This window comes from Hetaerina americana, unplaced genomic scaffold (genome assembly GCF_022747635.1).
Source record: "Hetaerina americana unplaced genomic scaffold, ioHetAmer1.1.p SCAF_10, whole genome shotgun sequence".
In the NCBI taxonomy this organism is placed as follows: domain Eukaryota; kingdom Metazoa; phylum Arthropoda; class Insecta; order Odonata; family Calopterygidae; genus Hetaerina; species Hetaerina americana.
In genome coordinates, this window is record NW_027286070.1 from 5,330,111 (window position 1) to 5,455,248 (window position 125,138).

Sequence of the window (125,138 nt, forward strand, 5' to 3'; positions counted from 1 at the left end):
GCGTTTTCGGATTGCCAATGGCGTCGACGGCCCGAATACTTTCGCTTCGGAGTCTCCGCTTCCGATTAACCCATTTCATTGTGAAAAACGCCTACCTTTCTCTTTCACAGTGTTCGCCCGTGGGAAAATTATTAGCCCTTGATTCGTGAAACCGCGTGATCTATGGAATGAACGAAGATTCCGGAGATCTGTAGCGGGAGACAAACGCAAGACTTTTGAATTTCCGGAGGAATTTGCGAGTATGTGAAAGTTGGATAATCTTGGGATAGGCTTGAGCGTTTCTGCTGCTCGATTCCCTGATGTCGGATGCAAGATAGAAATATATCTTTTTATCTAAATCTATTTTAGTGTGTACGTTTACTCTCGAGCATAAATAGCTACTTTGCCATTTCAGATGAACGTGATTTATTTAACAAAACAAGGAAGGTCGACTCTTGAAGCTTATATTTTCTGTTTGCAGGTTATTATAGATTTATTGAAAAATAAAGTATCATTTATAGAGTTTAAATCATTTATTCAGTAAATATTATGACTATATTTAGCTTTCATCATGATTTATGGAAGTGTTTCAATATCTCCTCATTAAATGAGATGGAATGATTGGTAAATCTTGCTCTTCTATCGATGTACACAAATGTTTCACCAGAGTTTTGTTGCAGTTTCACAAATTTATGTCAACAGGCTCATTGGATATAAAAATTCATTCACCATTTCCACGTGCTTTCATCACGTGTTAAGAATTCATTACAGTATCTTTCCGCCAACGAGATGTGATGATGTTTCCCCTAATTTTCCATGCGTGCCCGTAAATTTCCAGAAACAATTTTCCGTTAAATTTTCCACTTTTCCTCGTCATTAATTAAGGAACCAATTAGCTGTGCCGTTTATTTTTGAAGCATATTGGGTCAGTGAGGCAAAAACATCCTCCCGCGCGTCTAACTTTAAGATGCGCAGCACCACCATCGCTCCTCACAACATCCCTCCAACCCCGCAAACCCCATTGTTACCGCGCGAGGGAGAGGGTGTGACCCTGCATCGTTGCCACCTATACGAATACTACTTATATGTACATATTCAAAACAAATTTTGAATCGTTTCAGATTAATATTTTCCATTGAAATGCATCGGTGTAGTATTATGGAGGCAAAACGAAGAATTCCTATTTAAGCCGAGCATTAAAGAATTCTTTGAAAGCAGCGTTGTATAAAATTTGTTGTCTCCGGCGTTACTTTATGGAATTTGCGTAGCATGTAGAAATTAAATGAAATTATTGAATTTGTAATTCCACACACTTAATTTAAAAACACGACCTAGGTTTCGACGTTGAACGTTTTCTTCAGGTCTCATCGAAACCTGTGTCGTGTTTTTTGATAAAGCGTGTGGAATTACAAAGTTAATAATTTCATTTCATTTTAAAACGTCATATAGTTGCGGAAAAGTGGGTTATAGGGAAACAAACTGAACGCAAATTGGGAAACACCTGAAATGAGATTCTAGCTTTTTTGCAGGATTATTACAGTGGATAGAGTAAAACATGAAGTTAGAAGTTTAATTAAATTAGAAAATAATAAAATAGATGTGATTAGTTATAAAATAACTAATATGGGTATATACGTAGGATGGAAGGCCTATCTCTGAGAATGTGCAGACGGCAACATTGAAAGAGAAACGGGGGAGGATATCGGCGACACCGCAGGAAAGGGAGGGAATGTTTGGTGCTACATCACTACATAGAAGTTGGAAGAGTCATTACTTTCTCAATCAACTTAAATTTGACACGGGGATTTTTAATATTTATTATGTGTTTTCCTCCCTTTCTTGAGATGGCCTGGCGTCTCACCTCCATCTCTCTCTTCCGCTGCGGGGGGATGGAAGAGAGAGATGGGGGTGAGACGACGGGGTGGCTAAGGAGTCTATGGGGTGGATCCTTAGACTTCTTAGACGTACTTACGCCACACAAAATATCGATCAGGTATGCAATCAATATCCACAATATACACCTAAAATAAAATCCATGAGCGTGTTGGATGGATGGTGGTAGATTTACATTTTCGTATAAAAAGGATAGTGGTAGATTTACATAATGTAATATTACGTAGCAACTTCCATGCGACCGCTGGGGTATGTGGCAGAGGGTGACTACACACCGGACTACTTTTGACTCAACTTACTTTCCCCCGTAGAGCAGTCAGACAAAATTATCCTCATCCCTTATTGTTCGTGGCAAAAAACACATCTAACCGTTATACCCTTAATCTATCTTATTTTATTAACATGATCTCACCTACCGTAGTATGATGGGACTAATAATACATATTCAACGGCATCGCTAAAGAGATGTAATTCCAATTCATTTAATAGATTTAATCTGTATTTAACCTCCTCGCTCTGTGAGTGATTGCGAGCCTAGCTCCTCTAATAATTTTGACACGCTTCTCAGTTTTTCATAACAATGTTTTACAAATCTATTTCCTCTACGCTACATGCGATCCGTTTCGGCAATCAATCCAACTTCACGATGATCCCATATTCTAGCAGCATATTCTAAATGAGGCCTAACGATCGGAAGATAACATTTCTCTTTAATCTTTTCAACACATTTCCCAAACACTCTTCTAATAAACCCAGTTAATTTGTCCAAATATTTCTACTATTTTTCACCCATGAGAGGTTGTCAGTGAGGGAGAGCCTCAGCTTTTAATCGAGTCTACTTTTCCTATTTCGGTGCTCCCGATGCAGTAGGCTTTTGGGAGGGAATTGCTCTTTTTTTTCAAAAATTCATCACTACCCTCTTTTTTTAATTTAATCCTAATTTCCAATGTTTCACCAGATTTGCATAGCATTTTGTCATCAGATAAAGTTGGTTTGTCCTCAGGATTACGGACATTTCTTTAAATCATTTCATTGTCGGCGTATAAACATATTCTCCAAGAGACCAAGGAATTAATGTCGTTTACGCAAAGAAGGAATAAAAGAGGCCCGCTTCCTCAAAGTGACGCCTCAATCCCCCTAATTCAACTTTCTCCCCTCTAACTCATTCTTCACAGTGTCTCTCTATAAACAAGTATCTCACTGCCTTTATACCATAAATATAATGGATGGCAATATTTTGAAAAAGCTATTGGGGTTGTTGTTCTGAAAAGGTTGTTAGGGTTGATCTTGGGCTGTAATTAGTAAAATCATTATCCTTTGATTGAAGAGATGTATGCAAACAAATAAAATGGGGGGAATACAGAATTTGAATATTATGCATTTAAATCAATGAAAAATGTCGCGCAAAATTTCACTCTCAAAATAAACGCACATGGTAGGTAGTTGAAGACGACGATCACCGCAGAGGAAACGAAGAGGGACAACGTGAATAAAGAGATCATTGTTAGGAGATAAATTTACTGTGCAACACAAATCAAATTGCACGCGCAAAGGGAAATATGGTGATACTAACATAGTCTGACGAGAAATAACGCAACACGATATTATGAGGTGACTCACGACTTTTTGAAACAGACCTTTCTAGGTGGGATATAACAATGGACTCCAATATGATTTATATAGTTTTCAAGAAACGAAAGACAAAATACAGGCAAAAAAATGTCCGAATATATAAAATAATATCAATTTGAGAGAATTATAAAAGTATCTGAAATGGCAAAAATGTACGGTGTAGTAAAAACAAATATTCTAATAGTAATAAACAAATTAATTAAAACCATTCCAAAGTAGCTCATGTACAACAACAGTGACATTACACAACTGTGGCTATAAATCCATAAATTCATAGCTATGAATATGGAATGTGCATAATTATTGGGCATGCATTGAAAGATAATTGATAAACGGCAATTAAGACAGCTTTCGTAATATAATTTTAGTGATCGGAGATGAATCTAAGTAAATCCTTTTGTATTTTAATTGACGTTTCAATTTGTCAATTTATCGCATTGGTATGGTTCACCAAGCCAATGCACGTCTAATCCATTGCCCATAGCTCATACTATTACGTATAGTTGCTTAATGTAGATATATGGAATGGTCATTTTAGAAAGTATGCCCATCCAGAAGTGCATACCTCCATCTATCTCAGCAATATATGATGGCTTTCATTGCACACCCATTACATTGTACATCCAATGTGCATCCAGGGGATGCCACGGATATGTATCGGATAAACATCATAAATCCAGTGCATGCACTTGGGCTCTGTGCTGTGCGGAAGTGCCGGCTGACACTGGGGCGGGGACCTCATAGGGTGTGGGCCATCTGTTGGGGAGAGGCTCTTTTCCTCCCGATGAGACTCATGCCGCTTGAATAATCTCACTTTTCCTCTTCTCGCTGCCAAAGACGGGAAAGCTCCCCCGGCCGCCGTGAGAATGGCAGCGGATAATATTATACGCCTCCTCCTAGTTTTCTGGCTTCACGCCGCGCTAATTGGAGCGCAAATTTTCCTCTGGGATGGGGGTAGAGCATTTTCCGTGTCCGTGGGAAGCGGCGGGCCGATCCTATCGCCCTCTGCGCGGTCACTTCACTCCCCGTGCGACCCAACGATGAGGTTAAACACCCGCGCGCGACGACGGGGAGTCCACTCGCTTTCTCGAGAAATCGAATTTTAATTGGATCGCCGCCCTCATGCCGCCAATCGCAATCGATACCCAACCGTTGATGATTCAATCTTGTATCGGAAAAATAGAAATCGTCAAAAGAGCAATGCAGGCGTTTACAATCTTAGCTGCATGTGATGGAACTTGAGACGATGCTGAAGCATTGCGCTCCGTAGTCATCGAACTATCCACAGTTGTCGCAATCTATACGTGTACACGTATAATGGGAGTAAACAGAAGTTAGATAAGACAAGCAGCGCGACGGGAGGTGAGGCCACTGCCAACCCTTCCCTTTCTCCTTCGCAGCAGCGACGCGAGAAAAGACAGGCGCGAGGATCAAATGAAAACGTGGGGAAGGACGCATGCACATCAGATCGCATGCCTTTTTAAATGACGTCTTCTCTAATTGGCTAATTTTACAAACGTGCCGATAACAGACGCCAAGTAGTAACTGTTTATGAAGAACTTTCACCATGTGCACGCAATATTTTATTTATTATATTAGCAAACCCACCCAAATAACATGATCAACATTTCTTCAATAGTTTTCGTAGTAGATGGGGTGCGGGTACGTGGGATCGATCCACCCACGAGGTTGTGGCGTGCTACAGCGGGGGAGAGGTCGGGAGGGGGGAAGAGGGTGGTGCCCAGGGCCAACGTTCAGGGATTGGGGCCATCGTGAGCACTGTTTTGAGTAGCGGAAGAGAAGGCTGAAGTCGGTAAGAATCGACCCACTAACAGTTTAAATAAATTAAATTCACTCTGTTTTTAGGGACCTAGAAATCTTAAACAATTTATTGGAACCGATTAAAAGAAACACCATATCGTTAAAGGTGTCACAGGGTGGGGGGAGGGGGAGTTAATGACTCCGTGGATGGTCCCCTCTGGATCCGCCGCTGTGTGGAGATTATTCCACCTAGGTGGTTCGAGCGAGGAGGGGAGGTAGGAGAGGGGGGCGTGCTCTGTGAGCCGTGGCAACGGAGGAGGATCCGGCGTGGGGTCACTTTCTCAACTCAATGCGGAGTGAACGGACTCAACGCTTTTATCTATATAAGCACCTACGCACCTCATCCTAAGCTGGTAACTACCTCGAGAATACTGATAACAGGCCACTCCGAGATGAAAACGGCATCGCGCTTGAAGCGTAGAAATGTATGTATTTCCATAGCGCAATTACTTCGAAGCCCGCGAGAGGTTTGGCGTCTACGGGTGAGGGTAATAGGGAGGCACCACGCGCCGTAGCACTCTCCAGCCGAGTGTGAAGGGAACCGCGGCCACGAGTGACCACGGGCCGGATTTCGCACGCGGTACAGGCAATGAGGGAGGGCAATAATCCGAATATTTAGAGAATTAGGCAAAGTGTTTTCATTTAGGAAGTTTGGAATAGGATGGTTCGCCTGCAGAAGTGTTTTAGAAATAAAAATACAGAGGCCCTTCAGAATATCTGATTTCTTCATCGCCAGTGCTGACTAATGAATGTCCTGAGGATATCCTTGCAAAGAGGGACAAATGAAGCAAAGGAAGAGCTGGAAAGTAAGCCGACTTCAATAGTATTTGCGGAACACGAAGCCCGTTAGTTAGCCGATCCATTTCAAAGCAAGAGAACACATGTATATTATTGCATGTGGTATGATTCGCGCGGGGTATTGAAAAAAGCAGTCGGGACTTATCGAGAAGGATTACGCTAATACAAGAAGTATTTTTGAAGACGATGGAACCGATGACCGGAATTTAATATGATGATTGCAAGTAAGAAGAAATTAGTTAAGACCAATGTGTAGTGTGTCAACCTGTGAGTCATTAATTTGGTCTTTGAGAAAATAGCGCGAGCGTAGAAGGGGTCTTTAGGGGAATGGGTGGAGGAAAAAGTAAGATGGACTGTGAGGGTACTTTGTCGGAAGAGTGCCTTCCGAGCTGATTGGTATGCTATTGAGTGTCGAGAAGATGGGAGTCGGGAGGGTGCCTGGAGGGTGTGGAGGGTGTGGAGGGTGTGGAGGGTGCAGTCGAGGGATCGGTCGAGGAAGGGGGGATGGTGTCTGGCCAAGTACTGAGCGAGGAAATTGTCATGGAGAACGCCATGGAGAGCCACCGTGGTTGAAAAAGGAAAGAAGAATAACCAATAGGGACAGGTTTAGTATGCTTGCATACTCGTCGTCAAAAAATCGTAAAATAAGGTTAAAAAAACCTATCTGATATGGCCAGCGAATAATTTCCTTCGGTTCTCCTTTCTACGGCCAAAGACACGTCCTGAATTATAAATTGAGGGTAGCATATTGTTTTACTCATGCCAATCAAAAGTCTTTTCTTTGTGACTCTGCTAAATGAAATGAAAGAGTGGTAACTAAATTATCTCCTTCTACAGTTTATTCTTAATTGTGTAGTCTTTTAGAAAGCTCTTTTCTTCCGAGGCGTAATAGACTGAGAGATGTGGCGATGACGAATTTACAATTAGAAGGCCGCAGGTGATCATTTCCGATGCAACGATTTTAAGTCTAAGTCATTTCATTCAATCTGAATAAAAATGTTGAATATAAAATTCCGTGCAGCTGAGGTTAATAATTTTTTTAATTAAACCAAACCCTGTCATACCCGATTATAGACGGAAAACATTCGTAGAAAGGTTAAACCTCATAGCACTTTTAAATAATTAAACTGTCGGTGCCAGTATTATTTGGCGCTTTCAATAGTTACTTCTTCCTATAAAAGTTCTTCTTTGGAATTCCTATTGTAATTCCTATATCCCTCTAGGTTCTTACATCGCTAGTAATTCTGCTACCTAAATACACGTAGAAAAAACTCTTCCTTTTGCTCAAGTGCGTCTATCCCTATTCTTACTTGGGGTTTATCTTACCTAAATCGACTTCAGACTATTCTTTACTTTACTTCTTTAGTTTTAATGTTGAGAATGAACTTGGTTATCCTCTTAACAGTATCCTTGCCACGTCCTATTTCTTCTTCTTTTGTCTGGGGGTGCGCAGGGCCATGCGCGAACCTCGGGAAACTCTCGGCGTCCGTCGTCTGCCCCCCCCCCCTTCCATGCTTGAGTGGTTCTCGCCGCCTCCCTCACGTACTTTCTTCCCTAGCCACTCGCTGCCATCACTACATCTATGTACCACCCCAAATACAACCCAAGGCCTCCGATATAGCCCTCTCTTCCTTTTCCTCCTGCACTTCTAATGCATTCGAACCGTTTAAGCTTCTGAATATTTCAAATAAAAGTTTAATATTTCAAACTTTTATACATATGATTGGAGACCTTACATGCATTCATACTTTGATTTGACTGGAATATTTCTGTGCCCTCCTTTATCTAAGTTAATCATTGTGTTTTATTCCATCGCTGACTGAAATAAATACATATTTAAAATGATACAATTTCCTAATACTTAAAAAACCTACTTTAAGAAATCTAAACTTGGTAATTTGAAATTAATAGAAAGGTTCACTGAGAATTTTCCGTCGGATATTTACAATTCCGCGGTATTGTAATTTACTACTTTTCCATGGCTTCTTTAATATCTTGAATCGGAACCCAGGAAAACATCGGAGCACTCTCAGTAATATAATTTGAGACAAAGAATGTACGCAGAGAAAATGAAATGTAATTAGTCAAACAACTTCTCGATGCTCATATTAACACAATCTGAACTATTTTGTGTACAGGATTATGGTGGCACTGCTTTTCTTAAACCTCCCTTCAACTCTAACAAATTGGAATGCTTAGTTCGCATTTTCCCAATATATTGACATTATTTTAGTTTTTGACGCAATTTATTTTGTTATGCATTCGCTATATATTATATATATATATGTATATATATATATGTATATCCCTCCCCGGACTACAACCTTGACGTGGTGGAAGGGCTTGTGCGTTCCGATGACCCCTAGAGCTGTACTGGCGGGAGTAATAAAAATTGCTCCTGGTAGGGTCACCCATGCCAGATAGGTCGAAGGTTAGGAGCCAGACGAAAGGTAGTCCACGCAGCGTCTGTTCCTCAGTGAGGCGGCTGCAATGGCGTCTGACCCCAGTGGGGCGGCCAGTAAGTGATGGTGTCACGTTAAAAACACTATTGAGGAAGGCAACGGGAAACCACCTCAATTATCATTCCCAAGAACAATGTGATGGACAATAGAGATATTTTGAGTCCTGGCAACCACGGGGCTCGGCCCAATCGGCCGTGTGTCGTGCCCGGCAGCGGGGGAGGCAAGGCTTCCGCGGTCGTCATCCCACGAAACCCTTGCAAGGGAAAACCAGCAGCAGCAGGACAGAAGACGCAGGAGAAGAAGACCAAATTAGTTAGAATAGGAACGTGGAATGTTAGGACAATGATGAGGACGGGGAAATTGGAGAATGTTAAGCGAGAGATGGAAAGGGGAAATATAGATATTTTAGGTCTATGCGAGGTGAGATGGAAAGATAGCGGGGATTACTGGAGTGATAAGTATAGAATAATATACAGCGGTGGGGACGAGAGCCAACGAGGGGTCGCCATAGTATTAAATGAAGAGGTAGGAAGAAGCGTAGTCAACATAGAGCAGGTAACGGATAGAATACTACTAGTGGAGATAAAAGCAGAACTGACGAACTTAGTTATTATCCAGGTATACATGCCACCGAGCAACCATAAGGAAGAAGAGGTCGATAGGATATACGATCAGTTAGAGGACATGATTGCATGTGTTCCTGCAGGGAAACATTTGATAGTGATGGGGGATTGGAATGCGACAGTAGGCGAAGGAAGAGATGGTGATGAGGTGGGGGACTACGGTTTAGGCACGAGGAATGACCGCGGGGAGAAAGCAGTTGAGTTCTGCAGGAGACAGGGGTTAGTTATCACCAACACTTGGTTCAGACACCACAAAAGACGCAGGTATACATGGAAAATGCCAGGTGACTCGGGAAGATATCAGCTAGATTATATCCTGGTTAGACACAGGTTTAGGAACAGTGTGATAAATTCCCACAGCTTCCCGGGAGCGGATGCGGACTCAGACCACAATTTAGTTGTTATGAAATGTAGCGTACGTTTTAAAAAGATAAGGCAGGGGCGGCGAGTTAGAAAATGGAATGTAGAAGCATTAAATGGGTTGAAAAGAAAGGAATACAAACAGGCGGTAGAGAAAATCATGGAGGACGGTAAAGAGCTAAGTACTATTGAAGAAAAATGGGAATGTATCAAAAAAGGGTTGTCTAAAGCGGCAAAAGACACTATTGGAACCGTTAACGCTAAAAGGACTCGTAAACCATGGATCACGGATGAGATGATTACAAAAATGGATGAGCGGCGAAAATGGAAGAATATAAATACAGAATTAGGCAAAATGAAGTACAAAGAATTGAACAATAAATTGAGGCGGGCAACAAATAAAGCAAAGGAAGCATGGTGGAAGACGCAGTGCGAGAATATGGAAAGTCTGCAGAGGAAGGGGGAAATCGGTGCGCTTTACAGCATAGTTAAATCTTTATCGGGAAGTAAGAAAGGGAGATCAACGATAGCAGTTAGAGATAAGGCCGGTAAGGTAATAGTTGACGCAGGAAAGATCCAAGAGAGATGGAAGGAATATGTAGAAGACCTGTATAGTAAAGAGCTTAGACCAACAAAGTTAGACATTGAAAAGAAACATGACGTAGAGGAAGATAGCTTAGGTCCAGGCATACTAGACAATGAGATAGAAAGGGCATTAAGGGAGATGAAACTAAATAAGGCCGTGGGGGTAGATAACATTCCCGTGGAACTTTTGAAATGCTTGGGAAAATGTGGGAGGAAGAGGCTATATGGGCTGATCCGTAGTATTTATGAGGAGGGAATCTGGCCGGAAGACTTTGTGAGATCAGTTTTAGTTCCTATTCCGAAAAAGGTAAAGGCCACGTCATGTGAGGACTATAGGACAATTAGTTTGATATCCCACGCAGCTAAGGTTGTTCTCAGGATCATAAACAAAAGGATAGAGAGTAGGGCAAATGATTACTTAGGGGATGATCAGTTTGGGTTTAGGAAGGGGAGAGGTACGCGTGATGCCATTGCAGTAATGAGATTATTAATCGAGAGGAATATAGAACACAACCAGGAGGTATTTGCCTGTTTCGTAGATTTCGAAAAAGCGTTTGATAGAGTAAATTGGGAAAAACTAATGAGTATATTGCAGAAAATAGGAATAGATTGGAGGGAAAGGAGGCTAATCCGCAATCTGTACATGTCTCAGACTGCCCAGGTGAGGGTGGGAAACGGGGAGTCAGGATGGGCAGTGTTAGGAAGGGGTGTAAGGCAGGGTTGCCCATTATCACCGTTGCTGTTCAACCTGTACGCAGAAGAAATGATCAAAGAGGCATGGGAAGAACTCGAGGTAGGAATGAAAGTGGGTGGGGAAGTCGTAAAATCAGTTAGGTTTGCTGATGACCAAGCTTTAGTTTGTCAGTCAGGCAAGGGGCTGCAAGCATTGCTTAGTGAATTGGAAATTCAGTGCGACAGGTATGGGATGAGAATCAATATTAATAAAACAAAGGTTATGCGATTTTCTAGAAAGAAAAAGGCCAAGCTTAACATTAAAATAGGAGGGCAAAAGCTAGAGCAGGTAGAACAGTTTACGTATCTCGGTAGTGTTTTGGACCAACACGGTCAAAGTAGTAGGGACGTAAGGAGAAGAATTGCGCTAGGCAAAGAGGCTTTCACAAGGAGGAGGGAGTTGATGACAGGGACTTTGAGTAAGGATGTTAAGAAAAGACTCGTAAAAACTTTGATATGGAGCGTAGCTATGTACGGAGTGGAAACGTGGACATTGAAGCAGGAGGATAGACGTAGATTGGAGGCTTTTGAAATGTGGGTGTGGAGAAGAATGGAGAAGGTGAAATGGACAGAGAAGAAAACAAATGAGGAAGTACTTGGTATGGTGGGCGAAGAGAGGGGTTTGTTGGGAGCAATCCTATGGAGGCAGGAAAAGTGGATGAAGGGGGTGTTGACCGGCAGTGGGATGTTGAAGACTGTGATAGAGGGTAGAATGTTGGGCAAAAGAGGAAAGGGAAGGAACAGGATAGGGTTGTTGGACGGGATGAAGGGAGGAAGGAAGTATTCAGAGATGAAGAGGGACCTGATATAGAGTAGGATGATTGATTTTTTGTTTTGTTAGGAGTAATAAAATATTTGTTTGGTAGTTGTGTCAGTCCAAAAACCTACCTTAACCGGTAGATTACTTAAAAAAAAAAATATATGTATATATATATATATATATATATATGTATATATATATATGTGTGTATATATATATATATATATATATATATATATATATAGTATATATATATATATATATTTAAGTTACTGTATTAAGTTCGAAATTATTATTTTTGTTTTCACGTATTTCAACAAATTTCGAATGGAACAGTACTCTGATGCATGCCAAGAACAAAGCAACATTGGCTGGATAATTTAACCAATGTTGATGCAAAAATGTACTCCATCGCCGAATGAGTCAACCCAGTGATCGCTCGGGCGGTTGGACGGTAAGGATAGAGATCACTACAACATTCCGCCATTTATTCAAATGCAGCATGAGTGAAACTCACTCATTCACGGAGTATTACCAGAGGGTCCTCCCTGGAAACCTTCAATATCGAAAACCCCAAAGAATTAACCCGGGTTTGTTCCCGGAGTTGGTTGTGTTCCCTGCACTTGAGACAGCATGCTAAAAGTTATCAAAGTATACTTAAAATATTAAAGAATCCAGTTACGGGCTTGAAAATTTAACATAACACACATGAAAGCTGCAAACATTTAACTCTTTTCATTATTAATAGGACCACTGTCAAAAATCAATAAAAAGTGGTTTCAAACGTGTTTTTTATAGAGATTTCCTCGTCATCTCGAGCGTGGTAACCAAGGCAACGGCATTGCTCTCCCCTCTTTCTCACCCCGTGTTATCGTCCAGACCTTCTTCGTACCGGACGTAAGGACCACCACCTCCTTCTCGACCAATCGGAGTAATTGGAGCGCTCTCTCGCAGGGTGACCGAAGCGCCGCCCGGCGAAGCTTCGCCCGTGGCATCGTCCCGGGCGAAGCGTGGCGGCGACGATGACTCACGGACGCTGGGTTTCCCTCGCCGCCTTCCCCGCATCGCCTCTGCCCCTCCTGGCGGCGCTCGCCTGCTGCTGCCTGGCGCCGGCGCCCGCCAGCCCCCACTCCGCGTCACCGCCGCTGGCTGACAATGGCGGGAAACAGGTGAGTGTCGGTCGCGGCCACTGGCGCCGGATTCATTCGAGGCGCATGACGCGGCTCGAATATGAGGGTAATTATTTGGTATATCCTAATTATTATTACATATATACTTTCTCCATAAAATAAAGAGCCAAGTGGTTTTATATAATTTGAAACAAACTTGTTAAAAAAACTATTATTCGGAACTAAAGATTATTGATGCAAAACTAAAAGAAATCCTTTCGATAGCATTCATTCAGTAGTGATTATTCAAAAATTATAAATATAGGATCAACAAATGGCATAATATTTACATAAAGTTAATCATTTTAACAGTCGTATCAATCAAATTAAAATGTTACACCAATGGCTGTATTTCAAATATAAAGTATTACAACTGTTGATTCATCATTCTGAAAAATTATGAAATCCGCGATATGAAAGTTTAACGTCGGCACGCTTCTCGGGTTTTTAACGCTCTCGTAGACTGAAACCGTCAGTCCAAACAAACTAACCCGAGAGGCATGCATAGCCCATCTAATCCACGCCGCGGAAAGCTCCGGAAGAACATGAAAAAGTACCCCAGCTAATTTATTTGATGAGAGCCATTTCAGCAATTAGAGCGAGTTTCACACTCGACGGTCGGTATTTACATTCATGCTTTTCTTTCGGATCTTGATGGGATCGTGGATCGCATCAAGGTAAAAGCACAATCCTGCATCTTAAAAAAACATCTGTCTGCGCCGGCTTTCCTCAAAGACCAGATTTATTTTCCATGCGCAACGCTCGGCAAAAATAATTCGAATGATCTTCGTTTCTTACTACTTAAAGAGTTGCTTCCATTATTCCCCTCACTCACAAATGGGTCGCGGTAGTCCAGGGGTAGAGCGTCAGACAACTGGCTACTGACCGAAGGGCCCGTGTTCGATTCCCAGGCAGGCCTCTCTGGGCATCCTCAGCTCCACAAAAGCTGGATGATGTTTCGGGTACCAGATCTTCCTGGGAAACCATAAACGTCACAGGAAAAGGAACTGCCCCCCCTACCCTGATGTGTGAATACCACACGCCGTCGGGCTTAGTACTGAGTGAACTACTAAATCGGACTTCGGGTTGATTTCTATGTTTATGGCTTTATTTAGATACAGTCGCCATTACAAAGTTCAACAATTTTAGTTTTAGCTGAATTACTTAGTTACTCTACAAAGTCAATCGATGGAATATTTTCGAGAAACATTTACTAGACTTTTCTTTAAACCTAATTTTACTATGCCAACGTATGCGAGCAATTCTGATAGGTGCATCTGCTTAACGACATGTGTGCAAATTCGTAACCGAGCATGGAGTCAGGTCAGGTGAGGTTCTGAAAGTGGAAATTTAAAACCCTTGTCATCTATCCAATTCATAGTCTCCTACCGCCATGGATAGTAACACATGTTTAACATCATCGGAAATAAGACGCGCTTCCAATTTAGATAGGTGAATTATTCTGTGTTTAACTTTCGTTCCACGAGTCATTCTCAGCCCACTACCTCTAATAATTTCCTCCAACCTTGATCTCAAAATATTGTCTAATTATAGCAATGTGCAAAGTTGCATTTGTGCTGTGATAGCTTGGCGTGCATTGTGATTGATGAGTAACCATACAAAAGGAAGTTGATGAAGATTACTACCCCAGAATGTCAGAAATCCTAATACTAACGAACATTAGCCCCTATGGTAGGAATACAAGGCAAAGAGATTTCCGGCTACACTCTCTACGGAGATTTCCATGTTGATAAATGATGCAAATTTATATCAATGTTAAATATCTGTTGATACATTACGCATTTAAGTCAGATAGTATCGAATATAACATGGCGACTACGTTACTAAGTATTTCATGACTAAGTTTTACAAATCTGGCTTCCCTTCGCTGCACGCGATTTAATTCGGCAATAAAACCGACTTTTTTTAGTATCCCATGAATGCATTAGCACCAGATGAATTCGGAATAAAACCTAACTAGAGAAAGATTCCACCCCTCTTCAACCTCCTCGTCACATTTACCCAGTACACTTTTAATAATAAACACTAATTTTCTGCATTCCTGTCCACATACTCCGCAAATATGTTTCCCCTGAGGGAGATAGTGAGCGAAAGTAACACCCAAGTATTTGACACCGATATGTCTCATATGCGATGATGTGATGCCACTCGATGGCACGCTTCGGCGAGCGACTTCAATTCTTTTTTCCTTCGTCATTGACCCAGTTATAGCCACGTTAATTAACATTCGTAACCTCATCCCGACCACAGCCGGGCATTTCATTGCGAACGTGGGATTATTTTCATTATCTTCTCCTTTAAAAATGGTTTCCCGTCGATTTGCATATAATAATATCTTTCGCTGGTTTTGAGAAGAGGAACGGGAAGGGAATAAGTATTCCCATCCGAGGGTGGAGATGTTATCCCCCCCATGGAAACTTTTTAAGTTCAGGACAGTGGCGCACAATGGCTCAGCGACTTGTTTTTCCCTTGGTTACCATAGTGAACTTTCTTTTTCGGCATCTTCGAGGAGAGTTGCACGGATCCTGTTCTCTCAAATGCAAATGCGCCCACCATCTCCTCCCAGAGTCCTTTGGATGGGCTCAAGTTCTCATCGCGTCAAGCCAAGACCGCGGACTCCCCGAGCCGGCACGACGCGGTGGGGAGCGAGGATCCCCCATTTAATAAAATGCAATGGAATTTAAGTCACGACCGAACCGCACATTTCACATCAAGGCTAACACCAACAAGTTGAATGTTCGAGTCTCCCGCCGATGCTTCGCTGTCGGATTTTGAATTTTTCCGACCTCTGTAGTAACTCCCATCAGCCTTCTCCCGTTTTCGAGTTTCCTTGATGTTGTTGACGGATCGTCCGCCTAAAATCCCCGGGGAGTGGGAAATATTTTTCAAAAACTAGTTTTTTTTTTCATTTTTTAATGAATTTAATTTCAGCATGAAGTTATACACAATTATGTCCTCCTAAACAGTGATTTTTGCTAGTGCACGTTTTGCCTTTCACGATACATCGAAGGCTTTAGATGGTGAGTGTGTTAAAATCCTAAGTGATTTAGGAATTTGGGGAAGCCATTTGGGAGACTTTCTTGATTTTTCGATAACCTTTTCTGATACTGAGGTAGGCATATGATTCACCTTATTAATTATGTCTCGACCTCGGCTCTATTCGAAGTAGGCGCGTAGGAGCACTGACACCCAATGTAGAATACGCGAAAGTCTAACACCGCGGACAACGAGATCGTCCCTCGCCCCTTAAGTACTAAAATCTAAGAACTTATGATTACAAAAAGATACAGCATACATATATATTCCTCCCGTGAATAAGATGATCGTCATTAGGCGCATCGCATTGTAAAGATCACGCGAGTGTCTATTCGTCCCTCTTTCGGACGGCATGAGACGTGGGCCACCCCGCTGGACTTCCGCTACCTTGGTATAACTGAGAATTATGCTATCGAAGCTCGGGGTAATGATTCCGCCATAGTCTAATCTTGAGCTTAATCTGACGACGTATCCGCTAAAAAATAAACGGTTAGCCTGATTCCCCTAACGCGTCATGACAGCATGCCCAAGGGGGGGAGGGTTGAGGGGAGTAGGGTTGTGGTTGAGGGTTGTGCAAAATGACTGGGCCCCCTGTCGTGCGCTATCAACGGGGCGAGATCTGATCTTCGGCGCAGGCGACCTTGCAGCCGCGCGCCTTGAGCAACCAACACCCACTAAGATTGAGGTGGTGTGCGATTTCGTCGCTATTGCAACCCTCTACGTCACAATGTCCCCCTGTGCAGATTCAATTTGCGTCGAAGGATAAGTTTTTAAATATTCATTGTTACCCACGCGTTATCTCCAGATCATACGATAAACATAACCCATGATAAAATATGGTAAAAATGAATAATTTAAAGAGAATAACTGGAAAGAAAATATGAAATTCTCTCTGTTTGAATAAAAGGACGTGAGTCCATTGCCAGAGAAAGAACGGAATCCTTCCCATTTAAAGCAAATGTCTACGAATGGACGTATACCTTACAGCATAGCAAATACAAGATCCTGGAATCATAACATGTACCATTCCGACAACAGTGGAACTAAGCACAAGTTCGTCAATCCTTAATCTGGCACCCGCTCGCAAAATATAGAAGTAACCAGAGGAATCAAAATAAAACGGCAAGGCTAAAAACACACTGAACTTTTTTACACCATTTAACATCAATTCTTGTCGGAATTTCTGTTACGCCAAATAATTAATCGATAAAAAGAGATCGTATCCAAAGTATCAGCATGTCATCACCATCATCCTTGGTTGGTTGGCATTGTCTACGTAAAAGATGAAGCGTATTCAAATGAAAACGGAAGGAACCAGCGGAAGAAGAAGATAAGGGATTGACGGGGATGGGAATGCGGGCCGTCGGGAGTGGTGAATGACAACGGGACGCCTTGGTGGAATGGCGAGGGGAGGAAGGAAACAGACCCAAACGAATACAAAAAACGCAAACTTAGAGGTAGGAATTAATTTGATAGCTTCCGGCTCAACTATGCGGAAGTTCATGTTCATGAAATGAGGAGCACACTGTATTTGTCCAGGGGATTGTATTCAGGCACAACTAATTACAAGGCTTGAGCATGAATCATCAGGTACAATTTTTAGTACAAAGTAGGTTTAGGTATTGGCATGCACTTGTTAAGGGGAAAGCGATGAAGAAGAGAGGAGGAGGATAAGTCAAAGGTCAAGTTGGTGGGAGGAGAAAGAGGGTTGGGGGCTCCTGGTATGGCAATCAGGGGAGGAACACAACAGACGGTTAAGTATGTTTTATGCTAATTTATTTTTAAGTGGGAATCCCACATAGCCCAAAAGTGTGAATCTTTCATCTAAGACCCTTTACAATTGACTTGCAAACCCGGAGGAACGGGTCCTTGGTTGACTGTGCTTATGAATAACCTCACTGGCGTTCGCTTCGCCACATTACCGTCACCGCGCTCACTCTCCCTCTTTTGTCTCTCCCCCACGCAGGAGGCATTGCGGGACTCGGTCGCCGGTCTCCGGATGGCGCCTCTCTCGCCGTGGCGCCTGGCGCCCAACCTGCATCCTCGTCTCTCGGCAAAGCGGCCCACCACCACGTCCGGGAACGCCACGAGTGGCACCGGTGAGTGCTCCCGTCATCTCCCCCCTCCCCATGGCCACATCTGCACCCGCAATCCCCTGCTCCCTCCCCCTTCCGCCTTCCCGTCATGATGACCGACTCCCTTTCGTGGAGAGGCACTTCGACAGGATGCACGTTTGTATTCTTCCCTCACAGACAGCGGGAGATGTTAATTGGTAGATGGCGTGCGTCCCCCTGCCCCGAGTGTGCCCCACTCCTTAAACACGGGTGCCTGCTCCACATTACGCATTCAACTCTCTGAACTAGACATCATCTGTAACCTCTCCAGATTCACTACAGAGATTTGCTGTAATAATTTTTCAAGTCCTTGTCTGGTCTTATCATTCTTTCACCCACCAAAGGAAAAATGGGTCCTCGTCTCCCACCAAACAATACAGGGTTCGTCCGGAAAATAAGTGTACTGACTCCTGGGCTGGGCGCGCCGCTCCAGGCGCGCCCAGCACCGCTCTGACGGGCTGCGATTGGAGGGGGGTATGTTGGCAAGCGACGCTGAAAAAGGCAGTCGGCTCTGAGCTGTGGTGTAGTGAGGAGCTCTGTTAACGCGAGCCTCCACGCTCGACCCACGTCACGGAACGCGATGCCGAAGCAGCGTTATTCCATCAAATTTGCGGTAAAGCTTGGGAAATGGTCTACCGAAACTGTCGGTATGATTAACCAGGCTTACGGGGAGTCAGCCATGTCCAGAAACATGATCTTTCGGTGGCACAAGATGTTCGTGGAGGGCAGAGAAGAGGTCGACGACGGGTCTTCGAGAGGTTCCCGATGATGCCTTCGCGGGAGCGTTCCAGGAATGGGAACGCCGCTGGAACAAGTGTATCGACTCACAAGGGTCCTATTTTGAGGAATATTAGCTTAAGATATGTAAAAGTGTAATAAATTTTTTTTCCTGAGCTCAGTACACTTATTTTCCGGACGAACCCTGTATGTGTCCTCGGTCATTCCTTCTTTTGGTGGGTGAAATAGCTCCCTAACGCCATCTCCCGGCCAAAGAATCGGAGCATTTGGTTGCATAAACCCCAAGAAGGTTCCAGTGTAATTTGCGTTTCTTCAATCGTTCAAGTGGTTAAGAGCATCGGTCAGACAAGTACACAAGTGAACAAGGTCAGAAAGATTCGCGGTTCAAGTTTCGGTCAAGTAAACCTTTTTGCACTTGTGATCCGCGCGATTCCATCTTCCCCACTATTCCTGTGTTTGTCTTTTATGTGTTTTCCTATCCTTTCTCCTTATATCTATATCCATGTGAATGAATATGTGTTTGCCATTTGGCGGATTTTCGTGTTTGAATGCGTATGTGTGTACGAGAATTTAATAATACCTTTATCATATTTTTTTACCAAAATGTTACCAGGTCAGTTATACAGCCTAATTTTTTACAAAGCAGGTTTACAAAGCCTAATTTTTGGATTTTAATTTTCAAGTAGAATCAAAACACTTTTTTTGACCCATTCCTATATCGGATAATCAGGTTTATAAAGAGAGTTAGGTGCTTAATGCTGTTTGGTCTCGCCAAGGTTTTGGCGCTACGCCAAGCCTTTGCTGGTCTCGCAGCCAAAAAAGTGGAGATCACTCTTGATATGTTAGCTTGCGCCTTTGGTTCGTCGATATTCACTGTCTCAAGTTATTGCTCAAGTGTTTGCTTTATATTAAGAGCTCTGATTCATATGCCTTGAAATAAAATGGCCCACAAACCTCAAAATATTATTGACTACGTTAGAAAATAATCCGTACTCGTATATCCATAACTCGCTCACGTGGGGTACACTCGTTTCTAAGGGGAAGTTAAACCTAAAAGACAATCGGGTCGGAGTGGCCGCTCAGAGGAGTGGAGCTCTGTAATTTGGGAAGATTTAACGATTCCGATAATTACTGCACCCATTATCTTTTTAACGATTGTGGCATTCATTTCTACTCACATGGAGTAGTTTTGAAAAACTCCTCTAATTTATATATATACCCCGGAAAATTTAACGTTTCTTATAAATTAACTACTCAAGGTAATACAGTTACATTTGAGGACGCCGGGTAAAAAACAGAGAAAAATCGAAATTGAAACAAAGTTAGATGGACAAAATTTAATTTGCAACAAACGTTTCCGAAGAAAAAAAAACAATTCTTGAGAGACTTAGTTCAAAACATCACCTTAGCTTCTTAAAAAAAGGATTTAGAAGGGAATGATAGGACGGTTCTGTAGATGATTAGTCTAAAAACCTAAAAAAATATATTCACCAGTATTTTTTTTGCTAAAATGACAAAAAATAAACTAAAAAAAAAATTACGGATTAGATAAATAACCTGAGCTGAGGAAGAAAATAGTGATATGCTACGCGTGGAGTGTTATGATGTACGATTTGAATTGAACTATACGCTGGATAGCTCGGAATCCTCGCAGTTTAATCGACGGAGAGCTGCAAATGTCCGCGACAGAATTTCGAATCATCCGAAATTCACCAATTTCCGACTTTCAAATGTCATTGTTGCAATCAAAGTCGCGGAAATTCCCGATAATCTGCCATCCACTTCTGTTTGAGAGCCGCATTGAATTGTCTCCAGAATCGACGGTGAATCCCTTTTGGGACATACATACTACCTTGATCAAAAATTTCCCGGAATTTATTCAGAAAATTAAAAATACAAGTTTATTCATCTAAATCTATATTGTCCCCTTCAAAGTAATCCCCATCGACTGCAACACACTTATGCCAGCGCTTGATCCAATCCTCGAAACATTTTTTATATTCGGTTTTCGGTATGTCCATCAGTGCTTCCTGCGATTTTTCCATTACTTCCTCTCGGCTGCTAAAACGCGTTCCCCGTAATGGTTTTTTAACTCGATTGAACAGAAAGAAGTCACAGGGAGCCAAATCAGGTGAATTCGGTGGCTGTTGGATGGTATTTGTTGCATTTTTCGTCAAAAAATTACGAATAATGATAGCACTGTGCGACGGTGCGTTATCATGGTGCAAAATCCACGAGTTTTCTGCCCACATTTCTGGTCTCTTTCGGCGAATTGCTTCACGCAAACGTCTCATAACGCCCAAATAATACTCTTTGTTTACTGTCTGGCCTTCTGGCAAAAATTCATGATGCACTACACCGTTGTAATCCATGAAAACCGTCAGCATTGCCTTCTTTTTGGACTGAAAACGACGTGGTTTTTTTGGTCTCGGCTCATTTGGTGAACGCCATTCACTTGCCTGATGTCTGGATTGCGTGTCGTACTCATAAACCCACGTCTCGTCTCCAGTAATGATCCTTTTGATGAATGTGGGATCGGATTCAGCCTCGCAAATCATGTCTTTTGCGACGTCAACACGGTCTCTTTTTTGCATGAAATTGAGGTCTTTTGGCATGCTACACGACGGAAACCCAAATCATTAACCACAATGTCTTGGGCGGATCCATAGGCAATGTTCAAGTCCTCCGCTATTTCTCTGATGGTTAATTTGCGGTTATTGACCAACATTTCTTTTACTTTATCAATTTTTTCACCGACTTTCGATGTCGATGGTCTGCCACTGCGTTCATCATCTTCGATTGACTCACGACCACTTCTGAACCGCTCGTGCCACTGGTAAACGACCGTTTTTTTTAGAGAATCGTTGCCGAAACACTTTTCCAACATTTCCAACGTCCGTGCGCCACTAAATCCGTTTTTTACGCAAAATTTAATACAAGTTCGTTGTTGCAAATTTAAATCCATTTCTGAAATTGTAAAAAATCGCCAACACACACAGAGATAGATGTACTCTTGGCTACGTAACTTTTGCAAATGTCAAGTTATGACACTAAGATTTAAAGGGAATATCAACAACTGATGTACCAATTTAACAAAAAAAACAGAACTCAAATCGGAACGATGGGAGCGCCACACGGTGGTTATTCCGGGAACTTTTTGATCAAGGTAGTATCTAAAAGTGGGTACTACAGGGAATCGGGGTTACTATTTGCAGGCCGAAACGAGAGATTGTTGCAGCGACGCCGCGTGGTAAAGGAGTTCAAGGTTCAGTCTCGCGAGAATTTCGTGGGACAATTGCGTCACCGCGCAGCCACGCGTGGGATCGCCCACAGTGGGAGGGGGGAATCCATTGGGGTGGGTGAGAAGGGAAGGAGGGAGACATTGGGGTGCCCGCGAGAGATAGATAAGGGAGGCGGGAGAAAAAGACGTAAGAGAGAGAGATCGTTTCTGCTAACCTTCGCCGGCGGGCCTACCTCCAGAAAATGAGCTTGTTAGCGCCGCGTGGGCTCGGTGGTGTGAAGAGAGGGTTGGGAACGACGGGTTCAAATCCCGGCGGTGTTGAATATTTTTCAGAGGTATCTCGATCCCTACTTGAGGTGCTTTGTGGAGGGCACTTTGAGTGAGTACGCCGTCCGTCGGATGGGACGTTAAGCCGCGGACCCCTTGGCGCCTTTCGTAAAGAGTAGGCTAATGCCGACGCCGGGTTTCTCTCCACCCTTCATCCTTTCCTGTCCTTCCCCTATGGCGCAAATGACCTTAGCTGTCGGTCGCCTCCCCTCAAAACTACTACTACTACGAACAAGTGATAACCCCCAAGGAGAGGGGGGGGGTATATTCAGATAACATATGAAGGATTGAGAGAAACTCGGCGTCGGCATTAGCCTACTCTAAACGATAGGCGCCAAGAGATCGCACGGAATTCAACGTTCCATCCGATGAACGGCGCTTGACGTGCTCCTTACATAACCCCCCAAAAATGGATCGAGTTGCCATAGAAGAATCCCACCACAGCCTGGATTCGAACCTGGATCCTCTCGGTGAGAAGCCATTACTCTGCCCTCCGCACTATCTCGTAACCAAACGGGTGCTGACGAGAATGAAAACGCTAAAAATAATTCCATGCGCAATTTGTTGGGTCGGCGCAAAATAAAACAAGCACTAGATTTACTCTGATTATTAAGACACACATAATGTACAGAGACAATGGAGAAAGCGCTGATCGAGGAAATAGACGCATTTCAATGTATAATCCTCTAGATTTTTCTCAACATGTCCCGAGAATGATGCGAGTGTGACGGCGTTAACTCAGAAACTAACCAGAGAGTCCCTCCATTACAGAGAAAGTGATACGTAACAAGACTTTCTAAAAGTCAGGAGAGCATTAAATCTAACTCGCGAAGTCAACGTAACAATTAATTAGGAAGCCGTGATACGTCGTTTATCATTGAAAAAGCATCGAAATTGACCAGCAATGATATACGTATTCATAGTTTCGTTCATTCCTCCCACAACTCGTGAACCTTACAAAACGAAAGTTGGCATTCCAAAAATATTTTAATCAAGGCTTAGATGCAATCACTTGCCATATCCCCTCTCGCAGACCCACCGCAATAGGAAGAGCCGCGAGGGGTGGCGGGTCCGCCGTCCGCCACGCCAAGGCGTGCGGGCCGGCGTTAGGGCGAGGCAAGACCCATTCTCTTACGAAGACTCGTCGATATCCCAGAATCGAAGGCGAGGAAACTGTCCGGCGAGAGGTGTCTTCACTGTCTTCAATGTCCTGAGAGGAATTTGCACTCACAAATTATGTCAAACCATGAAACTTAATCCTGCGCTGAACTAATTAAAAAATTCGGGAGGCCCCCCTTCTACCCTGCCAGAAAGTGTGAATTTCACACGCTGCTGGGCATAGTACTGGATGAGCTCCACCCTCACCTGTCAAACTAATCATTCGGGTTGATAACTGTGGTGGTGATATTTGATAAGAACGTCGCGAAGGTTATCCAGGCGCATCGCTGCTTTAAAACAGCGGGGTGAACCATTACACGGCATGGCATAATATTCCACCAGTAGCTTCCCCCACGTTTACTACGCTTTTGTTCAACATTATGGGCACCCCTCGCTGGCTCTATCCCCGCATGTTGTAGAATACTAAAATTTTTTTTCATTTGTTGTGACCAATCACAACAAAACGCCACGGAGTAAGGGCTTCTAATTTTTGTCCATAGTTAGGGTCAAAATTCACAAAGTAACATTGGTTAGATCCAATTTGGATAAACTTTATACTACATGTATTTATATTTGACGCCGGATTGCCTCAATCACGAAATATTCGCCGTTTTATTCCAAAAATACGAAGGAACATGTCTCAAGATTCTGTGATACATGTGAGTGGCAGAGAACCACGAAAGGCTCAGTACCATTAGTTGAAAACATAAAAATCATGGCAGTTAAGTATTACGCAAACATTTCAATTAAAAAATAATGTAATTGCAATAGGTACACAATTTAATTATTAAAAAAATAAAATTTAAGAAAAGAGGAATTTAATATAATGGGTTAAATCAAGTTAGATATCAATGAAAATTTGAGAAATTTCACTCCCATCCCTTGCCAAATATACTACCCTTGCCCGGCCTATTTCAAGAGGGAGCAGTTGCACATTTACGCTTTGGACGGCACGCTGCTACCCCTAGGCTGCAAGCGACGCGACGGCGCGCTCCGATTTGGCTTTCGGACTGAGTTCGGTGGTGCGCTCATAAATGATGAGCTCGTAAATCAGGGCCGGCCGAGGGACGAGGAGTGGCACTCTCACCATCCGCCCCTGGTCTGGAGACCGACCCTTCCTCCCTCCATTAGAGAGGGGCAGTGGTAGCGCCACTCGAATCGCGGTTCATCTCAAATCGGAATCACGGCACACAATATTCCCAATTTGGAAAATTATATTTGAGAAGATATTATTAGCGATCCCCATGCAAAATACATCCTGAAATAATAACTCTTTTCAAAAAGGTTAAAGCCATAGATGAGTGTGTTAGTGGTAAGGCATTAATTGTCGGTTTAAAATGTAATCTGTTGGTCAGTCTTCGTGGTACCGTTGGTATACCCTCTCCCAATTATAAGGCTGCATCTCAGCCCCAGGGAAGACAACCAGCATACAATCGGCGATATTTGATGATGAGGCGCAACGAAAATAAGAGGGAGCGATTGCGAGGAAACACTTTTGTTCGTCGTTTATTTTCTTGGGGCGCATTGGAGGTGCGGTTGGAGATATTCACTGCGGCTCGTGGGAAATAAAAATGTTTATCTTACTCGCGTCGGAGGAAACGTGCTCTCGTTTCAGGGAACAAAAAGTGCGAATCGGGACGCGCGTTGGGGTGGGGTGGGGATGGAGGGGAGTGGGGGCGGATAAGGATATGGGGCCGCGCTGGCTCTCTTTCCCGTTATCTCCTCTCGGCTTGAAGATTTTTTTCTTCATTGTTGTGCCCCTCCGACGGAAGCAGTTGCCAAACGCCCCCTCCCCAGGCGCGCACTTTCCTTTTCGCTGGCTCCCCCTGGAGAGGGAGACGAGGAGATGTGTCTGCGGGGGACGGAGCATCTACGTATTAGGTGGAGAGGCCTTAGCCCCGTGCGGCCGGGGGGAAAGGGCGGAGGAGGAGGGGGAGGTGGAGGTGGATTTTGCGTGCGAAGGTTGCAGCCCGTATGCGCAATGGCCGTCGCTTCCGCCACTGGCGGCTGATCCTAAGAACATCTACATAATACCCCGCAAGCCGCTGTAATGGCGTGTGGCGGGGGATTTTAGGTCACCACCTGTAAAAGGGAATACAACCGCATTCAAAATCAACACATCCATGCAAACCTACACTCATAGTGGCATATACAATCTTGCAAAAACCCTTTCAACTTACACGCATGTAAATACATATACTATCAACTAAAAAACAAATGTACCTTAGAATGTAGTTAAAATTTATCCAACAACATGCAAGCTGAATTTTGAAAATTAAGAAGGCGAAATTCCACTACCACGTGGACATGAAACATATAATGGTCTTCGCCCCCAAGGACACAGGTAGGGAATGTGACCCAACGCTGCTGGTAGATGGAGGGGCCCCCCACAGAGAGAGACGAGGGATGGAAGGGAAGCTTAACAACAGACAAAGCAGAACAAGAAATACTGCAACAAGCACTACATTCTTTAATGGCATTCTAATGCGGTCATGCGGGAAGGTTTTTGATAGCAAAAAACACGAGGTTACTGATAGGCACGCATTTGAGTAGAACTAAATATTCCCCAGACATTTCCTTATTCCCTATTCCCTGTGGGTGGCAAGTGGAATTTTTGCTATCTATAACCCTACATTTGCTATACAATATTGTTCGTGGGCAAGAGGAGTCCTGAATCCACTAGTTCTGGCATTATTTTCCGAATTTTATATACATGATCCAAGTGACCAATGCATGTTGAAGAGCGAATAATTTGCAAGACCTCGGCGCTGAAATATGCAGATCTGAATTTCATTAGCAAGCTTAACCAAGCATTGAATCGTCTTTCTACTAATGATTCCCACCCCAAATCCAGAACTACCCAGGGAGCCCCGGGTCGAATCCCGGCGGCTACGGATATTTTTCAGTGGTATCCCAATATCTACTTGAGGTGCTTTGTGGAGGGCACTTAGTACGCCGTTCATCGGATGGGACGTTAAATTGTGGACTCCTTGGCGCCTTTCGTTAGGATTAGGCTAATGCCAACGCTAGGTTTCTCTCTACCCTTCATTCTTTCCTGTTAATTACTAATGGTGCAAATGACCTAAGCTGTCGGTCGCCTCCCCAAAAAACTACTACTACCAAATTCAGAAGCATTTCAGAGACGCTTTTCATTTAATCGTAACAGTTTTTAACGAAGCGGGCTGCCCAGCGTTGAACCTTCTCAATTTCTGAGGCTTTTTCAGTCGCATCCCATTCACCAAATGCATATTCTAAATGAGGCCTTACCAGAGCGTGGAATTTCTCGACCTTGGCGTACCAAGGTTTAATAGATCGTTGCGTACACCAAGGGTGCTAAGATAGCCGAGTACTTTGCTTAAAATAGTATTTTAATTGGATGTTACCTAAGTGCACCCATATATACTCGTAAATGTAAGGTCATACCGGTCAATGATGCATTGCTACGAGGGTCATCCGGAAAGTAGTACCCGTTCGTGAAATAAAGACACAAAAGTAAATATTAACAAACATAAAAAATTTTATTTGAAAGAGGATACTTTAAACTACTTCTCAACATAATCTCCAAGCAAATTAAGGCATTTGTCATAACGTGTGACAAGTTTCTGTATTCCTGCTGCATAGTCCTTCGCCGCCAGCTCATTGAGATACGCGAGGGACCCATCTTGCACAAATTTTTGCATAATGCAGATGGTGTTTAACAATTTCATGAACAATTGTTCGAGAAACATTGGGAAAATGCTCACAGATGTCATCAATTGTGACGCGCCGATCGTTCCTCACGAATTCGTCAACTGAGCTCACCAGTTGGTCTGTAATGACAGACGGTCTCCCCGAACGCTCATCGTCGTGTGTGTTCCCCCTCCCCATGTTGAAGTTGCGACACCACCGCCGAACAGACGACTCGTCCATTACATTGTCTCCATACACCTCCTTTAATTGGCGATGAATATCACATGGGCGAACGTTTCTTGCATTGAGGAATTTAATCACTGCCCTCACTTCACAACTGGCGGCGTTCTCAATTTTTTTAAACATTGTAAACAATCACAGAAACAACACAGGCAATGCTAGCGTCACGCAACTTGGCTCAGAGAAGGCAGACAAGCCACTGAAGCTATCTGACCTCGTCCAGCGGCTACTCGCGTCGTCAGCACTTCATGCGGCACGAACGGGTACTACTTTCCGGATGACCCTCGTACATCTGCACTATTTACTTTTGCGGATAAGGATATTGATTCGGGACCACGTAATTTGAAACTTTTTCAAGTGGTAATACGCTCGGCCACCATCACCTTAAGTTCCCCTCGGAAACTGAGCAAAATGGTAGCATTATGCTGGATGTATCTTTTTTTTAATTTTCAATATCTGTGTGAGTGAAGTGTTCAGAGTGAACTTTGAAATAATGATACAAGAATTCTCCACACAACTATAATTTTGAACCACCGTTACAAAAATCCCTGTTAGAAGTTTCAAAGTAATATAAGCCTAACATTGGACAAGGCGTCGTGAAAAATTGTCAGTAGAAATAAAAAATTAGGGGTCGATTAATCCAAATCCGACCCTGGAGCACAATACAAGCATTGTATTTAGCAGCATCCGCAGACCATGGATGCTGTGACATCATGGAGACTACGCCGATCAATGTTTTTTAGGCTTAGGAAACCATTATTGCATGGGGTTCTCAGTATTCATGCCGTAGGAGAAGACATTTCAGAAGCGCTCACAAATAAAAACTAGTTTGAATATATTATCAAGATTATTTTCAAACCAGAGAAAGAAAAATGTGATATCCGTGATAAAAAGTACAGGGGAAAAGATGGATTCAAAGTTTGGTGAACCGATAACATTATTCGCGTTCCAAATATTTCTAAATATATGAACTATTTAGCTATCATTAACTAAGAAAGATTTGTAATCATTATAAGTATTAAGCTTGCAAATGTCCGCATATCAAACATTTCACGTCAGCAGCAAATGAAAGAGTGCCTAATAATAACAAAACATTGGGATGACAAGTAATATTTTCATTACAATAATATGACTGTAAGTAAAAGGAAATAAGGATTACGAGTGCTACTCATAGCGAGAGTTAATAATCGAAAATATCCCATGGCTATCTTCTTTGGAAACCGCTTCCCCTGAAAACATAATGGCTTTTAAACCCAAAGCAAACAGTTTATGAGCCAAATTTTTATTTTATATGCACAACTATTTAGTGCTAAGAGTTTTCAAAAATGATTTTCACTCTTTTGCATCCAAGAATTTATTTTTTCCCCATTTATGCCTTTCACAACCCCTCAGTACACGCCCAGGAGCTTGATGAAGGAATCCACATGAAAATACAAGTAACTACAACGGAGATGGAGTCACTTCTTGTCTTAAACCCAGACAAGGAAAGAAACCTTACTCTATACAGCCCTGACCAGTTGATTTTACGGTCATCCAATGACCATGGCTGGTGATATAACACCCCCCGCCAAACGCTCTTGTGAGGTATTATGCAGATGTAGATGAGATGTACATAGATCTAGATGAGATTTTTCCCGTGATGCACGGGAGGTATTAACCCTGATTGCGTCCTGTAGCCGGCGGTGGAATAAACGTTTCTTCATTTGAAGAACGCTAAGGTTGGGAGAGCGCGCCCTCCATCAATCGCAAAACAAGTTTCCCGAAGACTCCTCTGCTCTCCCCCTTGCCATGAAGCACGCCGAACTCATTACGGCTGGCTGCGACGGAAAGAGTGAGCCATGCGTGATGGAGCACGGCCATCCGCGGGAGTGAAGGCTAAAAGTCAAGGTTTGAAGACAGATTATGAACATTCAATGGGAGCAGCGAATCACCAAAGACCATGTAACTCCCCAAATTAATTCTAAGATTCTGTATAATAAGCAGACACGCCCTTCCTCTAATTTCATCATGAATTTTATTACATCACCCTTTTCCTTCCAATCGACGACGTCCCACGGTCCAATGTTATATTGGTAAAAAAATAAATTTCAAAATAAATGCAAAAATTTAATTTTACCAAATTATATTAAAACGTAACATATGTAAATGGTACGTGAATTAAAAAAAATACGTGAACTAGTCCCATTATATACGAAATTACCAGTTCCTGGCTCCTTTAATAACTATGTGTTTCGTGAGTGAGCACGTCAGTCGAGTGTTGGGACTTCAAAGAGAAGACAAGTTTGGTTGGAGTATCTATGTAAAATTTCAACCCCATCAAATACCCCCGGTAGAGCTATTCTCTACCTTAACAGAGGGGCCCATGTCTCAAAAGAGAAAACTTAATTGCTTGTATGGCTCTTGGGAGGAAATTCCAGGCGAACTTAAGAAAATTCGTGAAAATCTGTTATCTTGTAACGAGGTGAACAAGAAAAAATAGGGTAATATCATTTATTCCAGAGTATTTAATTTTCCAAAATGGGTCTATTTAATTACTAATCCCTTTCAATCAATTACTTATCCCCTTCCCTATCCGTGCATTTCCTGGGATGGCTCAATTTTCCTCCTCTCTGGTTCAACATCCTTCATCACGTCATTAACCTTCGACCTTTTAATTCTAGCATACGTAATTCAAGGCCTCTTGTTTCTATTTTTAACCCTCTCGCCCTTCTATCCTCCATATCCGTTCTTGAAAGCTTGAAATATTTTCTCTTAAGTTTTCTACCAAACAGGCCGGAAGTAATGCTTACTGCTTATAATAAATGCAACTACTTATGTAAACATTTCCCAGCAAACGTTTCTGGTGGACTCAGGAAGTAACCGTTCCTGTCTGCTTTTCTCAGCATAATCGCGATCTTAAAAACTTCATCTTGATTTGAAAGACAAGGATAAAGTCGCAAAAGTCATGGTGCATCATAAAAATGGGAGAAGAGACCTCCACTGAAAGCCGTAGAAATTGAGAGGATTTCCGTGAGTGTCAAAACCGCTCTCCGGCACATGCATACATTTCACGCTTCCTAAGTCACGGCAGGATGCGCTGCTGCGCCGGCCGGGAATAACTGTCGCCGAAAAAAATCCAGTGATTGGGAATTTAAACTCTCCATCCTGCAGACCAAAGCAACCGTTCTCCTTGTCTCGACAGTATTACCTCCATTCGTTCTGACCCCTTCGTATTTTGGTAAGGATATCGTGTAAATAGCATCTGAGATGTGAACTGTATAACCAGGAGGTTCAATATATAATTTTTGCACACACCATAAGGGATCAAAATAAGTAACCACAAACGACGGCGCGAAGGAGAAACGTTTTGTTTAAATCTAAGAAGCCTAATGCATGGTCATCGTTTTAATCTTACCCATATTTAGTTACTCTTTCTTTTAAGCTCGCCTCTAATACTCTCTCTCGTCATTCATATCTATGAAATTGTCATATCGCAATGCACATTCCGCGGATGATTCCGTTTAAAGTTACTCTCGCCTCATCTCCCGCAGTTTCTTGGAACGTTGAAGAAACATTAAATTTGGTTATAGCATGCCTTGCCATCTCCTGCCACACACCCTTACGATGGCTTGCATTGTATCATGTAGGTGATCGCAATGTAGTTGGCGAAGTGGCCTGTTGATGCAATGAGTTCAATGTAAAACATTTCAATAGCGATTCGATCATCAAAAGTGATTCCTTGACTATGGCCATTAATAAAGGGGCCCATTTTCTTATTCCCTTTGTTTCGCCAGAGGTTTCGCAGGAAGCTTCAGAAGACCTGAAATATCACATCGTCAGGGGTACTATCATAAACGCCACTCGGAATAGATCTCGAACTCTCCGGTCAGGAGACCAGAGCTGCAACCACAGAACTACCACGCCTCCACGTGAATTGGTCTAAATTCAGCAACATGAAAACAATAACAAGAACCAACCTACATGTGGCAAAATGAGAAACTCGTGCCCATTGCCATTTCTATGCTGAAATACGTGAGTGTGCAGTTCCGAATGGCAACTAGTGCGAAGCGAGGTCCGCCTTTTTGACTCTAAGACACTTCCAACTTCCGCCGGCGCGCGTCATTTCAAGTTCCACCCTCGACAAGAATCGAAGGAAAAAAGAGATCTGTGGAATATCCGCGATGACATGGTCACGACGGATCGAAGGCTTTTGGTAGGCCCTAGGTGAGCCTACTACCGACGGGGGAATGGGAGGAGGCGGCGGCAAGCACCCTGCGCGCGGCCAGCAAGGGGCGACCGAGGGGGGAGTCTCCTGGTGTTGGGGAGTAGGGGGAAGGGTCACCTGGGGAACCATCATTCAAGAAGCGAGGGGAAGAAGGGTGGAGGCGGGGAGGGAGGTGCGGTTCGCTATTCAGGAAATGGAGGAAGGGTGGAGAGAGAAACCAGGCGTCGGCATTAGCCTACTCTAATCGGAAGGCGCCAAGGGGTACGCGGTTCAACGTCTCATTTAACGGACGGTGTACTACTCACTTAAAGCGCTCTCCACAAAGTACCTCAAGTGGGGATAGGGATACCTCTGAAAAAGGTTTGCTGCCTCCAGGATTCGAACCCGAGCCCTCTGGGTTGGGAGCCAGTACGTTAGCCACCGCATCATCCCGAACCCCATGATATCTATACTTGAATATTTTCTGCCCCCGATTGACTTCTCTACTAAAATTAATACCGTTTATAGCTCCTTTTACATTTAAAAAATATTCAAGAGGTTCAGCGTTTTGCAGCTCCGCTGGACCATAATTTTTTGTAAAACGAAGATCTGCCAAAAAGGTTGAAAGCATGAGTGCTACGCACCTTGGCCAGCGTCAAAATGTTTTTGATACTTGAGTGATGGAAGAGCTAAGAAGGGCTTGAATCGACTATAGTAGGGGTTTCATTTTTTTCTGAAATATTTGCCCTTCAAACGAATTTTATTATTGCATATTTAATAAATTGTTCCAGATTTTTCAAAGATATTTCCATTTTCATAGCACTTTGAGTTGCACGGGAGAATACCAATGTTGTTAGATAGTGTGTGCACATCGTAGGGGATTTTCACGTGTACACCAAGTGCGGCAGTTTTCGAGATTTTTCGATGATTCTTTTTTTATCGTATAGGTGTATACATGTTTATATTTTTTAACTTTCGAATGGCGTTTCCTCACTACTCAATGTAGAGGAATCAGGCACGGAGGAGTACTGTGAAAAAACGTAAGAAACACGAGGGTCTCTCACTGCAATAGACCGTGAGTGAAATGGCCTCCCCTTCCTTGACATCCACCAAAATTCAAGAGGTTAATGTCATAAAAAACATAACATTTCCGGAGGAGAACTTCTATGTGGGCTTAGATAGCGTATATGAGGGACAAGATAGCAATAGCAGCAGCTGGGTTCGTGTCATGACAGCCACATATTGTTCCGTCGCGTAGAACGACCCTTGGGCTGTTGGTGCAGACCCGCCCATCAGAGGTCTTCCATCCGTGTCTCCTCCTCCCGTAACTGTTCCTCGCATTAAGCGGGTAGGGGGAGGGGTCGCTTGGATTTCTAGCACTAGAGGTCCCATTTTTGGCCCATTGTTTCCTAGTCTTACGCTCACTGGGTTAATGAGGTTATTTTGAAGCCAGTGGGGGCCGGGAGTCACCTTCCACTTCCCCGCGACAACACTCCTCGCCTTGGCTTGCCCGTGGGCCAAACACGCGAGAAGCGCCGGCGTTGGGAGCGGACGCACCACGAACAATGGCCTGAACGCGGTCGCGGCATCCTGGGTCATTTTCTTCGAGCGGTGGGCAACTGAGATACTTTGATACGTACAGTGCATCGGCAACCGTGAATCCGAATGGCATATCCGAAATGTCACACTGCTCGGGTTGACGCTGAATTTCTCTTTAGAGGCGTCAACCGGAGTCAAACTTGGGCCCTATGGTCAGTAGTCTAACGACCTATTTCTGGACTACCACAATCCCCCCATATTACACACAACAACAACAGAATTACATACGATGATTTAATAGTAGGGTTCTCCATTATACTGATCTCCCACGTCACTTACCATTTTAAACTGATTTGGATAAATTGAGCACACAAATGTAACGCAGTTATCTCTTAGGAACTTTGAAAAATTTACACGGCACAACAAAAAATGTGCCAAATATAACAAAATGGGTTTCACAAATAAATGTTATACATAGACTTGAATTTTCTGATTAAAAACATTATTATTTTGGCCAATTTTGCGGACGTCACCGACGGTTTTGATATTCAACCACCACTTTTGTTGCGTTTGATGATAACGTCGAAAGTGGTCGTTTCGATTCGACGCCGGCGGCAAGAAGCCGAGGACCCAAAGTCGGGACTGACTGGGGGATCATGCGTTTACCGCGTGAGGGGCAGCAACCATGCCCGTTTAGCGCGCATCATACGTTGTGAAAATTTAACATGCAGGAAGGCTTAGGTCATTCCTTTCATTTTCATCTCCGACTAATGAACGTATGATAGCAAAAAAATATTTCTCCGGCGGGTCAGCCTCGCAAAAAAGACTGATTCGCTAAAACCAGCTCGTCGTCGATCGAAGGCAGATTTCTTCACTCACCAGAGTTCTTCATTCGCATCTCTTGACTTTACTGTGAATGTTTGCAGCCCACTAGCTGCTGCTAACCCGTTGAATATAGTAACTGAAGGCTTATTCAATAGTTAACTTAATCAGGCCTTAATGGACGAGCGGCGGGCCTCCAAGATGCGTCACTTGACCAGAGCAGTAAGTGAAAAATAATCATTTCATCTAAAGAGGTACGATGACTTACCCAAATCGGAGTAAATTAATTTTCTGAATAGGGGAAGTTGAATTTCCTATGATTGACCCGGACGCATTCATTCAACTCTTCAAGTTTCGATGCGTTCCCAAACCACGGGGGGGTGGCTGGCTGAAAAGGTCGTGAATTGGGAGAGGGGGCGGAAGGATTCGGGAAGGAGGGCCATGCAGATTGAGGGAGGGGAGGGCAGATGAAGGGGAGACGATCCCCTACATTTTCCGGCGCCTTATTTCATATATTCAATGATTTTCATTTGGAGTGTGGGAAATCTTCGTTTGGCGATTTGTGTAGGCTCTGCTAGCATTATCACTAAAAATATCATGAAGGATCTTCGCACTTATATTTCCTAAATTGTTTTTACGACGATTTTTTTGGAATTCTCACTGTTTTAAAATGAATTTCCCAGATTAAAACCCCATGGCCAGAAGTCGAACGTTCAATTGCTGATCATATAACGCAAAAGTCATGACAACTTTCACCTTCTGCAAAAGGTGACATGAAAATGTGGGAACCTCGAAGGTCAGCCTCGGGCAGTCTGCGATCGGTGGCCACGTTGTCGTCGAAATTTCAGGGGTAGGAGAGGGTCACCGTTCTTTTAAAAGAGGAGGAAGAATCCAAGAGTTCCAGCCCCAGGGCTTAGAGAAGGGGCGACAGGTCTAGATCTCCTAGGATGTCATCATTCCGTGTCTAGCGCCCCTCTTAGTCGCCGCGGGGTGGTATACTATTTTCCCCGCCCTTTTATCTAATCACCCGCTCCTCCGCTACCAATTCTCCGTTACCCGGAAACGTTCGATGCACGCGTATCACGACACGCCAAACTGCTGTTTCACGCGAGCCGCGAATGGGAGCGAGGGGCGGGCGGGTAAGAAGGGGCCCGCGGGCCCGGGAATCCGCGAGGGCGATACGAGGCGTGGCGACGACCACCCGGCGGGGACCCTTGACTGTTCATTGTGATCGTGCTGTCAAGTAGAAATCCACATCGAGCGAAAAGAAATATCATATCTCTCTGGTCTGATGGGATTATCTTGACTAATTTTTAATTTCAAATTCTTGAGGTGAAACCCAAAAACTAAATAACAAAAGATATGAGTGCATGGAATAAGATCAGCATACGTCTCAACAAAATGATTGGGCAATCGAAAGATAGAACAAGTAGAGGAGTTTTGCCATTGTGTTGCAGGACGTGAACAGCAGCAATAGTAGGTACAATGAGGGCGTATGTTTCCTTTACAATGGATGTTTTAATGTCGCCTGATGGATCTCGTAAGGAGCAAAATGACCCTGGCCATCCGAGTGTTTTTAAAGCAAGGCTATAAATACATACTTACATACATTGGAACTGGCACTACCCTCGCCAGGTAGGTTAAACCATTAAATATTATTTCCAAGTCACGTTGTGCGATTGAATCAAAATCATGGAGATTTAATGAAACACTCATCACTTTTGAATTAATCCCAGAACAATTTTGGAAAAGTGGTCCATTTAGAGTCTAGTCTCCTATCGTGAATAATTTCCACGATCAAAAAAGAGCTCACGGGGTGGAGCCAAGCAATCATGGAAAGAATAGGAAACATGCCTTCTCGTGGAAGGGTATTGGAAAGGGGTTTGGGGCAGGGGAGTACATGCATACACGTACATAAGTGTCGAGGGATGCACCGGAAATGACCTTTTGGCCGAGAAATGGGGAATTATCGGGCCCGGGAGGGGGGAGGAAAGGTAAGAGAAGGGAGGTCTAGGCAGAACTAAAGAGAGACCGGCCCATCGAAAAAATGGTCTCCTCAGGAAACATTCGAGGGAAACTCGACTCGTTATAAAGCGTTGGTTATTTTCAAAAATATAGGTACTCGTTTTCGGAGATGTAAAATCAGCGCTGAAAAGTTTAATTAGCGAAAATAATGAAAAATTGAATGTGATATTTCCATCAATTGCGTATAACAATGCTCACTGCACAGCTTTCGTATTGAATTGGAGTATACTCCAAACAAATGTTTATTCTTATGTTTAAGTAAAAAAAAGTACATATGTACTTCCCTCTTTCGTATCCAACGATACTTTTACAAGGCCATTTTAAAAGTATTATTTAGCAAATTTTGCAATTATTTGAATGACTCAAATCTACACATTAAGACGTTTACCCTATTCCTACTGGCGAACTCGAGTTCACGGTAGGGCAAGCTTTCAAGTACGAAAGTTAAGCTGCGATAGCCCAAGCGTCAGATAAATATACACCATAAGAATAAAGAGTCATTGAATAATCAGCCACACTTCAATGCCGCTTCCCCAAAGCATCATCATCATCACCATCGTCATAGGCTATCAACCCGGGGATTGATTTGTAGCAGCTCTGCAGTCTACATCCTGTTTCAATCTGCCAATCTATTTATTCCTACACATAGTTCATTACGATGGCGTCTTCCATCACCTTGTTCTTAGTTCTTCCATCATCATCTTGGTTCTTTCTTTGGCCTACCTACGTATAGTTCTTCCCCACTAATTTTTCTTCCACCTTCTAATATTCTCTCTTCACCAATTCTTTAGAGTGCATATATCTTCATTTGCCTTCCTTTCTTTCATTCCATATTTCCTCCGCCTCCAACCTTCTTTCTTCTGATACTCCCATCGCCCATAACTCGCTGTTGTAAGAAACTACCTTCGTACATAAGATTCCATGTACCTTTATGTCTCGGCTAGTATTACTTGCCGTTTATATTTAATTATTTCCTCTGGTAAAAGGTCGTCTTCGCCATCCTTTTTTTACGTATACAGCTTCATCCATCGCTAGTGATCACGCTGCCTCGAAATTTGGCGAATTGTTCCTCCCGTACCAAAGCGTCATTCTTGAGTATTAGGAGTTTCTTTATGCACCAAAAAATCAGAATCTATATAGCAAATCGATTACTTTGTCAACCCCTGGGAGATCACCTTCAGAGTCTTAAATTATGTTTTCCGTGATGCTCATATTTCTTGGAAAATGTGTTGAATGAATGAAAATCACTGTTGTGTTTCTGGAAGCACCCATGGAAAAAGGATTGATTTCCATTTGGAAAAAAAATATTGCCTTTTCATGTTCTATTTTAACTTGCAATGGAAAACACCCTCAAGGAGATTTCATTCACAATTAGAGAAGCTTTCAGTACAACTTACTGTATATACTGGCTAGCATCATACTTGTAGGTATTCCCATTAGGACTCAATTCCGGAATCTGTGTCTCAAACGGTGGTGATCGCTCGGAGAGGTACAGGTTCACACACACACATACATATGGTTACAAAGTAAAACAATTTCGTACTTGCACAATGCTCCTGTTAACACTTTTTCACACGTCCTTTAACTGCCGAAAACTTTACACAGGGTGAAAAATGATTTTTGAGAAATTAATGAGCTTTGCTCTTGTTTTTCCGTTCCATAATTCAGTAGCCGAAAGTCTCATTAAAACTGACATTTCCATAAGCTTAACATTTAGATTCAAATCTGGATAATAAAACTTATCCTCGAGAAATCTTGGCGTTAATATTGATTTCCGTAGTAGTTGGCATTCAATGGCCGCATTCATGCCAATTAAACGCGCTTTCTGTGTGTCGTCTGTCAACGATTTTCAGAAGCGAGCGAGGGACGCAGCCATAGCGGCGACCTCGCACACAAAGGACGCCGTATCTCCCACCATTGTTCCCCTCCCTCCTCGCCTCTATTTTGTTTGGCCACTTGTTTGTCTTCTTTCGGCCCGGAAGTTGCCGGAAACTGGCGCGAAGAGACTCGGCGATGTAACCGACGCACACTCTCATTGCCTTTCGGAGGTCAGCCGTGCCATTTCTCATTCGGCGACTTTTGTTTCACTTCGTTATTGCTGCGAGGTACGGAGACTTCCACGGGCAAAGGCCAAGGCGAAACAATTCGCACAGAAATGAATCCATTATGGTGATGTATATTTTTAAGATTTCAATAAAATTAGAGAGATTAAATGTAAAACATTTAAGATGTCATTGTTTTCCAAAAACGATAAGGGATCAGAATAATATGGTCCGACCGCGGTAAGGGTAAAAATATTCGGTTCAAATTTAGTCGGGTGTGCATTCCCCCCCTGATACACACCCTTACGGTGACTTGAAGGGCAATAAAAAATATAAATACAAAATAATTTCCAAATTAATTGGCGCGAGATTCACTCGATGTGCATACACGAACAAAATCATTGATCTTTTAACGCACGAACGAGGAAGGTTTATAAGAAAATTCTGCGTGAATTCCATTTAACTTCGTAATTATTTCATGATCAGAGAGGAAAATTCCTTAAGATACATAGTTCCAGTATGCTTTTCGTTGCTATCATTTTTTCGAGAATTGTATGCATTGCCAGAACTTTCATGAGCTATCATAGACTGATACCCAATTTTTCTTCGTTGACTGCGGTTATTTAAACTTCTGCTCGCATGAGAGAAACTGTTATTTTACCGCCAGTTGCAATACAAATACTTTTTTAACGTGAGGTAGAACATTTTAATTTTAAATCTATTAAACTCAAAGAAAAATATTATGAAAATACGGCACTAGTTCAGTATAGTATTCAGCGTAGTTCAGTTTGAGATGTGAACTCTCTCTAGATGTTTTACTAGTCACCAAATATCCTCAATATGACTAGCGTTTTCTCCCTCCAACATCTGCGAGGCCCGAAACCCTAGGGAAGACTGGCATAGACCTCACTCTCACTCTCTCATTATAGAAAAAAGCATGATGCGGCCATAAAAACCCACGGAGCACATTTCATATTATTTCTTGTACAGGTGGTCTATTATAAACATTGAGTACTTTACATTTGCGCAGGTTTAGCAAGCAAACTTCTTATAATCCGATATAGCTTCGAGGATGATGAAGACGATAGTATAGAATTCAAAAATATGTATGGCATAATTAAAAAACATTTTAAGTAAGATATTGAGTATACGCGTTCAAAGCTGGGATTGAAATGTTTAGGTATGCGAAGACTAAGAGCTAGATTATACGTGCATATTGCAAAGATGACAATCGTGTGGGTTTTCATCCGACATAGGAAATATAAGTCAGCCCCCCAAACTCCCAGGTAGGACAGGAAATCGTCGGAAAATATGAGAGAGGTGCACTGCCGAACGGATAGATCAAAACATTCGCTTTTCCCGCGCACTATTCGCGACGACTTCAGGGGGAAACTCCAAGACGAAAATGGGATGGTACTGAAGTAATCAGTTGGGAGCATAACACAAGTTACATTCCCCCTCCTCAACTCACTTCACTGCTGGCGTCCTAACAACCCTCCCCCTGCCATACGCCCTTTGGTCGGGTGGTGGGGTATCGTGCAAATTAAGTTGTAGTACTAATGCCACTGTTAATTGGCAGTTCTGCATGAACAGAATGTTATACGGTAATTGGTGACTTGGTTGGATGGGAGCCCGCCCCTTTTTAACATGTTTCCGTATTTGTCTGCTTAGTGTTGTCATTGATATATGTAGTACTTATTGTATAATTTACATATTGTGCACTATGGATGTTGAATGAATGTTTTGTCCGATCAGCCCCTTTTCACAAGCCATTTTCGGTGGAACACGAGGTGCTAAGTCATCGTGGAAGTAGTCGAGTAGAAGTAGGAAGGCTGGTGACCTAACACCTGCCACACGTCCTTGCGATGGCTTGCTGGGTGGTGTATAAATAGATAAAAACAAAGATTATGCGATTTGCCGGAAAGATAAAGGCTAAGCTAAACATTAAAATAGGAGGGCAAAAACTAGAGCAGGTAGAACAGCTTACGTATCTCGGTAGTGTATTGGACCAACACGGTCAAAGTAGAAGGGACGTAAGGAGAAGAATTGCGCTAGGCAAAGAGGCTTTCACAAGGAGGAGGGGGTTGATGACAGGGACGTTGAGTAAGGATGTTAAGAAAAGACTCGTAAAAACTTTGTTATGGAACGTAGTTACGTACAGCTCGGAAACATGGTCTCTGAAGCAGGATGATAGACGTACACTGGAGGCTTTTGAAATGTGGGTGTGGAGTAGGATAGAGAAAGTGAAGTGAACAGAAAGAAAAACAAATGAGGAAGTGTGGTAGGTATGGTGAGCGAGGAGAGGGGTTTTTTGGGAGAAATCCTATGGAGGCAAGCGAAATGGATGACGGGCCTATTGATCGGCAGTGGGATGTTGAAGACTGTAATAGAGGGGACAATGTTGGGCAAACGAGGAAGGATAGGAATAGGAGAGGGATGTTGGGTGGAATGATCGGAGGAAGGAAGTTCACAGAAATGAAGAGGGATTGTTTTAGAGTAGGATGCTGGGTTGTCTTTTGCTAGGAGTCCCAATATATTTATTTGGTAATTGTGTCCATCAAAACCTTAACGGATAACCTAACTTTATATTAAAATATATATATATATATATATATTTATTTATATGTATATATATTTATTTATTTATATGTTTATATATATACATATATGTATACGTATACATATATGTATAATTAAAGATAGACAGATCGATAGATACATGTAAATATATGCTTTTGCGAATGATTTACATGTATTACTGTAATACGTATATACGCATGGGGGCCCCCCTACCCTGATGTGTGAATTTCACACGCCGTTTAGGGCTTAGTACTGGGTGATCTCTACCATCACCTACTAAACCGACCTTCGGGTTGATTACTGTGTTTTTATACGCATGGGACATGAGAGGGGGGGTGGCTAGGGCTGTGGGTTGGGGTGAGGAAGTGTAGGATGTTGAAGGTGTGTGGGGAGAGGTTAATCGGGTGAGGGAAGGGGAAGAGGCAGTGGTGCCTTGGCTATGGCATGGGATATTCACTGCGATAAATCCGCAAATTAAATTAGCGCATGCGTGGGTGGGTGGGTGGCATTGGAGTGTGGTTAAGGACAGCAGAATAAATTTCCGATTCGAGTACATTTTGGGGTTGTCGGCCGAGTGAACTCTGCCGGACATCGCGATTTTCAAGGAAATACACGTCGGGGGAAAAGACGACCTTTTGGAATCGAGGAAACGTGTCCGGGGAGGAAATCAATTCGATGGTGCTAATGAGTTGAAGTGCTGTGGTGACAGTAGGACTCAGAGAGATACCCCAGTGGGCAAAAAAGTCTTCGCCATCCATCCAATTCTGCCATTTTTCATGCTCATCGATTTATACTGAATCTAAGATAAATCAGCTCTGTCAGATCTAACCAAGATAAATCATATGCTATTCTCTTTTTAAGAAAAGAGGCTAACCGCTGGTTTTAACTGATTAGACCCCATGATATTCTATTTTTAAAAAAGAGGGTAAAATGAGCTCCCTGATACCATTTCAATTAGGTATATTTTATATCATTTAGTATAGAATTTTATTGTCTGGTACGAATTAACTGAAACATTTTTGCGGTATGACAGCGCGTGAGATCTCTGCGCACCTGGATCCGATTAAACACAAATCAAACTCGAAGTGAAACCATATGCTTAAAAATCACAGCAATTACTTAGGGGACAATGTAAGGATAATTTGACATCCTATAATTTAGACCTTGGAATACAGCGAGTATTCTGCCACATTGTTTCAGTTTCCTCAATTTCTTATGAATAAAACAAATAAAAGAAGACTATGGGTGGTCTTCAATACATGATGTTGGAGGCGAGTGGTGAATGATAGAGATAAAATGAGAGACAAGGTATTATAAAGAATAGAGAAGGCCATTCACTGCAATTGGCAGTGAACAAGAACAATAATAGCCTGGATACTCCTCGAAAAACAATGGATTCAGGAGGAGTATGGAGGTGGATAATTGGAAGGCCAGAAGAACTACAGCTGGTCGAAGACGACGCTCCACAACAAATTCACATGGGCTTAGAGAAGGGTTTAGGGGGCACGCTCAAGAAGATTAATATCAGATATTGGTAATATTGGAGAACTGCAGTAAATGATCTTCAGATTGTATATTGTATATGAACTTCAGATTTCAAAATGAATTATGCAGGCTAGATGTGAGAAATCGTCTTTAGATGAATCTGAAGTGTATTTAGATAGTTTAGTAGCCAACGATCCACTGCTAGGTTGTCTGGTAGGGGGTGAATACACACTGAACTAATTTTTAACCGTATATTTTCAACCCTACCGCGGTCGGACTATGTTATTCTGATCCCTTATCTTTCGTAGAAAAAAATGACATCTTAAATCTTTCTGTTCTGCTCTTATTCTCTCTAATTTTATTGGCATGAACTCTCCTACCGTAGTACGATGGGGGTAATAATACATTTTCAGCATCATTGCTAAAGAGACATCCTTCCAATTTATACAATTAATTTAACCTTCACTCCGTGAGTTATTCCCAGCCGAACTGCTCTAATATTTTTGGTACGCTACTAAGTTTATCATGACAGCCTTTTACAAATCTATCTCCTCTACGCTGCACGAGATTCAATTCGGCAATTAATCCAACTTCGTGATGATCCCATATACTTGTAGAATATTCTAAATGGGGCAAAACTAACAACAGATAGCATTTCTTTTTTTAACCTCTCCATCACGTATACCGAGTACTCTTTTAATAAATCCTAATTTTTCGTTAGCTTGTCCACATATTCCCTGCAAGTGTTTCACTCAGGAAAGATCGTGAGTGAGGGTAACGCCTAGTTATTTAATTGAGTCTATCGATCCAAATTCCTGAGGATTATTTTTATTATTATTTACAAAGTACCCTACAAGCTACCACTAGGGTGTGTGGCAGGGGGTGACTGAACACCAGAATAGACTCGACCCAAAACATCATACCTCCTAGAGCGGTCGGACAACGTTATTTTGATCCCTTATCATTTGTGGTAAAAATAATATCTTAATTCTATCTTTTCTACACTTAATCCCTCTAATATTATTGACATGATCTCTTCTACCGTAGTACGAGGGTTAATAATGTATTTTTCTAAGTAGTCATAATATTCATAGTAAATATCAACATATTTAAGACGGTCAGCGAATTTGGGATTAGTCCAACTAAAAAAAGGTGAAGCAGCACATGCGCTGTAAGCATTTACCATAAAATGTATACATACCTATTTTGAAATATTATTTAAGGCTTAAATTAATTACCGCAATTCGATACTGGGTATATACACCAGCCTTCAATAAATGAAATCCAAAGTTCATCCTTCTATTCGATCAAGGAACATTTCCAAAGTTATATGCAGAAACATATGGGTCAAATAAATAATCCAATTGATCGCTGCTTGCTCCAGGTCTCGTATGTATTTCAAATAATAATCGACCATTGAAAATTGCTTTCTGCCGAGAAAATACATGGTTAAAATATTTGTGTCCGAAAAATAAATGAAAACGACGCATTGCGTGTGCTCGTAAACCCATATACCACGTAGCATATTCTAAATCAGGCCTAACTAGCGAAAGACAACATATCTCCTTGACCTTCCCATCACATTTACTCAAAATTCTTCTGATAAAGCTTAATTTTTTGTTAGCTTGTCAACATATGTGTATGTGTTTCACCCAGGAGAGGTCGTGAGTGAGGGTAGCGCCTAATGATTTGTTTGAGTCTACACTTTCTATTTCGGTGTACCCGATGCATTAGGCGCTCGGGAGGGAATTGCTCTTTTTCCAAAAAATCATAACTGCGAAATTTTTTAAGTTTGATTCTAATATCCAATTGCCGCACCACCATTAGCTTATCTGCTAAAGCTGCTTTGTCCTCAGGATTATGGATATATCTGTACACCACTGCATCTTCGGCAAAAAACGTATCTTACTAATGACTACGGAGTTAATATTGTTAACGTAAGGAAGCATTTAAACTACCTTTCTTACGAAACCATTCACAAAGTCTTTAATCCAACTCAGGATATTTTTATTTATACCATATGTTTCTAGCTTTGTGAGTAATTTGCTATTTGAATGGTTTAACCATTCGTACGAATTGCATTCCGTCCCCCGCTCTTCAGTACCCTCAAACTGGACGCACATAGACGAGCAGTCAGTGGGACGAGCCGAAATCATCAAGACATTCCGGGGTGGTGTTCGTCGATGGCTGCAAAGTTCAGGACGGCCACGGGATGCGTTCGCGAGGCGTGCAGCGACGGTCGTGGGCACCGCGACGCCCGAGGGAGTAAAGGCCACGGGCGGCTGATTGCTGTGCATAAGCAGGAGTCAGGAGGGGGGAAGAGGGGAGGTGGTCCACTTCCGGCTACCGCCGCCGCTCGTGTGCATCGAATCGAAACGCGAGTGTCGCTGCGTTTGGGTACGAAAGCAAGCACGTGTTGTTTACGATGTCACGCGATTCACAATGTGTGGTCAGTTGCATCACCGCTGACTGGAACGGAATAGAGATGTGCTATTCGGAGAAAAGTATCGATCCAAACCGTATTGACTGAATCGATTCACTCGACAAATATTATCGTACTAAAATCGAATAGATTCTGATCAATTCGATTTTTCTGACACAAGGATCTGAATCTATGCATTCCAGTCGAATTATCGGCTTTATACTGAAATCCATTGCTTGAATAAGTCGAGATATGGGAAATTCCCTGACGGAGAAAAATCGATGATTTTTTCGTCTTAAAATTTCAGATAGAAAAAATGGCTTCAGGTTCGAAAATCTAACCTTATTGAAGGTAAATATCATAGAGTGAAATGGAATCCGGGAGAGAATTGAAGGGAAAATTGAGATATAAAGATCAAAATGGAATAGTAATTTACCATTTCAAAAATTAGGAATCCTAATGAAGGAATCGTTTTTCTTACACCGAGTTTTGATAATATTCCCTCTCCAGTTTCCCGTGAATCATCTGGTGTCTCGGAAAAACATAGTTGACATCTTAATCAGTCCCAAAGCTGTGGTATTTTGTCATCTTTTCCATTATAGTTATCATTGGGATAATTTCCGGAGGATACACTCTCACCGACTCTTGACCTCAGACCCCCGCTTGATCTCAGACCACCTCTGCGGTGATTGCAGTTAGCATTCCCAGCTATTAATCGAAGAGAAATCCGGTTCGATTCCCGTCTGATGATTCCCACGACTCTCGCGTGCCATTCGGCGATGTTGCCCCCAGAGATTGACCGCCTTGCAATGTGGAGCACGCAGGGTTAAGAATGGGCCACGATGGGCGCCCCTGAACTTCACCGACAAACGTCAACCGATTTCTCCCGCCCAGAGGTAGGTTTCACGGGTTAGGCAGAAAGAGAGCATTTAAGCATTTTATTTTCATGCGAATTACTTATACCCTTGAGCATAATTTCTTACCATTAAAATTTATTTTGTATTTCGAAAGATATTGAAAATATGACACAATTTCCAGATAAAAAAATAAAAGAAAACAAATTTTGAAAAATTCAACAAAAAAAAATGTTCTAATATACACTGTACGTAATTTCTTCATCCCAAATTATAACTTTAACTCCAAACTATAAATGGTGCAAGCCCGCAGGATTTTGAAAAATACTTCGAGTAAGGAAAGGAAAAAACTGAAGCATAAAATTCATTACTAGCAATTTAATATGAAATATAAGGTAAAAGAGGAAATATATTAATATAATATTTTTGAAATGTGCTATCTATACGTATCCAAGATACCAATAAATCTCCATTTGAGAATTTCATAGACTTAATACTTAAATGCTTCCAATAATACTGTGGCCCTTTATTTAATGTCAGTGCGTAATGCGTAAATCTGCTACCATAATGATCTGTTCATAATGATTGCTCAGGGTGGATCTCATCTCATTACTTCAGTCCAACAAGATGGGAGTACACGCTCACAAGGCATTCAACGGCTGTTGCTCAGGTGCCTGAGGGTGGGCCCTGAATTGCATTCCCATAAACACTATTACTCGAAATAATTCACGCAGGCCTTTTGTCCATTTGTTTAAATTAAGATTGCAGCCAATATTTTTAATTGAATCCTACGTAAACCAAATGATGATGATATAGAATCTTCGTCGAAGTGAACCTTTTGTTCAACCCATTGCAAATTATTCAATGTGGCTAACTTTTCAGCCAGAAACTTTGTACAACTCTATAGATTAATGGAAATCTTAAAAATTATAAAAATCATTGCACACCACGGATAGCAAGTCATTCCCTCCAGTAATTCCAATATTCCCTGAGGAAGGTTGGACAAATAATTCTTATAATTCATGAACTTTCCATATTTTTTTCTTTTTATATAATTGACCATATTTACTAGTCGTAATGAAAATAGTCTGTGGAAACGAAGATCTCTATTCAGCGCTCTAGAAGACCGGTGATTCGCACCAAAATTTACCCAGTATGTCAGAGTCCTCCTTATTCCCTTAGCGTGCACAAGTCCTCTTTCCGCACCTATACTCTAAACATCGCGTGGATCGCGATGTTTAGAGTAAAACGTCTGCTTCTATCAGCCACCTTGTCTTACAAGTTAGGAAAATTAATAAAAAAATGGACTCCAGGTTTTGGATGCTCCAGAAATTTTCGCAGAAAGAACAAACGTGAATTGAAGCCCTAAAATCTTTGTTCAATGCACCCATTTAGTCATCAGTTCAGGAACTAATTTATTTCTTTGACTTATACCGCTTGGTAGATGGAAGAAATAATAATCTGATAATGGCTAATAATCTGATATCCTTCTCTTCCATGCCAATCCACATCATTCACAAGATATTTTTACTAAATGGACCTCTCATCTGAATAAGACTCTTCATGGGAAATCGTGCGCACGATATTTCATCGCGCTCTCTTCCGCTCGAGAGATTTCAACTCGCACTGGGATTTCGTTCCTCTAACAATCTAGGTGATCGGAACGGTGCGGTGGCTAGCGTACGGGCTTCCCACCGCGAGGGTCCGGGTGTAAATCCTGGAGACAGCAAATATTTTTCAGTGGCATCCCGATCCCTACTTGAGTTGCTTTGTGGAGAGCACTTTGAGTGAGTACGACGTCCGTCGGATGGGACGTTAAACTGCGGAACCTTGGTACCTTTCGACAAGAGCAGGCTAATGCCGACGCCGGGTTTCTCTCCACCCTTCCTTTCCCATCCATCCCTAATGGCGCAAATGACTTTAGCTATCGGTCGCCTCTCATAAAAACTACTACTACTCTAAAAATCTATAACCCGGAACATCATGTGGGGTAATGCCCATTCGCTTCTTTGTCTTTCGTCACGATGCCGAGTCTTCAGAGCTCTACCCCTTTTGCTTTCTCGCTTCCTCTTCGTCTCGACTGCCGGCGACGGCAATGCACTTCGGCCAAAGTTCCCGACTTCATTTCTGTGAAGCGGTGACCGTCTGAGAAGTGAGGCACATGGCAAAGAGGGAAATGGAATCTACTTCTGAACGAGGGAGTAGAAAATACATTCAGTCGGTTGGTTACAGTCATGTACACAACCCTATACTGGGATCCCGAATTGTGGCGTAATAAGCCAGAGACTTTCTTTTGCGGGAACTCGATTTTGATGGCTACAATTTGATAGTTTTAGAAATTGTAGTGAAGGTATTTTAAATGAAGAAAATGCGTAGTTCCAGGTTTGACTAGGTGGAATTCTCTGGCATAGAAAGAAGAAAGAATTTCAGTATTGCAAATTCCACATTTCACTCATGGTGACCATCGTTTCGCAAGAGTGCCGCATCGTCTTTTCTTTATTTTTCAGTACCTTCAGAGCCATCGCTATGGTGTGTGGAACGGGATGAATTCACACCAAACTAATTTCGGCCTGAATATTTTTCCCTCTACTGCTGTCAGAAAATCCTATTCTGATCCCATATCGTTCCTGGAAAAAAATGACATGTTAAATCAATCTGTTCGACACTTAATCTCTCTAATTTTATTTGACATGAGTTCACCTAGCGTAGTAAAATGGGAGTAATAATACATTTTTAACATCATTGCTGAAGAGACATCCTTCCAATCCATACAAAAGATTTAATATGTGATATAAGATTTAATTACCTTCGCTTTGTGAGTGATTCCCAGCCTAGTTGCTCTAATATTTTGGATACAATCGTCAGGTGAACGCGCAGCCGTTTGCGCTCCCCACAAAACTCTCCATCATCTTTCCCGCACATCCGCAAGTACGCAAGCATACGTAGTTCTCACGTGATATACGTTTTCACTTGATGATTTTCTGGTGTAGCGAAACTTCTGTTTTATGGAAAGTAACGCGGAACTTACTGTTCTTTATTTTTTCACTTGCCTTCGTGGCTCAAGGCTGGGAAAACTGATTAGACTATCTGTGAAGCACCATATTGTTTTTCTCATTTAACTACGAAATAATCGAATTATTACCATGGGGCATGAATAACTACACAAATATATATATATATATTTGTATAGTAGTTCATAAAGTAGTAAATATTCTTTTTTTCCATTGTCAGAACACAAGGAAAAAAGTTATGAAATATCATCCATATGGGGATATTTAGTGTTCTTTGTCCCTTATGCATGTGGCCTCATAGGAAGCCCATTGTCTGCACGAGCTCATTCTCAATTAGCTGAATTCCGAATGCCATTCCATCCTGGGAGAAAAGAAATTTCTAAAACCCATGAATGCATATATTTAAGAATAAACTCCAGGAAATGATTTCGGATCTATTCCTTCATTTTGCCTGGCTGAGGGAAAAAAACTTTCAATAGGCATAAGAAACTCAACATGCTGCTATCAATCAGTAATACTCCTTACTTATTAATCTAGAAAGAAAAGCCTCATTAAATCCCAATATGCTGGCCACATGCAATATTTCTTTACTGGCTTACTTAAGCTATGCGGCCGAAATCAATATCTGCACTAAATTCTGTGCGGGCAGATTCAACCGCGGGTGTTCGTCGCAGCCTATCGTCCCCCGTACGTATCGGCGCCCTGATCCCAACCCTTCCCGACCCCCCGAGTCTGCACTGCACCGTAACGGCTGTCTGCTGGCCGGTCACCCCCACCGGGCGTGACGCCAAGGCAGAAGGGGGCGAGGCACCGGGGGAGGGGGGTGGAGGAACGGAAGAACAACAGTTGAATATTTCGCGTGTGGGCTGTGGGTCGCCGACCCCTTGGGAAGGGGAGGGCCCACACGCATGCCTCCGCCCCACCAGGGGATGCCATTCTGGACGACGATACTCAAGTTCATGTCGCGATTGAACTTGACATTCGGGGACCGGAGAAAAGGAGACTGGTCATCCAGTGTCGTTTCGGATGCGAACCTATTACTGCCAGATCGCATGACACAATAAGCAAATACGTCGCAAATGCAGCATTCAAATGATGAATCAGAGTTTCATTTGTCCGTCTCCTTCGGTGAACCAGTTCTTATTTGGAATTGGAGTGGAATGAAATCGCGTGGAATGTGGGAGTGCGAGTCTAATTGGGCGCCACGCTGAGTCTCCCAACAGTGTGGCAGCGAAAGGGTTCCAGATATCAACAAAGTGCTTTCGAATCACCCGTTGCGCGGAAGGAGGAACCCGGTCTCACCCATTCACCGGCTCTCCCTGCATCACCGCTCGTTTTCGACAGTGAACACTTACGCATACAGCTGAACCCAATTACCGTGTCCCCATTATAATTGTGATGTAATATTCGAATGCTTATGGCTCAAAACTATATCACAATGTTTTCCTCATGGGCATGTAGGCGCTCTCTTTCTAAAACTTGAGGATAGGCAGAATCTGCATATACTCTCACTTCTCTCCCATAACAAAAATAATTACCTATCTAAGTAATTATCTGATAAACTGGTCCTCATTAACAGTATGCACCAGGGGAAATAATATCTACTCAATACCTCGACAGGACACAGTAACTTTTAAGCAAATCTTTGTTTGTAACATCTTGTAGACTCTGGAACATTTTGCCTAAGGACATTAAAAAATGTCAGTAAATCACTTCATTCAAAAACAGATTCACTAAAATGATTCTACACGACGGAAATACTTCTCTTTAAATCTACGCTTATGCGTTATCTCAATTCCTCTTTACCTGCACTATTTCTGACCATCAACTTCACCTTGTATTAAAAAAACGTATACTATTTCATTTTACTTTATTATGCATGTCTATGTATTCATGTGTATTTATTGTACTCTACTCCATTGTACGAGGGTCATCCGGAAAGTAGTACCCGTTCGTGAAATAAAGACACAAAAGTAAATATTAACAAACATAAAAAATTTTATTTGAAAGAGGATACTTTAAACTACTTCTCAACATAATCTCCAAGCAAATTAAGGCATTTGTCATAACGTGTGACAAGTTTCTGTATTCCTGCTGCATAGTCCTTCGCCGCCAGCTCATTGAGATACGCGAGGGACCCATCTTGCACAAATTTTTGCGTAATGCAGATGGTGTTTAACAATTTCATGAACAATTGTTCGAGAAACATTGGGAAAATGCTCACAGATGTCATCAATTGTGACGCGCCGATCGTTCCTCACGAATTCGTCAACTGAGCTCACCAGTTGGTCTGTAATGACAGACGGTCTCCCCGAACGCTCATCGTCGTGTGTGTTCCCCCTCCCCATGTTGAAGTTGCGACACCACCGCCGAACAGACGACTCGTCCATTACATTGTCTCCATACACCTCCTTTAATTGGCGATGAATATCACATGGGCGAACGTTTCTTGCATTGAGGAATTTAATCACTGCCCTCACTTCACAACTGGCGGCGTTCTCAATTTTTTTAAACATTGTAAACAATCACAGAAACAACACAGGCAATGCTAGCGTCACGCAACTTGGCTCAGAGAAGGCAGACAAGCCACTGAAGCTATCTGACCTCGTCCAGCGGCTACTCGCGTCGTCAGCACTTCATGCGGCACGAACGGGTACTACTTTCCGGATGACCCTCGTATATCGTATTGCATAAGTATTACCATATTTTTTGTACTGTACCTCACACTGTTATATATGTATTTATTGTACTTTATTTATTTATTATTATTTTTACTATCTTGCAGGGTTTTCGCAAGTTTTTCACACATCCCCTTCTTTGTGGGTGTTTTCCTGCGTGAGTTTTTACTAGGGACTTCATGTCTGAACTCCATTGGTTTTTTTCCACGAAAGTGCATATTTTGCTTATTTCTTTTAATATAAATATAACTTTACTATTCTTTTCTTATGTCGGTTTATATTTCCTCTTATTATTATTATTGTGTACTTGACAAAGGGTTACATAGAAGAAGGGACCTTAAGGTCTCAATTTCACCCGAATAAAGACTTTTATCTATCTATCTAACTATCTACCCTTGTCCCGCGCAGGGAGGTCACTGGAGGCCGGTGGAGTACAGCAGGTGGTGGTCTTCCCGCATCTGAGCTGGCGGGTCGGGGGTGCGGCGTCGTTGGAGGTGAAGGCCTTCGGGAGGAAGTTCCGCCTGCGGCTGAGGCGCGTACCGGTTGACGCGGGGGTTGACGATGGGGGCAGGGCCCTATACAGGGGCACGGGTAGGGGCTCCATGGCCTCCCTCGAGATCTGCGGGCACGCTCTGGTGAGTGACCACACGGCGCGAGTGCTCTCTCGGCTTGCACGCAGCGATCTGTTCCCTTCCGTGGACGGCCGCACTGCCGCAAATAAATTGGTCGAAATGTTTCGTCAAATGCAAAGAAACGGTGCAAAATTCCACGGCAGCAACGAGAATCTCCATGTACGATATAAATCATTGTCCTTTACCGGAATCCGAATCCAAGTCCCCCGATTTCCGAGGATGGATAATGTGTTTAAAAATTGGCTGTAACCTCGTCAAACGGGGTGCTGTGCGCACGTTTGCGATTATTTCGCAAGAGACATTGTATGTAAGTGCGGTAATTAGTCGATATATCTTGCTACTTTAAAGGCCTTAGACATTCGCAGTGTAATCTTTCGGGTCTAATGAATCGTTTTGTTCGGAGATTAGATTAGGTAAACGGTGAGGAAAATGACACCCGAGTGAGGAGTGGTGTGGGGTAGGCGGGGAAATCCGAAGAAGGGTAAAGTGACGCGGGTCCGTCGCCTCCACCACAGGGAGGGGAATATGTGGCAGCTCCGGAGGCGGACAGTAAAGTTAGATATTAAAAAAAAGAGAGCAAACCAGAGTAGGAAGATTAGTTCGTTCATTTGGGTAGTACGTATAAGTCCACATATTTTAGATGAAAAAATGGAATAGTATTTTGAACATTCGGAAAAGAATTATGCTACGTATTTGATCAATTTTAATTTGTCAAATAATTGAAAATTGGAAATCCAGATTACTGGGTACTGATTTCATTACGAGGGATGGAATAGAAGTACAGCGGTACATAGTCCCTGAATCCCTCGAAGGCCTGTCCTAACCAGACAGGTCACTGCGGATGTGGAGCACTAAATGATGCACACCTCTTGCCATTGGATGCTCTCCGCGCAGGTGGTCGGCCCATGAGCACATGGGCGAAACACTCGTGCGTTCTAATCTCCTGAGTGCCCAGAGTGCGGCGCAATCCCCCCCACCTCCTGGCGCACCCCTCTGGAGGAGTCAAGGCTACACGAATTCATTTCGCCCGCCCCCTCCCTCTCATTACAATGCCCCGGGGGCTCGGAATGATTACAATGATGTTTCGGGGCGATAAGGCACAATGAGTGAATAGTAATCTTAATCGATCAAGGGGGGGAGGGTTGGATAAGGGCGGAAGTGACCGCAGGTGGAGGGAGGGATCGCTGAGGACATCTGCCGACGGTGATTGAATGAATCCCCCGCGCGACCTCCGTCACTCGCGGACCAAGGGTCAAATTAAACTTATACAATTAAATATATACTCGTGAATCTCCGGCGTAAATTGGTGCTAGTGATCATACTGAAAATACCTGTGTTGCCTCTCTACACTGACAGTATTACTGCCGTGCCGTATCTCGGAAGCTAAGCTCATTTAAGAGGTTGAAGGAGTTGAAAGACCGAAGAGGTCATGACCGTGATGAGGGAGGCACCACGGTCACCGATTACCGAAAGGTGACCGTGGTGTCTCCCTCGTCACGGTCACTATTAGTTGGTAAATACTATTTCGGAAATATAACGCGTCCTTCACTACTACGGCGGAGACATTTATCCATGTTGCCGCAACACAACAATGTAGCAATGGGTAAGTTACATTGTCGAATTTTTATTAGACGCTATCTTCAATATTAAGTTTATTCATTGATACCATGTTATACAGACTATACCTTGATATGAAGAATATGGAAAATAGCTATGATGTTAAGTTTTCGCTCGTATTAATAAAATATTTCCATAATATTTCAAAGCTTTCATTCGTTGTTTAGTAATTTTCTTCGTTCGCCTTTATTACGAATTAAAGGTGATATATGGCAGAAGTGTCTATATTTCTCTACTGACGTATCATATTATATTATTATATTAAGTTTTAGAGCTTATTTTACATTTTATAAATCTTGATTGAGGTCCTACAAGATCCTATTTTAGACAATTGAAACAACTTTTAGAAACGATCATTCCATACACTCATGAATCCTCTTCCGGCGTTGAAATCTCTCTTTGGCGCCGCACTCTTCTCGCCAGACTGGTGACATCTTCACCACCGCTGAGGAACACCATTACTCAATCCGCCCGCTGAGCCCCGAGCGGTGCGACGGAGGCAAGGGGGGACCGGGGTCGACCACCCGCCGCCGCTCCGAGAACGTGGCGCACGTGTTCTCGAGGCTGGGCGGGGACCGGTGGGGTGAGGCCAGCCCCTCCTCGCCGCCCCCCGGGGTCTGGCGGAGGGGACTGCTGCTGCCACCGGTGGACGAGGGAGGCGTCGGGGAGGAGTGCGGAGGGCGCCGCCGCCCCGTCCCGGGGTGCGGCGGCCCTCGGGCCCTCTCCTCGGCCCCCAGGGCCCTACCCGCGGCTTCCCATCCCCGCTCCACGGCCCTCCTCCGGCCAGCCGCCGCCCCCGCAAGCCGCCGGGTCCCCTCGCACCTCTACGTGGAGACGGCTGTCTTCGTGGACTCGGACCTGTACGCCTACATGGAGGAGAACTTCTTCCCCGTGGACACGGAGAGGGAGGTGAAGAGGGTCGTGCTAGCCATGATCAACGCGGTAATTACCTACTACGGCACTGCCGCCCCCCCAAGTAATGATAATAAAGTTAATGTGAAACATACGTTTGCTAAGTCGTCCTAAACATTCTGAAAACTCATTTTTATCACGGAAGACAATCAAGATAAGAGAGAATAGACTGCAAAATGGATAAATCAACAAGGGTAGAGTGGGAAGTCTGTGCAGAAGTCGACATCCCGTAAGATATTTTTTACAAGAACGATAAGAAAGAGAAACTGCTTTCGTGGAATTCATTCTGACATGTAGTCAGCATACATTAGTCAATGCGCAGTACATTCCCTTCGTGTCTGGTATTAAAATCAAACTAATCTTTTTTTGATAATAACTAAATAAGATCCGTTTTACGAGAAGTGCGCAGAACGAGATATGATACATTAACTTGTCGCTCTTAGAATACCCAATGGTGTAAAAAGTGGTCGCCACCAATGCATAGCACCAAACATTGTCCTGGCAGCTCGCTTTGGCATGGAAAATACCTGCTTCGAACAGGTGAAAAATCCCATTGCTGAACAAATAGATCATTACTTCAGCAACATAGGCTATGCGGCATGAATACACCTATTGACATATTTGCGATAATTGTGTCACTGTGATATTTCCAACTGAGGTCTTCAACTATTCAAAGATCATGAAATGTTCTGACCCTAGAGATAAGTAGTACAGTTGGATTATAGGCTTATGTACTGTGGGCGCATTTTTCCCTTGAAATTGAAGACATTGTTTTCTTTTCAGCCATTCAGAAAATACGGTTTTTGAATGCGCAAATGTGTACGCATGAAGGAAAGGCGAGACGATCCGAGCCATGCTGCCGTAAATTTTCTGGTGTACACAATGCTCCTTGATGATGATTTTTTGGAGTAGAAAGATCTTCATTTCATTGGAATACACGTGGGAACGTAGTCAGGGGCCATAGTAAAAAATCCCTCGAGAGGCCCCCGATAAAATTGATTTCCATAATTAACGCACGTTCCACCAGGAAAATTTCATCGTATATCCAGTTTACAGGGTGCGTGGTAATCCAGGAGGTAGAGCGTTGGGCTACTAACCGGGGAGTTTGGGTTATATTTCCGGGCACCCTCAGCTTCGCCGAAGCTGTGTAATTTTTCAGGTACCAGATCTTCCTCCTGGGAAACCATAGGCGGCACAGGTAAAGGAACTGGCCGTCCTACCCTGGAGTGTGAATTTCACACGCCGTTGAGCTTAGTGCAAGGTGAGCTCTCTACCATAATTTATCAAATTGACCTTCGGGTTGATTACCAGGGTTATCCAGTTAGCACGCAACGAAGTTAGAACCAAATTGCATCCCATGTTTATCAGTCCCAATGCAATAACGCTGCGGCTGATGAACACGGCGAGCCCTGCTTATCCGGGACTTGGTATGGCCATGCCATAGAATGCACTAATGAAGGTTGCCTAACTTCATTAATGATAACGCACGTCAACATTTAGATTTCCGCATTTTTAGAATCGCCAATAAATTCCGCGTCCTTCGAAACCTCTTTCGCCCTCTCCCTGTGCCGCCAAATTCGAAGCGTGACTTCCAGGTCTCACAAATGCTCGGACCGAGCGTAATTCTCGTACAAGGTCAGTTGTATGACCGCATTCGTTGATCAAGGCAGCGTTGACGCCCCGATGAACGATTACGCCACATTGTGAAGCACCCTCACTCTTCCCACCAACCGATACCCCCGCGAAATGATTGTGCTTCATTCAAGTCTTCTGCACGCCAAAAGAGGAAGTGAAATATGCACGTAACAAGTTGCGAATTACAAGTGCTTTACTCTCGGTTCGTGAAAATTCTCCGCGGTCGTGAAGCCGATATAGACAAAAAGTCAAGTGCATGACACACATTTCCCACTTATTGCATGCAAGACATTTTAGACAGTTGTTTAAAATAGTTATTCTAACAAAGAAAATCGAATTACTTCTTCGTCCTTTGATGCTGGCCTTTCAACTGTCATACGATATTGATTGCTAGGGGGTTGTTTATGAAAAATCATTTATTTCTAGTCAACGGTATTAAACATATTTCTAACAATGAAGCTAATAAAATAAATGACAGAAATCTATTGAAAAATTATGGATTAGAAAATCCTTAATGACAATCAAAGGACACCATTATATTACTACTACCTAAAAAGTTATTTTTGCTAGGTATCTACTATTTCTCCTCATCCCTAGCTCAAGAAAAAATGTTCATTGCCTAACTTTTCCCTACAACCTACATCCAGTGATGATGAAGAAATTATGATTGTCATTCATGGACATGGGAGTGTCCTGGAAGGTGTGCTGAATTTTCATGTTCGTAGTATTACCCACTCATTAATTTACTGTGAGGGTGCGGTGCTATTTAGTCCTCTTATTTCTCTGTTGCATTTCTCCCCTGTAGATAGAGCCTACACATACAAGTATACCCTAAAGTCACCCAAGGGTACACAGCAGAGTGTGAAAGCATAAATATTCTTACTCTTTACCATTCCTATGTTTCTTTGCTGCTCTTTCTATCCCATTTTGAAGATCTACCCACCTTCTCCCAACTTTTGCATTGCCCTATCCTCATTAGATATTTATCAAGTTTTTCATGGTATTCGTTCCTTTCTACTCCTTCAAGATTTTATTTTGACGCAGCCAATTCTTCTAGTCCTATTGAATTTTAAATCTCATTTCCTTACAAATAAATTATAATGTGAACATGTGAACATCGACACCTGGGAAGCTATTAGAGTTGATACCGCCATTCCTAAAACTATGACTAACCATGACATAAGCAAAATATCCATCTCTGTTCCCAGCATTTTCCACAAATTCTTAAGCCTATGATAATTTTTGAACCAGGTTAGTTGATATCAGACCCTTTCTTCAACAGAACTCAACAACTTTCACTCTAGCATTATTTCTAATTCCTAAACTATTATTTCTGAACTTTCTCTCATCCATCCCCTTGCTCATCACTGTGTTCCAATCCTACATTACTATCAGATGCTTCTTTCCTCGAGTGTTCTCAATTAATTCTTTTAATTGATCATACAAACTGTCCACTTCTTCCTTCAAGTGACTAGTTGTCAGCATGTAAACCTGGATAACCACTTGATTGGTCAGGTTTACCCTAATTATCCCTATCAATAAAATTATATCACTCACCCACTATATATTATACTTCTCCCCAGATTCCTATTCAACACTGCAAATATTACATGTTGACTTTTCTCCTATAAACATAAACTATTCTCAAGCTACCACCCCAGTAGTCACTGCTGTTGCTCCATCACACCTCATGCAAAAGTAATATTTCTATACCTTGTTTCTTAATTCTTTCCAAATTTTTAGTTTCACTGTCCTCAACATTGTCCTAATATTCCATGCCCCTATTCTAAATATTACAGTTCTCTTCTGGGTCTTATTTTCCCCCTATTCCACTTTTGCAGCTGCCCGGCATAATACACAGATCATTGGGTCAAGTGACATAGTTTCCAGGATTCTTTACACTTTTTTGCCATCCATTGTATCATGGGAAATGATGAGTGGTAATGATAAGTGAAATCCAAAGTAGCATGGTCTCCCCTTGCCTTCCTCAATAATCTTTTAAAATGACACCATCACCCAAATGGCTGCCCCACTGGGGTCAAATGCAGCCTTTGCAGCCACCTAATCAAGGAACAGACACTGCATGGACTGCCTTCATCCAGCTCCTACCTTTTGACCAATCTCAAATGAGTGACCCTACCACGAGCAAATATCATTATATCTGCAAGCATCTTTCTTGTAATCAAAGGAACATGCAAAATGCGATCCACTTCAAGGCTGTGATCCATGGGAGGAACTGAATGTTATCGTGACAAAGTATTTCTTAATAATAAATTATTCTTCATTTAAATTTCAGTTACCTTTCTTAAACTATTGGAATTCTGTGGAATCAACCATTACCAGAAGTGCCATTAGTTTACTGAATGATTCTTTGCTTCCAACGAGGAATTTTCAAGAATGTGTTTCTATGAAGTAAGAGCGGACTGTTGACAATATGATTTATGCATTGTGGGGGCTACATAGCTCATGCGTGATTCACCCCAACCATATCGCTGGCTGGCCGGTTACATCCCTGGTTGCCAATCTCCTGCATCATAGGAATAATAGTTAATTAATCAATGCCAATTGCTGAACCTTGTCACTCCTATGTATAAATGCTGCCTTCTCCTAGTTAGATCCTAAACCCTAGATGTATACTTGGATCATGAATGGGGGTCAGACAAGAGCAACACACCAAATTTTCAAAACCTCTAAAGCACTACTCCTAACAATATGCTTGATGATATCCAATTTGTTTTAGGTTTTATGCATATTTCAGCTGATTACCAATGTGGGGAATCAGCAATAAGTTTTTTACATTGATTTCCCCAAGATACTTAAAACAGCTCTCCACTTTTCATCAATTTTTCATGGGCTAAGCCATCTAAGTTAACATAATACACATGCCTAGTTAATCAGAGATGTATGATGACTGGTTATCAATCATTCTGCAGAGTTAAAGCAATGTTTTCTTATTTAATTAACCCAAAAAGATTTTGTATGTTACTAGAAGCAAATAACTTAAAATGATGTTTTGCAGCAACATGAAACAATATCCAGTGGCTAAATGAAGAGTATGATGAATTTTCACTAACAGATATCAAATTTCATTTTCTTCATTGCCAAAATTCAAGAATCAAATAGGTAGTAAAGAGGGAAGTCTTGTTATGGGCAAGAAAAGGGATGAGTCTTGAAAAATATTTTAGGCACATGAAGATGGTTATAACGAAAGAGTGATGAGATTCATGAATTAGGAAGAATAGAATGGGGTATGGTGAAGAATAAATAAAGTTTCAATCTCAAAGTCAGATTTACTCACAAATGAACATGTTCCAGCAGTTTAGGAGAGCATACTGCAATGGATCCTCCATCAATCACAAAAATAACAAATGTATATGTTGATCATTGTCTTTAATAAACTGGTTCTTGTTATGTACTTTTCAAAATACCTATGAATTAAACCAAAGTACCAGACTTCAAATATATATTCACTTTGTTGCAGGTTGAGTTGTTATATCAAGACCCATCCCTTGGTAGGCAGCTTTCATTTGTTATCAAGCGATTGGAGATCCTGAGGCACGATCCACCAACACTGGTGAGGTCGCATGACATTGATCGCTACCTAGCAAGTTTTTGCACTTGGCAAAGTAAACTGAATGTCACAGCCAGCCAGAAGTGGGACCATGCACTTCTGCTAACTGGTTTAGATCTCTATGTGGTTGGCAAGAATGGAAAAATTAATGATCAAGTTGTTGGTAAGTTGTATCCTAGTTTCATTGATGTTTCCAGCTAAATTTGATGTACATTCCCATCAGTCCACAATGGGTGATTATTTCTGTGAATTGGACATATTGTTCATTGTATATTTGTATACTAAAAAAATTCATGGAATGGGGCTTAAGCTAGGAATTGATTGAAGGGAAGTAGGAGTCCAAGGAGATGATTCCTAGAACAGAAGATTCCAATTGTGTGATTAACCCAGAAAAAGCCATTCATTCTCACCAGGAATTATCTATTTCACTTTTGTTTTGTCACATTTATGGTCTTATAATAGCTATAATTGCGTTTCATACAATTTTTTAGTTATTCAAAATTATTTTAAAACCTAGTTCAATATTACATGTATGTCTTAATTCCATAATATTTTAACAATTAGGTAATCAAAAAAGTCATTGCATAGAATGATTAGCCTAAATAATGAGCACAGAAATTATAAACCTGAAAATGATTACTGATTTAGCTTCATCAACAATTCAGAGCAACAACAATGACTTGGTGGATGGCTTCACATTCACGACAATAGGTGGACTATGCTAATAGGAAGTTACTCTTTCCATTGCCTTTCTTAATAATGACTCCAGTCGCAATGTATTGTAGCTATCATGAGAGAATTCTGGCTCTTAATGGTGTCCATTTTGTTTTCCAGGGTTGGCACCTGTGGGTGGTATGTGCACGGGAACAAACAGCTGCACCCTAAATGAAGGACGGCACTTTGAGAGTGTCTACGTGGTTGCCCACGAGATTGGACACAAGTAAGAGGAAAGGAAGCTCTGCCTCCCCTCCAATTGCTCATAATAATCATAGGCTTATAGAAAAATAAATGATTTAGAGTAGTCAACTACATATTTGCAATTATTTGGGGGCCATAAAATTCCCTACAAAGATTTTAAACAATTTAACCCTGAAAATGGATGGTGCTGAAGCATCATGCCTATACTGTTGCCGCAGGGTAGACTTGGTTCCAAGTTGAGCGCCGCTTGACTTGGCAATGAGTAGGAGGGTCGCGACGGTGTGTACAGAAGGGTCTGGGCTCAAGCCTGCCTGAAGCTGCCGTAGGTGCAGATCTTGGTGGTAGTAGCATATTTTCTGGTCACTGCAGTCCCATGGACTTTAAATTGAACCACTCCCTTGGGAATAGATTATTGGTGGCAAGGTTAGGAAAAAGCATGCATGAATCCAAAATACATGGATAAATTTCAATGCCCACAGATTTTATGGCCCTGTTAACCCTTCAAATGTGAAAGATCCATACTGTCATCACTTCCTTGAGTTTTAAGGCAAAAATATTAACGAACTCCTGATTAAGAAGTCATGCTGTCTATCAGTTTGCTTCTTTCTTCAGTGTTTAATATTTGGTTTGCATAATTGTCATTTTCTTCAGAACTCTTAAAATCAGAGGCATTGACTAGTCTAATGAATTTAGTGATTGAATACTGGCCAAAGGCATTGATTTCCTGTCCCAATGATTTTGGACAGTCTGAGTTTCATGCAAGTTGTGTGATATTTCAGGTATTTCCTTTACCTTTCATTCAATGAACTACACTATCATTTGGTAAAAAGTGAGACAACTAATGCATCCTTCTTGAAAAGAATGAAAGTAAAATAATGCATTAAATTTCCAAATATATACCTCAACCCTTTTGCTGCTGCTCACTCTCTGGTAACCTACTCCTCATGTGTGCTGAAAAGGGAGGGTATTATGTCTCCATAATCTTTGTTATTCCCAAATAATAAAAAAAGTAAATAATAAAAATATGTAAATCCTTAAAATTACCTAGATTCACTTTTAATTTTGAGGACATTTTTTATCAATTAATTTTTACCAACATAATTCCAATACCATTTCAAAGTATGATAAAGCACCACAGAGAGGATGAAAAGGTATGCTCACAGCACCCTAGTACAAACATGCCACGTATATTCACAGCAGCTAAAGCGTGAGCAAGGTACATGAGGCCATTGGAAATAAATCTTGCTTTCTTAAAATATGTACTGAATATGAATTTATTGGTGATACTGTAGGTTTGTGTTGATTTTAATAACTTTATTTTTCTTTTTCAAAGTCTGGGAATGATACATGATGGACCAAATGCAGGGAACTCATGTGACCCTTCCTCCCACATAATGTCACCAACTTTGGGCAGTGGGAAGATTACTTGGTCTCATTGTAGCCGCAAATTCTTGGAGAGGTTCTTGAAGTAAGCCAGGTGTTTTTTTTATCTCAGCTGTTCCCATGCCAAGTTGTTATAGCTACAACTATGCTATGCAAACTCATGGATTATCACAAATTTCATCCTCGGATATTATTTTATTAAAATCATTTTTCTTGGAGCCAAATCTTTCCATAATTATGACTGGGCTGATATTTCCAGTGAAACCACAACCACATAGTATATGTAACTAATATGACCCTAGCCAAGAAAAACCCAAGCCTGAACACCACTTTCATGCAAAAGTGACATTACTCAATAGTATCAGTCAAAATAATGACCATGGTCACATTGAGAGTGTATTGTGCCCTCAAAATTAAGTCAGAATATCAAAATTGAAAGAGAATATAACTTCATATTTCAAAGTGGATGGGCATATATATTTTTATAGGCATTCATTTTCACTCTGCCACGTCGCTTTTAGGCATTTATTTGATTTAAATACATGACTCTTTGGTCAGCTTGAGAAAATAGGTTAAAAGTACTTAATTATTTCTGAAAACCCTTAATTGACATGTGAAGCACTGCTCAGTCTTCGTGCCTCTTTGACAAGCCAAAAGCTCCAACAAGACATCTGGACCACAGCGTGGGGTCACTTCTTCCTGGGGAGAGATTCAATGCTGATCAGCAGTGTGAGTACAACATGCTTTATGATTTACCACTTAGAATATTTGTTAATCGAAAGCATGAGAGCATGGCAATAACTTTTCTTCCATCCAAGCCTAGATTTTTACCGAGTCTGATAAATGTGAAGGATTCATGCTGGCATTCATCTTTGTAAACATTCTTTACCTATCACTTAATAAATGTATGCTTTGAAAAAAGCAAAAATTACTACATCCACAATAAAAAATAACCACTATAGTAAATAAATTTTCTTGCATAAATTCATAAGTCTCTACAGTACACTAAAAATGAAGACACAGTTTTAATTTTTCCCTCATTAAATTATTACCTCCATGATCAGCATATAATATTTCCGACAGTACCTAATTCATGCCTTGGAGTACTAAAGCATTTTTTATTGGTTTCAAAAATACAAAGTGTGTTTATTCTTACAAAATGTAACTCTGTTCATCTTACAAGAGATTATATTGGGCTTCATTTGGAAGGGTTTCTTGTGACATCCATGATTAATCAAGGTTGAGGATACTCACACTAAGGGAGTAGGTCATTTTCTATTCCATTTATTCAAGGCAATGGAAAATTAAATAAATTCTAACGATGAAGCCAAATTTTTGAAAGGGATATTCAAAGCATGTTTGATTTGCTGGATGACCATTGTTAAGGAAATTCCAATGAAACTTGGATGTCATAGACTCTAAAGAGTTGATCACTTGCATTGCATGCATCCACATTTAAAAAGGCCTCTTCTCCAGGCATGCTCAAATATGGCCGAGGGAGCGGAAGGGCAGAGAGCCCTGGGGAGGGAGTGTGCAGAGACTTGCAGTGCCGCAGGGACCGCTTCACCTGGGCCTCCTCTCACCCTGCCCTCGAAGGCACTGACTGTGGTATCACAAAGGTGAGAAGGGTTTCAGATACCACACAGTGGTTCAGTATGTACCTACCTACAGTAGTTACATGTATGCAAATTTCATTTGAAAAACAAAGATTATAATCCTAATTCCCAAGTTTTTTCTTGATGTGCCAAAAGTTCCTAAACATAATTCTGATACCTCCCCACTGAAAAGGGAGATTTTTTCAAGATATCTTTTGGCTTTTCCAAAAGTCTCTTCATGACCCTATGTTCCTTTATTTCAGAACTCTCTGAATGTTTTCAGAACAATTTCATATGACTGCAAAAATGAATTTTCTAGGATTGTGTTCTTTGTTCTTGAACTATGAGATTGTTCTTCCTATCTCACAGATATTAGTAGCATACTGAGTATAACTGCTTTCACTTTCAGCTCAACACATTAAATATGCTCAAACCCTGAGATTAGATCAAATGCAAAAAATTTTTCTCATTCATTCATGCTGCAGAGTCACCTAAACAATCAAGTACCTAGATTGCAAAATATATTTTAAAACATGGATACTTTTAAATAAAAAGAAAAAATATAAGTTTATCATTAGCTTAGAAATAAAATACTATAACACCTCAAAGGTGAAAATTACATTAGCTTTATTTTTGTGGGAAAATGTCTTTCAATTTGCATTTGGGATTAAAAATACCTATTACATAGAGGAATACAGAAGCAGAAAAAATATCTTAAAATAATATGTTTTTGTCCTAATTTCCTTGATTCCATGGTTCAATTTTGAACACCATTAGAGTATCATAACTTACAATAGAGTTTGCTGAAATTAACTGTTTAACATGGCATCGTTTCCTAATAAATCAAATGCTCTAAAACTAAACCTTGATTTGTATATATGTAAATGAAATGATTGATTTCATTTGGGTACCTAGACAAATTAATACAAAATTTATGATTGAATTATTACTTAATTTAAGTTGTGTGAGTTTTCATCTAATATCATGCTTGTTTCAATTTGTTTCCTCTATGAATAGGTGGTTTCCATTCAGGGATCAATATTTTTCCAACAATGAATATTATATAGGCATTTTATCGGTAATATAAATAATATGATGCATTACTTCCTATTTATTTTCATGGGAACACTGGTTAAAAGTACTTGCATATGTCTGATGATATGTATAACTTCAATACAATTTTAAAATCCCCATTCTTTTAACATGTGAATGGTCCAGCCTGGCCCTCACAACCCTCCACATCATTCCAAATTTTGAACCTAACTTTACTCAATCCATACATATCCAACACAACCAATTTTATAAACAAAAAGGAGTGCTCATCTGTTAAGATAAACGTACTAATTTTTAGATGGGTTAACCTTACATCCATATTATTTTACTGACATTCAAGGTTTTTATAAAAAGGGTTGAGAAAAGTATCATAGTTTAATAAAAGTATCATAATTATGTATATCATAAAATTAATTGTGTTGAAATGAGTACATTTGTTAGTTCAAGATTAATGTGATACCTAACTATATTTTACTATGATTGCCTAATTCATCATCAATAGCAGCCATTATCATTTAGCAATCCTAAATCATTTCCTGAAAGCCTTCATGTTGTATTCTTTTAAACTGCATTCTCCATTCCTCTGATAAGTGTATTTTTATTTCTTCATACCTCTGCTTCATTCTATCACATGCAGTTTTTATAATGTTATCAATTAGTGGTTAAGATATTATACTTATTTGTACCTATATTATAAATTTACGGTAAAACCTTCGGTATTCCGAAGTGTTAACACTTGTCAGTCTGATATAAGTTGTTTATTTTGACAATGTCAGTGGTGCAGAGGTGGGCAGTGTGTGGATCGCAGCCCTCAAATTCTCAAAGGGTTGAATGACATCCCCGTGGAAGAGGGATGGTCACCATGGACTGAGTGTGCCTCAGCTTGCCTACGCCCTTCCCCTGGAAGACCCCACTCCGGAAGCACGGGTATCTCATATTCAACACAGAAATGCAACAGTCTAAGGTAATTTGCTCAAGTTCTATATTTTTTCAATGTATATATTTCGTCAGTGATCTTTACTCAGGTAACCTATCACAGGAATGACAAATGAGTTTTTAAAAACCATTTGGGACATTAAAAAGCAAGATTAATATTTTAAAGATAGATAATCTTAGTTACAAAAACCAGTTTTATTATACAAACAATGATAGTTGAAGAAACTGAAATGGATTTTAAGTTCATTCAGTTATGGAATAGATATGCATTGATCTGACCAACTTCTGATTGCCTTGGTTCTATTGATGTCTAGGAGAAAGAGGGGTTATCGGCACTGCCAGGGAAGCAGAAGGAGATATCGCACATGCCGTGCCAATCAGGTGAGCTCACTCAGATGTTCAAACATACCTTTGTTTATTTTTTGATTATCCAAAAGTTTTGCCTTTCAGGTCTAGTAACCTTGACATTCTTATTCCAAGGATTTAAATGAAAAATCAAAATCTGGTTGAATGGAATGAAAAGATTGCAGCATTCTTTACCTCAGACTATAGGTATATGTTGAAATTGAGAAATTGTTTTCATCCCACTTAATTTGAAATATTGTAACATTCAAAGCTTAGATCAGTAACCAATCAATGGCATAGGATGTTTTTCACTTCTTAATGGGCACAGATAAGAAATGAATTTCACCATGAAATTTGAACTCATGATCTGCTCTCATGGCACACACTCACACTTGTTGTTTTTTAATATTTCTCCATACTGCCCTAAATCATTTGTGCATTGCAATGATTTTTAGTAATAAGAAATAATTTTGGCTCTCTATATCTTGTAAAATGTTCAATTGGCCCCAAAACATATTACTTCTTTTTACCACATCAGTATTCAGCGTGACACAGCATCTGAGATGTCACAAACAAAAGTAGTGTTCTTGATGTGCTAGACATATTGAAAATTTTTATAATTCTTTTTGTGCATCATGCAGAGTCAGTATTCCAACTGAATTCAGGATTACCTAAAGGACAGTGGAATAGAACTTTTAGCAAGAAGGTTGCCAGTTGTATTACTTTGTAGTTGTCCTGATGCAATCATTTCATTCTACCTCTACCTTATTTGCCTGGTCAGAGGATTGGTTTGAGGACAGAGAAGTAAAGGTTGACTCTGATTTCTAAAGTGAAGTGAAGGAATGGTGAAGGCAGTTGGCTCAGCAGCCTCTGGAGATATGGGAGGGGGAACTCATGAACTTATGATCACCTAAACAGCAGGTGTGAGGACCATTAATTGTTTATGACAGCAAGGGTTAACTCTTGTCTTGAAGCAATTTTAAGACCAAACCTTATTGCTTCAGGGTGTAGATAGAGACAATGTGTCAGTAATTTTTTATTAGGATTCTAGTTTCCTCTACCTGATAGTACTGAGTGGAAGATATGCATTTCAATGGTGCCCATGCCTTTCTTTTGTATCTGACAATGAATAATTAAACTGGTCCCCTCACCAGAAGAACCTAAGGGAAAAAATGTTGTGTATGTTTCAGAAATCAAAATATATACTGTCATGTGATTTGAAGAGCCTGCACTCATAGTTGTTTTTGGCATGCTATAACACTGAAATCACTGAATTCACATTGTACTTTAAACTAACTCCACAAAAATTCCTGTGATTGAGACAAAAATTTCATGACAAGGGGAGGATTCCAGCCAATTATTTTTCTATAAAATACTTGAAAATTATAAGTTATGGCTAAATAATGAAATTCAACAACTTATCATAACAGTAAAAAGATGATTTTCTTTTAATGAACTGACTGCCATGCATTTAAATGTCAATGCTAATGATTTCATTTTTTAAAATATTGGCGGTACTGTGCATAAGTTTGATTTATCTTTAATAAAGTAACTGAGGTCATAATAAATATTTTCTACAAAATTATTCATGGAAAATTACTCTAAGAATCTAGGCTTAACTTTATAATAAATGATTTAATAACTATCAAAAGAATTGCTTATTTACATTGCTAACATAATAACAATAAAAGCTTTGCTTGACTGTAGTGTGCCAATGTACCAGCCATGAGTGTGCTGGATTATGCAATTGACGTCTGCTCTCGTGGTCAAGAGGTGGATGAATCGATGACTGGAAGTGGCTCTCAACGATTAAGCAGCAATCGTAAGTGTACACGACTCAAGCAAGCCCTCAGTAAAGTCAATGTCTTAACTATTTGCCTAATGCTCAAAGACCAATTTACAGCCAAAACACAACTACAGTAGGATCTAAAACACCAATTGTCTTTTGGTTCTAAGTCTTCGAAGTGTTAACTTTCATTTTCTCAATAATGCCCTATCTATATGTGAACCCCAGCTGAACTGCTGGCTTTTGCAAATGTGGATTTGAATTCACAGTTTGGCATGAATTGTGCAATATTGTGCGAACAGTAATGTTAAATTTCTGAATAGCTATTCTAATCTTCATTGTGACATGAAAATTGATTTAGCTGACAAAAATTTTAGAAAATAATAATTAATATTGATTTAAAACTTTGATTAAAAAAATAATTGCAATGTGATTTTTCCTCAACCTCTTGCAGCTGTTGAGGCTTGTACAGTGTGGTGCTTTCAGAAAAATGGTGGCTACAAAAGTCGTGGCTGGACTTTCCCTGATGGAACAGCATGCCTGACTAAGAACTACAACAGAAGTTCACCATCGTACTGCATAGATGGAGCTTGCCAGGTTACTACCAAAACAATAACCCCTGGGAAATTAGACATCAATCTCTTAATGGAAATCAATTATAATTTGATATTGGTTGTACAATATTCATGAAAAAGTATTTACAACAGCAGTAAAGTACTGCCCATGGGGCCAAGTCCCTCCCCCCTAGTTACACCATAACCATCATATTTATTTATCATTAGATGGTTACATACCACAATAGATATCAGCAATATTAAAAACAGAAAGCAGGCTACCCACCTATATGTTTTACTTAAGAACTGAAGAAAGTGACTTCTGTTGGTCTCCAAAAATTCACAGACTGAGTAAAAAGGCTAGGTTTGCTAGCTAATAATGCAGTTTGGTTTTGAATGTTGAAGCTATATGCAGAAACTAGTCGGCCTTTAAATAATGTGATACCCATGCATTTCACTGAGTCCTGGCCAGATGAAAATATAATGTATTTAGCTTATGCCTGTTTCTTGTGTCATAATTATGTACAGTGGAACTTGTCAAGAGATTATTAATATTTTCTCTTATCTAAAATTTGATAGCATATAGGTGACAAACTGCCTTCATGCAATTAGCAATGTAAAGCGGTTTGCAGTGATCTCAAGATTCTGTATTATACATCATCCTGATATCTTTTCTAAGCAGAAAAAGGGTAGATTTAACACCATATGATGTGCTCCGTAGTTTTATTTTATATAATGGATGGCAATTGAAAAATGTATAGTGTGTATTAATGAGGAATGTTCTCAGTAGTGATACTTTCAATTCCCTAAACAGGAATATGACTCAAGGTGGTTTACACATACACAGGGACATGATAATTTTCCCCCCTCTTGCCCTTCACCTATATATACCCCAGGTTTCCTCAATCTGATTCAAACTTGTGTTGTAGTAATTTTTATCCTTCAGAGCACTGAAGAGGACCACTTCATGGTTGAAATATATGTATTGGCTTTTCACACCATTGTGTTTCCCTACTTTTTACATGATTTTTTGTCTACCTCCTTTGTTTCTTTCTTTTGACTGAGGGGCTTTATTCCCTACCATTTTTGGTCTTGATAATGCCATCCAGGGTTTTGCCCACTCATATTCCCAAGTGTTGGTATCGCTTTGCTTTAATACCTAAGTGAGTGTATGTGAGAATTATTCCCCCGAAGTGAGTCCGTGGCGCCTGGATTAATTTCTTCGCAAAACAATTTGGTCTCTTCCTTGTTAACACATTTGTGGTGAAGGTAACCTAGAGCCTGTACCTGGCAAGGAAAAACTTCCCCATAAACCACTTTCAGCTAACCAGTGTCACTGTGTGTGTATTTGTAAGTTCCCCCACATGGTCCCTGGCAATAGAATTCGTTTCCATGTAAACTTATTTGGGAAAAGCCCCCTGTGTAAAAGTGAACATCCCAATATTTTGAATGTGGATCTGATCACTGGTGAGGGATTAACTTTCCCCGTAAATCACCACACCAATCCCTCCTTTTTTACTTTTACGGTGGGGTACAAACCCTTTACAGCTTAAGGAAATATTAGTTAATATAGTCTATCTATGATTATCTCAGCTTAGTTCATTTTTAGGAAGAAATCTAGTGGCATCACAAGTTAGCTATTTTCAACTACTCTTTTGGAAAAGGTGAGTAACAGCTGTTTGGCTCTGTATTCACATAGCTGTTCTTTAATACTGTTTTCAAAGAGCCTTGAAGGAGCCAGTAGGTAGGTAGGTATTTCAGCTGATAGTTATTTGGCTAGGTTGTGTCTCTCTCTCCCTTTTTATAGACTGGTATTACTCTGCTGCACTTGAAATCAGGGAAAACTCCCTCTATCAATCACTCCTTTATGATTGCAGCCAATGGTTGGGCAATATCACAAATACTATGAACTTCTAGAAGAGGTTATTTGAGAAGCTACATGCATTGAGGGTGGAGGACTGTTGACTGTGTCATCATGGGGCCCATGGAGGGCTGCTTACATCCCTCGCCTGCAATGGCTCACCTCTTCTCCCTTCTCCCCTCCCAGCAAAAACCACCACTGCTATTTGTGCCTTAGGATTCACAATTAGTTTTGGCAAATTCCAAAGAAACTGCGGGAGATGCCGCAACAGTAACTTTTAACGGAGTCATCCGCTAATGTGCATTTTAATGCAACAATTTCAGAGCGTAAAAATCATTCGCCTTGACTGGGATTCGAACCCAGATCCCTCAATATCCGGTCGAGTGCTTTAGCCACTTAAGCTACCGAGGCGTCCTCTTAAACTCTGAAATTTTTTGGGGCTTTAAAGGAACTAGATGTTATGACGAAATACCGTACATACAATGTCACATGCATTCGTAGTCGTGCGCGAGGCGCCACTGTCCACGAGGTTAAACTAGTTCCTTTAAAAGCCCCAAAAAATTTCAGAGTTTAAGAGGACGCCTCGGTAGCTTAAGTGGCTAAAGCACTCGACCGGATATTGAGGGATCTGGGTTCGAGTCCCAGTCAAGGCGAATGATTTTTACGCTCTGAAATTGTTGCATTAAAATTAGTTTTGGCTTTACCATTGACAGTTAGATGTTTCCATTTGAAAGAATATGCTCAGCAGAGGGAAAAAATATTTAATTCACCAGGACAGATTTTTACATTGAAAATAGTATTGCTATTGAAGTTGTACTTTTGAACGATTCTTAATGAAGTCTCAAATTTATTTTTAGCATTGAAGATGTTAGATGCATTAATATTCCTCTTTATTTGCTATTTTCATTTTGTAAGCTTTCTTTTCATCATGGTCATGTTTATTTATAAAGTCACCATTCATTTTTTTGATCTGGCACTTAATTGGACTACCCTTTTCTCATTTTATAAAGCTTACTATTGAACCTTATCTAATTTTTTGTAATTTCTGGAACCATTAATATACTCAGATGTTAGAGAAAAACATCGATCAAAGTATTTTATCCATAGGTAATAGAGGTGAATAATACTTATGCACCCATTACAAGGTACAAGATCATTACCCCAGTCCATTAATAGCAGAAAATTAAAATTGAAATATGTTCTCTTATTGAAAATATACTAAATATATGCAGATACCATGACTAAAGTTGTCAAATTACATGCATGATGTGATGCATTGAAACAAATTTTGACATATCATATGGTACATTTATGTTTGGTTTTCAAATAGTGAGTCAATGTTCACATGCTTTAGCAGTGGGTAGTACTCAATATCATTCAGAATATGTCCAGGGAGGGAGAGGGCATATTCATTAGAGAAAGGGATAACTGACATAAATTCTCCTATATTGCCCAGGAGTTCATTCGGAACGAAGTTGGGGACTCCATTTTCGACAACAACGATGTGCTAAAATTGAATTCCAACAAAGAGGCCAAAATGCAGGCTGTCGTGGTCATAGCAGAGGGTGGAGGACTGTCACCTGCATCATCATGGGGCCCATGGAGGGCTGCTACATCCCTCACCTGCGCTGGATCACCCCTTCTCCCATCCCCCCTCCCAGCACAAGCCACCACCTGTGGCAGTTCATGCCGGTTTGCCTGCATGGCACCGGGCAGTGGGCTGCGGCTTGTGGAGAGAGAATGCCGAGGCAGGGAGGCCAGCTGCAATGGTCCCCATGCTAGCATCCAACTGTGTATCCCAGAAACATCAGTTAGTATGCCCTTCCACACAGAAATGTGGTAGTTTATGCATGAAAAAACTCAAGCCAAAGAGTTTATTCCTATCTTTTTTCTAAATTTTGATACATATTGGTCATTAGGGGACATTACCTAATAGTCTGTCAATATTTATATAGTCACAATTAGGTATTTTTCTGATACTTATTCATTTAGCAATAATCTCCAGGAGGACTTGACAGTATTTAGACACTTATTTGGCTGTTGAGTCTTTGGGGACTCTATTCAGGCAAGATGTCTTCAGTTGACTCATGAATTCATCATTATCATCATTTAACTGATATAAACCTTTATTGAAGGCATTCTTCTTTCAGGTTTCTCCATGTAAGTTATCAAGAATGCCAACTTACCTGGAGAATCCAGGAAGAAAAATGCATCCATTAACTTAACATCCATATTTCTGTTCTCACTTAGTCATTTTTAGTCCTCAATTTTTCCACTTTGTTTACTTTAACTTTCCCACAACACACTTGTTCCTCTTCCATCATCAAAAGGGTAAATATTTCAAAATATCATAATTACTCCAAAGATGCAAGTTTTTGCTTTTTTATAAGTTACAGTACATCTATTGACAAAGTATGCATATGCTCATCTTTGTGTGAAAGATTAATGATGATGAGATAAACTTGATTAATTAAATAAATAGTTTTTTCCTATGTACTTAACCTGCCAAGGTTTTCATAAGCTTTTTCTTGGGTTTTATGAGGTTCCTATCAACAATTCTCTCCTCTTTGTACACTGCTTTACCAGGTGCGATTTTTCCCACATCAATGGAAAAATGTGAATCAAAATAAATGAGACCGAATCAATATGCAATTTAAATATTTTGTGCTGCTGCAAAAAATGGCACTTTGGATTTAATCTTTTAAAAGTAATTCTGTAGGGAATACACTGTTATACAGAAGCATCTCACTTGGCCACTTGTTAAACTAGGCAAATACAGCTGCTTTCTAACCATTTCTCATTCACTTTCCCTAAAAGGAGTGCACCAGACTGAAGACCCCATTTGAGCATGCATCACAAGTGTGTTCTGGCTACAGAGAAAAGGTCCGGCGGCTCTCAGGACTGGGAATGCAAATTTCCCCATCTGTTGGTATGAAATTTTTAAAATCTCAAATGAAACTATTGCAATCAGCATACTAATAAGTACTTGTGTAGAAATTAGTTTTTATTCTGAAATAATTAAATGACCAGGAAGAAAGAGGTTTAAAGATCATGGTAACTAAATTTATTTTAAATTCTTAACAGACTTCTTGATGCTATCAAAAAATGGTTTTCAACCATGCACAAATTTGTAAGTACTACAATAGCAGTACAGTTGATGAATATAGCTAGCATACAAATAATATTTCCATTATGGCTATTTGATTTCACATGAAATATAAAAAGTGGACCCTGATCGCCCTTGCCGTGTTGCATGTCAAGATGAGAAGGTTCGCCATCGCTTCTATCTCGTCAATGGTGCAGATGGCTGGTTTCCCTTTGGCACAGATTGTGCAAGAGGTGTTCCAGGAAAAAGAGCATTTTGCGTGGCTGGGAAATGTCTGGTAAGTTCCTGTATGTTTTGCCATTAACAATTAATTAGTTTTATATAATTGTTGTTCTTAATGATTCCGGGTCACGTTAGTATTGTCCAGTCTCCTTCCTCTCCCTTACAGGCAACCTTGATAACTCTTCCAAGAATTGCATTCTTCAATCTCCATTAATACCAAAACCCCCAACACCCTCTCTGGCTTCAGTCTTTGCCTAACAGGCTCCAGTCTTTTTCCCTTAAAATTCAACACTTGACTAATTTTACTATATTAAAAGATATTTTCACATACATCATTACAAAAACAGCCAATTTAGTAATTTGCATTCACTGATTGTATTTTCTGGTCATGAGAAATTTCCCAAGTCAACAATGAATGTACTCTTTTTCTGTACTTCATGAAACCCAAATCATCGAAAAACCTGAATTCAGCATAACAAATTTACTTATTCATACTATGACATTAAGCTAAAAAATGAAATTCAGCTAGCCTCATGAAAAAAAGCTATTTGCAACAATACCACATACAGTGGCATCACTTTAATCTGAGGCAGTTGGACATTATCACAGCATCCGGCCAAAAAAAAAAATATTTTCTGAATTTTGGATAATGTCTATATAAGACCCAAAGTCAAATAATACAATAAATGAATACATGAAAAGTATGAATACAGCATGTGAATATTTCTTTAGAGCTAAAAATACCCTTGAAATAGAATCCAAGGAAAAATTTGACAATAATCTATGTTTTTGCCTTTCTCTTTGTAAAAAAAAATTGCCATCAATCAATAAAAAAATTGATTCGTAGTATCTTTGAGGAAGGAATCTGGCCAGAAGACTTTGTGAGATCAGTTTTAGTTCCTATTCCGAAAAACGTAAAGGCTACATCATGCGAGGAGTACAGGACTATAATTTGATATCCCACGCAGCTAAAGTTGTTCTCAGGTTCATAAACAAAAGGATAGAGAGTAGGGCAAATGATTACTTAGGGGACGATCAGTTTGGGTTTAGGAAGGGGAGAGGTACACGTGATGCCATTGCAGTAATGAGACTATTAATCGAGAGGAATATAGAATACAGCCAGGAGGTATTTGCCTGTTTCGTAGATTTTGAAAAAGCGTTTGATAGAGTAAATTGGGAAAAACTAAAGAGTATATTGAAGAAATTAGGAATAGATTTGAGGGACAGGAGGCAAATCTGCAACCTGTACATGTCTCAGACTGCTCAGGGGCGGGTGGGAAACGGGGAGTCCGAATGGGCAGTGTTAGAAAGAGTTTTAAGGCAGGGTTGCCCATTATCACCATTGCTGTTCAACCTGTATGCAGAGGAAATGATTAAAGAGGCATGGGAAGAACTGGAGGTAGGAATGAAAGTGGGCGGGGAATTTGTAAAATCAGTTAGGTTTGCTGATGACCAAGCTTTGGTTTGTCAGTCAGCCAAGGGGCTGCAAGCATTGCTGAGTGAATTGGAAACTTAGTGTGACAGATATGGGATGAGAATAAATATTAATAAAACAAAGGTTATGCGATTTTCTAGAAAGGAAAAGGCTAAGGTAAACATTAAAATAGGAGGGCAAAAACTAGAACATGTAGAACAGTTTACGTATCTCAGAAGTGTTTTGGACCAACAGGGTCAAAGTAGTAGGGATGTAAGGAGAAGAATTGCGCTGGGCAAAGAGGCTTTCACAAGGAGGAGGGAGTTGATGACAGGGACATTGAGTAAGGATGATAAGAAAAGGCTCATCAAAACATTGATATAGGGTGTATTTATGTACGATGCAAAAAGATGGTCACTGAAGCAGGAGAGTAGACGTAGATTGGAAGCTTTTGAAATGTGGGTGTGGAGAAGAAAGGAGAATTTGAAATGGGCAGAAAGGAAAACAATTAAGGAAGCACTAGAAGTGGATATAAGGAGAAGAAGAGGTGGGTCGCAATTTGTTTTCAGTAATAAAAATATCTTTTTCTTCAAAATAATAAAATCCATTGAATATAAAATTACTAAACTAAGTAACTCCATATGAAATTTTTTACATAGAACTTAAAATCAAAGATTTTCCTTCAAACCCATAAAAAGTATTTCACTAGTAAAATCTTTTAATATTGAAGTGCTAATTATAAAAGAAATACCAATTGGTACGAAAGGACAATAGGTTTCCTACAAGCAAAGAAAACTTTCAAATGGTATCACCCTTACAGGGAAGTATTAAGTTCCTCAAGTGTAACAGGAGAACATACAAAAAGGGATCTACAGAAATAATATAAAAGATTATAATAATTGTTAGCTGAAATCCACAGTGCTACAAAGAAATACATATTAATGTCCTTCATTGTACAATATGGAATAAAAAGCAACAATATGAATATTATTAGTCAAAAATAGTAATATGCTGAGTGTTGACATGGTTAATATTTACAAATTATGTATCAAATTTCATAACATGTACTTGAATGATAACATTTGTGAGTGAGTGTTTGTGCTATCTTTGTTTTTAAGGATTTTGGAGAAGACAGCATACTATTGGAACATTCAGAATGGCAAACTAGCTTTCGTGGATTGTGGCATCGCAGGGTTGAACGAAGCCTCCTTCCCAGTGATATCCATGTTAACTCAAGCCTTGATCGAGAATCTTTAACTGCAATAATCAAGCGGCTGGACTTACATGGTTTGTAACTCCACACATTGGAGCTGATAATAGCTATCATTTAACTAAATAAGTAGTTAATGTTAAACCTTTGATAATGATTGAATTTGACAATAGAATTGATTTTGTTTAATTCAAATACTACATGTATCATACTCTTTCAAGTGCTATTGAGTCATGTTTTTAAAAGTCTAAATTAGGGTGGATAAACAGTGTGGAAAACATAAATCACAATTTGGAATTCAGTTTATGTCCTCTCTATGATGAAATGCTGAAGTAATACCAAAATCATGTATGCAGTTCTCTTGCACAATACTACTTGCAAAATAAAGTACTCTAGCAATTTTTACAACACCAAAATAATGCAATTTTGTCATATGCATAAACAATATGACTCTGCCTGGTCTGACATCTTGTATTTGGAAGGAAGTGTGTTGTTATTTTGCTTGCTTTAATTTGTGACAGGTTCAGCCAATCCGACCAGCACACATAGGCCAGAGATTCGTTCATCAATTGACTTGACTAATCCCGTTCACATCCACCTCTCAGATGCTCTTCACATTGGCTCACGGCACAAGAACTCAACCAGCCAGAAGAGCCATCACTCAGCAAAATCACGAGGCCTTACCCTCAGACTGAATCCCTACATTTTTGCTCTAATTTTGATAAGTTTACAATTTCCATTCCTTATTGATTTTTATGGTTCTTGACATAATTATTTAATTTACAACATGATTTTTCATGCGTTTGTACAAACTTTTATAAAAATAAATTTTGTGACATTGTTTTCATTTCCTATTTTCCTTAGTTTTGAATTCCCTATTTTTAACAAATTATGATTTCATAATCAGCCTTTTTTTTATAAAGATTTTTCAGATTAGCAATTACTTGAGATGATAATACTGTAAGTATTACTGCTCTGGTAGTTAGCAGCAAGTTTTCCCTACATTTGAAACAGAGACACCCACCATCCACTAAATTCTATGACTCATCTTATCGCCCACATCAAACCAATCCACCCCACAACCAATATCCTGAAAAACCAAGCTCTCTTACAATATGCACAATCTTTTTGCTATTTATATTTTGAGTTGATTGTAAACTGTAAGCTTATATGAATTTAAAACATCTATTAGTATTATCTCACTAGAAGCTATCTCAATAAAAATTGTTATTTATTTTTACTGATAATAATCTGCTGATATAATTCAACCACTTCACATCAATCAATATGGGGCATAATTATTACCATATTTTCTTATGTATCTTGAAATTTTTGGATCAGTTGTCCCTAATTGGAATGGCTTTGATTTAATCATGAATCCCCTCTATAGGGATATACCCCCCATATTCATCTCCAATAAAGACATTAGATGATATTTCCAGAAGTATGACGTTTGGTTTAATTCATCACAAAAGAATGAAATGACAGTATCCCCTTCTAAAACAGCCAAAAGTTTTCAAGGAAGGGAAGGTTATGTAGTATTTCTTTCATTTGGCTGAAAATGGAACATCTCTTCATCAAATATAAAAGCAATGGAAGTATAATGACATAATTCAGTTGTCAAATACCCTTGCGCCTGTTTCCACAAAATTGTGAGTGCTGAAGGATTTTTGTAATTGTTTCCTAACTAAAAACACTTTTTTTAACATAGACTCTTGATTAGTAAATTCATATTATGTAAATTATGAGAAGAGAACCAATCATAGCTTGCTAAGACTGATATCAGCTAACATTTACTGATTCCTTTACGAGATAGAGCTTAACACTGTTGATCACTACTGATTAAATACTCCTTCCCTTCAGCTTTATTTTCTTAGTCTTGCACATCTAACCTTTGTCCAGCCATGTCCATCACCTCTTGCTTGGAATATCATGGGGGGATTTAAAATTCAGATAATAAACAGTATATAGGAATTCTTCCACAGCCCATAAAAGAATTATTTCATTAGTATTAATTATTCAAGAAAATGGGGCCACAGAAGTACATGCTGAATAAACAGTGTCTTTCCCTTGATATCTCAAAGTGGAGTTAGAAATACATTTTGTTATACAATAGCAACAAATGTGGGTTAGCCAAAAGTGCCCCTCTACCAGTATAAATAAATGAGAAACACAATACATATGCCCAAGTCTTGGAAAAAATAAAATATCAAAAGTATCAATAAGTGATTTGAGTAGCTCAAATGATAGCAAATGTTCTTCTTGGCAAATAAAATCAAAATATTACTCAAATTATTTTCATTCGGATAGCAGAATTGATCATGACCACAATTAAGAAAAGATTGACCATTGAGGAAAAGATATGGTGGTTGGGCAGCAAAACTAAATTAATGATTGCTCATTACAGAATCATTCTACCACTATTACATTATCAAGCTAGGTCTCGCAAAACAAGTTGCAAAGACTTTGAACATGAAAGGACAGATCTTTTAATACCATAAACAATAAACACATAAATCAACTCAAAGGCCACTTTGGTGATGATAGAGTTCACCCAGTACTACACCCAATGGCATGTGAAATTCCCAATCAGGGTGGGGGCCATTTCCTTTCCCTGTATTGATTACAGTTTCCCAGGAAGATCTGGTAACGAAAAAAATCACTCAGCTAGGGTGTGGCTGAGGGCACCCGGAGAGACTTGCCCGGGAATCAAACCTGGGCCCTCTGGTCAGTAGCCAAATGCTATACCCTAGATTACTGCAACCCGCGCTATGAATACATATCAAGTTAATTACTTGAACTTAGTAAGGAGAAGCCAAAAGTGATTTGGGATAAGATGAATTTTAAACTTAATTTTATTAATATTCTAACACAAAATGCTGAAAATATTCCATTTTTACTTTCTCAAAAATTCCTAATTGGATAAATTATTCATGATTTTTCAACAATGTTTTTATCTAGACTCATTTGCCCATCATCGAATATTTCACTTTTTCAGCTAATGGTTTCTTGGGCATTACTATTAAAAGCAATTATGCAACTATAATTTGACGTTTTGGCTCTTCCCATGTATCTAGTTCATCACGTTGTGCTTCGCATAATGCCCACCCGTTGGTTGAATTTTTTTCTCCAGTTTGGTCTCTATATACATATGAATGAAATCATGACATCAAGAGGATAAAATATTAATTTATCAGAGAAGTATATTTGAATTTTAGGGAAATCTAAATTAAGTGAAAAATGAAATCAGTTATGATGGACTTACCTATTATGTATTTTGAATTGCAAAATGAAAGTTGCCTTAATTGTATCATTTAAAATTTGTCATAGCATTGTTAACTCATTAAATGTTTAATAAAGTAAACTTCATTGTCCCATCTCAATCATGACCTTTTCAGCTCCTGATTCCGATATATTACACAATTTCCTAACCTGTGGAAATTTGCAAGTGATTAGCAATACCAGTCCAAATAATAATTTTAGTTCAGTTTCATCGCTACGATTCTTTAAGACCAAAAAATTTCAACTTTGTGAGTTTTACTTTCATAAATGAAACTCACTTATATTGTATTTTTACAAAATATGGTGATTTTTTTATGATTACAGATACAATAACTACTTGCCTTTATATCAAGGTTCTTAGTTGTACTGAAACTTTGTTTCGTAAATATTTTGCATGTTTTTTTAAACGTTAACTTTGTAATTCTAATGCATGTCACGACAAATTTTAATCCTTTATAAAAAGCAGAGTCACTGCTAAGAAAATGAAAAAATTAAGATGAAAAGGTTAATGAATTTTGGTGACTATGGCACACTTGATGGGCTTGAGGGTAAAATAAGGGTATACAATAGGCGTGGAAATCCCTTCATCCCCTAAAATATCAACGTTCCAGGACGATTCCACTTATTCTCTTACACGTCAACTAACTGGAAACCATCTGATTTCAATTGAGTAGGCAGATAGTTATACAGTCATATGTTCATATTATGAAATGTGTTGTAAATTGATGACAATCTACAATAAGTAGTATTTAGATTTGATTTACCTCTTGTGGAGTAGTTATGGGTGTTAGACCTTAAATGGTAAGTTTCAAGATTAACTTCCACATGAGTCAGAGCCTTAAAGATACATTAGATATACATTCATGATTCCATACTTAATAAAAAAAGGTTTGCAGGAATCATGTGGTGGTATATTAGCAAGAGAGTTAATAGCTTTATTTTGCAGTGGCAAAATTTGTTTAACATGTGGGGAATGACTCCATAACTCAACACCATAATTCAAATGACATTGAAAGAAGGCATGGTAAAGTGTTAAAAGGCACTCATTTGAAATGAGAAAGTTGAGCTTTCTTAACATATAAACAGCTTTACTCAGTTTATTACAGGTCTGACTGACGTGAGTCTCCCAGTTAAGTATTGTATCAAGATAAATTCCTAGTAATTTTAGCAGTTTCAACATCAGGTATCACAATATACAACAGCACCCTAAATCAATATATCTTCACAATAAGTATTTCAACAGGTACAATACGTTTTTCTCATTTCATTTTAAGGCAGGGTTGATATCAAAATCGCTTCAAATCTTTCCCTTACAATTAAAATTTTATACCATTACGTAAATTTACCCGTTACGAGAATTGCTAGGGTCCCGCTTTACATTGCGACCGCTTTGATAAAAAAATTAACGCAAAGATTACCCATAGCCAGTAAAAAAATTAGCATGAATATTCTGTACATTGTAGGTCAAAGAGATGAACCTCATTAGGACATTCCTCATACTTCTTTTCAAATCGCGGATGGAACCTAACTGGGTACGGTGACCAGGGCGATTTTGTCAGAAAAAAGGATTGCTTAAAAGTTACCCATGTACGGAATGACTGTGCACAGAATACGAGGCAAACCTGTATGTTACGATTAAAAAAGTAGGTCGCACTAATTTTCCAATTACTTGCATATACCCGTAGGTTAGGTTAGAAACCCTTACATTGAGCATAAATGCTAATGTTTACTATGGTGTTAGATAACATGATCTCAGGTACTGGAGACACTTGGTAACGTTCATTGGCAGCGCTGCTTTCAATTTCCAGTCGCTATGGTAACCATGGTAAATAAAGTAGATACCGAAACTACCAACAACACTGTGCCATGTTTAAATGTCAACTCTCCTCCATCAAGAAGGTAATAATGAATTAATCGTACAAATGGGCATTACTGCAAATATATGTAAATGCCTTCAGTTCGCAAATGCAAGAAATCACTCGAGGTTACTACGATTAGCAAGGTAAGAGCTTTTGTTTCCGAAGTTTGGCGCCTAGTCCAAACAATTATATTTCGTTTATTCTATTATGAGTACTGAAATGTCAACGCTAGTAACTGTCTTCACGTAAGATGGATACTTGTATTAATTTCAAAAATTAGTTTACTGAAATGCATCATCGTGGGACATGTTAAACGAAAGTAATTGAAAAACCAGCTGTTCCATGAGCCACATTTTAGTTACGTTACAATAGATAATCTTATCCAAAAAACACCATGTCATACAGTAACTGTTGTGAATTACTGCCAATTTTTGTTTTTAAACCGTTTAATAATAAAGATAATCCGACATGTCACAAGAGGCCTTAAAACTCTCACTCATCAGTGCTGCATTATATTTTTATTCATACCATCATTTCGCTATTTTTCAGATTTTGTGAACATCAGCATGAACAGATATGCGAGAAAACATACTATGAACACTTAAAATAAATATGTGACGAAGGGAAAAAGGACGAAAAGTAAGTGAATGTACAAATTTTGGATCAAATTTTGAAAATATAACTACATATAAATAAAATATCGGCATAATAAATTACGGAAATATGAGGAAAAGTGTAATCACAGGTGTCAAACTTGAAAGTGAGTTAGTTGAGTCAACTTCTAGTTGCCAGTTGCAAGAGCAATGGAGAATAAATGACACAAAGTCATTATTGAAGTATTACTTTGAAAGCTGGAAAAACTTTGCGAAGGATAAAGCTGATGAAAACTTAAGGAAGAAAAATGAGACTACGCATAAAAGATTAGATAGAGGGAAAAACTATTATTTTAGTTCGTGGAATTGTATTGACTTGAATAAAATTTTACTCCAGAATGAGATTGAGCTGATGAGAAAGTTTTGGAGTTTGTGGAAAGGGGCAGTGAAAAGTAACAAGAATTTTCCGAAGGCAAACATCAAAGTCAAAAATTATCCAAATGCAAATCAACCAGTGAAGCAAACTTTGAGAGGAGCACATTTTACATTCAATGAGCCATGCAGAGACAAAGGCTGCGAGATTTCACGAAAGTATTTTAATTTGTGGAAGGAAAATATAAAGAGCCATATGGTACAAGCAAACGCTACAGAGGAAACTAATGAACATCATTGCGTGTATCCAGAAAGGATAAAAACATCAGACTCAATGTGTGTTTTAGGTTTAAAGTGTATCAATGAAGATAATTCAGATGCTAGGATTTTAAGAGATTATCTGAATATGTGGAGGGCAGCTAAGAGCAACTCCTCATTGATAAAACAAGATGTTTCTACAAGTAAGATTGAAAATTTTTTAACGGCTATAAGAGCTGCCAAAATGAAAACTGTAAAAAACGTCAAATCCACCCAGCATGGTTTGCATCCCAAAAGAAGGAAAACCCATAACAATAATTCCTTTAAAACAAATCATATGAGTGAAAGAGTTAGGGCATGGAATGCAGTTTCATGCGTGAAGAATCAAGCCCCCTTAAAGAACAATGTTGAAGAGCACATAGAGACCAGGGATGATGTGAGCAGTAATAGTATTTCCTCAATAAAGAAAGAAGTGAACTTATCCTTGGAAGAAGCTCGTTCCCTCCTTGAAAGCACCATTGCTGCTTCTTACAGAGGAAACTGTGCTAGGAGGAAGTCATTTAAGCGGTGCAATAGGAAAGGGAGCCCTCTGCCTCCAGAGATGGCAGCAGGTGACATTCTGGAGAGGATGAGGGTAAGGGAGGCTGAAAGGGCTGCTCGTTGGCAGAAGAGCCATGAGAGGAAGGAGAGACAGGAGAATGAGAGGATAACGAGGCTCATTGAGGAGGAAAGGGAGAGGTTGCGGCAGCAGGAGCAGTCCAGAAACCAAAAACTCCAAGAACAGTCACAAGAGAAAATGAGGAGGATGCTGCAAGAAAAAAATCTGAAACAGATCCGGCAAAAATATCATCAGTTGAACTTAAAAGCACTGAAACACTTCCATGAAAAATTACTGCAAAAGGGATTACAAGCTTTTGCAAATGAATTGAAGACTGCAGCTGGACGTGAGTCACAAGCTAGTAGACATCACAAGAAAATGCTGATCCAGAGGAAATTTCATGAATGGATGAATGTCACACACCATAATTGTGAACTTCGAACCTCTGCAGCAGTTGCCTTCCATAAAAAAATATTGCTAAAATCATGCATCAGACAGTTGCATATGGTAAGCTGTATATTGGAATTTTTTAATCAAAATATTCAAACATTTTGAGAGATAACATTGGAACCCATGTGGGAATTTTTTCCTCTAGTTACAGAAAGAATATACCTTGAACAAGCAAACTGCTATTGACTTCTGTGAAATGCGAACTCAAGAAAAAGCATTCGTTTGTTGGAACCAGTACACTTGTGATATGATGATCGAAATGAACCTAAAGGGTGAAATAGCTGATATTTTCTATATGAGGTAAATAGATAATTTTATTAAAAATTAATTTATTGATTTCTTCAATTGTAGAAGTAAAATCCAAATCAACCTTAGAATTCAACCAATTAGAAACAGATTAACAAAGTTAAAAGCACTAATAAGAATCATTGGTCTATTGGGAGTCACATTTACTTATCCACATGCAATTAAATCATCATTAAATATTAATATAAATCAACTTAACAAATTTGGCAAGTTTTTATTTTACGCATGGCTGTATAAATTAGATAATCTCTGACCCACAAGAAAACTAGGTTTTAAGTTCTACATGTATATTTTTCAAATTGTTGCAGCCGTAATGGTTATCTCAAGAAGCCTGGTTCATTGAAAATAGTCTAACTTGGTGCTTATCCAGATATTTATTTACCAAGTTTCCTACGTATAGATATTATGCCAATCAGAATTTTCAATCCTAGGTAGAATTATGTCCATAAGGTGTTGGTATATATGATTTGGTGTGTACACACTACTGCAATTTTGAAAGAACTCAAACACAATGTTAATTCTACATTACAATCTTCAATACATGACCAAGGTTTATATGCTGTGCAACATCTTCAGGTAGGTTACAGAAATTATCCAGAAGTAAATATACTTGATTTTGGGGGGGGGGGGGCTGAAAAGATGGGGTAAAATGTGAGGGGGAGATGGCTGGCAACAATGTTGTTGCTAGAGAAAGTGTAAAAAGGGATATGGACAGAGTAATGGTTAATTTGCAAGACTCAGGGGGAATTGACAGCGGCGAGGAAGCAGGATGGAGGTTGCATTAGGTAAAGGGAGAGGGGAGAGGGTTGAATGGTTTTCGGGGTAGTTATTTGGGTATCGGAAAGCTAAGGAGGAGAAAATCACATTTATTCAATGCTAGACACAATTATTTCAAATTGTTCTAAGGATTCCAACCTGGGTCCCATCTTTTCCAAGAGGTATTTGGAGGGTAAAATTGCAGGTGTGATCTTTTTCAATCAAAAACTTTGTGGGCAGAGAGGTGTTGTTTTTTGTTTTGAAATATAATTCATGTTCTTTGATTCTTTCCTTGAATTTCCTCCCTATTACCATATGTTACATTTTAATTTATGCACCCAACGTTTTGAGTTGTTTTGACCCTCTCTTTGGCATGAAAATATTTTTTGTAAATTATATTTCTTGAAAAATGTGAATTATACTTTGGTTTTATTTGAAAGACTGTTGATTTTTATTGAAATATTTCCTAGGACCCTCCCCATGCTCGACAATGTTGATGTAGTGGAAGAGTTGTGCATTCTGATGACCCCTAGGACTTGCTGGTGGGAACAATAATATTTGCCCCTGATAGGGTCACCTATACCAGACAGGTCAAAGGGTAGGAGCCATACAAAAGGTAGTCCATGCAGCATCTGTTCCTCAGTGAGAGAGCTGCAAAGGCATCTGAACCTAGTAGGGTGGCCATTGAGTGATAGCGTCACGTTAAAAACACTATTGAGGAAGGCAATGGGAAACCACCTCAATTTTTATTCCCAAGATTTATATGATTGAGAGTATAGAGAAAATGAATCCTGGCAACTATAGGACTCAGCACTATTGGCCATGTGTTGTGCCCAGCAGCAGGGGAGCCAAGACTTATGCAGTTGTCATCTCATGAAACCCTTGCAAAGCAAAACTAACAACAGCAGCACAGAAGAAGACAGAATTAGTTAGAAGGGAACTTGGAATGATAAGACAATGATGAGGAAAGGAAACTTAGAGAATACAAAGTGAGAGATGGAGAGAAGAAATATAGACAGATGTTTTTGGTCTCTGCAAGGTGAGAGAGGAAAAATTGTGGGGATTCTTGGAATGATAGTTATAGAGTAATATACAGTGGAGGGGTCTCGAGCAAGTGAGGAGTTGCCATAATATTGAATAAAAAGGTAGGAAGAAGCATAGTCAACATAGAACAAGCAACTGATGGAATATTATCTGTAGAACTAAATGCTGAACCAATGAACTTGGTCAATGTTCATGTTTGCATGCCAAAAAGGGCCTTAGAAAGGAAGAAGTCATCTAGAAGAAATGCACAATCAATTGGAGGAAATACAAGATTGTGGGTGTTCCTGGAAGGAAATATTTGATAGTAATGGAAGGCGATGGTAGGCGAAGGAAGAGATGGTAGCGAGGTATTGACAATGGCTTAGGAGTAAGAAATGATGGTGGGAAGAAAGCAATAGAGTTCTATATAACACAAAGGTTATGTTGCGAGGACTACAGAACAATAAGTTTGATTTAACATGCAGCTAAAGTGGTTCTCAGGATGATCAACAAGAGGATGGAGAGCTGGGCAAATGATTGCTTAGGGGATGATCGGAAAGGGGAGAGGAATGCATGATACTGTTGCACTAATCCAATCACTATTAGAGTGGAATATAAAATACAATCAGGAGGTATTTGCCTGTTTTGAAGATGCTGAAAAGGAGTTAAATACAATGGGTAAGGAAAAACTAATGAATATATTGCAGAAAATAGGAGTAAGATTGGAGGGATAGGAGACTTTTCCGTAACCTGTACATGCCTCAGACTATTCAGGAGTGAGTGGATGATGGAGAGTCCAGTTAGGCAATGCTAAGAAGAGTGATAAGACAGAGATTATCAGTGGTACTTTTCAATGTATATGTGAAGGAAATGGTTAATAAGGCATGGGAAGAACTGAAAATTATTTGAAAGATGAATGAAAGTTGGTCAATTCACAAAATCGGTTAGGTTAGCAGGTGATCATGCTTTATTTTTTATTTAGCCAAGTGATTGCAAGCATGGCTGAATGCATTGAAAGCCATTGTAATAGGCATGACATGTGAATAAATGTAAAGAAAACAAGTTTTATGCTGATTCAATAAAGATAAATGCTAAGTTAAATATAAAAATACTAGGTTATAAGTGGGAGCAAGTGGCAGTGTATTTCTGAAGTGTTGAGGACCTAAATGGTCAAAGTAGTAGGTACATAAAAAGAAGAATTGCATTAGCCAAAGAAGCTTTTGGACTCAGTAGGTATTTGATGACATTTGAGTGAGGATGTCAAGAAAAGGCCCGCTTTGACATGGATCATAATTTTGTGGGATATGAAAACAGTCATTGAAGCAAGGCAATAGGTATACATTGGAGGCTTTGGAAATGTGGTGGTGGAGGTGAAGTGGACAGAAAGGGAAAAAAATTAAGTGCTAGGTATGGTGAAGGGGAGAAGATGGGATTGTTGGGAGAAATCATAAGGAAGCAGGAAAGATAGATTTACAGCATTTTGATTGGCAGTGGGATATGCCTAAAACACAGGTGAAACCACACCAGGTAGTGTGTGATGATTTTGTTGCTTAGTGAAGTCAAGCTGAAATTTTTTGTTGGTATTGGACATGAGCTGAATTGGAACGCAAATAAATGAAGGGGTAGAAATAGGATTGGTGCGTTGGATGGTATGGGTAATTTAAGAAGTGTCGGTTGTCAGGTTTATTGTAGTGTCGGATGACGGGTTGTTTTTCTCAGGAGAGAGAAATAAATGCATTATTGTACAGCCAGGGTTCATCTAAAACCTACATGAACCAATAATAATGATTTTCTAAGAGATATCTTTCATGAATCGTTAAAAGGCCAGAAAATTTTAACAGAGAGGATGGATATCCACTCCACAGTGCGTGGAAAAGAATTATTCCACGCAAATATGAGGATGTTCCCTGATTGGCCAAGAAATTTCCCGGTATTGGCGCCGGATTTTCCCTATATAAGACGGGACAACAAGCTTCTTTTCATCCTTGACCTGAGGATGCCAGCAGGATAGTTGGCGAAACTGTTGTACATTTAAACGACATACGCGGACGCAGCCCGAAAAATGTGGAAATCACATATCTTTCATCATTTTGGAGTGTCAAAGTCGGTGGTGAGAGTTCCGTAGATGTCTTTGATGGCTAGTTTGGTGCATTTTCTGTGTACAGTGTGTCAATGATTTTTGTGGAGTGATCATTGTTAGTGGGGATATGTTTGATAACTTGTGGTCAATTATGTTGGGGGATGGTTAATAACTTGTGTTACAAGGAGCAAAAGGCAGCCATTTTTTGTGGGAAATGATATCTTCGATTGCTGTCGATGATTTGGTCAGCGTTAGTTTTTTCTAAAGTTGGAGAATTCCAATTATACATTTACTCAGTCATCATCATATCCCTTGCTACATTTTCCTCTACAAGAAAATCATAACCAACCACATAGCCCATCCATAAACTAAGTATATATGCATACATACTTCTGAATAATTTATTCTTATCATCTGAAGATGTCATACAACAACAAAAATGAGTCATCTGTTAAAGATTTCCATGTGGAATTAATGAAGTTTTTGAGTTCATTCAAACATAAAGTAGTCCCACAGAGTCACACGAGAAACAATTTCCTTTGTCATACATTACTGTACAACAAAAAGTGAGAGTAATGGTAAATTCTAAGTAATTATAATGTAAATTTATATAATGTAACACAGCTGTAATATATGTGTACAAGCAGACATTCAAGCCATAAATAAAGAGCATTACAGGAAATATATGTGCAGCTATAAAATATACGTTTACAGAAAGGGGCTCTCATGTAAAACATATGTGTTTACTGCTGTATTACATAATGTGTTTATCTGGGATAGTAGCATATGAAGTACTTGACCATAAGCTCCTGCGACTCCATAATGCTTTGACCAATGAATTATAAGTCAGGAAAAGACATTCAACAAATGTCTTTTCCTGACTCATAATTCATTGGTCAAAGCATTATGGAGTCGCAATTACTCTTACACGCTGTATTTCACTGAGTACCCACTCCCATTTTGTCTTAGTTATTCCATCATTAAACTGATTTTAAGTTCATAAAATAAACACATAGAGTTGTACACTGCACACAAACTTTCCACTCAAAGCAATGTCAAAAATAAGTGGAGGAACTGCTAAGTGTCAAAATGAAATGATGTTATTGTGTGTTGCTCACTTTGAAATATGTAGGTACATATTCAGCTGAAAGTCAGCCTTAAAAATACTTTAAGGGTGACGAATGTTTGTGATGCATCATGATGTAAATTATCATTCTAAGACTTCATTTGAGGTGAATTCCATCCTGAGTGAGTGAGATGACTTCATTTATGACTTACTCGACTTAGAAAAAATTAGCAATCAGAAGCTTCAATGTTGTCAGTAGGATAAATTTTCATAAAATTGGGTTCAAATGTAATTTAATAACAATTAAACATCAGTAACTTGTGTAAAATCTTCTTTTGTGTCATATCACATTTTACAGATGCTTACTGAGGAAGAGTTTAAATTGCTGGAAGAGATTTCCCTCTGTGATGGAAACTGAAAGATCCAGGGAAAGAATAAAGAATAGCTTCAGAATGAAAGTCTTGGAAATTTTTCCAGACTATTGCCCTCAAATAAACGATTGAGAGTCCTTTGAAGGTAAATGTATACACTAATGTGATAATGGAAGAAGATATTATTGCATTTTATTTTCTATTTCACTTGAAGATAAAATAAATATATATCCAACCATAATTCACTATCTAAAATTTTGTTCTCAAGAATAAGTAATGATTTCTATGGAGGATAATCAAAATGTAGCCGAGCAACTTATGAATTCTTTACAATTTTTTAGAAACAGTGATTGACTGAAAGAACAATGAGTGTTGCTGTTAGGATTGCCCATGCCAGAAAGGTAAGCATTAAGAGAGAGTAAATATAGTCTCAGCAACATTTGTGGCACCAAGCAGCAACTGCAATAGTGTCTCAACCCAACAGGCTGGCCAATTCAAGTGATATCTTGCGTGAGGCACTGTGAGACAAAATCTCCGGCAATCACGGGAGCAATAAAATAAGGGAAATTTTAGAGGAAAGTTTGGTTTGCAGTTTCTACCCTATTACACAGGTACCCATATCATTCAATTTTGAACAGATGCACAGCAAACAGTTGCCTCTGGCTTCCCTTAAGGTATGTGTTACATATTATCTATTTTCAGTAGTTGCATTTTTCAGGGAATAGTTTACTAACCATCCAATGGAAAAGGATAAGCATTTAATAAAATATTTCATTCATGTACACTCTGAAACGCTTATAATGCTCTTAATACAGCCATTGATTAATGGCTTCCTAAAACCATCATAAAAAAACCATAAACATAGTAATAAACCTGAAGGTCAGTTTGGTAGGTGATGATAAAGTTCACCCAGTGCTAAGCCTGACAGCATGTGAAATTAACACATCAGGGTAGGGGGGCCAGTTCCTTTCCATGCCAGTTATGGTTACCCAGAAAAATCTGGTACTTGAACAATCATATAGCTTGGGTGGAGCTGCAGGTGCCCAGAGAAGCTTACCCGGGAATTGAACCCAGGCCCACCAGTCAGTAGACCAACACTCTACCCCTGAACTACTCTGACCCACTAAAACCATCAACAGAATAAAAACCAAAATAATAGAGTCAGGCATGACTTTGTGAAAGTTCTCTGCACAGTATGAAAGAAATTTGTAGTATTCCACAAATGTAATGGAAAACTATACAAAGTTATAACTACAGAATTATAACACCCTTACGTAATTGCATTTTTCAGTCAAAATTCAAATGTTTAAGTCACCAACTGTTTGAAACTGAGCCAAAAGTTATTATTTAATTTATTGGCAATAGCAAGGAATGATTTTAATACCATCAGCCTTTTGTGATAATGCTTATCTATAACAGTCTGCCCATAGGTGCTATGGGAATATATGTGCATCTATTCTAAGTAAGCCAGGGAGATTACATAACTCAAATATATTTATAAATGTGTGGAGTAAATAGTACTTTTAATATTTTAAGAAGAGAATGGTATGTTTCCCCTTTTGTTAAAGTAAATTTTGCAGTATATGTTTGTTTTTGAGTTCATGTTCCAGCTGATAAAGAACCCTTAAGTGCAATTCCATTGCCTGCTGGAAAATAAATAAATCCATTATTAATAGCGATCACCATGTACGTGATATTCATAGTACAATGTTAATTTTTTTGGGAAAAGAAAATGTAAAGAATAGCATGCTCTAATCATAGTCTGCATGCTCAGAAAACTGACTTAGAAATCGAGTAGGCTACACATTAAATATTTGTAAAGTGAATTTGTGGTAGATGTACCATATTCTAAGGAAAGTTCTGAAAAAAGGTATTATTTGTGCTACTCTAAAAATGAAGTTTATAATTTTCCTATGGGATTTTACTGAGTACAACATTTTTAAATACAAACATGAGAGTCATTACCAAACACAGTAGCCAAAGTGAATGTTGACAAACTAGTAATCAGAGAAGGTTTCAGAGGCAGCAAATCTGTCCAAATTAGAGTTTTGCACTGCGCCGGTATTTCATCAGCATGGCATGTAAATACCAAAGACGATGGCACCACAAGTAAAGTTTTCAAGTACTCCATAACCAGCAGCCTCCTGCATAACTAGAGTACAAAACAATTACAGCTTCCCCACCCCAGCAGTTCTGCTGCTCAATGTGACCTGATTTGCTGCACTCCTTTCTTATGCTCACTACCTGGTGCACATAATTGTAAACAAAGAGATTCCTCTCAAGGGTTGCTCACCATTTGGGCTACTTTGTGGTAAAGGAGTAGTAGTAGTATTTAAGGGAGGCGACCGACAGCTGAGGTCATTTGCGCCATAGGGGATGGACAGGAAAGGATTAAGGGTGGAGAGAAACCTGGCGTCGGCATTAGCCTACTCTTCACAAAAGGTGCCAAGGGGTCCGCAGCTTAACGTCCCATCTGACGGACGGCGTATTCACTCAAAGTACCCTCCACAAAGCATCTCAAGTAGGGATCGAGATACCACTGAAAAATATTCAACACCGCCGGGATTTGAACCCGGTGGTAAAGGGTCATGATCGAGGCAACTTGCACTTTTCATTGTGATATTTGAAAAAAATGGTGATATGCAAAGCAAAGATTCTGGGAGATCAGTGAGTTCATCAGGTAAGCTTATCTTTAGTGATTGGACATAGGTACCACACTGATGGTAATAAGAATTTCCAAGGTTGAAATATACAAGGAAAATTGTTTTCCTGTAATAAAATATCTCTAAATGCCACAAATTCAAGGTCTCAAAGACACATTGGTGGCCTGTGTACATACATGAAGAAAGGAACATTCAAGCAAAATGAAATAAGCAAATTTTCAAAGAAAACATTGTCAACAAATTTTTTTTGTAGATATGAAACTCTAAAACTTAGGAAAAAGCAGATGGTGGCAAGGTTTCACACAAAAAATTGAAGAAAGAAGCAATTGTTAAACCAAGAATACTTATGAACCTACAAAAACACCATTGGGTCAGAATTGTATTTTTCTCTACTAACCTGTATACGAAGCAATAATTGGGCCAAAAGATATGATAAACAATATGGCAAAAAGCTTAAGTTTTGCCTGTTTATGAATAAGAATAATTACATTGTTTTGCATAGTACAATTGAGAGTAAGATGGAGTTTTTTTTTGTGATAGAGTTTTTTCCCATTCTTTTATGGAGGAAGGTATAGGCATTATTTCCTTCATCCTGCCCTCCAATAACACGCCCTGAACGAAATTTCCTAATAGCATTTAATCGGTCCCTTCCCATGAATTAAAGCCTTGAAGGGTTTGTGTTTTCTGATGACCCATTGCACTGGCAGGAGCAAAGATGATTGCTCCCTTTGTGAAAACGCTTATTTGGAGTACATTATCATATGGATGCGAAACTTGGACATTGGGAAAGAGGGAAAAAGGCTCGGTTGGAAGCAATGGAAATGTGGATTTGGAGAAGAAGAGCAAGATGAATGGACAAGAAAAGCAACATAGAAGTACTGAGAGAAAATAAAGAGAAAAGGAATTTAATAAAATAGATGGAGAAAAGGAAAATTGCATTTGTTGGCCATGTTCTCAGACATAGCAACTTCCTAGAAAATATAATGGAAGGTATAATAATAAGAAAAAAAGGAAGAGGGAGGCCAAGAAAGAAATTTATACATAGATGATATAAAAAGTAGTATGAGAGTAATAACTTACAATGAACTAAAAAGAACTATGATAGGGAGAAACCAAATGACAAAGGCTTCTTCTTTAGAAGATGATGATAACTTATGGTTCAACAGAGATGGAAAGAATGATAGAGAAACTATATGGTTTATATATTACACCAGCAAAGACATAGCTCAGGCCTAGCCATACTTGATTACAAAATAGAACATGCAGTAAGGCAATAGAGACCAAATAAGGCTTTGTGATACATGTCATCCACCCACCATACTACAGATTAACTTAAGGGTCTAGGAAACCATGGAAGGAAGATTTTTTATGGGTTATTAGTGGCATTCGTAAGGAGGAATCCTGCTGCACGATTTGGTAGATCAGTATGGTTTCCCATCCCAAAAAAGGGAAAGGCAGCTGAGAGAACTAAAGTTCAAATAGTAATATTGCATGCAGCTCAGGATCATCAAAAAGAGGACTGAGAGGAAAGCAAATTATTACATGGGGGATGATCAGTTTGGTTTCAGAAAGGGGAGAGGTATGTAAACTGCTATAGCAGTAATGAGGTCATTAATAGAGGAACATGGAATGCAATCAGGTTGTGTTTGTTTCATAGATTTCAAGAAGGCATTTGAAGAGTCAAAAAGGTAGAATTAATAAATGTGTTGCAGAAGATAGGAGTAGATTGAGGGATAGGAAACTTGTCCACAACCGGTGCATGCCTCCCAACTGCTCAGGTGCATGTGGTAGGAGAGCCAGGATAGGTAGTGTTAGTAGTATTCATTATCACCTACACTTTCCAAGATAAACACGGAGGAAATGGTAGAAGAGGCATCAGAAGAACTAAAGATTGAATGAAAGTCAGTGCGGAATCCATTATATCAATAAGATTAGAGAATGATCAAGCTTTATTTAGCCAGTCAGCCAACTTAGAAACTCGCATATAAGCAGTTGGTATCAAGTCTTTCACTTCATGATGATAGATGGCAGCTGCATAATGTGTAAATATAGAGGGCACAGCAGCCATTTAAAACTTTGAAATTATTTAATACTTTGCTAGCAGGTTTCAGTGCTATTGTCATTTCCAGGAGCGAACATTGCAGTCTTTAAAATTTGCCAGAAGAAATGTATTTCATTTAATTGAAAGTATAAAACTTATGGAGAACTACTAATAATTTTAAATTGATATTTATGTAAGTGATATTCTCACTTGATGTGTTTGTGCATGGAAATTTGAATGCATATTAATTTTATAAAGTTTAATTATGAAGAGTTATTTACATACTACAGCGTTCATACAAATATTTTCTGTATTTTTCAAATGCATTAGTTAATACAGATTTCACAAAAATAAAACTGACTGATAAAAATTTAACAGGTAAAACAGTTAGAGAGAAATTCTATCCATTAAGGATTCATATTAAATTCTTCCAAAATGTATGGGGACTACACATGGAGAGGGAAACAGTAGCACACAAAAACACATTTCCCCATATATTAAAAAAAAAAGTACAGGTAAACATGAAATTGAGAGGAAAATGAAGGAAAAGCAAGTCAAAATAAACCAGTGAAAAAAATCTTAGCTGGAAGAGTCACTCAGTTATGCCAGCTGGTTCCTTCTCTGGCACCATCCCCTTATACCTAATCAAACCATATGAGAGACAATCTCATTACACATTTCAAATCACTTTATCTACAAGTAATATTTAAATGAGAGTGTTTCTACATCTTGCACGCAAGGAACATTAAATATAAATTTTTGTTCATTTTATTTGTCATCTTGTTAAGATTTCCAAGATAATCTGACTTAATTGTTTGGCCCATACCATTTCTGAAAAAGAAGAAGGCAAAAGTTTCAAGGTGTCAAAAGGTGAAGTGGATAATGAAAAATTGACACCTATCTACCCACATTTGAAAGAGAAAAATTTGCAAGCTGTCAAAAAAAGATAACAAGCAAGGAGAATTACAACAGATAGTATGGTAATTAATAATAATACTAAATTCATTTTGAAAATTGGTATAACCATATTAAATATCATCAATATAAATATTACTTAATATGCAAACATAAGTCCTTAAATGTGATGAAAATTGTCACAAAAGAATTCATCAAATGAGTTAAGTGTGTGAGCAAGTAAACAGATACAAATTCCAATGCATTGAAAGGTATATACCCTATTCTTGAAACTCTGGATTCAGTCCAATTTCAACAGAGTAGGCAGATAGTTATACAGTCATATGTTCATATTATGAAATGTGTTGTAAATTGATGACAATCTACAGTAAGTAGTATTTAGATTTGATTTACCTCTTGTGGAGTAGTTATGGGTGTTAGACCTTAAATGGTAAGTTTCTAGATTAACTTCCACATGAGTCAGAGCCTTAAAGATACATTAGATATACAGTCATGATTCCATACTTAATAAAAAAAGGTTTGCAGGAATCATGTGGTGGTATATTCGCAAGAGAGTGAATAGCTTTCTTTTGTAGTGGCAATATTTGTTTAACATGGAATGACCCCATCACTCAACACCATAATTCAAATGACATTGAAAGAAGGCATGGTAAAGTATTAAATGATACTCATTTGAAATGAAACGGTTGAGCTTTCTTAAAATATAAACAGCTTTACTCAGTTCATAACAGATCTGACTGATTTCGGTCTCCCAGTTGTTTTGTATCGATATAAATTTCTAATATTTTAGCAGTTTCAATATCAGTTATGTTTTATTTACGACTGCATACTATATGCTGATTTTTTTGTATTTCAGTGTAAATGATTATTATCAAACCATTCCTTAGCCTGTCTTTGGATTGCGCTAGATCATACCTTAGCATCTTCTAGATGTTGACATTATTGCACCCGAGTGATGTCATCAGCATATAAAACAATTTAGATTTCATTTTACAGGGCAAATCATTAATCATGATGATGAAAAGTACAGGACCAAGCGCAGAGCCCTGTGGGCAACCACATTTTACTTTAAGAGCTGCAGATCGACAGCCATCAACTTCAAATAATTGGTGGCAATCATTCAAATATAACCTCATTAATTTCACTGCAACACCCCCTAACACCATAATATTCTAGCTTTGATAGTAATATTGAATGATTAATACAGTAGAAAGCCTTAATACAGGTATTACTTAAGTACAAATAGAGAAATAAAAGAGCCCTGAAATAATGTGAAATACTTATTGATGCTTATATACCATACCGCAGATATCAGTCACAACATTAAAAGGATTAATTACATTTCACTCTGCCCTTCTGAGCAAAAAGGATTTTGAAATGAGCAAGGTTACCCTTCTTTGACATCCATAAACAGTTTTATAATTTATGTAGTTAAGATTTAAACAGAGCTATATGTGGAAAAATAATGTAAGCACATGTCTGAAAAATCTGGGAGAATGCTAAAATTAGGGATCAAAAATGAAAATATAGGAATGATGGCATTCTAAATACATATATTTTACTTTTTTCGATTCTATTTTTCTCTTATCCCACAAAACCAATGGAAGATTATTCTCTCTTCCCGATCGACATGACGAGAAAAGAATCAATATCCTCTGCACTGCCACATTTTACAATAAAAAGCTAAAATGCATGGATGGCATTCAGGCTGAAAATTCTAGTTCAGTACGCATGGAACAATGACAATATATGAGCATATAAAAATACCATTGTCATTACTAGAAAATATGAGAAAAATACAGATCTAGTAGAACTTGATTAAAAAAGCGTAAATATAATAATAAATCAAATTTATTGCTCACAGGATTCAACAAGTTAAATTTAGGACAGGTCAGAGGAGAAATAATCAGCTATTTCAGGGTTCCTAAGACTTCAGAAACTCTTCCACACAATAATAGCATTTATCCATCAGAAAATGCCCAAAATATTTCTTAACTTTCCCCTAGAAGGAGCAGATTTTATGCCTGGTGGTAGATAGTTGAAAATTTTGATGGTCACATGAAAGGAACTCTTATTATACATTAGCATAATAGTTACAGAATACATGTGCATCAACACACTATCGAGTATTATGCTCATGTACTTTAACAATAAATATACAAACAAGGTAAAGTTGGAATTTTCAATTCTTTAAAATAAGATCTGCGAGTTTGCTATGGGGTAATTTTGCTATCGACCTAATACATCTTTCTTGCATTGTAAAAAAATGGAAGCCAGGTGATGCTCCACAGAAAATAATTCCATGGCTCATATGTAACAAAGATGCCATGGTAAACCATTTTTAGGACATTTAAATCTACCATGTTTGGCAAATTTCATAGAATAAATCCGCTTTTCGCCAAAGTGGAACATGGACCATTGGTATGGATCCCCCAGTTTCAGGACTCATCAATTGACAAACCTAAAAAACAAGGTGCTGAATACCCTTTCTATGGATTGGCCTTTTAAGCAGAGATTTGAGGCACTTCCCTTCTTTTTTAAATTGAATATAATTTGTTTTTAGTACATTTACAGACAGTTTATAAACGTATGAAGATGTTCCTATGTTTATCATGGACAAATTGATAATGGTGTTTGAAATATGCAAATCACCATTGCATTACTGAAAAATGTCTAGAAGTTTTGGAAAAAAACTCTACAAAGTTAACATATATTCTGCTCTTAACCTGCAACCACTAAGCCCATAACGAAATTCCTCTGCTGATGTGCATTAAAATTGTATCCTCTCTTCCTAATATGACCCCTCCGTTGAAACCAATGGATCACAAGAGTTATTCAGATAATAAGCCACTCTTCTGAAAACAGGTGATAAAATCATGGATGATATCACTTCAAATCTGAAAACCATCACTGATATTTTCGATAGGGAACAAATGTCACATGCAAGTTATAGAAACAAATCACATCCACAAACAATGGCTAAATACTTCAATAAAGCAAGCTTCATGCCAAAAATATTTCAGGAATGGTGACTGAAAATGCTTTAGACATAACAACTGCGGTTGGTTATTAAGTCTTTGGTAGAGAGGCAGGTGGCGGAGAGCTGACAGGAGAAATTCTTGGAGAACATACTCAAATCTTCTCATGAAGAGGAAATAACAAAAGAGCGTACACCATCTATTGCCAAAATGCTTAAAACTTTGAGAATTTTTGTAGCTAAATCAGATGATAAAGATGACCATTGCCACTCCATAGACCAACTTGAACACTTGATTCATTGAAATTACATAAACCAAAATTGCAATTTCCTTAACTTAGACAATTTAGGGTAGTTAAATTTTTAATAGTATCCAAAAGTCTCATTACTTTATACTGACAAAGTTTTGAGTGCATCCTTTGTGTATCATAGGGTACACTGTTAGACATACTGTGCACGTATTGCATGTTGTGACACTGCTAGGGTAAAAATATTTCAAAAATCCTAAATGCAAAACACTACAAAATTACAATATTTTGAGCTTTTCCAGAGTATCATTTTTATTCACTCATCTATTAAACTTAAACTATCATTTAAACAATTGTTATATGAAAATCTTAATTAATTATCACCATTTAGAAGTTAGTTGTAATATTTTGATTAATTAATTTTTTTAATACTCTCACCAGAGGAGTTTTAATTTAACAAAGTTCTACTGTAGTCAAATATCAAAATTTGTTTTCCTTCTAATACAACAATTCATCAGTCAGTCACCTGGGTGCCAAATTCATTTCAAATGAATTGCAAACAGCTAACCAACCTGTTTACAGTGTGAACCACAATAAATACTCAAAATGTACTAATTGTGATGGTATTCATATTCACTCAATACTGATTGACATTCATGAGGGCTGCTTCTTTAGGTATCAAAAAATATGAAAAATAGATAAAATTAATGATCAAGTTGAATTATTTTTTTTTATTTTAAGGGTTTGTAAGCACTTGGAATGGAGATATTGTTAAATGTCTTTCTTTGCCAAAGGGGCATGCTGCAATGGCTTGGCTATGCTTAGCAAAGGAGGATAAAATTAATTTGAAAAACCTTTGATGAGAACTGTATTCAATCGCTGGGCCTCAAAATATCATTGTGCTACCAAAGCAGGTTAGGATTTTAAAAATTTCACTTGGCACTCACTTTAAACATTTAACTTATCATAAAAAGCCGCCCAGTAGAGAAAAACCTGAAGTTACTCTAAGGCTTCAAAATATTTTAACACAAAGAGAATGTTTAAAAGGTAATAGATTTTATTCACAGGTAATGTATTATTGACATGCACATAAAATGACAAAAACTTTCGGTTTACTTTTCCTAAGAAAAATTATTTTAAAAGGAAAATCATATTTATCTTTATTTTCTCTTTGATACCACAGTTTGACAAATTTTGCTGGTACAAAAATATTACAGAAATTATGAGCAACTGACAATGTCTTGAAATTATCAAACATAAAGTAATGGTCACGCTCTTAGGAATTTGAATTGGCCTGATTTAAAAATGATGACAGCTTCTATACTATTTTGTACGCAAGTTATTGCTACATATGTGCTCCTAAAATGGTTCTTATGTCAACACGACGAAGAAAAATGGCCTAATTTTGATTGATCAACCTACTATACTTAACCAATCTACCCATTTTATCCTATTCATCACTGTATGTATCAAATAGAAAACTTCACGCATTCTGCCCAAAAAATTCATCTAAATATTTTACGGGATTGTTGGAACAGATATGTTTCCATTCTAGAGAAAAAGCTAAAAACAATGTGGACTATACTCATTTTGAAAACTTAAGTGCCTCTAGATTGTTTTGGCACCTACACAAGGCTCAACACATTATTATCAAAAATATCAGAAGTCTCCTGCTTTAGGCAGCTTTTCAAAAGAATATAAAAAAGAACTGGATTGGAATCAGTGCCAAATGAAATGGCATTAACTTCCACTGACATTAAAAAAAAGCAAAAGTTGGCATGCAGTTATAAAATATCAAATACCTATGCATTTTCACTATCTCTGCCATTTGTAAGTTATGCAGTTAATGAAATCAATTATTAATCTCAGGCTATATAAATAAACTAATGTAAGCATGCTCCACAAATTGATCTAAATTACTTTGAGCAACTAAGACAGAAATCTGTCCAGTTCTTTAAAAACCCATTATTGTAGGAGTGCTTCACAAAAAAACAGCATAACTTCTTTTCTCTTTGTCTGTATATCCACCACTCTCTGCTAGTAATACCCAATGATATTAACCAGCATTGACGAAAGAACATCATAGTCAACAGTACTGCTGTAAGCAAACAGTACACTGCACCAACAAAGCATACTGCAATACTGTAAAAGAAAGCATAATATTACTCAATAGACTCCTACAAATAACTATGTTAAGACTTTACAAAGTCAATGCTTTGAGTCACTTACTCAAATTCATGATAAACGTCACTGCAGTCTTCTGGTAAAAGTATCACATTCATGAAAAGGAATGGCTGGCAGACTGTCGTCAATGTCAAATTTGACCCATATACCAGCGCACTCACTAGGAAAATTATTGCCATTAAAAAGAAGGCATGGTTTCTTTCACCAATGCAACAATTAATCCTGCATGAAAGTGATTACTAATTAATTCATGTTATAACATTATCTACATCATTTCCATTCACATTTGAAAAAGAGTGGAAAAAATTACCAAACACAATGATGGTCCATTTTAAGTATGCACGTCTGGCATACCTTGCAATGATAAGCCCGAGGAGGCACATTCCTTCGGCAAATGGAGCACTCAATGTCAACAAAATCAGACCACGGGGAATTTATTGCAATGTCTACATTGTTTTGAATAGATGAGGATTTTGTTTTCACTTTGTACACAAAAAAGAAAGAAATACATAAAAGAGAAAAAAATTTGTAGTTTTCTGAGGGCAATATTTCCAGCAGAGGGACAACTTTTAACTCAAAAACGGCCAACAACAGCACTGCTGATGTTACTGACCACATAACAAAAAATCTTGTTTGAGGGATGGACTTCAGAAATGAACGATACAGATAAAACATGACTATAGGCATAACAGTGAAAACAACAAGTGAGCACCATACGTTAAGGGCAGCAATGTATGCTAGAGCTGGTTCAATAAAAATTGGCGATACTTCATCCCAAGAAACTTGCTTGGCACCACCAACCCAAGGTATCCGCAGTCTGTCCTTAATTACAGAACATACACTGTGTCTGTTCTGATTAGGTCTTCCAGATATAAGCCTGAAATTACAACGATTCTTTATCTGATGTATTAATTCGATGCTTCCGTGCGCTTAGAATAATTAACGCTATTAAAATGTATACCAGGTGTAGAACGGTGAAATATGAAAATGTTCCATGAAATGGGCTTTCTGGGAAGAGACAGGTACAACTTTTAGTCGAGTTCGAAACTTCAACCATATTAACATATACCAAGTATAGAGGAATACAGTATACGAGATGTCAGCACTTATACCAAAGAAAATGACTTAACTTTAGAATATTCGAACATAATTGTTCGCTGGAAATATAATTACAAAAACACGAGAATCAAAGTAAAGTAATACCATTTTAAATTTTCTTATCTCACCATTATTCAGTCAATATTCGCACAACACCGTTTATCTTCCTTCTAATAATGTCATGCGTTCTGTTATATAAATACAGTTGCATCTGAGTACGTTTAAAACTAGAATAAACAAGATAGTCCATACCTTTCAACATTTTCATCCAACTCTTGACAGTCACAACAAAATCCTAATAAATGACTTCTTTCTTGTTTCAAATTTAAATATTCACAGCAACAAAGTGGACTATTTTCAACATCAGAATTACTCATAGTTTATGATTTTTTAAGACCAGGCGAATAATATCCCAACTTTAGCAATTTAGCTGACGATTCCTTGTACGAATGAGTGACTTTGTTTTCCCGCAAACCAGTGCCGCATTCTTCCTTTCAAATACCGCATTGGCGATTTTTTTTGTACCCGTAGGAGAGATATGGTTAACAAGTATCACAGCATTCCAAATATTCACATAATTTGACAGAAAGGCAATGAAAAAACCATATTTGTTACTTTTACTCCTGCTAAATAACCCAAAAAAGGAAACGCTGACTTTCCGTCTACTTCCTTCACTATCTCCAACACTCCCGATACATCTGCATCGGCTGTTTTGACATGTTTATGAAGCATGCGCAATGACGATGTCGTCTAAAGCAAATGGAAACAAAGCACAATCGTCAATTTCGTACTGTTTTGATTTGAGTCTTATGCGGTAACCACTCGAGATTTTGTTTTTGTGTTCTTTTCTGTATTAAGAATTATTTATAGCCAACCAACATAATGGATAATAACCCTGCTATTGAAAAAACGATCACAATAACCATCACCAGTCTTAAAAATATTGTTAAGTACCGTAAGGCTCATATAGGGGCCAAACTTTATTTAAAAAAGTACAAACGCAGTAATCAACCCGAAGTTCGATTTGGTAATGCGGATGTAACTAATTGAATATTTATTATTTCAGAGGGTAAAGGAGCTCCCTATGAAAATAAGCATAAACATAGTATATGGAGCTAAATCCTTAGCCACCATTTCATCAATATCGGTCGAAAAAGTAGACGTGACAATCGATTTTTCAGCTGTCCTAAGCGTCGATACACATGAATTTGAGAAACTAAACGAACTGGCCGGAACTCCCATAATATGTAATTATAATAGTACAAGTAATGACGGTGTCATGGGTATTTTGAGCGAATCTGAAGATTTTCCAACATCCTGAAAATGCTTCTTTATAAAACCACTTTGACTACTCAAAATATCAATTCCATCCTGTCACATACCCTAATATATTCTTAATGTTAGTAATTGTCATCGGCATGTTGGTCAAGCGCTAGACATAAAAAGATCAACAATACTGGAGAGAAAATACACAAAAACACTATCCAGCACATAATGCTACCCAAGGGACACCAGTCTAATTACAGTATGTTGCCCATTAATTCACCTTCACTAATAGTGCTAAACAACAAACAGCTTCATTAGTTCAAGTTTAAAAGTTTTCACAGTGGACTTATTTTTTACACTCAAGAGCAGTTTTTTTAATACCAGTGAAGCTGATGAGATCCTTTCTTTGAAAAAGTGAGCAATTGAATTTTCAGGTTCACATTCTCAATTGCACATATCCAGTAACTATATACTTTGGGATTTGGTGAAAACATCATTGGTTCTTTTTTTTACAAGTAAGGAGCAATGAAGAATGCATGGCAGGGCAAATAATTTAAGTTCCATCTTCAAATCTGAAAGATAATCCCTGTCATAAGTGAAACTGGGCATTTGACTAGTAATATCTCATGATGTTGAAAATATCTGAAAAAGATTGAAAAAGTACCTCAAATCCCAGGAAATTGCCACCAGATTTGCCTGGATTGCAATCATAGGTTTTACAACTAATTCCAGGACTAGGTTTCTTGGTAGGCTCTGGCATTAGTTTTAGCAAGAAGGTGATGAACTTTTCAATTATTTAAATAAAATTAAAAGCAATTTCTTGTCTACATTGGATTGCATAAATTAACTTTTAAGTGCTGATTATCATTTATTGAGAGGAGCTAAGTATAGAACATACATAATAATATACTGCACTTAAATATATTGGGAATACACTACTGAGGTATTACATATGCATATATTCTGTCAACTGGACCTGGATGAGCAGAAGCCTTTAAGTTATTCAGTATTTTTCCAGCATAAAGTTGATGTTAATAAAAAAAACTGAAAAGCTTCCACAAGTTCTCATTTCATATCCATTAAAAATAGCCTTATCGCCCTTTAAATTCTTATTGCTTTATTTTCTTAAACTAATCAAATGTGCATAGCTCCAAAGGAGTCCTCTGGATTAATTAATTCTCAAGATTTATATTAACTGATGTAAGATGACACACTTCATGTTATTCTCAAAAATAAATTATCCCTGATTTTATCAGTTGACATTGAAGAGGAAACAGTGAAAAATAGGAAATCAATTAAGAGTAGCAGACCAATGTTTGGAGGGAGATGTTACTTAGATCTACTTCCTTTTCTCACAGGTGAAATTCAAAGAATATTGATGGATCACTATCTGACATAAATCATGATCACTTTGGAAATACAATTTGATTGTATAGGGCTTGTTTCAATTGGCAATGCATATTATTCACAGGAGAGACAACTTTGGTAGACCAACCCTTAATTGTTGAAGTTAATCCTCATGAAATTGGTCAAAAAATGGTGCCCTGGACACATCTTCCTCTGCTCCACATTACGGCTAAAGTGGATGAACCACTGATTTCAAGTGAAACTCTTCAAGAGTCAAATATTCTATTTTTTACTCTTGAATCAATCTACAATGTGCCACCTGACATGCCAGAGAATTTCACTTGCACAGCTGGAATTGAAGTTCCAGTGAATGAGGTAGCATTAAAAATTATAATTCATTTCAAGTGTATTAGAAACATCCATATTTAAGCCTGAATGCTCTACCTGTTTGGCTAACTTGCCCCAAGGTTTATTTAATATGTACCCATAATTTAAATTAAATGTATGATAAATATTAAATCCTGATAAATTAGCTGTAGTCCTAAATCTAACCAATTTCCTGGTAAAAAAAATTAGGTTGAGAAATAATTGCAAATGACATCAATTTTTTATCACTTTCATTTCTCTGAAAGGAAAACAGTTGAGTTTGAAGCAAATATTGATCATTCCACCATTTTGAATATCTTGCAAAAAGCCTTAATGTAATTATAGATCTCACCCTGAAAAAATCTTTTCCCAGCATTCCCTAGCCTAAATTCTAGAAAGACAATTGACCATGGCATATATACTTCATGTTCCTACTCTAACCTACAAAGAAGTAAACCATGAGAGGTTTTGTGTTTCTATCTCATCATATATTGTGGTCATAGTTCAATGCTTAGAACACTTTCATTTCAGCTAATTTGCTAAAAGAACTTTGCCTTGGACAAAGACACTCATTGATGTTTTATACTTAAACTTGGGAGCATCATCACTTTTAATAGATTTTTGGATTCATTAAAATATCTTATTATTGTATTGATACTGTATTAAATAAGGAGTATTAATAAGATAACACAAAATGTCTTTTTAGTTTTAGGGATATGAATATTGATTTTCATTCGTAAGAGGTATTTGAAGGTGAGTTATTTAAAAACAGAAAAAAATGGTTAGAAAAATAAAATCATACTTCTTTACCTCCAGAGCAACCATATATTTGGAGAAAACCTGAATGTTGTGCTTGGGTCCTAAAATATTAAATGTTTAGCGCACATTTCAGAAACTGAGGAAAGTTTAGTACCTGTTAAAATGCAAAATATGATATTCCTCCACTCATAATTACTCTGGGATTCACAGTGAAAACTACTTTCTGCTCTCTGATGATAAATGCTGGCTGTCAGTGCTGGTTCATCAACATAGAGAAAGCAGATGAGACATCAATGCTAATCACTGATGGATGTCTTCTTCCAATATTTACTTGCAATCATGGAATCACCCAATGATGATTTGTTTGCATCCCAAAGTGTTAATAGGAATAAAAATGGAGTGCATAAGATAAATGAAATGTAGTTTTGGGGAGTACTGTTACTCATTCAAGTTGCCTAAAAGGGATGGTAATTAATTTTTACAACAGCATATGCAAATGGATAAAGAAAAATAAGACTGAACTTTGAAGCCTTCATTTCTAATCGGCTCAAATTAAAGGTTAGTCGGAATGCTCCCAAGGAGAATCAGTGCTGAAAAAATGGAATATTGATTCTTGTAAACAAGCCAGGGTAGACAGCCAATGTCAGCTGATTTGTGTTGGCTTGGACTGTGAGCAGTCCTGTTCAAATGTATGGAAAGATTGTTATGGCCAACCAGTGCTAGCTTTTGCTGATGAAAACCAGCATCCACCGAGTGTGCATCTTTAAGAGTTTCAGTCCTCTTACTGGAGCAGCCAAAGGCATGCCATAGAGCCAATGAGATTAGGCTGAAAGAGTGAACATGATTACCTACCACAGATAAGGCATCTAAAGATCCCAGTCATTGCAAGAATTCATTGCCAGAACTGGAGCACAAGTCATTGTCTATTGGGGTATATTATGTTGCATTACATTATATTGGAGTATACATTTTGGGAAGAATCAGGCCAAATATTAATTAAACCTCGACTGATTTGGAAAGCCATGGTGACCACCCAACATCCATATACATGAGGAAAATACGCAAAAACATTAAAAAGATAAGTGACAGTCCCATTCAGAGATGTTAAAAATTGGATGAAAAACGGCTAATTGTGATCTCATCAAGACTTATATGATATAAAATATGATAAGTAAACAAAATAATTGAGCCAGCACTCCATGACGTTCTTGATAAGAAACTTTTGGGTGCATAATATTGATAAAGCCATTGAAAAAATGAACATTATAGGAATTATGGAAACGCTCTGCCCCTTCGTGTTACACTACACATACAACCGCTTGTGACTCGCGGGTTGCATAACCAAAAGGAGTACTAGGGCTTATAGGAGATTACTTTAAAATATATTTTTATCCTTCCTGGAATATCCCTTTCAGTATGCTCTTCAGAACATCAAAACCGCAGCATAGTCTCACCTCACCCAACAGCGTAATGACCGTAGAATAAGTGGTGTTCCATCAAATTCCCTGAGCTACACCCCATTCTGTATTCCAAAGGGCATCAGGTCATATGAACTTTTCCATGTGCTAACCTTGCTTCTTTTTTACAACTGGCTGTATGAACTTTTATTTTGGATTCTGAAAACTCTGCAATTTATTTTCATGTTGAAGCTATTGAGGGTACTTATTGGCATTATAATCAATTGCCATTATTGCCACTCGCCTAAACTGTTTCTTCTTACTTAAGCTTTTACTTTAAAGGAACTCAACTGATGTTCTAAATTTTCAGACGTACAGGAATATTGAGTTTAATAATGGAACATTCAATATGGTAAAGGACAAAGAAAACTGGAAGCATTGGCATGGACTTCCATTTGTCTTTGGAAGGAATGCTTTAACAAAGCAGCGGTATGTATTAAATTTGGATTTGTTTTCCCAGGAATGGCTCACATTACAAAAAGAGAGGAAATTAATAATTGATATGCTGAAAGATATTCATTTCATCACCAACCTCCCCTCCGAGGGGAGGTTGGTGATGAAGGTGGCCCAACTTATTCGGGGCTGGCATTGTAATTATCTCTGGTGATGTATACGCAGTGATTTGTGAAGTATTCTTTGGGTGTGCTTACATTTATTTATTTTCACTCCCTAGCCTCTTCTAGTGCCATAAGGATCCCAACAAACCATTTATGTCTATGTACCGTTAAAACCCATCCACTTTTCCCTAACATTGGGAGGAATGCTCCTCATAGGGTACCTCATGTTTTCTACTCTCCCCTTCAACTATTATTTCTCAATTCCCTCCCCCACCCACCCTGTGACCTCTCACCTCCCCGGCCCTACCGGAGTGTAATATTTATAGATGGATGTCTGTCAGAGTTGTCACCTGAAGATGACATTAAACATCGAACCCTGGGTCACCTCGTATTAAATTTTCAGTGGAATCAAAAGTTGTTTACAAAATATCACAGTATTAGGAAGTACGCAATCTAGAAAGCATATGTTTCAAGTTTGAAGATGCTACATTGTTTAGTATGTTTGGTAGCCATCAATAGTGAACATTTTCAGTGAATTTGTGAAAATGGAGTAAATTGGTCATCGTTATGTGATACAATACTTTTATTTGAAAGGCCTCAGCCCTACCAATATAAAAGCTAACTGGATTCTACTCTGAATAAGTGTGCTCCTTTGTTTACAACAGTAAAAATTGGATAGCAGAGTTTAAATGAGGCCGTACAAGCTGTCAAGACAAGCATCACATGGCCGACCAAAGAAGGTGACGCCTCCGGAAACGGTGAAGAAAATCCACAAAGTGATACTGGATGATCATCGATTGAAAGTGCCCGAGCTTGCAAACATAATAGGTATTTCAAAAAGTGCACTGCATAGTATATTAAAAGAAAATGTGGGAATGAGAAAGCTGTGTGCAAGATGGGTGCCGCATTTGCTCACACTCGAGCAAAACCAGTGTCGTGAAGGTATTTCAATTGAGTGTTTAGCAAAGTTTCACAGCAACAAAGCAGAATTTTTGTGCTCTTTCATAACCATGAATGAAACATGGGTCCATTACTTCACACCCGAGATAAAAGAACAATCAAAACAATTGATTCAAAAGGGAGAACTGACTCTAAAGAAGGCAAAGACTCTTTCATCAGCAGGTAAGGTCATGGTGTCGGTTTTTTGGGATGCGTGTGGGATAATTTTCATTGACTATCTTGAAAGAGGAAAAACTATCAACAGCAAGTAACATGCAAGCTTATTGCAACGTTTGAGCAAAGAAATCAAGCAAAAGCAGCTGCATTTGGCTAAGAATAAAGTGTTGTTTCATCACGACAATGCACAGGCTCGCAAATCCATCATTGCAATGGCCAAAATTCCTGAATTAAAGTTTCAATTGCTACCTTATGCACCCTAGTGGCCAGATTTAGCTCCCTCGGATTATTATCTGTTTGCAGACTTGAAAAAATGATATATGAACAGGTATTAACTTGTTTTTATTAACAGGTACATATAAACAGGTATTTACTTTGTTGTGTTGGAAAAATTTACACTAGAAGAATAATTTCATGGGCATTGCACATGTATTCCAAAGGTATAATTTTTGTTTACACTAGGAATTTTTTACTATAGTTGAGGTCTCACTAATGAGGCTTTACTACCATGACAATATAATAATAATCAAGGTGAGCACAATACACTTTCAGGGTTAGTGAGGATCATCATGAGATAAGGAATCACACTGGCTGCAAAATCAAATTTGAGACACTCTTAAAAGAGAATGTTCCTCATATGAAATGGAACACCTTGAAGAGGTGTTTTATGACCAAGACAGCAACTGATGAATTTAAAAGGATGCTCTTCAAGTACAGTGCAATTTTTAAATGATAAATTAGAACAATTTATTTTGTCAGCAAAATTTTGATTCGATTTGCTTCACACAATTCGCATATTTAGGAATAGCTGCTTGCCAATGGAATTTTTGTTGGAATCCTTAGAAGAGAAAGTAATTGAAAATCCAAAGAATAAGAAGTATAAGGAATCAGAACCAAGTGCAATTTTACATTTAGCATCATATTTGGATTTAAGCCCCCTTCTATATCCAGGAGGTAGGGCACTTGCAAATGATGTCAGTATTTAATAATTTATGCAGTTATACCATATTCTCCCATCAATAATGTGCACCTTATGTATAACACGCACCCAGAACTTTGTATTTATCATGAATTTGTATAGATACTGCACACCCAGGGCTTCATAGTTATCTTGAACGTGTATAGAGGCAATGCAACTGTTTATACCTATATAGATGCACGTGAAAATTATATATATATTGTGTAAAAATACGTCTTTGTTTGGATTTTTTCAAATTTCATTACATAACGCATATCGTCATTTTTTTAATCATCTGAATATTTTTGTATAGATAACGCGCGCATTATTGATGGGAAAATATGATATTTGTGAAATCTCCAATATATAATGACTTTTTCTATTCATTATACAAGCATTTATTCTCACCCTTGAAAAATGTTTGATAGGAAGTTCGTTGAACGAGCATGAATTGAAAAATATCCTGTCCACCTGTGCAATGCATTGCACCCACAAAATTGTGTTATGCATGTGGGGATAATCATGGTACTGTGAACAAGGATATAATTATTGTGTCAGACCACAATGAATGCTCTGTGCTCTTCTGATGTGGCTGCGTAGCTCTGTTGTCACTGCTAGCATGACATTTGATGCATGGTACTTTGTCATTTCATAGCATCTAAAGGAAGTTTAATGAGATATCCTGTTAATTACATAACTATCAACTCCCACCAAGGTTTTGTGAGAATTAGATGGGTTAGTAGGATGGCAGACTTAACAAAAAACATTTAGTATAATTTTAATGATTATCTTATGCTTCCTATCTCTTGAGAATCTCATTGTGAGTCAATATTCTTAATTCTCATCCCACCACACTGGTCTTGCAATGCACTAAGCATTGATTGTTACCCTTTGGCTGACAGGCCAACTAATGCTTTTTCATCTGCAATCTAACCAAGTAGAAGAGTTCTCCTTCTACTTTATTTCCATGACCCTACCCTTCCCAGGCCTAGCTTACCATTTCCCTTACATATACATACATACATAATGGGCCTACCCATCTTACTACCCTTCCAATTCTCCATTCATTATCCACGTCTGTGCAGTTTGAGACATGCATAGGTTCCAGATTAGTTGTCTATCTCTCAATTCTACTCCTCTCTTCAGCAAAATATTCATTAGATTCAGTTAACTTTGTTGAATGCCGTCTCAAAATCCACTAAACCAACTATAGACCATTCTAAGAAACTGCAGGAGGTGCTGCGACAGTAAATGAAGTCATCCGCTAGTGCATATTATAATGCAAAAATTTCGAAGTGTAACAATTATTCACCTTGACTGGGATTTGAACTCTTTAAAGCCCCCGCAATTTTGGAGTTTAAGAGGACGCCTTAACTGGCTAAAGCATTCAGTCGGACATCAAGGGATCCTAGTTTGAATCTTGGTCAATGCAAATGATTTTTACACCTTGAAATTGTTGCATTATAAAGCTAGAGCATGTTGGTAGTAGAAGTTCCTTCTTCTTTTGACTTCATTATTACTATGGCATCGTGAGTACCCCTCCCCTTTCTAAACCTAAACTGATGGCTACCTAATTACTACTGCTCTTTTCTCCAACCTTTTATTCATGATCCATAAAAATACCTTAGATAGATGTGAAATCAAACTCTTCCCATTATTTGGATTTCTTCAGGAGAAACATTGGTAATTCACCATCTGTGCATTAACATTCCAAGAATAATCACTGCCCCTTCTCTTTATTCAACATTACTCTGTACTGATTTCAAATATCTCCTCATGATTTCACATTAGTGAACAGGGTGCGCCTAGCAAGTTCCATATATAACTTCAATGAAACAGAACACAACCAGAGAAGTGAAACAGGAAACGCCATCTTTAACGTGATCACCAAGCCCTTCAATCCTCTGCTAGCTGATGTTTCTGAGAAAGACAAACCAAAATCCAAGAAGGTCCAAATCAAGATTGAGAAACCACCCTTTGATCCACAAACTATGTTGAAAGGAGAGTTATTTGTCATCGTTGAAGTGGAATTTCTTCATCCTCTTGTTCCAGAGACATCCTTGGAATGTCTCTGGAAAAGGTGACTTCATATTTTCATTTGATTTGGATTAACTGTTTGTACACTTTAATTTTTATTTCACAATTAATGTTATGAGTCAATGTCAAAACACATCAAGCAGCTAGTTTTATGTGGAATAATTCTTATATGACTATAACTCAATATATAATAATTCTCAGGAAATTTCCTCGTTAGGATTAATGAGATGGTCCCAGAGAAACTGCATTTGAGAAAGAGTATAATAAGTGAGAAGATGATAAAGGAAGAATTCAGGAAATGTATAAGGGCTCTGCACGAAAAACTAAATGATGACTATAGGAATTTCATTGATAACACTGAAAAGTTTCCCTACAAATATAGTGCTAACCCTTATATGCCTGACAGGAATTTATTACCAGAATTTACTGAATATCTCAAATCCACTGGCAATCACTTGATCATCGAGGAGACACTGAAGAGCCAGATTAAAAATATGATTAGGTTGAGAGAGGCACCAACAATGAGGATAGGAAGTACACAGGAAATAATGGTAAATAATGAATCTTTAATATTTTTATAACTACTCTTATCATAAAAAGGAAATGAGCATTATTACATCAACAGTCTATTACCTCATAAGTACAGGGGTGGAAATATGATTCCTTGACTTTCACCAGGGATCCAGCCTGCAGGGAAGTAAGGAGGAATAAACACATTCATGCTAAATTTGAATTATTTTTTTTTTCATAATTCAATAGCAGATTCCCCCCTAGTTCTCTATGGCCTCTCTTAATGCCATTAATCCAGATGTATTTAAGTTAAGAGAAATTCAAATATTTAAAGTTTAAAACATTGTAAAATATATTCACTCTAAAACTAGTGAAACGGAAGCAATGTTGTACGTAAGTGTGTGCATTTGTATGAGGTAATACCTACAATTTTAGTTGATTGCATTAGGGATGTGAGGTAGATAACACTATATCCACTTATTATCCTTTATATAATGGTGTATTTTTGTAGCAGATATATCAATTTTAACTAGCACTATTTTTAAATGACTAGTACCAGTATATTTTTACATGTAAATTTTTTTCCTTGCATCTAATTCTGCAAAAATTATTTTAAATAAGCTACACCACCAAACCTGGTCTGTTTAAGTGTATTTATTAGTTGGGACTGGTATAGGATGTGATGACCACCTCCTTCATCCTTTTGGTGCCATTGCCCAGGAAACCTTGGTATTTCTTGATACTGGTATCAAAGGCAATAATCTCAAGTATCAAATGCAACTCTTTATTGATATTAATCCTTGCATTTTCCTAACATAATTATAAAATCACCTATTCACTTACTTGTATTTGTTGGCACTTACAATTTCACTAAATGTGGTAAAACCTTTGAGGGACTACCCTGAGTGCTACGAACAAGTAGTTTGCAACTATTATCAACAACAGGACCACAATAAGAACTCCAATGGAAATTTGATAAAATAAATCCATATAATTACAAATATGCAGTTAGTAAATACTAGGGATGGCAGATAGGTGAAATATTGGCATACCAACTATCTAAATATTTCAAATTTATCATTATATTTGATAGGTACTGATGTTGCAAAAAAACTACTTTATAATAAATATTTTTGTATGAAAAAATTGACTATCTTGGCAAATGGCAAAAAAGTTAATATGATTGCTGGATAACAAAAGTTGTAAGAATGGTTGAAAATAAACTTATCTTTCATAATTTGTATTAATAAATATTCATATTCAGTTTTTTTTATCCCTAAATGAGAATGTTGCAACCAAAAATAGTTACTAGTAAAATTTTACTTGACTAATCTCCTCCTCCTCCTCCAATCAAACCAATTCAACTTTGATCATTTTACTATTAACTATATGGTAATATTTTGAATTAATTATTAACTGAATGTATTTGATGGTATTGCACAATCAGTATTATAATGTTAGAAGCTATAATAGCAATAGAGATAATTACTGTATTTCATTATTGTAAAATGTGATAGGCAATATTGCACTTCAATAATATGGAAACTTTTCCTTTATTTTTTTTTAATGTTGCCCCTATTTTATTTCTTCAAGCACCCAAATATTTTAACAGCATAGTTTCCATCATGAAATTCCTCTGTGGGCATCAGTCTCCTGTTAATTAATTAAACTACTATAATCATCAGTTGATCATGAGTTTCTCATACATTGAAATATGAAAATGTGAGAAACTGTATTCAGTCCACTAAAATGTTTTTCTATATGGCAATAATCAAATTAATTAATACTTATTGGAAAAAGAAAGATGAAATAGAGGCCCAGTGCAACCAGCTTCAGAAAAGATAAAACTTTTTTAGGAACGAGAACATTTTTGAATGAATCATGTTAAAATCTATAAGAATTTGTGTTTGAGTATAGCAATAACAATTTGACTCACAAATAAGTCAATGCTAATTCTCTTGTGTTACATATGTGCATGGCTTTTATAGGGTCGATTTATCTAGTTTTATGCAAATTGGTTACCTAAAATCTGTCACTCTCTTCACAAAACTGCCTGTAATTCCATTGCCTCTTCCTTTTTCTGATTGCAGCATTAAATGTTCTTAGTGATGTCCCACCTTTCGATGAGTTTTCATAATTAAGATTGCTCTGATAGTTTCCTTAGAAAATATTCAGGAAAGAAAACCAGATATTTTTAAACTGATAAAAACTCATCTCTCTTCATTATACATTTACATACTACGCCTTTAAAAATACATTTATTGGCTAATTGTATCAATCTCCGCTCAGAGGAATGAATCTGTCATTATTTTGTCTGAATTTATAATTAATTCAAAGTTATGGCAATTATTATATATTTTCAATGTCAAACTTACGCGTATATGAATGCAATTATCAGTCAAGGGCTATAATTTTTTTACAAGTTTAAAATCAGATTTGTAGTCCCACCCAAAGATTAATATATCTTCCCACAAAGTTTGCAGGCTGCCTTCAATCCTCTAATTTTTTTCCAAATGTTTCCGCATTGAAGATAATTGATTGATTGATTGAAATTGAACTCAACCTGAGATAGAAATTAACATCCTAAAAGAAAGCTCATATATAAAATGTCCAAAGCTCAGCACATGACGCAAACAAAAACTGCCGGGTACTTCAATGGAATATATCAACTTTAAAAATGTACATTATAATGTTGGCCAAGCAAATGTGTAGAGAGAGTATGGATAATGAACTTGATTTCACTGTTACATGTATTGGAGACAGTAAAAAATGTCTGCACAGTATGAAAGTTCTTTTCACTCAACCTCTGAAAGGCTTTTTCTCATGCTGCTTTTTGTGGCTCTAGGTAGTAAGGTGGAGGTAGGAAGTAAGAGAAACTAGGTAGAAATTTTAAGTAAAATAATTATCAATTCCCAATTTCCTGAAAATGTTAAAACGGGGTTGTAGTAGTTCAGTGTGTAGCGTGTTCAATTATTGGGGAATGCGATGCCTTAGGGCACCCTCCTCAGCTCTTCACCCAAGCTGTGTGATTTTTTGGGTACCAGAACTTCGTGGGAAACTACAGGTGGCACAGAAGATAAGGAATTGGCCCTCCACTCTGCTAATATGTAAATTTCATATGCCGCTGGGATTAGTTCCAGGTGAGCTATACAGGTACCATCAAACCAACCTTTGTGTTGATAACTGTGATGGTTGGTTGGCATCTTAAAAATTGAATGTACAAATTTTATTTGACATAAAATGCATCGAATATAACACTTTGAAATGCAGTTTGTTTTACCAATAGTATCAAAAATTCGTACATCAGTAGAAATCAGAGGGCTTAGGATGATATATTTTGGCTCTATAGTTTTGAAAATATCAGTGAACGTATTTTGATGGCATGACCGGCAAATATCATCAAAGTTGGCAGTACATACGATGAAAATTCCAATTGAAATCAAAGCATATTGGCCGATATACTGGTATATTTTATATATACCAGATAATGAAGAACTGGTATATTTGAAAAGAAAATGATTTCAGATAAACCAGCATATTTTTGTATGCCTCCCATATTGCATACGATTGTATACAATGCACTTGTGTACCCTCATTGAGACTGTATTTGTTCACTTTTGTGCATTCAGTATGCTATCCAGGGGTTGCAACAATAGTAAATACAATGGTATTGAAGATCTCTAAAATGATTTAAGATATTACAATGCAGGATAAGTCAAATTATGTTCTTTTTGGTCTATTATATGGGGCCATGACAAGAGCATAGTTTTTAGCGGAGAAAACAATGGAATTTAACAATGATATTAAATTAACAATGAAAATAAAACAACACAGATAAGTACAAAAGCAAATAAATATTTCAAAAAATGCAAAAATATTTAGAAAACTAGAAAATCAAAGGACAAATTCCATAAAAATTTTCAAATTTTTTTAGTGATGGAAATGAATGATGAATATATTACGGACACACTCTTTGTTAGCCTTTAACGTGATCTATGGCCATCCTATTTTAAGGTCTGAGAATAATTTGAAAGGAGGCTTTAAATAAAAAAGGGAAGGGGAGTGACATGGCCTACAGGGAGAGGTGTGAAGCAAGATGGATTGGTGATGATCACATGCTGGTGGTCAATGTACAGGCACCAACCATTAATTAATTCTGGTGATGAATCCTCATTCATGTTTCATTTGTTTATGATGTCCATGAGAATAAACTTTACCACTGCCACCACCTTGGCAGCAGGCTCACTCCTGCCTCTAAATGATTTTATAGCTTGTGCCAGTATCTTACACTTCTCCAAGTTAGAGCAAAAGTGATCTCTCCATCGACTTTTATCTCATACAGAAGGAAGCACAAGAATTTTTCATAAATATTATTTCTGAAATACGTCAAACCATAAACTCACATATTTTGGGGCAGTCCTGTGGCCCCAGGTCCACCAAAGAATATATAAGTAGTGACATGATGGCAAAATTTGCTTTTGAAGCTTTGGAAGAGGAAAATTATGATGAAGCTCAGAAGTGGCTTTTAAAGGTAAGAATAAAGAAAGATTTTTTACTTGTGACAAAATCACTCTATTAGCTACTGGAAGTAAATTAAGCTACATCATTGTGTACACATGATTATGTACAGGTATTACTTCTTAAATCAATCAACTTCTCAAGGCCAGAGCATCTCCATCTATGGCAACTATTGTTCATTCAAAGGCAAATATGGAGCCCAGAAAGTATTGCAACACTCCAGGTGACTTGACCAACACTTAAACTCTAAATTAAAATCTGTGATTAAATTTTATTGTATCTTATGGACACAATATTCCTTCACCATATACTATCTTACAGATGAAGGATAATCTTCTCTTTTATTTAGATGCACAAAACCAATATATATTTAGTACAAAAAATTAAACCTGATTGGATTTCACATAATTTAAATTGCCCCATGTTCCTTAAATGATTGTCTTGGGAGTGTGAATGACAATACATTCTTTTAATGGAATGCATGAAGTTTAATAGCTAATACATAATAAATACAAATGAGATAAAATCTAGGATTGATAATAATGAAACTATAAAATATTTTACAAAATAGCTAATATAAACCTAATTAAGGATCCAGGTTTTGTATATATCCATATTGAATTGGTGGCCATAATGACCGCTCTGTCATTTTAGGAACATATACAACATAAATTCTAGGGTGAAAAGGCAAATTTTTGAAGGCAGCAGAGCAAATATAAAAGTTAATATGGTATTTTCATATCGTTAAGAAATTTATCTTTGCTAATATATGGATAATGCTTTTTGTTGCCTAAAGGGCTGTTCGGTAAAGAGCAATCATAAATTTTCATTTGCATAACCTATTGTACAAAAATTAAATTTAATGCTATGAAAAAACCATAGTAATCAATCCAAAGTTAATTTGATAGGTAAGAGTAGAGTTCACTTTATATTATGCCAAATGGCATATGAAATTCATGCTTTGAAGTGGAGGAGTATGTAGTTCCTTTTCCTGTGCTGGCAATGGTATCACAGAAAGACCTGGTACCCAAAAAGCCACTCAGCTCGGGTGAAGCTGAGTGTCCAGAGACATTTCTCTGAGTCAAACCTGGGCCCTCGGGTCAGTAACCCAGTTCTCTATCCACTGGGATACTATGTTACTTGTTTGTACAATGTGTGATGTATATGCAATAGATGATTCATTGGTTTGATTTTACTCAGAATCACATCAATGGTAGACATTGTAAGTTGAAAGATGTGCAGTTCACTTATGGCAATGATAGAAGTAACATACCATAAAGAATTTGCTGTATTGAAATTTTGCTTTCACCTGAACATATTGTCAGCAGAAGCCTGTGTAATTTCACAGGAGATTAATGGGGAGTCTGATAGGTACACATAGAATGGCTTGTAGATGGTTTTATACACTTAAAAAGGGGAGACGATTGCAAAAGAAAGTGGGCCTGGAGCTCCAGTCACTTCTCTACCAGGAGTTAACATTAATGCTACCATTGTGAGAGGAGATCGCCAAACAGAGAACTCTCAGAAATATTGAATATTCCACTGAGATCCACCCACACAATTGGACATAAAAAGTTGCACGCAAGGCCTATTGAAGTGGTGGGTCCTGATGCTGTTTTTTACCCTGCAAGCTACCTATTAGGGTGTGTGATAGGAGGTGAATACACACCAGACTAATTTTAACCCTAATATTTTTACCCCAGATGTATTTGGACAACATTATTCTGATCCCATGTCAAATCTATATGTTCCGCATTTAATCTCTCTAATTTTATTGACATGATCCAGCCTACCATAGTATGATGAGGTAATAATACATTTTCTATGTCATTGCTAAAGAGACATTCCTTCCAATTTATGCAAGAGATTCAATCTGTAATTTAACCTTTCCTCTGTGAGTAATTCTCAGCATAGCTTCTCTAACAATTTTGATAAGCTACTCAGTTTGTCATAACAATGTTTCACAAATCTAGCTCCTCTATGCTACATGCAATCCAATTCGACAATAAATCCAACTTCATTAGAATCCCATACCCTAGCGGCATATTCTAAATGAGGCCTGACTAGCAAGGATAACAATTCTCTTTAACCTTATCATCAAATTTACCCAGTACTTCTAATAAATCCTAATTTTTGTTAGTTTGTCCACCTAACCTGCACAGGGCTTTCTCAGGTGGTTTGTAGGCAGATGAAGTTGATGTTACAGGGAGATAAGTTTCTTTTGAAGGCTATCACCACAAATGAAACTTGGCTACATGTAGGAGCAAACAACAAAGCTCTGCGTGGAAACCTTGGGCATCACCTACTGAAAGTGGTGACTTTGCTGGGAAGGTTATGGCCATGCATAGCATTTTTCAACATTCATTGAATGTTGTATTAGCATGTCATACATGCTATACTGTCAATAGAGAATACAATTAGGATGTACCAAATATTCTCCATGGTATTATCAGTTACAAAAGGTCACATTTCAAATCAACAGACTGTATGCTACACCTCATCACAAATGTTGTTGCTGAATATCTTGCAAAAATTAATGCAAAGTTTGTTCCTCATCCTACCTATAGTCCAGGACTAGCTTCATGTGACTTTTTCCCATTCTCAATTGAGGAAAAGCACCTTGGTGGAAAGCGTTTTTCGCCCTCAGAAGCAGACATCGGCAAATAACTTGGTTCAATTTTCAATGCTTGCTACTCATACAATACTGGAGACCAATCATTGACACTTGTATCACATATATACTGCACACAAACTAAAAAAATAGGTAGTCCAGGGGTAGAGTGTTGGGCGACTGACCGGCAGGTCTGGGATCGATTCCTGGGCAAGCCTCTCTGGGCACCTGCAGCTCCACCCAGGCTATGCGATTTTATGGGCAACAGGTCTTCCTGGGAAAACATACTGATACAGGGAAAGGAACTGGCCACCCTACCCTGATATGTGAATTTTGCACGCCATTGGGCTTGGTACTGGGTGAAATCTACCATTACCTACCAAACCGACCTTTGGGTTGATCACTTTGTAATGTTAAGTTGCACTAACAAAAGTTTACGATAATTTTTCAACTAACAGCTCTCATACATATAGTATTCCAAAATCTATTTTCTTTTTACCAAATTTGATCTTTCAGCGGTTAGATACGTCTGACAATGATCATGAAGCGTGGCTTGACTTAGCTTTGTTCCACTTACGGCTCGGTGGGACAGATGAAGCAATTGTGTGCCTGCAAAAAGTTATCGCACTCAAGAGAAAACATTTCCTTGGGTAAGCATGACTATATGAAGCTCAGTGGGTGCTCTAATACATATTTATGAAGTAAGTGTGCCACAATTTTGCAGGCAGAGAGAAATTCTTCTTTGTAATTTTTAGCTTCACATATAAATTAAATTATACCATGTTACATCATGAGGAAACATTAATTTATTAACTATATTTTCTACAGCATTTTGATATAGTGTTTGTCACCATGGCATATCAGATTTGTAATGGTTTACCTGAAGGGATATCATACGAGTAGCTTTTGGTGTATGTGGAACTAGTACATGAAAAAAGAAATACTAGAATATATTTTTTGTCATTTTTGACCTGACAAAAAATAATAGTTTATAGACTTTATTCTTTGTCAAAATCATTTCATGTACATCCAGTATTTCTCATTGTATTTGATAGTGCAAATTTGTTCATATTGGGATCCAGTTTTTACCATACAGTTTACCATACTCCCATTGAATATACCATTAAATTCCTTAGATATAAGGACAAAATTACATCATGAGATTCCTTATACTGCTGATGAATGGTTTTCACCTTTTACAAGCTGAAATTTGTTTAAAGTGAAGTTCAACTAGCTTAGCTAAGGAGTCCTTTCTTTCAATGCCTACTTTTAACTATGATATATATGAGAAAGCAAAATTTATTGAATCCAATATTCCACATAGTAAGGTATCTATGCACTCAATCTTTCCTTGCAGTTTACTTCTTTATGCAATGATACTGACAGAAATGCAGTGTTATGATAAAGCCAAGGTCTTTTTCCAAATATTGACACAACTTTATGGTGATTATCGAGAAGTCTGGGTAGCGTTTCATACATTCTTTATTCTAACAGAAGATAAAATTGGGCAAGATGAATGCATAAGAAAAGGTAATGCTTTTTACTATATATACCTAATATTCAGCTAATATACACTATCTGATTAACATAGCTCATTTAGAATATATGTATTTGAAAACACTTACTAAAATGCAAGAGGAAGGTTGAGTTCCAAAATGCTGTACAGAGCAAAACTTGAAAGCCAGCTCAAAAACGATAGGGTAGGGAAAAAGTTGATTATCAATTATTCCATTTCTGATTTGTACAGACTGCTGCTCTCACAGTGGCTTGGGAAATTATAAAGGATCATTCTTTTGGCACATATTACATTTAATTGTATGCTTTGCAATGTAGAAGGGAGTTGGATTGTGTGTGGTAGTTAGCTAACTGGTTTCTAATGTTGGGTATCTGGGTTTACACGTAGGTGATGGTGGTGAATGTCAAAATTTGGTCCTGCTAACACTAGACTGTTGCTGGAATTCTCTCTATCCGTTCCGAACTCTCTGAATCCTATCTCTCCCAAAACAAACATAATTTCAACCAAAAATACAAATAATATCAGCCATCAGCATGCAAGAGCTACTTGCCCTACTTCAAGATTCTGCAAGAAAGACTAAGGAAAATGATTTAAATTGCATAACTACTATCTGTACTGTCACAGTGTTGTGGAGTAATGAGGAAAAAAACTGGGGGAGGGAAGTAGCTGGAAAAATTGACTTCGCGGTGGGTCTCATGGTAATGTATATTGAACACAATGTTGAGGCTTCTCATGAACAAAGTGAAAAGGACCTCCAACCACCCCCTTCTGATCCCGTCCACCACTAATATTGAATCCATCAATAAGAAAATCCTGAACTCCTGAATAGAGCAGTCTCACAGTTTTCCTGGTGGGATTTGAAGTTCATGACTTGGTATTTATCGATGTCTCCCCTCAATGTTTGATACTCTGACAAAGCATTTCTCACATTTGGGTTGTTAGTTGCTTTGTTATGTGGCAGAAAGAATATAAATTCATTTCTGTAGTTTCCATTCAGAATAACAAAATTCTTTTTTCATCTAGGTAATAATAATGCATTTATTTGTCCGGAGATTTATTGCATACTCCTACATACCCAAACATTGGACACGTCAGATGTAAACTTCACAATTTAAGAAAAACACTATATATATATACCTATAAAATATATATTATATACATATATGTGGGTCGTGGTAGTCCAGGGGGTAGAGCGTTGGACTATTGACCGTAGGGCCTGGGTTCGATTTCCCGGGCAAGCCTCTCTGGGCACCTGCAGCTCCACCCAAACTATGTGATTTTTTGGGTACCAGATCTTCCTGGGAAACCATAACCAGCACAGGGAAAGGCACTGGCCCCCCTACCCTGATGTGTGAATTTCACACGCCGTATAGGGCTTAGTACTGGGTGAACTCCATCATCACCTACCAAACTGACCTTAGGGTTGATTACTATGTTTATGATTTTATATATATGAATAAAGCAATAGGCCCAAAGCAATGGGATTAAGAAAATTCAATAAACTTCTCCATGAAATCAAATATGAAACCAGAGTACCTATTTTCAAGAAAAAGCTGTTCCACCTATTAAAAAACAATATATTCTCTTCTGTAAATGAATACCTGAAATTGTCACGACACATTACTTTCAGCTTAACCAAATAATTTGTAAATATAGTAGTGTATTGGTATGTGTGTGTGCATATATAGTGAAAGTAATTTAAACCATGATATAAATACAAACTGCGTATGTTTAGCAGCAACACAGAGGAAATAATTACATCCCTACAATATGATTACATCAGTAAGTAAAACTACATTTGGAAGGTGAGGGAAATCGACTGTCAAACAGACCTATATATGAGTAGTCCTTTCCTCCCCTCTATTTGTGACCAGGGACTCAGTAGGAAAATAGAATAATAATAATACCACATGCGACAGAATTTTGGGTCAAAAGTAAGCTGGTATGTAATCACCCCCTCCCACACATCCTAGCGGTGGCTTACAGGGTACTTTATAAAGAAATAACACCTGCAGCAAGGTATAAATCATGACCTTAGGGTAAAATGATAAATATGATATTCACCAGGACAAAAAAGAGGGCAAGGGGAGAAAGTCATTTGAAGTGATTATGGCAGTATGTGTGTTCTAATGTAGGTATATAGAAAGGTCACTCATATCTTCTCATCTCCTAATTTGCCACTCATCAATATCCATCATGATATGAATTAGAGCTCACGTTTGATCTATATAGTAGTGGTATTCTTTTATTTTGGTTTAAGGACATATAATCACATTTTCAAAATGAAAATTTTCTTGAAGCTCCTAGAAGCAAACTGACTGCCCTCAACTGGCCAATGAGGCAGTGCCTCTCCATCAGCTGGAGAGATATGAAAGAAATAGCCAGTCCATACCTACAAGCTGCATCCTTGTTTTTGAAGATTAACAGCCTGAAGGTAATCAATGGAAACTTTTTATAAATGTACAATGTATTCATTGCAAGCCTAAAATTGAAATCTATTTTTAAAATTAGAGGGTGGATGCAATGTGTAAATTTCAGAATCGGAAGGCCTTGCTGTCATAAACATAATCCCCAAAACATGAGGCAGAATACCATGAATTCAAACTAAAGTGAGACTAAAAGAAAATTGAAAATAGATTTTCACTCATTCAATTACTTTACTCAACAAGGAATGGGGAGAATATACACAATTGTAGTGTGGGTTTCTCGCAAACCCCCACTAAAGATTATCTCTCCCAAGGAGGAGTACCCCCCAGCATACCTGACCATGTATGATGATGTAGTGTGGGTTTCTCGGAAACCCCCACAAATGATCATCTCTCCAAAGGAGGAGTACACCCCAGCAAACAAGGCAATGTCCGCTACCCAATTCCCCCTTTCTGCTACAATGTAGCTACTATGAAGTCATCCCTCCCCCCGAAGGAGCGATGGCCACGCTATCTCGATGCCTTATAAAGCGAGACGATCCTGGAGTAGTGACCCATTCCCTACCCCATTCCTCCCCCAATACCCTGCCTCTGAGTCCATCGGTCAAGCCTACAACCACTCCCAAGACGCCCAGCCTTGCCCTGAACCTCTCCAGACATTCCGTACCACCTCTGAGTCCGTCGGTTGAGCATACGACCACTCCCAAGATGCCCAGCCTTGCCCTGAACCTCTCCAGACATTCCATACCACCTCTGAGTCCGTCGGTTGAGCATACGACCACTCCCAAGATGCCCAGCCTTGCCCTGAACCTCTCCAGACATTCCGTACCACATCTGAGTCCATCGTTCGAGCATACGACCACACCAGAGATTCCCAGCCTTGCCCCGCTCGCTCGTCCCTACTCCCTGAACCCCATAGCTAGAAAAGGGTTAATTAAAGACTAATAAACTGAATACTACTGTCTCATTCTGTGCTACGGTCCCACCAATGATGTCGTGGCTGACAACCACCATATTTAAATTACTCTTGGACTAATTATTCAATGAGAAATCATAATTTTATTTTAAAAACAAATATTTATTAACAGATAACAAAAATTAAGCCATTCATGAATTGATTCAAGAGTGTCAATTTTTCACTGAAAATTGTGACCACACTTACCACATTGTTGACTTGAACACAACAAAAACTAAGGCACCTATGCAGGCAACTTAGTTTTACTCATATGAATGACTGGTACAGACACCTTCCCCATATGCCCGCTACTATTTAATCACCTACATTGAAACTGAAAATTTTAAGTCACTGTTACATGGGCAGGGCAGCAAATATAATTTTTAAATATGGTGTTTGTAGGTCCTTTAATTTTATATCTGAACTTGATTCCATTTAGTTGGGGAAAACATATATTTACTGCAAAATAAAATTATACAAGCATAGAGTATGATCACTTGGGAAATACCAAGGAGATTTGAATAGTCAGGGTATAATGGCTTCTTGAGGCAGTGCCACAGTATGGTGATGGAAGGGTGCATTCACAACAGCCCTCCAGGGCTTGGCTTCTGTTCGAAACACACTCATATTGTAAGGCCATAGGTGCATCAGGAGCACTCATAGGTCCAAATCAGGATGAGTATTAAGTGCAAATGACCTCAGTTGTTGGTCGCCTCCCCTAAATACTACTACTAGGAATAGAATTAACTAGTTCAAAACTAAAAACCAACTGCAATCTACACATTAGAGAGAAAAGGCTGCAATTGTAAAATTGAAAATGATTGTGAGACTACATTCCTCAGATGCCAGTATATTGTTATGTTGTCAAAGATATAGAAACAAACATATACCGGGAAAATCTAAATCTGAGCATAAAAAAGATTATTATAATTGTATTTACAAAGTGTATTTCTATATAGTTTGATTTTCTTTGCCAGAATTTGTATATGCACCTCAAGTGTCATGCTTCTACAACACCTAAAGGTTGATACAATGAAAAAATAAATATTGGTCAAAAGCATATGTTCTCAACATTAACAACTGCTGGGTCAGCAAAATTATAATTCCACCACAAGACTTAAGAAGAAATCTATGTTAAGAAAATATTTTCTATGACAAAACCTATAGGAATTCTTTTAACATATCTGTTACTCTGATTCACTTGGCTTTGATCCAATGGCAATGTCATTTCTCAGAGGTGGCTCAGCAAAATGCACCACATAAATGCAAAACATCACCATTTTCAGAGAATGGTTTCATCATTGCCCCCTGAGAAACCTCAGTTTTGAACTGTCTAAATAATCCATTCTTAATTTAATTGGACTTTTCAATTCACTTGCACAGGTGGAATTTTTGTCATTGTCAAAGAAGTCATGACTGTCAAGAATGTTTGTGTAAACCGTATTTGCTTGCATGTAGGATGCACTTTATATATACATATTCATTTACATGGAAATAGATATAAGGAAAAGGGATAGGAAGGAACACATATAAAGGACGAACACAGGAAGTATAACTGAATTAGAGAATTTGGCACGGTTCACTCCCTGGTCTTCCTCAAGTATTATATTAATGACACTTAGTACTATGATGCATCAACTGTGTAAATTATGACAGTTAAGTTAGTGTTTTATTGTTTAGTTTGCAGAAATGGCTTTGACACAAGAACTTGCCCAGACACAGAATGTGCACTCAACTTGCCACACCTATTATTCTGCTGTCCTAAGCTTCTTGAAAGGAGACCTTCCTGATGCCAATTCTCAACTGGAAAAAATTATTCCAGAATGTATGGTAAATATGAAATTTAAGAA

At 38.7% G+C, this 125,138-nt stretch overlaps 2 protein-coding genes across 2 annotated transcripts; one reads left to right on the plus strand and one right to left on the minus strand.

Annotated features, from left to right (window-relative positions):
- The first annotated feature begins 12,667 nt into the window (after nt 1–12,667).
- LOC139700195 (A disintegrin and metalloproteinase with thrombospondin motifs adt-2-like) lies at nt 12,668–76,515 on the plus strand. The gene is made up of 18 exons (XM_071598783.1): nt 12,668–12,814; nt 17,838–17,970; nt 51,408–51,634; nt 53,672–54,190; nt 59,277–59,529; nt 60,201–60,306; nt 61,618–61,752; nt 62,287–62,396; nt 63,144–63,286; nt 65,092–65,279; nt 65,566–65,632; nt 67,304–67,418; nt 67,837–67,979; nt 71,254–71,607; nt 72,615–72,726; nt 73,023–73,180; nt 75,658–75,826; nt 76,271–76,515. Exons 1-18 carry the CDS (start codon nt 12,668–12,670, stop codon nt 76,513–76,515), a joined length of 3,324 nt encoding a protein of 1,107 aa, XP_071454884.1.
- A 22,075-nt stretch (nt 76,516–98,590) lies between these two features.
- Nucleotides 98,591–101,600, minus strand: LOC139699734 (palmitoyltransferase ZDHHC23-B-like). The gene is made up of 4 exons (XM_071598206.1): nt 101,142–101,600; nt 100,102–100,668; nt 99,837–100,013; nt 98,591–99,749 (listed from the first exon to the last, which is right to left on the minus strand). The coding sequence occupies exons 1-4, from the start codon at nt 101,264–101,266 to the stop codon at nt 99,524–99,526; spliced, it is 1,095 nt and encodes a 364-aa protein (XP_071454307.1). The 5' UTR covers nt 101,267–101,600; the 3' UTR covers nt 98,591–99,523.
- Nucleotides 101,601–125,138: the final 23,538 nt, after the last annotated feature.

Coding starts and splice junctions, on each gene's coding strand:
- LOC139700195 (XM_071598783.1), top strand. CDS start 12,668: ATGACTCACGGACGCTGGGTTTCCCTCGCCGCCTTCCCCGCATCGCCT. Junction 65,280..65,565: donor CAGAAATGCAACAGTCTAAG/GTAATTTGCTCA, acceptor ATTGATGTCTAG/GAGAAAGAGGGGTTATCGGC. Junction 75,827..76,270: donor CAAGCGGCTGGACTTACATG/GTTTGTAACTCC, acceptor AATTTGTGACAG/GTTCAGCCAATCCGACCAGC.
- LOC139699734 (XM_071598206.1), bottom strand. CDS start 101,266: ATGAGTAATTCTGATGTTGAAAATAGTCCACTTTGTTGCTGTGAATAT. Junction 100,669..101,141: donor TTGGATGAAAATGTTGAAAG/GTATGGACTATC, acceptor TTGTAATTTCAG/GCTTATATCTGGAAGACCTA. Junction 99,750..99,836: donor GACGTTTATCATGAATTTGA/GTAAGTGACTCA, acceptor TTTCTTTTACAG/TATTGCAGTATGCTTTGTTG.